At 41.4% G+C, this 144,179-nt stretch overlaps 2 protein-coding genes, 1 long non-coding RNA gene and 1 other non-coding gene across 23 annotated transcripts; 3 read left to right on the forward strand and 1 right to left on the reverse strand.

Moving 5' to 3' along the window:
* The first annotated feature begins 1,635 nt into the window (after nucleotides 1-1,635).
* Nucleotides 1,636-1,708, forward strand: TRNAM-CAU (transfer RNA methionine (anticodon CAU)). The gene has a single exon. It is a non-coding gene; the product is annotated as a tRNA-Met (tRNA).
* Nucleotides 1,709-5,354: 3,646 nt separating this feature from the next.
* Nucleotides 5,355-78,365, reverse strand: LOC105468499 (TBC1 domain family member 31). Of its 17 annotated transcripts, none has more exons than XM_011718712.3 (23): nucleotides 77,899-78,129; nucleotides 73,752-73,898; nucleotides 71,167-71,240; nucleotides 68,136-68,251; nucleotides 64,536-64,714; nucleotides 55,152-55,303; nucleotides 51,454-51,613; nucleotides 47,906-48,106; nucleotides 43,659-43,835; nucleotides 40,334-40,413; nucleotides 40,110-40,256; nucleotides 35,454-35,587; nucleotides 30,378-30,511; nucleotides 29,880-30,059; nucleotides 28,045-28,277; nucleotides 27,318-27,470; nucleotides 26,207-26,342; nucleotides 22,368-22,460; nucleotides 17,996-18,136; nucleotides 16,125-16,319; nucleotides 13,715-13,853; nucleotides 8,454-8,549; nucleotides 6,772-7,119 (listed from the first exon to the last, which is right to left on the reverse strand). In XM_011718712.3, the coding sequence occupies exons 3-23, from the start codon at nucleotides 71,226-71,228 to the stop codon at nucleotides 6,986-6,988; spliced, it is 3,042 nt and encodes a 1,013-aa protein (XP_011717014.2). In that variant the 5' UTR covers nucleotides 71,229-71,240; nucleotides 73,752-73,898; nucleotides 77,899-78,129; the 3' UTR covers nucleotides 6,772-6,985. The 17 variants fall into 17 exon arrangements, with proteins under 17 accessions (XP_070923966.1, XP_011717014.2, XP_011717009.2 ...); XM_011718707.3 differs by having other exon boundaries at nucleotides 71,167-71,317; XM_011718704.3 differs by lacking the exons at nucleotides 71,167-71,240; nucleotides 77,899-78,129 and adding an exon at nucleotides 78,154-78,362 and having other exon boundaries at nucleotides 18,029-18,136.
* A 246-nt stretch (nucleotides 78,366-78,611) lies between these two features.
* Nucleotides 78,612-86,979, forward strand: LOC105468498 (uncharacterized). 2 transcript variants are annotated; one of them, XR_011606772.1, is made up of 4 exons: nucleotides 78,612-79,012; nucleotides 79,430-79,599; nucleotides 86,013-86,125; nucleotides 86,327-86,979. It is a non-coding gene; the product is annotated as an uncharacterized lncRNA (long non-coding RNA). The 2 variants fall into 2 exon arrangements; XR_011606773.1 differs by having other exon boundaries at nucleotides 78,617-79,012; nucleotides 79,430-79,528.
* A 21,046-nt stretch (nucleotides 86,980-108,025) lies between these two features.
* Nucleotides 108,026-137,485, forward strand: LOC105468497 (derlin 1). 3 transcript variants are annotated; one of them, XM_011718702.2, is made up of 8 exons: nucleotides 108,026-108,417; nucleotides 120,151-120,262; nucleotides 125,032-125,096; nucleotides 126,344-126,370; nucleotides 128,048-128,143; nucleotides 129,325-129,377; nucleotides 131,529-131,639; nucleotides 135,242-137,485. In XM_011718702.2, the coding sequence occupies exons 1-8, from the start codon at nucleotides 108,265-108,267 to the stop codon at nucleotides 135,378-135,380; spliced, it is 756 nt and encodes a 251-aa protein (XP_011717004.1). In that variant the 5' UTR covers nucleotides 108,026-108,264; the 3' UTR covers nucleotides 135,381-137,485. The 3 variants fall into 3 exon arrangements, with proteins under 3 accessions (XP_011717004.1, XP_024644464.1, XP_024644463.1); XM_024788696.2 differs by lacking the exons at nucleotides 108,026-108,417; nucleotides 120,151-120,262 and adding an exon at nucleotides 124,241-124,414; XM_024788695.2 differs by lacking the exons at nucleotides 108,026-108,417; nucleotides 120,151-120,262 and adding an exon at nucleotides 124,451-124,653.
* Nucleotides 137,486-144,179: the final 6,694 nt, after the last annotated feature.

Raw genomic sequence — 144,179 nt, forward strand, 5'->3', positions numbered from 1 at the left:
GTCAATATGTTGGGTAGCTTGCCAGTCGTGGGACTGCTACGCCCGAAAGTGGGGCTGTTTGTAATTGTGGTAGACAGGACCATTGGGATTTAATCCGCAGGTCAATCAGCACCTCCTCGGGCCTGCAGATCTGGAAGAAGCAGCTAGATCTAGGTGACACTCCCAGTCCGCAGTCCGCAGAGGATGCCCCAGCAACCTTACCAGGGAGCAAGCCCCCTGGGTCGGATTCCCGCAGGGACGTGTGGATGCGCGCTTCCCCAAGGCTGGTAGAAGTCCTGGGCTTCCCACCATAGACCGTGGGATCCAGGAGCTTCCCGAGGACTGGGAGTCAGTCTCCGGGTCTGGGGTCCCGGCAACTTGCCCCACCTCCAACTCCTCCTTCCTCGCCCCACGGCCACCGGCCCGGCAGCTCCCAGTCCTTCTCCCACCCGGAGGTCGAGCAGGCCACACCCCCATCCACTCCGAGATTCCCCTTCCCCTACCCTCAGCAATTGTGGTCTCTGCTGTCAAGATGATATGTCCCCACCTGCTTGTACTCATACTGCCCTTTGCCCCCTTAACACCCCACCGTATCTCTCAAATTCTAGGTGATTAAAAAAATTCCTCCCCCAATATTTTCTAAGGAAAAACTTCAGACAAACGGAAAAGTTGATAGAGTTGTGCCGTGAATATCCGCACACCCACCTAGGTCCACACGAACCTCTCCCGACTCCCTGTCCTTCCGTCGGCCTGTCCATCACTTGTCCTTTCCCCGGGAGGCACCCAGACCCGCGGGCGTCCGCACACTCCCCCCAGGGGTCCCCACGCCCGGCCTTGCCCAGAGTTCTGTCTTAATTTCCTTTTTATAAGGTGAAATTTACATACAGCGAAACTTACAAATCCTCAGTGTGCTACAGTCTGGCTGATTTTACACAGTACGTGGAAGAGGCTTTTTAAAAATTATAATAGTTATGTATTCTTCTGAACATGTGTTAGGGAAAAACCCTTACCTGTTTTCCATTTTCGATAGGGGCACGAAGTTTCCTTTAGCAATAATGTAGGTAAATGAGCTTATATAAAGGGCTGGGAGGAAGGGGAGGGGAGTGAAAGGGAAAGGAGAGCGTGCTTCCCAGTTAACATATTATTAACTCCCCGTTTCCACGGTTATTCCGTGAAGTCCTGTTTGAATAGCAAAAAGAAAAAAAAGGAAGAAAAATCAGAACCAGCTCAAGTGTGCAACAGGGCACTGGCCACAGGAAGGGTATGTGTGTGTTTTCCAATCATTACGCATCTTCGCCCGACTCCTTGAGCCTGGGTTTGTTTCTGTGAAAGCAGCACCCAGCACAGGGCCGGGAACACAGTAGGTGCCTAATAAGTGTTTCATGCGTTCACGAGTGTGCAAACGGTTTGTACGCACTATACAAAAATAACAATTCACAATAGGAGGAAAAATTCCCCTTCTCCGTGTCGCCGCTACCCAGCGAGGCACTGACAAGCCAACCGCAGTGTTTGTTAATTGACAAACGGGACAGCAGCGGAACTAGAATTCCGAGTGCTCTGTACGGGATTTACAGCGGTGGTAAGAGTAAAACTGAGCATGCGCAGCACACCAGCCATATGGACTCATAATTCTCCGTCCAAAAACGCTTGCTAGGTGCCTCGTTAGCGCAGTAGGTAGCGCGTCAGTCTCATAATCTGAAGGTCGTGAGTTCGATCCTCACACGGGGCACAATACTTTTGTTTGCTGTCCTTACAGCCCCACCGAAAAGAAACGTTTTGTTTGCTGGTCAAAGTCCCGGGCTGAAAATAAGGAGGAAAGACGTATCTGCGTCGAGTATCCGGCGACCAGGTGAACCTGTTAAGAAGTTCCCCCGCCAAGACCACCCTCGCGCTGCGGCCCGAGTGCTCAGGAAAGAGCACTTGTGAGGGCCTGGAGCAGCCCCCGACTCCTCGACCTGCCCTCGCCCTTGCCCTTGCTCTTCGGTACTGGCCGTCGCCGGGGGATCGCGCACAGCTCTGAGTTAAGGCGGGAGTCCAGGTGGTCACAGTCCAGGACGGCGCTGCGAGCGCGGCGGGGTTCAAGGCCGTCTAATGGAGGTAATAGAGGAGTGACTGGGAACACTGTGTGGGGCGGCGAGGAGGCTGCGGGATGGGTAAGCCGCATTGATGAGAGGCCAGCGGTGGGCACCGAACCTATCTGGAAATGGCAGGTCATGATAGGGTCTGGGGAGAGGGGTCTCAGGGAGGTCATGCAGGCGCTGGGATATACCATATGCCGGGGAGCTGTGTCAAGACTGCATCTGAAACAGACGCTGCAACTGCGGTCCTCACCTACTACGTTCTTGCTAACCCAGCCATTCTCAAATATCCGTCTCCCTTCTGCCCAGGTCAAATAGCGAATTAAATTACAATGGAATAGCTATAACTAGCCCTTCATCTTTCAATTCTTTGCTGGTGGCATGATTCTCTTCAGGTTCCTTGGGGATTTATTTTGTTTTGTTTTGTTTTGTTTTGTTTTTTTGAGACAGGTTCTCGCTCTGTTGCCCAGGTTGGACTGCAGTGGCATGGTCTTGGCTCACTGCAACCTCTGCCTCCCGGGTTCAGTCAATTGTCCTGTCTCAACCTCCCTAGTAGATGGGACTACAGGCAGGTGCCACCACACTCGGCTAATTCTTGTAGTTTTAGTAGAGACGGAGTTTCGCCACTTTGGCCAGGCTGGTCTCGAACTCCTGACCTCAGGTGATCCGCCCACCTCGGCCTCTCAAAGTGCTGGGATTACAGGTGTGAGCCACTGCGCCCAGCCCCTGGGGATAATTGTGATAACTTTTTACTAGCCAGGTTTACTATCCTGGTAAGGAGGACATGCCAGGGGCTTTCACTTGAATCTTTCTAGGATAATAGCTCTTACTCAATGGGTCTTAGTGCCAACGGGGAGATTCTGCCATTTTTCATGTATGTTTATTTCAGTGATATATTCAGGTACTCAGAAAATAACCACAGGTTGGTTTCATGGCCCTATTCACCCTCTGTAATTCAAACTTTGCTCAAGACTCCTTTGATCAACTGACCACCGTTAGTCCTGACTTTCACTGGTAGGCCACAGTAATTAGTGTCAATTCAGAACCCATGTTCAGTAATCCCTGGGAGATATGGGTATTTTCTTTTCCCTAGTACACAACCCTTCAAGTAAATGGCAAGAGGTTTCTTTGGGAAAGGGTCAAAGAATACTCATAAGCACGTATATGTGGCACTGCTTCAGGGTCCTTCCTCAGGGAGACCTGGCCTCCCCTTCTATCAAGAGGCTTTGGATCTGGGAATCATTTTCATACTGGAAACTGGGTGACAGGTATGACGCTCCAAGGTGATGACTCGAGTCAGTTTTTTGGCTACCAGGTCTGGAGTTTTTCCTGTTACATATCTCAAGCAACATTTTAGTAGGCCACCTATCTATTTCATTCTTAGGGACAGTGTAGTCAATTATCAGTAGCCAAAAATCCTTTAATACTACTACCGCCCTGCTGCCCTTTACTGTAAATGGTTGTCTGGTAATTAAATGCTGCTACCTGGCCTCTGCTGCCTCCATTATCCCCACTGAAACCAGGGAGCACATCCATGGTGGTGGGATCTCTCGCCGTCACGTCTTGTTGCATGAGCCACCACAGAGCTTTTCAGGTTTGTAGGTGCTCCCTTGCTCAGTGCCTTCATAAAGGAAGTTACTTTTGGACCCAAAGCATGGCATTGGGAGGTGAGTGAGGAGGCCAGATGTGATCAATCCACCCCTACATTCCTACTTCCCTGAGCTTTTGGAGACCTGCATCCACATCATGCCAGGGAAATTCTGGCATCTGTCTCATTAGATAGAGGCCAACATTGAGTCCACATTCCTGTTAACCAACCAAGCAAACTGTGGAGCCACTTTCAATGGCATGAGCGTGGCAGTTATCAATCATCTCAGGTCTGCAGCGATGGGCTGGGCTCTTGAGGCATTTCTCCTTACAATGCGCATGATGCTGAGCTGTCAATAGAGGGTGCTGAGGGACACTGCAGGGGAAACAGGGCTTCTCTTCCTTGCTCCAATGTTCTGTTTGGCTTACTCTTGCTTCATGGCCCACCAGTGGTGCGTGTGCATGGGGGACATCTAGTTGTGCTCTGCCCCATGTGCCTAGTGTGCACAATTGCTTTATGACTTCACAGTCCTGGCCCAATGACCACGTCACTATAGTCTTCCCAGTCTGGACACTGGCATGTTCCAGGCCTCACGCCAGCAGTGCCACCCTGACGCACTCTGAGCACCTGCCTGCTGGCCTGTTTGCCTGTGCCTGAGGGTGATTTCTTGTGGCCCTCTGGATATGGCCAGCCCGCACACCACCCTGACAAGCGGGGTCCTTATGCCCTGCCTCCCTGTGCATTTTTACCAGCCTCGGATTGTCTGTCCCCAGGAGAGTTGTTTCCTGCTGCCTGGGGACATGGACTACCCCTGGCCTGGCTAAGTCTGAGACCCTCCCCAATATCCAGTGGTCCGCAACCACACCTTCTTTGACCAGGTCTGAACCTAAGCCTGGGGGAGGGAGGAGCCTCCCCTCCGAGTCTGTCCTTCCTTGAGTGCTCTCCTCAGTCCTACGTACCCTGTAGAGTGCTCTTTACATCTTCATAGTTGCTCCCCATCATAGTTTAATAAGTCTTTACATTAAACTTTCCTCATCCAAACAACTGTGTGGTTTGCTTCCTGACTGGACCCAGACTGACAGAATGAGTTTAAACATTAAATCCAGACTCTCGGATAAGCACACCCGTGTTAATAAATTAAGCCTCATGCAGTCCTTGTAGTCAGCTGCTATAACGCCCCACATGCAATGGCTGTGGAAAGACCTTTAGCAAATGCTGAAATCTTGCTCAACCTGGGAGAATTCATACTAGAGAAAAACTCTATGAATGTAAATAAATTCGAAAAGGCCCCTAACCAACTTAACAGCTTATTTAGCACCACTGAATTCATATTGGAAAAAAACTTTCCAAAAGTAGCCAAATGTGGAGAGGGATTTAGCTGAAGCCCAACATTTAGCCAACATTGCAGAATTCACACCAGAGAGAAACTTTATGGATGTAATAAATATGAAAAGGCCTACAGGGACCGCTCTTCTTTAACAAACTCAACGGAGTAATGGAGAGAAACTTTTTAAATGTAGCCAAGAATTTTAGCCAAGTTCAGTCCTTATTCAATTCCAGAGAATTCACATTATAAAGAAATTGAAGATTGAAGATATAATGTCAAGAAGCAGGAAGAGATAATCAGAAATGTATTTTATATATTTCATTAAATGTGATAACCTTTGCAATACCAACCAAGCACATATGACTGAGGCGCTTCAACCAAGTATCTGAAATCTGCTAAGGCAGTGATTTTATCAAGATTATCGGAGAAATGTAGGCTCAGAGAAAACTGGAAGCATGTGATAAAAACTTCATTTGGGTGAGAGCATTCATAGTGTACTTTCACTGGATGAACAGGAACTCTTTTCAAAAATTAACTACTGCAGTTCTAGATATAAAAAAGAGGGTTTTGTATGTGTATGTGGTATGTGTAGCTGCAAAACAGACCTGACTGGGTATAAATCCTAGTAAAAGAGGACCTGAAATAGAGGTAAAAAACTGCAATAGACAGCTGTTTCTGGGTGGCAGAATCACAGAATTTCAGAATTTCGATGCTTTCCGGTGAGCAAGCAATTCTAGTCTACCAAAGTTTCCATCACACTCTACGTATTCTATATCCTGGGATTCCTGTTGTCACACCAGCTTGGTCCACGCAGGCATATGTTTGCAGCCACCTAAAAATGTACAGAAAACTAGGCTGAGGAAGATACTCTTGGGAAACCAATGCTGTATGTAATGCCAGGATATCATTTTAGAACTTTGCTTATTGGGCAAAAGAGAGCACTTTGCTGAAAATATTTGATTAACCATAAGATTATGCTTTGTGGCACCAGAGAAAATAATTACTACTACATATTGTACACTTACTATGTGTCAAGCACTGGGCCAGGAACTTTTTAGGCCTGATCTCTTTTTTTTTTTTTTTTCAGATGGAGTCTCACTCTGTCGCCCAGACTGGAGTGCGGTGGCGTGATCTTGGCTCACTGCAACCTCTGCCTCCTGGGTTCAAGCGATTCTCCTGCCTCAGCCTTCCGAGTAGCTGGGATTACAGGTGTGTGCCACCACGCCCGGCTAATTTTTGTAATTTTAGTAGAGAAAGAGTTTCGCCATGTTGGCCAGGCTGGTCTCGGACTCCTGACCTCAAGTGATCCACCTGCCTCAGCCTCCCAAAGCACTGGTATTACAGTTGTGAGCCACCATGTCCGGCCTGGCTGACCTTACTTAATCCTCATATCAAGTATTTCTACCCTTCTTTCAGCGAGTAAGGTTCGGGAGGTCACAAGCAGCCCCACTGTGGAGCCAGGAAGCGGAGGGACGGAGGAAGAGCAGTCGGTGCTGCCAGAAGTAGGCAGAGGGCAGAAGGAGCTGGGCCAGAGATGAGATGTTGCGAGTCTGGTGGGGTCCCTGACAAAGATGAGGTCCCGCTGGCAGACGCAGGGGTGGGCAGGAAGGTGGTGATGGAGACCACTCCAGGCTGCTGGTGCTCTCCACCTGCTGCTGAGTTCTCTCTCAGTCCAGGCTATAGAGCTGTTGAGATCATTTCCTGTTCTTTATTTCTCCATTCATCCTTAAGATAAACCTTTATCAACTAAAGTTACTGATGTTTACGCCGGTCCCTGCAACCTGAAAGCTTAACACAGCTTTAACCGTTTCTAAAACATTTTTATTGTAAAAAGTACAATAAGCCATTTACAAGCCGAAAAGTATCAGAATTAAATAACACATAATTTTTATAGACACATTTTTCTGTACAAAGGGCTGATCTTTATAGGAATTTTAAATAAATAATCTAAAAATCAGTGTCACTGATTGCAAAATAGGTCTCTCTCTCGACTGTCTCAAGCTGAGGTGCCTTCTACGCAGCCAGAAGATGAGGGGTTTGACATCTGTGACGAGCCTGGGCAGTGAGTCTCTGACGAAGATTCCTCACTTTCTGGATAAGATTCTGTTCCGTGGTGTCCCATTCTACTGCTCTTCTATTTAAAGAAACTTGAAAATGAAATTTAAAATTTAGAAAAGCTGAGTTTTCTGATGTTAGCAATGATACAGCATTTATTTTAAAGATAAATGTGCTGTAAAAATAAATAATGAAATGCAATTCTAAAACCCAAATTTTACATATTACCTGGCCCTAGGTGGTTCCATTTACAAGCCAAATAATTATTTGTTGGACCGAATGAATGCTAACGGAGAACTTCTCTGCTTTGAAATACTTGGGATATAAACAATCTTTCTGAAAAACTGTTTTTCCTCCCAAAGAAATCCAGCTTTTATGCTTTTGTATTTTGCTGCCAAATGACCTAAGGTTACCAAATAACCATTTTAAAATTTAGAATTATCTAGTTAAAACTTTAAGTTTTGATATGTCAGAATAGAGAATAGCTGAGAATCTCTCATACTTCATCTGACTCTTGAATGATTTTTGGTTTAATTCATATTCTGGCACAGAATTTATAGATGCATGTAAAAATATGAGTTAGCAAAAATATTTTACACAATACTGGAATCTCCTGACTTGGTATGAGGTATATTTCTTATAAAGCTCTTCTTTTTGGGACATTGTATAAAAGAACTCAGAAGATCTTGTTAAATTCTGCTTCACCTATATGGCAGTTTTATTGAAAACAATTAGTTGAAAGAAAGTTGAACAGAGTGTCTTGTCTCCTCCTCCCTTTTAAGAATAAATAATACACTTTACTGGGAAGACTGTTAGCTTCTTTATGGATGGCCTAATGCTGTGACTACATTTCTGTAAGATGTTTCTACTCTGTCCCTTCTAAAAAACCCAAAACCTTCCAATGAACCACGTCCAGGGATCAAAACTCAGCATGAAGCCATTTGCCTTTGGCAGTTCTACTGCTGGTAGGGCCCAGAATTCCACTGGAGTGCCCAGCATGTTTTCAATGGTTGCTGGAGGGCACCCAGCCCAGATGAACAGAGTTAAGAAAATTCAACTATGCAATAGCTTTGAAAAACAACGCTGAGATTTTTTTCATAAGGATGTCAAATTAGTTATTAATTTCATATTATCAATCTAGTTAGAGACTTCTGTTAGAACCTCCACCTACGTTTTTGGGCAGCAGTGCTGGTGCTCAAGAAATGGAGTGGCTTTAGTGCATTCACATTTTCTTTACTTGGAATTTGGTCTGCACCCAGTTTTCCCACTGGGAAATATGAGAGAATCTTGCTGCCTCCCTTTTAGGATTTTCATTATCAGTGCCCTGGGAAAATGGCATCCACATGCTATAAACATAATTTACACCACAATTTTGCTTAAATATCGTTACATTTAAAATGGCAGAATAATTTTCTTATCAACTTACTCTGCGTTGAGGGATGCATTTCAGAAGAGTCATTTAAATGTGAGGTTCTAGGCAAACAGCTTGCGTCCTCCTGTTCGTTTTGGAACCTGGGTTCTTCTGTTATAAAAGTGAGGAGATCAAGATGATGTTTGGGAGTGAGTAGAAAGGCTTACTAATTCCAAATGGTCCCTAGTAAGTTAAAATCACCAAGGACGGCTAAAAACTCCTTTCTTTTCTATTTTAAGAAGAATGCTGTCAACATTCAAAAGGCAAGGAAGTGTCATTAGTGAGAATTAAGAGCTGAGCTGATTTCTGTAAAACATACTTCAAAAACAGTTTCAGCTAAAACACAAAGCCAACAAACTCAAACATATGGATATTAAGATAGAGATTATGAAATGTGATTAGCAAAGCTTCCCTGGAAATGATTGTGAGCTGATCACTACTGGTTTTAGCCAGGCAGGGCCTCATCAAAACATTCAGCCAATCAGAGCCAGCCACAGGCAAGTTTGACCTGAAACCTTCTTAGAGTAGCAGGCAGAGCAGTGCCCTAGCAACCGGTGGTGCCTCCCGGTACTTTTATCAACTACTCTCCTCATCTAAAAACTTACACTCACCCTCAGCCGTGGTTTTACTGTTTCCTAACTCCTACAGCAGCACATCCAGTATGACACCAAGGTGATTTTAAAAACATTTGCATCCTGACATTGCTTGTAATGGTCCCTTCCTTCTACTCCCACCACTAGCGTCTAAGCCTCCATGTGTCGAGCCCAGAATGCTGGGAGTCTCATTGAACCGGTAAGATGTCTGCCTTTTACCTCTCTAAAAAGCTTTAGATAATGGTTTTAACTCACAGTTTTAGCTCAATGAGTCATTAAGGTAATGTGACTAATCACCAAATGACTAATTTGAACTGGTGGGGGACTGGAATCTAGGAGTCATCTTCAAACCTCTGAAGGGCTGGACATGGTGGAGGTAGTAAACATAGCCTGCAATCTGCACTGTTCAGAGAACAGAGAAAAGAGAAAGCAGATTGAACTATTTTACGAAAAAATAACACTTCTTTTTTTTTTAGATGGAATCTCGCTGTCACCCCAGGCTGGAGTGCAGTGGCGTGATCTCAGCTCACTGCAACCTCCACCTGCTGGGTTCAAGCGATTCTCCTGCCTCAGTCTCCAGAGTAGCTGGGATTACAGGTGCGCGCCACCATGCCCGGCTATTTTTAGTAGAGACGAGGTTTCACCATGTTGGCCAGGTTGGTCATGTTGGCCATGTCAGCCAGGTTGAACTACTGACCTCAGGCAATCCACCCGCCTGCCTCCCAAAGTGCTGGGATTACAGGTGTGAGCCACTGCGCCTGGCCAGAAATAACTTTGAAATAAAATACTTGTAGCAAATGGACTAAGGTCATAAACTTCCCAGTCTACCAGCATTTTGGCCCAAGCAGCCTGGCCACTGCTATACCTGCTGCACAGATAAGATGGGAATCAGGTGTGGTTCCTCAGATCTTTTTAAAGTTTCTTTATTTTTCAGAGACAGAGTCTCACTATGTTGCCCAGGCTGGTCTTGAACTCCTGGGTTCAAGCCATCCTTCCGCCTCAGCCTCCCAAATTGCTAGGATTACAGGTGCCACTGTGCCCAGCCAGAGCTGAGATCTCACAGCTCCCTCTCATCTGTCCTCCAAAATTCAACCTGCCCACTCCTGTTCAGTTCATCTTCCCAAAGGGCTATGTTGTAAATATTATCTCTGTTCAAACAACTAATGATTTCCTTTTGTCTCCAGCAATGTTTCAAACACTGGCTGGGGAGATTCACCCGTGAAACTTTAAAACAAAAATCTAGCTCCCTAGTTTCTACCCTAGAGCTACCGATGGAATTATTACTATTATTAGACCTACTGAATGAAATCACTATTGGTGAGGTCTTGAACATATGTATTTTTTGAACATGTATGGGTTTTTTTTTTTTTTTTTTTTTTTTGAGACAGAGTCTCACTCTGTAGCCCAGGCTATAGTGCAGTGGCGAGATCTTGGCTCACTGCAACCTCCGCCTCCTGGGTTCAAGCAATTCTCCTGCCTCAGCCTCCTGAGTAGCTGGTATTACAGGTGTGTACCACTACTCCTGACTAATTTTTGTATTTTTAGTAGAAACAGGTTTTCACCATATTGGCCAGGCTGGTCTCAAACTCCCAACCTTGTGATCCGCCCATCTTGGCCTCCCAAAGTACTGGGATTACAGGAGTGAGCCGCCTGGCCCAAAAATGTCATTTTCTTAATGGTAGGTGATTGCCTCCTGGTTTTAGGATTAAATGAATCTGATTAAATCTATATACCCTGATTAAGAAAATGACTGACAGATCATTCAGTCATAAACTTAAGACTTTTGAAAACTGGATGTTTATTAATCAAATTCTCTCCAGTGGTGAAATTTAGCAACGTTCAAAAATATACACGGTTGACTGGTCTGACAAAAAAATTTAGCTAGCATGGAAGGAAGACATCATGGAGGCAGAGGGGCAAACGTGTAGGAAAACCACTGATGAGGAAAGGAAAGCTTTTTTTTTTTTTTTTTTTTTTTTTTTACAGTTTCTTACCTTTCTCTATTTCTACATAGATAGCGCTCTAAATATTTTCTATTTTTATTTCTAAAACAAGGGTAAGGCTGGGCATGGGGGCTCATGCCTGTAATCCCAGCACTTTGGGAGAGCCAGGCAGGAGGATCACGAGGTCAAGAGATCGAGACCATCCTGGCCAACATGGTGAAACTCTGTCTCTACCAAGAACACAAAAATTAGCCGGGTGTGGTGGTGGGCGCCTGTTATCCCAGCTACTTGGGAGGCTGAGGCAGGGGAATTGCTTGAACCTGGGAGGCGGAGGTTGCAGTGAGCTGAGATCGCGCCACTGGACTCCAGCCTGGCGACAGAGTGAGACTCCGTCTCACAAAAACAGACAAACACACACACACAAAATCAAGGGTAGGTGTGAGAGGGTGAGGGAGAAGTGACAGCTCCCATGGTTGTTATCTTTTGTAAGCCAGTTTTAAATATTTAATTTGTGCAGGGTCACATTCTACTCTTCTCCACTTCCCCGAAGTACCCTTGGTGCTATCTGGGACCACTAAATCTCAAATATGAGCGGTAATGAGGGGTTTTAAAAGCAGGCATGATTTGGCCGGGTGAGGTATAATCCCAGCACTTTGGGAGACCAAAGCAGCCAGATCACTTGAAGCCAGGAGTTCGAGACAAGCCTGGGCAACGTGACAAAACCCCATTTCTACTAAAGATTAGCTGGGCATGGTAGCATGCGCCTGTAGTCCCAGCTACTCAGGAGGCTGAGGCAGGAGAATCGCTTGAATGCAGGAGGCAGAGGTTGCAGTAAGCCAAGATTGTGCCACTGCACACCAACCTGGGCAATGGAGTTAAGTTCTGTCTTTAAAAAAAAAAAAAAAAAGTAGGCATAATTAAATGACCTAAACTATATTTTCACTCTTCAAATTTGTGAAATGGAAAAGTAATGCACACAGCATATTCATGAAGCCAAAAACTGGAAAGAATCCAAATGTCCCATCAACTGATGAATAGATTGAAAAAACATGTAATATCCACACAATGGAATATTATTCAGCAATAAAAAGGAATGAAGTGCTGATATATGCTACAACATGGTTGAATCTCAAGACATTATGCCAAGTACAAGAAACCAGACACAGAAGACCATATATTACATGCATTTGCATGAAATTTCCTGAATAGGTGAATGGACACAAGGTAGTGAGTGGTTGCCAAGGGCTTGGGGGAGTGAGTGGAAATGGGGAGTGACTGCTAACAGGTACTGGGTTTATTTTGGAGTGCTGAAAAATCCTCTAAATTTTCTTGTGGTGATGGCTGCACAACTCTGTAAGTGTATTTTTTAGTACATGATAATATAATGCCATTGAATAATACACTTTAAGTAGGTGAATTAGGCTGTGTGCGGTGCTGGGCACTCCTGTAATCCCAGCACTTTGGGAGGCTGAGGCAGGTGGATCCCTGAGGTCAAGAGTTTGAGACCAGCATGGCCAACATGGCAAAACCCCATCTCTACTAAAAATACAAAAATTAGCCAGGCATGGTGGCTTGGGACTGTAATCCCAGTTACTCTGGAGGCCGAGGCATGAGAATCACTTGAATCCGGGAGGTGGAGGTTGCAGTGAGCCGAGATCATGCCACTGCACTCACTCCAGCCTGGGACACAAGAGCGAAACTCTGTCTCAAAATAAATAAATAAATAAATAAATAAAAAGGTGAATTATAGGGCATGTGAATTATGTATCAACAAAGCTATTATTTTAAAAAGCAACCTATTCACATTATAAAAGGCAACATAGTAAAATAAAAGTGCCTTGTTAACTGTACTCTAGAATTTTATGGAAAACTTTTTTTTTTTTTTTTTTAAAGAGACAGGGTCTTGTCTGTTGCCTAGGCTAGAGTTCAGTGGCATGATAATAGCTCACTGCAGCCTCAAACTCCTGGTCTCAAAGAGATCCTCCTGCCTCAGCCTCCAGAGTATTTTAGAGTTTTAAATTATAATTTTGATTTTTCAGTTGATGCCACTATAAGCCTTGTACTGAAACCTAGTGTTGGATCAGATCCTATGAGAAGTTGCCCTGTGGTACTTGAATATACTGTTGTTCTGAGGACCAGCTTTTGGCAAAGCACATATTTCACCTTGGAACAACAGAATCAAACAGAACTCCATAGGACAGTCTGCACAAACTTTTTCCTCCATTGGGACTCTGTTTTTGTAATAGTCCCTCCTCAGCCCACCCTTTCCAACCCAAAATATAGTAACCGGTGATCACCTTTTACTTGAGCAGTAGATTGAATAGAAGTGCCAAAATACATCCCAATAATTTATTCATTGGCCAGGCACAGTGGCTCACGCCTATAATCCCAGCACTTTGGGAGGCCAAGGCGGGAGGATGGTTTAAACCCAGCAGGTTGAGACCAACTTGGGCAACATAGTGAGATCTCATCTCTACAAATAATTTAACAGATTAGCTGGGTGTGGGGATGCACGCCTGTGGTCCCAGCTACTTGGGAGGCTGAGATGGGAGAACTGCTTGAGCTCAGGAGGTTGAGGCTGCACTGAGCCATGATTGCATCACTACACTCCAGCCTGGGTGACAGAACAAGACCCTGTCTCAAAAAAAAAAAAAAAAAAAAAAAAAAAATCATAATAATAGATCCTACTAAAAGAATAAATCTGTAACATCATGGAGAGAAAGGCCTCTCAGACACTCACCTTTATGACATGGATTTTCAGCATGTTCTACAGCTGCATTTATCTCTTGCTTTAAAAACCACTTTCTAGATGCATCTGAAAGAGCAGACGCTTTCTTTGCTGATCTCAAACAGAACTCTTTTCCTTCAGCTTCCTTCCACTAAATCCAAATAAATGGAAAAAAAATTACATAAAAAGTATAGTAATACACATCTCACAGTAGAATGAGCCCCTTCTGTCTTCTCTATCCACTTTCCTTTATATTCCCATGGCAAGTAGGATCCGTTTGGTGTTATGGTAATTGGGGTGCCTGTGTTGGCCCAAGGCTATTAGGAGCCTTGAAAGCAGAGGCAGGTTTTATACAACCCACAGTACTACAGAGTGCCACAAAGCACACAACTATATCCCAATAGTTGCTGAAATAATAATGCATTTCAGTAAGTTTCAAATCTCAAATCTTACAAGACTAAGCTAGGTTTGTATTCGTGGCAATTGCATTTTATTTAATTTGAATGCTACATCTTAATAATAAAATCTACAAAATTCAGAGAATGAACTCTTTGCCCAGCTCTCATCCACATGATGACCACAGGGAAGTCAAGTGATCTCTATTCACCCCTATTTTCTTCTCCATAAAATGGGAAAATAATAATCTTAAAATTAGCTCAGAAGGTAACTAAAATATATTTAAAATCCAACTCCTAAAGTTTGCCAAAATTCTGGAAAAGCTACAGCTTTTACATGGAAACACATTATTTTTATGTTATAGAAATAATGCATTAAATAACAAAAACTTTAAAAAAAATCACAAAATAGGAGGGCAAGGAAGGATCACAGATATCCATCCCTTTCATGTTACTGATGAGGGGGCTGATTCTGAGCAGCTTCCCAAGGCCACGCAGTGGTCAAATCAGCTTTATAACACAGGACACTAGATAGACAGAAGGAAGGATTTCTGCAGAACGTGAAAGGCCCTTACAATGATTCTCAGTCAACTCTCAAAAATACCATTTTACCCAAAGTCCAGCAGCAGTGAATTTCACACAGTCTAGCCCTAGTGTCAGCAATGTTTATGTTGAGAATGTGAGTTTCCACCCCAGTTTTCCTGAGAACAGCCTCAGGGTTCTGGGTATTACTCCCACCCTCTCCAAGCCCTTCTTCCTGTCCTAGAATGAAAGGGTTGTAAGATAAGGCTCCATGCCACTGGGATGGGGTAGGAGGAAAACGAATCTGGAATAGTGACTTGAAGGAAATACACTGTAAGAAGCCAGCTTTCAGAATAGACACTGTGATACAGCAACAGAGAGAAGCAATTAAGCCAGGTATCTAGATCTTGATCTTTCCCCAGCTCCTCAGTGTCCTTACAAAAGTCTATGGTACCTGCAAAAATATCTCCAGAGCACAGATCCCAGAGTCTTTGGAAGGAGCAACCAAAAGATAGACACGTGTGACATATACTATTAATTACCTCCTCGGACTCCATTCTTTGATTCTTCTTTAGGAATAGAATCTTTTGTTTTTATTTTTAGCTATCCTATTAACTGATAGGAAAAGAATCTTAATTTTATTTGGGATGATAATGCTCCCTGTGAAGAATATTATTTTTCTCAGCATCCTTTGCTGACAAATGTGGCTCGAAATATGATGTGGGACTCCTGGAAAGAAGTTAGAAGGGAGTGTGACTCAGGTGGGAGGCAGAACATTCGCACTTGTGCTCTCCCTTCTCCCTGCTGTCTGCAGTGGGTATGTGATGGCTGGAACTCCAGGAGTCATGTTGGATGGTCAGGTAACCTTGAAAATGAAAGCCATACACTAAGAAGAAGTGCAGAAAGGCTGAAAGAGGACATTTCCCTGATAACGGTGGAGCCCCAGTACTAACCCTGGACTCCCTACCTCCAGACTATATATCTATCCTGTTCCTAGTCACTGTAGTGTGGGGTTTTGTTACTAGCAGCTACAGACCATTTCTACCTATTCAGCATCTTTTACATTGTAAGTATAAAGAATGAGCTAAATTAAAGCACTAATATTATTCAAGCAGCCAGAACAAAAATCCAGGAAGTTGAGAAATTGAAGCACACTAATGTAAATGAGAAAGACGCTTAATCATTTTTTTGTAGAATCAATATTAGATGACTTCTCTGACAAACACCTATTAAAATCAGATTATCTCTTCCAGCAAGAATGACTTGGTTTGATGCTTTTGTCATTTGACTCTGTGCTACTTCAAAATTTCAGTGCTTAGGCTGGGTAAAGGGGCTGACGTCTGTAATCCCAGCACTTTGGGAGGCTGATGCAGGGGGATCGCTTAAGGCCCGGAGTTCGAATTTTGAGGCTGTTCAACCAAGTGAGACTCTGTCTCTTTAAAAAAAAGAAAAAACAAAAAAACCCAATGCTTGATATAACAAAAAGCTGATAACACTAGTTTTACCTTCTTGGCTTCCTGCTCCACCATTGCATTTAATATCTCTATTTCTTTCCTTCTGTTTTCCCTAAGGAGTTTGGCTACTTCCTGGTAACATTTGTTTCGTTGTAGATCATCACATTTTTGTTTATGTAAAGACTGAATCTGCCAGTCAGTATTTAGGCATGCTTGTTCAGCCTTTGCCAAATTTTCTTTAATCACCTAGGAAAAAGTTATATATTTCAGAAACAAGGTCAGACTGCTAACATATAAAATGAAGGTATAACCATTCAATGTATCCACATGTCTAGGGCGGTTGTTCACAACTCTGGCTGCATATTAGCATCACCTGGGAGTGTTTAAAATAAGCTAATGTCTGGGCCTCACCACAAGCCAATTAAACCAATCACTGGACAGCTGGGTACTGGCACCTTTAAAAAACTCTTCAAGTAGAAATTAGCTGGGTGTGGTGACGGGTGCCTGTAGTCACAGCTACTAGGGAGGCTGAGGCAGGAGAACTGCTTGAACCCAGGAGGCAGAGGTTGCAGTGAGCTGAGATCATGCCACTGCACTCCAGCCTGGGTGACAGAATAGGACTCAGTCTCTACATTAAAAAAAAAAAAAAAAAAAGCTCTTCAAGTGATTCTAATTTACAGCCAAGGTTAAGAACTTATCAGCTAGGGGATGGGTGGGATTCAACAATTTCCATGTTTTCAGCACTCTGAAGAAGAGCCCATTTTAACAGACTGGACGAAAGCCTATTAAAAAAAAAAGGAATATCTTGAGGACATCACCTAAGAGACTGTTGTAGAACAGAAGGTATCTACTGTACACTATTCCTGGTTTTCGGAACAGGAGCAGACCGGTACACATACCCATTTAACATTGTGTTAAAGACGTGATAGAGAAAGCTCTTCTTTGAAAGTCTCAAGTTCTATTTCAATTCACTTAAGTCAGCATTTCTGAAAGCGTACTCCATAAGAAATTCTCTGAAATACATCTGGGAAATTTTCTTAAATATTCACAAATGTACAGTATCCTCAAATTTGGCATGAAAAATACCTCACTTTAAGACAGCATTTCCAATACTTACTTGACCATCTCCCATCTTATTGAATAATAGTTAATAGTCCACACAATACACTTGGAAGTGCTGGCTTACATACCAGGCAGGGACCTGATGCTTTGAACCTAATCAACTCAGGGACAGTTTTCAGAGGCAGAACATAGAAGGACAGTATAATTTGTTTTGTTTTGTTTTGTTTTGTTTTGTTTTTTGAGACGGAGTCTCCCTCTGTCGCCCAGGCTGGAGTGCAGTGGCCAGATCTCAGCTCACTGCAAGCTCCGCCTCCTGGGTTCACGCCTTTCTCCTGCCTCAGCCTCCCAAGTAGCTGGGACTACAGGCGCCCGCCACCTTGCCCGGCTATTTTTTTGTATTTTTTAGTAGAGACGGGGTTTCACTGTATTAGCCAGGATGGTCTCAATCTTCTGACCTCGTGATCCGCCCGTCTCGGCCTCCCAAAGTGCTGGGATTACAGGCTTGAGCCACCGCGCCTGGCCAGGACAGTATAATTTGTAAAGTCACTATTCCTTTGTATTTTCTTCTAAGTCACTACTCCTTCGTATTTTCTTGTAAGTCACTATTCCTTTGTATTTTCTTTGAGGAAATTCCTTTGTATTTCCTCAAACTGTAGGAAAAAGACATGCATATGATTGTCAGTGAAGTAAACATCCTATATATAAAAGGAAACAATGTGAGATTCTAGGAACTGTGACAACTGAAGCAAAGAAACAAACTAATTCAACTTTACAGAGTTTAATTTCGATTTTGTTCTCTTAAGAGGGTGACAGATGAAAATTTCTCTTCTGCATATACACTAAATGGATCGTATTTTTACCTTCTGAGTTTTCTGACTCTGTGTTTCACCTACTTCTATCAGCTTATGAAACATGTGTTCTTCAAGATCCACTTTTCGTCTATAGGCATCTGCATCTGCTCGCATTTCTTTTGCAACAGCTGCTTGATTTTCAGTAAGATTCTGTTAAAATCATTTGTAAAAAAAAAAAAAAAAACAAAAAAAACCACTGATTTATATAATGCTAGAATACAAAAACAACTTTTTTCAGAATAGTAATATGCACACAAATAAAAGCTGCAATCATCTAATTTTCAAAGTAAAATGCGAAGACTGGAGATATCAGCAAAAATGGCAGAGTAAGGACCCCTGGAAATCCTCTCAACCATAAAAGCATTGAGAACATGGATTAAAAAACAAGTCAAAATGAACTTTTTCAGCATTCTGGAAATTAACCAAAGGCTTGGAGCTATCTGGGGAGCATTTACTTATAAAAATGGCTGAATCTCAGTAAAAACAGCTAGCTCTCTGACATTTCATCTTGCATTTTTCCTGTTCCCACCCCACTCCCAAGCTATGCATTAGTCTTTTTTTTTGTTTTGTTTTGAGACAGAGTCTCACTCTGTTGCCCAGGCTGGAGTGTAGTGGCACGATCTCAGTTCACTGCAACCTCCCCCTCCCGGGTTTTCAAGTGATTCTCCTGCCTCAGCCTCCTGAGTAGCTGGGATTACAGGTGCCCACCACCAGGCCTGGTTAACTTTTTAAATATTTTTAGTAGAGATGGGGTTTTACCATGTTGGCCAGGCTGGTCTCGAACTCCTGACCTCAAGTGATCAGCCTGCCTTGGCCTCCCAAAATGCTGGGATTACAGGTGTAAGCCATGGTGTCCGGCCTATGCATTAGTCTTGACAACCAGCAGCCTGGAAGCCAAGCAAAATGGGGTTGGACAGAGCTCCTTCAAACCACCATTGCTGGAGAACTGTCATTGTTTGAGTTTTCTGGTGGTTCCCTGAAAGACCACTCCTAAGGCTGTGTTTTTAAAATCTCACTCAGAGCTTGCCTAGTGCAGAATAGTCTTATCCCTGGAGAAGTTGTTGAAAACAATTAGAGCAAACTGTTGAATATCTTGGCTGCTTGGGGCAGTGGATCTTGGGAGAGCAACCAATAGGCTAAGCAAAAAGCTTAACAGGAAAAACTGGAGAATCAGATGTCCACAGGAGGCTTAAAAAATCTCAGATAGATTCCTGGAAGGTCATGTGCATGTGTAAGGCTGTGCATATGCTAAGGGCTGTGTTCTCAGACCTGAGAAAGACCTAAGATCTCACACTTCTGGTTAACTCTGAGGTTTTGCATAACCAGGAAGTGGAATCTAAGAAGTAGCAACTGCCTAGCTGAGTGATAAAGGCGTGCCCTAACATGCACACAGAGCTCCTCAACAACTACTAGAAGCTTACTGGTTCAAAGAATCTATTAAAATCTCTGTCCAATCATTTGCTGACCCCCAAACTACCTGAATAGAGACATCAGTGGCTATATACGACAAAAGATACGGACTTTCAAAATTAGTTCAGAAAAGTCACTAAGCAAAGAAACAAGAAGAAACCCTGGGGAGGGGAGACAATTTTATTTCCAAAATTGCCACATTATATGCCAGACGGTCCTATAGTTGATGTAATAATTTTCTTATTTTATGATGGGTCTATCAGGGTGTTACATGAATTTTCAACTTACAATATTTCTAACTTATGATGAGCTTATTAGGACATAACCCCATCATAAGTTGGGGAGCACTGTATTCAAAATGTCTAGTTTTCAACAAACAATCACATGATTGTTTGAAAAAAAACAAGAAATATGGGACAGGCATAGTGGCTTATGCATCTAATCCCAACACTTTGGGAGGCCAAGGTGGGAGGACTGCTTGAGCCCAGCAGTTTGAAACCAGCATGGGCAACATAGCAAAACCCTGTCTCTATAAAAACTACAAAAATTAGCAGGGCGTGATGGTACGCACCTGTAGTCCCAGCTACTTGGGAGGCTGAGGCAGGAGGATTGCTGGAGCCTGGAAGGCAGAAGTTGCAGTGAGTTGAGATCATGCCACTGCACTCCAGCCTGGGCAACAGAGCAAGACTCCATCTGAAAACATAACTTCTGTTGTAAGACTGCCACAGATTAAAGTTATGCACTCCTATGGATAACTTAAATCTTCTCATGAAGAAACAACAGCCAAACGCTAATTAAGGGACATTCTACAAATTATCTGGCTTACATGTTTCAAAAAATATCAATGTCATAAAATACAAAGAGTCAGGAACTTATCTCATTTTAAAGGAGACTAAAATGATGACAACAAAACAATGGATGAGCTCTCAGATTTTCTTTTGCTCTAAAGGACATTTTGGATACAATGGATCAAATCTGAATAAGGTTTATATATCAGATCATCTTATGTTAATTTCTGATTTTGAGAACCGTACTGTGGTTATATAAGAGGACTCCTTGGTCTTAGGAAATATACACTGAAGTATTTAGGGGTAAAGGAGCATCGGGACTGTAACAGTTCAGAAAAACAAGTATATATTTGTGTGTACATATGTGTATAGGTAGAGAAAAAGAGGAAGAGAAAGCAAATTTAGTAGAATGTTAGTGTTTAAAAATCTGAGAGACAAATATCTGGAAATTCTTAGTACTTTCCTTGCAAATTCTCTGTTAGTTCTAAAATTATACCCTTCAATTGCCACTATCCTCCACCCCTAAAGAAAAGATAGTAAAAAGTAAAGTTTAGCTTAGTCCACATGAATTACATCTAATTCCAAATCATGGGAGACTCAGCCAAACTATAAATCCCTTGCTCAGTTCTAGAAGAAATTCAGTGTGGAGACTTTAAAAGTGTTATAGGTGTAAATGGATGCTATATGGTTTAAATCTCACCTAATATGGCTATCAAACATATATGTTATGTATTATGAATTCACAGTTATCGCTAATTTCAAACTAAAAGTATGACTTTTTTTTTGAGACAGGGTCTCACTCTGTCACCCAGGTTGGAGTGCACAATCTTGGCTCACTGCAGCCTCCGTCCCCCAGGCTCAAGTGATCTTCCCACCTTGGCCTCCTGAATAGCTGGCACCACAGGTGCACACCACCACATTTGGCTATTTCTTTGTATTTCTAGTAGAGATGGGGTGTTGCTGTGTTGCCCAGGCTAAAAAGTCTGACTTTTTACGTGGGCTGAAAGAAGTGAAAACGTACAGTTTCAACACTAAATGAGTAACAAAACATTTTTCCTAAATAATAAAAATTTATATTAACAAAGCTCCTTTTTTTTCCAGTGTCTTGAAAACTGAACAGTAAGTACTAAGCAGATATTTGCTGATTTAACTCCAGAAGATTCCAATGTAAAGTAATTTACAGGCCAGGCGTGGTGGCTCATGCCTGTAATCCTAGCACTTCGGGAGGCCGAGGTGTGCAGATTGCTTGAGCCCAGGAGTTTGGGACCAGCCTGGGCAACAAGGCGAAACCCTATTTCTACAAAAAACACAAAAATTAGATAGGCATGGTGGCGCATGTCTGTAGTCCCAGCTACTGGGGAGGCTGACGTGGGAGAATCACTGGAGCAGGGGAAGTGAAGGTTGTAGTGAGCTGAGATGATGCCACTGTACTGTAGCCTAGGCGACTGAGTAAGACTGTCTCAAAAATAAATAAATAAAAATACAAATAAAGAAAGAAAGTATTTTACAGCTCCTGACTGATTTACCTTTCAGGATCCTTGTGAGGTATTGAGATAATTTTGTAGTCACTATTACATAATTACAGGAAAATTTAGTAAGTTGGTAAAAAATCCTGAGGCAAAATCTGGGGCCTACATCTGGTGCTTCAGACACTAGACTAAGCTGCTAACAGAAACATGAATTAAATAATTACAACAAACTGTACATTCAGACATTTTGGCTACCTTACAATCCTGCATGGCACTATATTCTGCTTAAAAAGTGAATAAAACGAACGCTAGAAAACCATGAATAAATACAGTCTAAAATGGGTTTATGCAAACCCTGCTTTTCTTTTTCTTTCTTTCTTTTTTTTTTTTTTGAGATAGGGTATCGCTCTGTTTGCCCAGGCTGGAGTACAGTGGTGTGATTATGGTTCACTGCAGCCTCGAACTCCAGGGCTCAAGTGATCTTCCTGCCTTTGCCTCCTGAGTAGTTGGGACTACAGGTAAGCATACCCAGCTAAATTTTTTAATTTTTGGTAGAGATGGGGTCTCACTATATTGCCCATGTCTGGTCTGGAATTCCTTAGCTCAAGTGATCCTTCTCCCACCTCAGCCTCCCAAAATGCTGGTATTACAGGTTTGAGCCACTGAGCTTGGCCAAAACCTGCTTTTCTTATGTTGGAAATAACTGAATTATACCTTCTCATAAAGTCTCTTTTGCGATTCGAGTTCCAGCTGTCTCATTTCTAGGTCTCTGGCTGTGGCAGCAATTTCTCGATCTCTCATATATACCTATGGCCAAACAACAAACTGTGAATACCAAAAAGAATTTACAAAATAATTTTTAATAGATTTAGTAATCCTGTAATCTGAATGACCTACTAACAGTATTTAAGATAACAGCAATCGGGTTTTTGAAACCAGAGTAACTGACAAAGATTAATACTCACTGCAGAATCTAGGAATAATCTCTCAGTTAAAGTGAAGTTTAATTTAAGAATAAAAAGCACAATACCATATGCCCATCTACTCAGACTGGAAGAACAGATAGCAGTTCTTACAGTATTACAGTAACCAATATCATGAGTTAGAAAAACTTGAGCAATTTAAATCTGGGGTAGATAAAAATATAACGTTTATTTAATGTTCTTTTTGACTAAACTTCTCTACTTTTATAAGTTCGGCTTGACAATTACCAATTCTAGGTTTAAATTTCTTGCAGATGGTTCGACCTGTGTGTATTCTGCTCCAAGTGAATTAATTTAGAGTTCGCCTATTTCCAAAATTTGATTAGTTGGAAGTTTTTTATTCCTATATACTAGAGGGTTTGCATATGGGATATGGCACTCTCTAGAGACTCTTAGAAATGATCTTAGATATAAGGTGAAATGTTAGATATTGTCATTATGGTAAAAGACATGCTATCAAATACTTCAAATAGGAGAAACAGTAAATGAGAACATAGTTGGATGTGCAAACGTATATATCCAAAGGCTAAAAGAGAAACATGGACCAGGACCAGCTCAATTTAAAGAGGTTATTAGGAAAGGAGCTAGCTCAAAGGTGGGGGGAAGCTTGATTGTATGAAGTAAGAACAGCAATAGTGACAGGAAGTGGAGGAGAGGTGTGGCATAGCAAATCACGCTTTTTAGGAATTTCAATTACTGAGCTCTTTTGCTTATGAATTTTCAGAGATACAAACAGCTATGTACCACAGCAAAAACCGATCGGCTTTGCTTGCTGCTAACAGATGTTCACAGTCACATGTACTTGTCATTTCAGATTCAAGCAGCCTTTCCTGCTAGAGCCTGAACCACGAGACGAACTTTTGCGGTTTGGCAGGGTCAGAGCACAACATCAGAACAGGCAGCTGGGAGGACAGGAGGCTGGAAGGGTAGGCAGAGGCCAGATCATGTTGCTGAAAGGAGTTTATAGAATTCTTGGACCAAAAAGTGCCGCCTCCTGTTTCAAAGGGGTTTGGAATAAAGACATCAGAGTTCTGAGCTTACTTTGTGGGAAGAACATACACTTTTCTATAGTAATGAAATATCAATCTCATTCACTAGACGAGAAAATTAAAAGAAATCTTGGATTTTGAAAACCAATTTAAAATTAACAAGGCTTAAACAAAACAATAAGTATGATGCTATAAAGAGATAATAGATTTCTAATACCTATGAATTAAAAATACTTTGAAAGACTTAGGCCAGGCGCCTGTAATCCTAGCACTTTGGGAGGCTAAGGTGGGCAGATCACTTGAAGTCTGGAGTTCAAGATCAGCCTGACCAATATGGTGAAACCCCGTATCTACTAAAAATACAAAAATTAGCTGGGTGTTGTGGCAGGCACCTGTAATCCCATCTTCTCAGGAGGCTGAGGCACGAGAATTGCTTGAACCCGGGAGGTGGAGGTTGCAGTGAGCTGGGATTGCACCACTGTACACCAGCCCAGGTGACAGAATGAGACCCTGTCTCAAAAAAAAAAAAAAAAAAAAAAAAAGACTTAAAAAATACTTCGTATTTTATCAAAACTAGGCTTGAAACTCTAAATTAGTGCATAAATTCAGTGCAATCCTAATAAAAATTCCAATGGGATTGGGAGAGGTGAGAATTCCAAAAGTGAAACAATTCTTAAAGTCTATTTGGAATGATAAACATTGGAGAACACTGACAAAAACCCTGAAAAGGAAGACTAATGAGTGAGAATTAGGACTAGTTAGTAAAACACTTCAAAGCTACTGTCATTCAAACAGTGTGGTACTGGCTTAGGAATAGAAAAAGCAAGGAAGGAGATCAAGTATGTAACAGAATTTAATATGTAAAAACTATCAGTTGGCAAATGACTTGGCTAATAGTCAGCAAACGGTGTTGGGACAATTGACTTGCCTTTTAGAAATAAGTAAGCTAACCTGACAGAAAGTTAAGTCTAACTTCACAGAAAGATGGACAAATGATACAAATATGTAATGTGTAATTCTACAAATGGAAGATAAGTAACAGAAAAGATACTTAACCTCACTAACAATAAAAAAAGGCAAATTAAAATAGACTATTTGTCATCTATCTGCTTGGCAAATATTAAGACTGATGCAGTACAATTGACTATACTAGGGGATGGGTACTCTTACGGTCTTAAAATAGCTTAAGCCATTTCATTTTTAGAGAACAATTTGGCATAATTTAGAAGTTACTCAACAAAAGTATGTGTGCAAGTAAAAAGACTTTTATGATGTAGCATGGTTATTTGCAAAACACTGCAAATAACCTAAATGTCCAACAACAAAGCATTAAATAAACTATTCATTCAATGGAATATTATACAACCACAAAAAAGAAATAGATACACATAACATACAAAAAGATATTCAACATATGTAATTTTAAAAAGCAGGTCACAAAAACAATGTATAATGAGAATAATCCCATTTTTGTATAAATATAGGAAAGCATGACTACAATTACTCCTCTATCTATAGAACATACCTGAAAGGCTATATAATTAACCTTTTTTTTTTTTCTGAGACTGAGTCTCGCTCTGTCACTCAGGCTGGAGTGCAGTGGCGTGATCTCGGATCTCGGCTCACTGCAGCATGTGCCTCCGGGGGCAAGCAATTCTCTGTTCTCAACCTCTTGAGTAGCTGGGATTACAAGCATCTGCCACCAAGCCCAGCTAATTTTTGTATTTTTAGTAGAGATGGGATTTTACCATGTTGGCCAGGCTGGTCCCGGACTCCTGACCTCAGGTGAACTGCCCGCCTCGGCCTCCCAAAGTGCTACGATTACGGGCATGAGCCACCGTACCCGGCCAATTAACCATTTTTTAAAAGTGTTTCTCTGGGGATGATATGAGGACTGATGGAGAAAGTCCATTTTTAATTCTATATATTTTGTACTGGAAATTATTTTTATACTGGCCACAGATAATTTTTACATGAAAAAAGAATATGTCCCCTAATTAAAAATTAACTGCCAGGCGTGGTGGCTCACGCCTGTAACCCCAGCACTTTGGGAGGCCGACGTGGGCAGATCACCTGAGGTCATGAGTTCGAGATCAGCCTAGCCAAAATGGTGAAATCCCATCTCATGAAAAATACAAAAATCAGCTGGGTGTGGTGGTGTGCACCTGTAATCCCAGCTACTTGGGAGGCTGAGGCAGGAGAATCGCTTGAACCCGGGAGGTGGAGGTTGCACTGAGCTGAGATCACACCACTACACTACAGCCTGAGCAACAGAGTGAGACTCCATCTCAAAAAAAACAAAAAATTAACTTAATGGCTAACTGATACTGATATTTCTATTTTTAGAGAAACAGTCACTAAGGACACTTGACTAATTTTCCTGGCATTTCTTAAATATTTAGCCATTCATGAAATACAAAAGAGAATGAGAAAAGCCGAGGGGAAAATAAAATTAAAGGGGCTATTTAGTATTCATGGTGGACTCTTTTTTTTAGAATATTATTTAATTTGAAGGCGTTCATTACATTTAAGTGAGAGTAAATGGAGATGACGTATGAGAACTAAGGTAAGAATAATAAACCTTTCTCCCAATTTCATCATCCAGTCTTCTTAGCTCCATTTCCTGTTGATCTTGCTGAAGCTTCAGAAAACGCCTTCTTGCAGCATCTTGTAAGTGCATTTCCTTTACTTGCAGCTCTCTTTTCACAGCAGCTAGCCTTAAATACAAAATACATCAAGTGGAACAAATAAAGCAATTCCTAATATGACTTAGTTTTTTCATAACAGGTCTACCATGCCCATCATTTCAATACAATTGCTATCCTTTATCTGAAAGAATGCCAGAACTGCTCTACCGTTACCAAAGATGATGTATACTTATGCTTTGAGAATTTTAGCAGAAAGCTCACCGGCTCAGTTCAGTAATTCCTCTTAACCCGTACTCTAAATCTGTTACATAAAGTTCCGTCTAAGAATATGAATCAATAAACACAGAAGTGAGTTTCCCAACAATTGGGCTTAGTCTCAATGTTTATCCCATAACTTTACTTAATTTACACATTTTACCTTATTAACATACTTTTACGTATTTATTTTTAAGTTTTTTCTTTTTCTTTTTTAAGAGACAGGGTCTCACTACGTTGCCCAGGCTGGCCTTGACCTCCTGGGCTCAAGCGGTCCTACCTAGTAGCTGGGACTATAGGTATGTGGCACCACACCCAGCTAACACACTTTTGAATATGCATTTAATACTCATTCCCCTGTCCTCCAAAGTGTTAAATGAGTAATGACATAATCATTTTATGTTACCATTGTCAGGTCACACAGGTATGCTTAAAACACAATTAAAAAAATTATACTCCACTACAGGTGATGTACCCAGCACTCTATGACAAAGCATTTCTGCCCACTATAGAATAATGTTTCTAAATAATGTCCTTCCAGGAACATTAATCCGTGCAAATCTAGATTATATTCAGTATAGCTTTAGAATTATATTTTACTACATAGCAATTTTTTGAAAAGTGGTATATAAAGATTCTTTTTATTAACTTAATAGTTGCTTAATAGAAATGCCACAGCTGGGTAATCCTATATATAATGTTGTTCCTAAAATGAAAAAATGAAAGAGCATAAAAATTATTCAACCAATTTTTATGTCCAGATTTTTTTTTTAAAGGGATAACACATACCTCTGTCTTTGTTGTATGATTTTCTCCTCCTCTTGTAAGAGCATTTCTCTTCTTGTTTCTTCAGCTTTACGAAGCAGCTCCTGTTTCTGGTACCAAGCTTCATCTTCAACTCTTTGCTGGTCAACTTCAGCTTGCATATCTTCAACTGTCTGCCTTAAGTAGGTAATATTATTATGAAAACACAAAGAAGAAAGTTAAGTAATTTAAATCCAAGAATCATCAAAACACAAAATGTATACCGATTAATGTATAATCCATTTTATTTCCATATGTAAGAATTAACTATCTTTAATATTTCTAGCCTTCAAACCCTGATTTTACACAAATACTCATAATGTGAATGTATTTTTCTTTTTTTTATTGAGATGAAGTCTCACTCTGTTGCCCAGGCTGGAGTGCAATGGCGTGATCTCCGCTCACTGCAACCTCTTCCTCCTGGCTTCAAGCGATTCTCCTGCCTCAGCCTCCTGAGTAGCTGGGACTTCAGGTGTGCGCCACTACACCCAGCAATATTTTGTATTTTTAGTAGAGACGGGGTTTCACTATGTTGGCCAGGCTGGTCTCGAACTCCTGACCTTGTGATCCGCCTGCCTTGGCCTCCCAAAGTGCTGGGACTATAGGTGTGAGCCACCACGCCCGGCCAAATGTATTTTTTCATTAAAACTTTCTTACTATGTTTAAAACACATTTTGTGGTATCAGAAAAAGAAAAACTATTCCATAATTACCTCTCTCTTAAGTAATCCAATTCATCATTCCTTATTCTTTCTCGTTCTTGTGTCTGATAGTCCACAATAAACTTTGGATATTGATTAAATACTGGATACTGCCCTTTTGTCAGTGCAACAAAAACATTAAGCATGCTGTCTGGATGAATGTCAGTAGGCGTGGTCTCCATGAGATGATAAACTTGTCTAATCACAACATTTATATCCAGGTTATTTCGATGGTGAAAAAAAAACTGTAAGAAAACTTGGTGTTTAAATCGAGATTTACCAGACAAATCAATTATGAGGTAGGTAGAATTAAAGCAAGAATTTTTTTAAAAAGTGAATCTATATTTAAGAATATACATTTTTTTGTAAATTCATTAAAGCTTTTCTTTACTCAAGTTTTACAATGAAGACAATTTATTTAAAAAATGTAACAGAGTTTCACAATCATAAGAAATTCTGACATAAAATTAAAAAATGAAGGCTTTTAATACAGTAGAAAAAGAATGCTTCAACTATGGAACAAATTCTGCTTGGATTTTTTTTTCTTCAAAATCCAAAATAAATTATAAATTAGCCTTTGAAAATAAATTAGCTTGATTCTTTAAAAATATCTGAAATGTTTCCACATTATCTTATTTTGCTGGAAGATCCAAATTAACGTATCATGGGATCATGAAGTAAAAATAAAGTTTAATTGGACAGTAACCACTAAATAAGTAACACACACACACACAAGAACCCAACTAATTCATCTTGTCTACCAAAAGAGCATCTACTTTTTATAATGATCTTAATGCTTTCTTTCAGACACTTTCCTGCCAATTCTCAAAATTCTCATAGTTAACCTTTTGCATGTGTAATAAGCATTCAGACTAAGACCAGATAGGTCATGATAAGATTATGCACAGAATAACAACACTCTAACTGTTAAACATCCTTTATAAAAGCAAAAAGCAGCCGGGTGTGGTGGCTCACGCCTCTAATCCCAGAACTTTGGGAGGCCGAGGCGGGTGGATCACCTGAGGTCAGGAGTTCGAGACCAGCCTGGGTAACCTGGTGAAACCCCGTCTCTATCAAAAATACAAAAAACTTAGCTGGGTGTGGTGGCAGGCGCCTGTAATCCCAGCTACTCGGGAGGTTGAGGCAGGAGAATCACTTGAACCTGGGAGGCGGAGGTTGCAGTGAGCCGGGATTGCGCCATTGCATTCCAGCCTGGTCGACCTGGTAGACAGAGGGAGACTCTGTCTCAAAAAAAAAAAAAAAAAAAAAAAGCAAAAAGCAAAAACCCCAATATTACCATGATTCTTTTCTTAAGCTATGATTATAAGACTACTAGCCTACTATAATTGCCTGTTTTATTGTCTATAAACTGTACACGGGTAGGGATGTGGTCTAACTTGTTATCCTTTATATTCCTACCACCTAGCACCAGTGTCTGACACATAACAGGGACTCAACAAATAAAAGGATCTTTCAAGTGAAATAACTGATATGGCCTGGCACAGTTGCTCACGCCTGTAATCCCAGCACTTTGGGAGGCAGAGGTGGGTGGATCACAAGGTCAGGAGTTTGAGACCAGCCTGACCAACATGGTGAAACCCCATCTCTACTAAAAATACAAAAATTAGCTGGGCGTGGTGCTGCGCACCTGTAATCCCAGCTACTCGGAGGCTGAGGCAGGAGAATCGCTTGAACTCGGCAGGCAGAGGTTGCAGTGAGCTGAGATCGCACCATTGCACTCCAGCCTGGGCAACAGAGCAAGACTCTGTTCTCAAAAAAAAAAAAAAAAGAGAGAGAGAGAAATAACTGATATTTGAGAACCTTCTGTTAAGAACAAGGATCGTTACCTCAAAATCATCTTTAAGATTACAGTTGAGCAGAGGCACTCTAGAACATATGTTGTAGGCTACAACAGTCATCAGAAGGAAGGAAGGATGGTTGGAAAAGATATTATCAAACAGTTTCAGCCACTCCTCTCTCGTCAGCACTTCCGAGAACACAGTTTCAAGAAGAGGCCATGCATATAGCTAAAACAGATAAGGAAAAATTTATCATTTTTCTAGGGAAAAGTAAAAACAGAGTCATTGGTAATATTACCTTACATTCGATTTAAGCTATGAAAATCATATTAAATACATAATTATGAAAATAACTACCTTAATTTGGACCCTTCTTTACAGACTTTCAGGAAGGCAGTTTAATGAAGAAAAAGAATGGAATACTGTTAAAAACACAACATGTAGTATGCTTTTTATTATACTCCTTCAAGAAAATACTGTTTATATCAGAACCAACGTTAGCTTACAAAATAAGGCATGTTATTCTAAAAACCTTATGCTTCTTACCTGGGAAGTTATATCATGATCTATGAAGTGTTGCAGCAGTTCCTTGTCATGAAATGCCAACACATTTTCTATCATACTAAGAATATTGATAGGAGGATTAGGAAAATATTCAAACCAGTGTTGACACCAATTGACTATGAAGGAAAAAAAAGAAATGTATCTTTAAATATCTTTCTATGTTATCAAAAACCCTTGCAATTCTTAAATGTATCCAATCTTTATGTTTCCAATATGTCCATGAATAATAAAAAATATAACTCTTTATATTATATGACATCGATTTTAAAATTCTATCATGCTAACATAGTATGTTTGTGGAAATTTTGCAAATTTCCTTACAGTAGTCAATGAAAAAGTGTTAATTAAAACAAACAGACACAACTTCCCAAAATACTCCTGATGGCATTCTGGCTTCTGACTCCTGCTTTGTTCATCACCTAATTAACAAAATGATCTTTTTAAAAAGGGCCCCTATTAACCCTTCATTAAATGTAATCAACGTTAGCATGCCAAACTCCTCAAATTTACTAAAATTCATAAGTAACCAAAATTACAACCATATGTAACCAAAATTGTATATACTGTATCCCTTAATCCCTTAAACGTTATAATGACAATAAAAATGTCCTCATTTCGAGGAAAAGACTGATTGTTCTATAACCATGGTAACAAGGAATAACCAGTAAATAGTCACCAGGACTGGTTTTATATCTAATTGATCATTGACAATTTGTTTCAGTAAACTTGACTTGAAAACCAACCAATCTGGCTGGGTGCGGTGGCTCACACCTGTAATCCCAGCACTTTGGGAAGCCGAGGGAGGCGGATCACGAGGTCAGGAGATCGATACCATCCTGGCTAACACGGGGAAACCCCGTCTCCACTAAAAAGTACAAAAAATTATCCAGGCATGGTGGCTCGTGCCTGTAGTCCCAGCTACTCGGGAGACTGAGGCAGGAGAATGGCGTGAACCCGGGAGGCGGAGCTTGCAGTGAGCCGAGATCGCGCCGCTGCATTCCAGCCTGGGCAACAGTGCAAGACTCCGTCTCAAAGTCAGCTAGTCCAAAGTAGAATAAATTCAACTAACTCTAAGGCTGACATTGACTCACTTGCGCTCTGTAATCAGTAGAATGACCCACATATTGTTCTCAAAACCATATATAAGACCATCGGTTTGCTTTGTTCAGTAAGACTATGTTTAATCTCTCCTTTACTTAATTTTTAAATTTTTTTAATTTTAAATATTGAGTTGTAGATTCATCCTTTGATAATAAGATCTCCTATCCCAAAATAGCAAAAGAAGGCTTTATCAACAGAATACTAGATTACAGTGGTTTATAAGAACTTTCCAATTCTGGAGTTCCATTATTTCACTTACTATTGATCATTTAAATTTGGGTTAATAATGAAGTCATAAATAAAACCTTGCAAAGACTGAGCTTTAAAAAATATTTCAAATTCTCTGTAGCTCTCTAAATTTTTTTTTTTTTTTTTTTTTTTTGAGACGGAGTCTCACTCTGTGGCCCAGGCTGGAGTGCAGTGGTGTGATCTCGGCTCACTGCAGCCTCCAACTCCTGGGTTCAAGTGATTCTCCTGTCTCAGCCTCCCAAGTAGCTGGGATTACAGGCACCTACCACCATGCCCAGCTCATTTTTTTTTTTTGTATTTTTAGTAGAGACAGGGTTTCACTATATTGGCCAGTTTGGTCTCGAACCCCTGACCTCAGGTGATCTGCCTGCCTTGGCCTTCCCAAGTGCCCGGATTACAGGTGTGAGCCACTGCGGCCAGCCCAGCTCTTAATTTTAAGAGGAAAATATGGTTCAGCAACTGAGTACCTGTTATGTCTCAGACACTGGCAGTTCTGAGAATTTAAAACACCACACACGCACCCAAAGCCCTGATCCTTACAGTCTTCATTAAGAGAGCACTGTTTTTCATTAGCAAAAGGATATCCTACTGCATACAGTAACCATCTGCCTGCTCTTAAGTATTTTTATTCTGCTTTGATGCACCACAAATGCATGGGTAGAGGACCTAGAGAGAGAACTGACAGATAGCAAAATACAGAGAAACGATAATTGTGTGGAGATTCTTTGCTAAATCAAAAGACTTTATGTCTTGTCATAAAAGAGACTCTAGTGTCTAAAAAAGACTTTTACAAATACATTCCAAATTATACATAGATTTGACTTTTCCTTCAAAATGTCTTCTAAGTCCCAACTAGGCTAAAAACCTAAAAGCCAAAACAATGGCATATCCCAGCAGTGCTAGTATTTAGCTGAAGTTCAGTAAATTTTTTTATTTTTATTTTTTTCTTTTTGAGACAGAGTCTTGCTCTGTTGCCCAGGCTGGAGTGAAGTGGTCAGATCTCTGCTCACTGCAAGCTCCGCCCCCCTGGGTTCATGCCATTCTCCTGCCTCAGCCTCCGGAGTAGCTGAGACTACAGGTGCCCGCCACCACGCCCAGCTAATTCTTTTGTATTTTTAGTAGAGATGCGGTTTCACAGTGGCCGCCAGGATGGTCTCAATCTCCTGGCCTCGTGATCTGCCTGCCTCAGCCTCCCAAAGTGCTGGGATTACAGGTGTGAGCCACCACACCCGGTCAGTAAATTTTTTAAAATTGTGTTTAAACTTAGAAGCATTCAGGATGTCAACAAAACAGTTGCAACTTTTTTTTGTTGTTGTTGCAATTTTAGAGTGGTACTCGGTTAACAAAACATTTATTTTGTATAAGCTACATTAGAGAAAATTAAGGATGAAAAACTACTATCCCCATACAAAATAACTAATTTGTGCTGTGGATTAACAAAAACTTGCTTTTAAATTTCTATGCCAATTTATAATCCCTATAGTGTACCAAGCAAAGTTAATCTTATTGAAAATATCACCAGGACAAGGCTATCTAAAGACATTCAACAGGGTGTTAACTATATAAAAAAAGACACTGTACAGTTTAAACAAAAGTTACACAGCCTGACATTTCAATTTTTTTCTTTAAAAGAAGTGAGTGTGTACAGGAGTGTTAAATGCTTTATAGATAAGAAGAAAAACATGTGCTAGAACCAATTTATTCATCATCTTCTTCATCTTCCTCATCCTCCTTTTTCTTGCTTTTTTTAGCCTTGACGGTTCCCATTTTTGCTGCATTAGGCTTTCCTTTAGCTTGGTATGCACCAATATCCTTTTTGCATTTTTCCTTCGGCTTTGCAGCCCTCTTGTCAAAAGGCTGCTTGTCACCTGCAGTGGTGTAGCTCCACGTCTCTCCCGGTTTCTTTGCAGCATCACCAATGGATAGGCTGGATGTTCTCCTTTGATTTCAAGGCAATATTAAGAACAGAACAAGAAAAAGGCCAAAGGAGGCCTCTTGTGAGATGCATTGGGATCCTTTAACTTCTTTGTTTCCCCTTTAGGAGGGATGTAGGTTTTGATTTCTTTCATGATGAAACTTGTCTGCCTTTGGCATGTCTTCAACTTTTCCCTTCTCTTTAGCAGACATGGTCTTTCATTTTTCTGAAGCCCTTCTTAGAAAACTCTGAGGTGACTGGAGTATCTGGGTGCTTCTTGTGCTTCTCCTGGCAAATCTGCACAAAGATCGCAGGTGATGACATTCTGCCTCTCAGCTTCTTGGAATTGCCTTGCTAATGTTTTGTTCTTTTTCCTCAGTGAGGCAGAGTCACCCAGAATCCATCAGACTCACACCTGTGCCAGTGGAGAGCACAGGGCAGGTCGTACCACACTCTTTTAAACAACTGGATCTCGTGTGAACTAACTGAGCGAGAACTCGCTTACAACCAAGAGAATGGTGCTAAGCCATTTATGAATGATTCACCCTCATGATCCAATACCTAGGCCCCACCTCCAACATCAGGGATCACACTTCAAGATGACATTTGGAGAGGACACACATCCAAACCATATGACAACCCTTTTGGGGAATCAATTATTCACATTTTATGACCTGATAACACCAATTCTGGGAATCTACCCAAAGGAAACGATTATGTTTGTATGCGAAGATAGTTATAACAGTGCTACTTTTAATAGATAAAATGCCGGGTGCGGGGGGCAGCTCACGTCTGTGATCCCAGCACTTTGGGAGGCCGAGGTGGGCGGATCACTTGGGGTCAGGAGTTTGACACCAGCTTGGCCAATGTGGTGAAACTCTGTCTCTACTAAAAAAATACAAACATTAGCTGGGTGTGTGTGGCAGGTGCCTGTAATCCCAGCTACTCAGGAGGCTGAGGCAGGAGAATTACATGAACCCAGGAGGTGGAAGTTGCAGTGAGCCGAGATAGCACTACTGCACTCCAGCCTAGGTGACAGAGTGAGACTCCCGTCGCAAAAAAAAAAAGAGGTTAAAATTAGAAACAATCTAAATATCCAAGAAGATTAAACTAGTACATGCACATTATGTAATAATAGCCAATAAAACTGTTTATGAAATTTATAAAAATAAGGGAAATATATATAACATGAAGTAAAAGTAGTATAACAACAAGAAACTGCCTTAAAAGTATGGAAAAATTAGAAAAAATAAAATTCTTGCAGTTGCGGAATACATAAATGATATATCTATAAGATGAAATACTGTATTACGCAGATTATGCAGACAATAAATTATTATAATAATAATAATTATTATTATTTGAGATGGGATCTCACTCTGTCTTGCCCAGGCTGGAGTGCAGTAGAGCAATCTCAGCTCACTGCAGCCTCTGCCTCCCGGGTCCAAGTCATTCTCCTGCCTCAGCCTCCTGAGTAGCAATGCTTTACAATTACAACAGTTCTATGAAGAGTAACTGTCTTTCAGTAAGTGAAGGATCTGCTTCATTCTTACTATCTAAATCCAGTCTGTATATCTTTTAAAACTTAACTATCCAAATTTTCTTCTAAATAAAAAGGTTTACATATAAATGCTTCACTTGTCTATTTTATGTTTGATACCTTAGTGTTTCACACTTTCGTGACTTAAAAGTAGAGACATCTAGAATTGTTAAATGTTGCAAAGGTGCAAAGACATCAGGAAAATGTATAAGAATCCATTCTTGATTTCATACTTTAATAAGTATTTACTTACTTATGAGAGTAGCAATAACTTCAAAACAGATGAGTTGGTTGTTCTGGAATAATTTTACGAATGGAAATGCCAAGAGTGGAAGATACGGTGTGTCACTAAAAATGACAGACCAGTGAGCTAATGCAGATAAGGTTCTGTGAATAAAATAACTTAGTATTAAAATTTATTTGAATAAATAACATATTCACATGATAAAAATTTGACACAAAAAGTATATTTGGTGAAAATTCTTCCTTGCACCCCTATCATCTAGTTCACCTCTCCAGAAGTAATCACTGTTACAAACATAAATCCTTTCTTAAAAAACCATAAATGGTAGTATACTATAAAAATTGTTCTGTACTTTGCATTTTTCGATTAATGGTATCTTGGAAATAGTTTATATCAGTATATACAGAACTTCCTTACGACATTTTACAGATGGATACGATAGCTTTGTACCGATACATCTTCATTTCTTCTTCTTCTTTTTGTGTTCCTGACACAGGGCTTCACTCTGTCACCCAGGCTGGAATGCAGTGGCATAATCATGGCTCACTGCAGCCTTAAACTCCTAGGCCAAGTGGTCCTCCTGCCTCAGTCTCCTGAGTAAGTGGGCCTACAGGTGTATGTATGCCACTATGCCTGGCTAATCTTTTTTGTGGGTAGAGACAGCGTCTCACTATATTACCCAGGCTGGTCTCAAACTCCTGGGCTCAAGCGATCTTCCCGCCTCAGCTTCCCAAAGTGCTGGGATTAGAGGCGTGGGCCACTGTGCCCAGCCACCTTCATTTCTTTAACATGATCTCTATTGTAGGGCATTTGCTTTCAGTCTTTTATAAGCAATGCTGTGCTTAATGCCACTGTATGTACCATACAGTGTGTATCATTCTTCACATGAGAATACAGACTTGGAAATTCCTAAAGTGGAACTGCTGAGTCAAGAATACGTGCCTTTGTAATTTCGAAAGTCAGTGCCAAATCAGCCCCCACAGAAAGTGTCTACTTACATTCCTATGACTCGCCTAAAGGGATGCCTGTTTTTCATACTGTTGCCAGCATATTATCAACCATTTTTTAAAAAACCTTTAATCTAGGTGAGAAATGGTACTTCAATGTAGTTGCAATTGGCATTACTCTTTCTATGAGAAAGATTAAGCATCTTTTCATGTTTAAGAACCACTTCTAGGCTGGGCACAGTGACTCATGCACGTAATCCCAACATTTTGGGGGGTTGAGGCAAGAGGACTGCTTAAGCCTAGGAGTTTGAGACCAGCCTGGACAACAGAGCAAGACCTCATCTCTACAAAAAATTTTTAAAAATTAGCCAGGTTTAGTGGCACATGCCTACTACTCAGGAGACTGGGGCAAGAGGATTGCCTGAGTCCAGGATTTTGTGGCTGCGTGAACTATAGTCACATCACTGCACTCCAACCTGGGTGACAGAGCAAGATCCTGTCTCTAAAAGAAACACACAAAAAAAACCAAAAATAAATAAAAAGAACCATTTTACCACTGTGAACTGTACGTGAAATTGTTTATCCATTTTTTTTACTGGCTGGTCCTTTACATGTTTATTTATATAGGTGCTTTACACATTAAAGAAACCAGCCTTTCATTTGCCATGTTTTGCATATGTTTTTTTCAGTTTTACACGAGTCTTTGTTTTGGGAATTATTTTTACATGCAGAGATTTTTATTCTTATTAACCTCTTCTAGATATGTCATACTTAGAAAGGTCTTTATTACTCTGGGATTATAATTCTCTCACATGTACTTCTAATACCTTTACTGTTAATTTCCTTTTTTAAATTTTTTGTTTTGAAATCGTTTTAGATTTACAAAAAAAAACCCTGCAAAAATAGTAGAGGTCTTGTATACCTTTGACCTAAATTCCCCTAATGTTAACATCTTGCACATAGTACAATTATCAGTACTAAGAAATTAACACTGGCACGATGCTATTCACTAAATTATGGACTTTACTCAGATTTTACCATTTTTTCCACTGATACCATTTTTCTGTTATTTCTTTCATTTCACCAACCCCAGATTCAACATTACATTTTTTTTGTCTCTGTAGTTTCTTCCAATGTGAGAGTTCCTTAGTCTTTCCTTATTTTTCATGACAATGCCATTTTTGAGGAATATCAGTTATTTTCTAGATTGTTCCTCAATTTGGGTTTGTCTGATACTTATGATTAGAATGAGGTTACATATTTTTGGCAAGAATTTCACAAAAGTGATGTGCATCATACTGACGTCTTATTACCGGTAATTTTATTTATTTAATTTTTGAGACAGGTTCTCACTCTGTTGCCCAGGTTGGAGTGTAGTGGTGCTATCATGGCTCAGTGAAGCCATTGCACTTCAGCCTGGGTGACAGAGTGAGGCCCTGTCTCAAAAAACAAAAACAAAAATGAAAACAATAATTTGATTATATATGCCTAGTGGGATATAACCTAAGGACAAAAAGAACTATAAAAGATATTTTCGACTGCTTTCAATAATCATAATATTCACATTGTTATTATTTACAGTTACATAGTTTTTATTATATAGCATACATATATGAAGTTTAAAAACCATCGTGTGACTGTGTGTGTGTGCATGTGCGTTAAAGAAAATAAGGAATTATGTCAATGCTGTTAGAAATCAAGATTTTTAGCATAAGAAAAAAGATACAAATATAAAATCAAAGAAGTTATGCAAATTTGTAATCTTAAATCTGAATTGAAAATATTAGTATGAACTCCTGGTTCTATGCACTGAAAAGGCCTCTATGTTCCATCTGAGTTCATAATCAATACACTGATCATTCTGGGGAGCTCCAGGGTAATCAGTCCACTATTCTGAAAACTGTTAAAAAAAAAAAAAAAGATACCAAGCATTTAACGTGCCTTTCCTACATGGGTTGTATCTTCCAGTAACCAAATAGTTGATCCTAAGAACTTTTTCTTCGGAGAAATTTCCCAGTTTATAAAATGAGAAGTAGTAGAATTATATTATCACTGTTTAGATAATCTCTGGTGAAATAATGGATCTAGGCAATAATCATCAATGGATAAAAACATCACCAAAAGAGAGACAGCCAGATAGGAATTATAATCCGCCTAACAGAAGTACATAAAACCACCTAGGAAGTTTTCTTGCAAGCCAAAGAAACAAATACCAAAGGGGGGAAATAAAAACCTTCACTCAGATCAAGCCCTTAGCTCTAACTGTCAGTTTATAGTAAATTCAGGAGAAAGAGAAACATGTTAAACAACACCATGAAATAAAATCAGCAAAATCCAGAACATAGAGGGCCGTATGGGTTAAATGACCTAGTTTTTTCCAACAAATAAACTGTAAGGAAAAAAAGAGGCATCAGAGTCTATAGATTAATCTCAGTGGCATATCAACCAAATGTAATGTGTCCATGTTGTTTGAACCCTGATTTGAACAAGTTTACATAAGAAAATGTTTTAAGACAATCAGAGGAATGCTGATTGAATATCTGAACATAATGAAGAATTATTAATTCTTTTTTTGTGTGTGAGTATGGTAGTGTACTTATGTTAAAGAAAAAGAGTCCTTATTCTTTAGGGATACATATGTATATATTTAGCATGGGGAGTGTGTGTATGTTGGGATGTGGGGCGTAGAGTGAGTGGGAATATTCGCCCAACGTGATTGGCTATGAGTTGGCAATTGTTGAAGCTGGATGATGGGCATGGGGATATTTGTTACGTTATTTTTTATTCATGCTTGAAATTTTCATAATAAAAATTATTTTTGAAAAAAGTCTTCGACTCTGGAACCTGGGCTTAATCTTAGCTCTCTCACTGCTGTGACTTGATCATATTTCCTAGTCTCTCTATGCCTGAGTTTCTTTACCTACAAAATAAGTTAAATGTGCCTAACACATGAAAAGCATGTTAAAGGATGAGCTACTGTTATTATTAACATTTACTGGATGCTTCCTAGGAATGGACTCTAGCATATGCATTCTCAAAGAGATTCTCATCTCATTTTCCCGATAGTCTTATGATGTTGGTGTTATTACTCCCACTTTTAGATAAAAAAATTAAGGCTAAGAAGTAAAATAACACGTCCCACATCACAATAATTAAGTGGTAGAATAAGAATTCAAAACTAGGTCTTTTGCCTTCGAATTCAAAGCTCTTTCCACTATGCCTCTTTGTTCTTTTTTTTTTTTTTGAGATGGAGTCTTGCCCTGTCGCCCAGGCTAGAGTGCAATGGCGCAATCTCAGCTCAGTGCAACCTCTGCCTCCCGGGTTCGAGCGATTCCCCCTGCCTTAGCCTCCTGAGTAGCTGGGATTACAGGTGCCCGCCACCACACCCAGCTAATTTTTGTATTTTTAGTAGAGATAGTTTTCGCCATGATGGCCAGGCTGGTCTCCAACTCCTGAGCTCAGCTGATCTGCCTGCCTTGGCCTCCCAAAGTGCTGGGATGTTCTTTTAGATTAATCTGAAAGAGTCTTATTTTCTAGAACACGATGCAAACTAATATTCACATGTAATATATGTGTATGTACATTTTTAAAACTAAACCAACATATCACATAAAGATAATGAAACCGACAAAACAATATCTTATAAACAGGAGATTTTAAAACATTGCAATTATTAGTTACAGGTCTCATACACGTTGCTGCAATATACAGAACATACCTCTGTAATACTCTGAGCAGTTTCCTACTTTTGATGGGGTATTTCTTCTGAAGGTTGAGAAATGTCACATGAGTCCCCTTATCTATGAGGCTACTAAATGCAGTATGATTTTCAGGCAGTTGCAGCAGAGAACGCCAAATGAACATTCTGAAATAAAAATATATTTTAACCCCCCAAATTGTTTTTGAGTAAAATTGATGTAACATACAGAATTTAAATGGTACCTGTATTTTGTTGGATATTCACCGTAGCCTTTTAATAAGATTTGTAAACGCTTTTTGTTCAATCCATCTGGTAACTCGTTCTATAAAGAAAAAGATAGTATTAATAAATGACATGATCATTAAAACTGAAAAGGTGACAAATGGTAATCTAGTCCACAGTACTTTCCAACTTTAGAAAACAACACATAGTAAGACATATTTGTGTGTTAGAGGTCTTTTCCCCACTCCCCTCTCTCCCTCTCTTGAGCATGCATACACATAGCCAATAAAGTTCATGATATAGTACCTTCCCTAAACGAGCTCAACAAACTTTTTCTGTAAAGGGCCATGATGTGGTTTGGCTCTGTGTCCCCACCCAAATCCAAAATCTCATCTTAAATTATAATCCCCACAATCCCCACGCGTTGAAGGAGGGATCTGGAGGGAGGTGACTGGATCGTGGGGGTAGTTCCCCCATGCTGTTCTCGTGATAGTGAGTTCTCACAAGATCTGATGGTTCTGTAAGTGTTTGACAGTCCCTCCTCCACATATTCCTCTCTCTCCTCCTGCTGCCTTGTGAAGAAGGTGTCCGCTTCCCCTTCAGTTTCTGCCATGGTTGTCAGTTTCCAGAGGCCTCCACAGCCATGTGGAACTGTGAGTCAATTAATCCTCCTTTCTTTATAAACTGCCCAGTCTCAGGTAGTATTCTTTATAGCAGTGTGAAAATGGACTAATAAAGGCCAGTTAGTAAATACCTTAGGTTTTGTGGGCCAAGAAGAAAAATCAAGATCATATATTTATATATAACTACTTAAAAATGCACAAAGCATTCTTAGCTTGAATAGCTGAATTAGGCCCATGGGCTGTCATCTGCTGACCCCTGCATCAAGAGCAATCCATTCTGACAGCTCCTCCCCATCTCTCTTTCCTTAAAATTCTAAGCAATTCCTAACATTGAAGCATCAAAGAAAGGTCTGGCAGAAAAACATGCGGGAGTACATTATTTTATCCCAAAAGACATCAGCTCCTGCTGATAGTCCCTTATATCTAAGACTTTTAAGTCAATTTTTATCTTAATAAAAAATATTGTATAGAATTTAGGATTATAAAGCTGTTTTCATATATTATCTCAACTGGATCTAACAACTCTATAAAACAGATGAAATGTCTTCCTTTACTTGAGAAATGGGAACATCAGAGAAGTTTGGTAAATTGCTTATGGTCACAAATCTGCTAAATCTTGGCTCAAGACTCGAAGCCAGACTTTCTGATTGTGTTTAGTGCTCTTTTTACCACAAGAAACAGGTAGTCCAATGTAAGAGAAGGGTGAAGGGAAAACCCAAGATGATGGTGAATGAAGATACTTGAGGGCCATGTTAAAGGTATAGAAGGCAACTAGAGCAAATGAGAGCAGTATGATCCAGGAAGACTGCCTTCGTCATCAAGATACCTGCTGCCACTGAAGCCTCTTTTTAAACAAAGGAAAATGTGCCCTGGATAGTTTGGCCTCAATTTGATCTGTTCTTGACCATGAGCTGATAAAGTTCCTTCTTTCCTTTCCAGGTGCTAATGCAAAGATTAGCTGAGGACTTGCACTTCACCCCATCGAAGTGTTCTACTTTGACCTACTTCTTAGAGCTGGCAATGGTTTCCTCAGAAGCAGCTCCATTCCTCAACATATTTCTGCAGGATATCCAGATTTGATCCACACTACAATGCTGCCAGATACCCTGACATGATGAGCCTTTTAATGCCCGAAGTTACTCATGACCATTCCCACCAGTTTTCCCAGAAAAGGTCCTGCAAACTCTGAAGCCAGAATATCTCAGAGATACCATTCAGCTTATCTTTGCAATAAAGCATTCATTAAATAGGAGCAATATTGCCCAATCTTTACACAACTAGGCTAGGCTTGTGTCTGCTATTCAGTTTTTTTCTTTAAAGAAATAATCTTTTGTTTAAAGTTACATGAAGAGGTTATAAAACTATAAAGAAAATCAAGGGCATAATTAACACAAAAGCGAGGACAATGGTTATATATATGGGGTAGGGAGAAAATTGTGATGGGGGATAAGCACACAGGGGGCTCCAAAGCTACTGGTAATGCTCTATTTCTTCATGTAGAAATGGGTATATGCAGAAAAAAGTGAACACAAGCTGGTCTGAGCCTGCTACCCTTAGAAGACTTACTTGCAAGGTCGGCCTTTGGCTGGTGTCTAGAAGTTGAATTTCAGGAGAGTTCTCACTACCCCCAGAACCAATAAAGAGTGGCTCATTGTGTTTAAACTGTTTGTACAATGTGGCTTATGCTGAATGCCCGCCTTCCTTCTGGAACTCTGAAATTTGAAACCTGTTAAAACAGGGTATCTACAGAACCAGCCTCTAGTAAAAGTCCTGGGCACCAGGTCTCTAATAAATTTCCCTGGTAGACAATACTTCACACGTATTGCCACACTTCATTGATGGAGGAATCAAGGATGTCCTGTGATTTCAGTGGGAGAAGATTTCTGGAAGCTTGTGCCCGGTTTCTCCTGGACTTCACCCCATGTGTCTTTTCCCTTTGCTGATTTTGCAAAGCAAAATCACTTTCATATATTATAGCTATGAATATGACAACATGCTGAGTCCTAATAAACCACCAAACCTAAGGATGGTCTTGCAGGCACCTGACACAGGATACATACGTAATCTTTTTTTACTTTTCATTAAGCTATAATCTGTTTTAGATACTCTTCTGTGTTGCAAGTTTTACAATTAAAAAATGGTTAAAGAAAAAAGAAGTTACAGCAGTCCCTACTTATTTGAGGAGGAAATGTTCCAAGATCCCTAGTGGATGCCTGAAACCTCAGTTAAGTAGCTATTCTGGGGTGGGCGGGGGTAAGGGAGAGAGAGTGTGGAATGGAGCAAGAAGCTGATGGTAATATTCCAGTTTTTGATCTGGGTGCTGGTAACATAGTGTGTGCATTTTGTGAAAGTTCACTGAGCTGTATACTTAATGTGTACTTTGTATATGTGTGTGTATATATTTGTCATTAAAAAGTTTTAAAATCCCTTGAAAATAATGTAACATCTCTATTAATAGCTATATTTTCTTTATTTCTCAAACTAATATGGCTGGGTGTGGCAGCTCATGCCTGTAATCACAGCACTTTGAGAGGCCAAGGTGGGAGGATCACTTGAGGCCAGGATTGAGACCAGCCTGTACATAATTTCAGTTACAACTTTATTCTCTTCATTTATTCTCTTTCTTTAATTCCCAAGAGAGGGAAGAGTGGTGATGGCTTAGGAATCACAAGACTTGTCTACAGCAGAGTCATGACAAAGTTTAATTACCAAATATTCTTACCTTTTCACTTTCAAAATCACCAGTCAGGTCTTGTTTTAATATTCTAGTTTGTATTTTGCTTCCCCTGGGTTTTGCTGGCTGCTGTACTCTTCCTGATGTTACTTTCATCTTAAGATCACTGGAACTCAGTTTCTTCTTGGGCAAATCTTCAATAACTTTCACTAAAGGCAGAGGTGGCTAAATGGAAAAATAAATATATGTATTCTAGTGGATATCCTTGGAAGATAGGCCTGTTAATATATGATTTTCAAAGTTTGCTTTAATAACATGCCTTAATATGTAGAATTATTCTTCAGGCAAAAAACCTAAGTAAAATGTCTAGGAACATTTGCTTTGACTAATAAAGCAAATTTGTGCCGAATCCTTTTGAAGAACATAATAAAGATATATGATTAACAATAGCAATAAATATAATTATTCCTTGAAAGCTGGCCTTAAATCATTTGATACCAAATCATGTTTACACATACATGGTGAAGTTAGTATGGTGATTATTACCTACAGCAAAAAAAGTACAGTTAGAGGTATGGCCCTCTAGAATTCTGACAGAAATACCCTAATATTCTTTGGGGTCAAGTGAAATTTCTAAGAGGAAACTGCCAAATGATTTTCTTCTAGAAGCATGGAACCTCTGCCTCTCTATCCCTTGGTTAAATGTTTTAATCTGCTTAGCGATCACTATTAGTTCCTTATTGTATCAACAGCTTAAGCAGTTCAGACAATGTGACCTAGAACCTATACCTTCATTTTTATGGGGCCCATCAGACAGGGAAAAAAACCTGAACAACTTCAATTTACTTAAAGTAACATTACTCACTAGAACATTTTCTCCATAAATAATATTCTCTTTGAAATCAAAAGATCTTCCTTCTTCAAAGGAAGTGAGCAAATAAGGTAACTCAGGCTTTCTAAGTTCTAAATACAATTCAAATACAATGACCATTTACAGTTTATGATTCAATTCTTCAATTCATCTATGGGATGGGATTAATAGTGGTCTGACTTATGAATATTACCCATCTTTAATATCCTTAAACTGTTTTTTGACTTCAATCCATTCTTCTACATTTTTATTAAAATGTCCATTGTAATGTCACAATTTCCCCTGTTTGAGCCTTATCTTCTACCATGAAGTATAACCTCCCAAAAAGAACCTGAGATATGACCTGACTTGACCTGCCTTTGTAGTGTTAAACCTTTAACATGTAAGAATTCATTTACTCTATTACCACAATACCAGAAATTTTCCAATGACAAGAAAATAAAACTGGCAAAAATGGGACAAAGGTGAGTTATGATTTACAGAGAATATAGAGCTGAACATTAATGTAGCCTGGAACAGCCATAAAGACACTGATGGTACCGGGAATGTGTCCAAAAAATAAAAAAGATCATTCTACTTCTAAGCTCGCTTTTCTATTCATGTGATCTCAATTTGCTCAACAGACAACAAGTAGAAAGGAACTCAATGACTCACTCTTACCATAGTTTTTCTCAGATCTCTGCCTGCCTCTATTAAGAAGGTTTGGCAAGGCCGGATGCAGCGGCTCACGCCTGTAATCCCAGCACTTTGGGAGGCCAAGGTGGGTGGATCACCGAGGTTAGGAGTTCAAGACCAGTCTGGACAACATGGTGAAACCCCATCTCTACTAAAAATACAAAAATTAGCCAGGTGTGGTGGCACGTGCCTGTAATCCCAGCTACTAGGGAAGCAGAGGCAGGAGAATTGTTTGAACCTGGGAGGCGGAGGCTGTGGTGAGCCGAGATCATACCACTGCACTCCAGCCTGGGTGACAGAGTGAGACTGCATCTCAAAAAAAAAAAAAAGAAGAAGAAGGTTTAGCTAGTACTGTAAAACTGACTATTCAGAGGCTGAAAACTCTCTCAGTAAGAGCAGATATTAATACATTTAAAAAAATTTATTAATATATAGCACATATTATAATGTAAAAATATATTTATATAGTATATATAATGATATAAAGGGCAAAAGAGCAGCAGAGTATAATCCCATATGTTTAGAGACAAGTATGCATACACACACGTGCGCGCACACACACATAAGCATATACGTATAGTTAATTCTCACTATTGGCAGTGGTTCTATAAAGTCACCATGAACACTCAATTAGTGAATACTGAAATACTGCTCCTAGGGGAAACACAGAGTCAGGTTCCTGAGAGCCTCATTAATCAATCAATACATACATGTGTGTTTCTGTTTAAAGACATCTTATTTAATACATATTGCTGATTCCTTATCATTGAACTCACAGTTAATAGCACTATAACTCATTTCTGAATGAGTTTATCTAACATACGTATTTTCTCTATAAGGGAAGCCACAGCCTGTGTTTAGAAACAATAAATAGCACTTCAGCACTATGCTTGGGGACCACTTTAAACAGTAAAATCTTAACAAAAAGCTTCAAAATGCAAAAAAATAAATAAATGGTATTAAGCAGACCACAAAAAGGATACTTGTTTACACTATGAGAGCTGAAATAAGAAGACAGAGTGTTGCCTTGTTTGACTTCAGCTGGGAACAACGGTATCTGGTGACTCAAATTTTCACTGCTCTGTGCATGTCCCTGAATGACCATGAAAGCACTGCAAGTATTAATTCTGAAGTTACAAATCAATTTTAGTGAGTAGCTGAATTCTCATGTATAGAATGCACAAATAATGAGGAGTGACTGTATATCTTTACATACATAGAAAAGAAATTGGGAACGTGTAAATTAGAATCATCTGAGAATGGTGAGACTTTCAGTGATTTGTATTTGTCTATTTGCTATTCTGTATATTCTTATTTTTTTCTGCAACAAGACACTGCTTGCATAATTTTTTAAAAGATAAAGAAAACAAAAAGGAGGAGGCACAAACTTTTTCTAGAATAAAAAAAGGTGGCAAATGCTACTCCAAATGTACCCAATCTCATGTGATCTTGGAAGAATTGGAACACCCAGAACTGCTGGTTATTAGCTGCGTGATTAAGTTTGAGCATGAACTTCTTCCTGTGTAAAATGAAAAGGTTAGACCAGGTGATCATCAAAGTCTCTGTTAGAGTTACCAAGGTGCAATTCCAGACTGGAAGACACATGGACAACATGACTGATTAGCTGGGGGAATTTTAGATAACCAGAGAAGAGAAGAGAGGCGTGCATTTTAGTGAAATGGATGCTGTGGATAATAGATTCAGAAATGAGGATGGTGTCTATGGGGATAATGAGGGAAGTTGTAAGTTTGAGGAAATAAGTTAGACAGGTAGACAAGATTGGAGAGAACACTGAGAGCCTGGCAGAAGAGTCTGGACTTAATTCAACAGGTGAAGGAAGGAAGCCGCTAAAATAGCATTAGTTAAAAAATGATGATGAATTATTTTAGAAGGTGGTAGGATGGGCAGGGCAGGCACTGAGGGCTCTGAGTTTAAGATATTTCTTTAAATTACCGTTAGTCTAGAGTAGTTAATGAAGACCAATACGAGGATAGCAATTACAGAGGTGGAGAACAGGCAACACATTTATAGATATTTCAAATTTAAGAAGTTGGGCCGGGTGCGGAGGCTCACGCCTGTAATTCCAGTACTTTGGGAGGCCAACGTGGGCAGATCATGAGGTCAGGAGTTCGAGATCAGCCTGACCAACATGGTGAAACCCCATACGTACTAAAAATACAAAAATTAGCTGGGCATGGTGGCGCACGCCTGTAATTCCAGCTACATAGGAGGCTGAGGCAGGAGAATCGCTTGAACCCGGGAGGCAGAGGTTGCAGTGAGCCGAGATCGCACCATTGCACTCCAGCCTGGGCAACAAGAGCAAAACTCCATCTCAAAAAAAAAAAAAAAAAAAAAACAAGTTATATGACTTAGTATTGACTGGATTTAGAAAATAAAGGCACAGGAAGTCATAGAGCCTCGAGGTTTCTAGCTTATGAGATGGGAAGAAAACATGAGACAGAAGTGAAGAAACTAGGATTGAAGAGCTCTTTTGGGAAGGAAATAATGAGTAACACCCAAATGAGAGACATCAAACGGAGATGTCCCTCAGGAAGGCAACAATTTAAGAATAGAGCATATGTGAGAAATCAAGGTCAGAGATGTGGCTTTGGGAGTAAGAGCAACAACATATATCCAGAAAAATGGATAAGTTCCAGGTGAGTGAGAAACAGTAGCATAAAGATTTTACTCTTGATGATATAATAGGTAAGTGGTTATAAAAAGCTGTTGATTACTTGATCATACATACCTTATTTATTTCTTGTGTTAAAGCCTGAACTGAATATACGTTTAGACTTCCATTTTCCATAATAGATGCAATGTACCGTCCATGTGGGCTAATTACTGATGAGCTAATTCCTTGATCAAGGCTCCCAATCTCAAAGAGAAGTTTACAAGTCTGTATATTTATAAATCTCATAATACCATCTTGACTTAGTACTCCAAGAACCTAAGAGTAGAGAGAAAAAATATAAACTCCTAAAAACATGTGACAGTGAATGTCTGAAAGTCATACTATATCCATGTCTTTACATGTATGCAATGTTTGTGTATGTACGTGTGTGTGTATATATATGTGTGTGTGTATATAAATACATATATTTTGAGGGGGACACCTAGAGGAAATTCTATTCTCAGTGAGATATTATGTTTTATTTTATTATTATTATTGTTTTGAGACAGAGTTTCACTCTTGTTGCTCAGGCTGGAGTGCAGTGGCACGATCTCCACTCACTGCAACCTCCAACCTCTGGGTTCGAGCAATTCTCCAGCCTCAGCCTCCCGAGTACCTGGGATTACAGGCATGCACCACCATGCCTGGCTGATTTTTGTATTTTTAGTAGGGATGGGGTTTCACCATGTTGGCCAGGCTGCTCTCAAACTCCTGATGTCAGGTGATCTGCCTGCCTTGGCCTCCCAAAGTGCTGGGATTACAGGCATGAGCCACTGCGCCTGGTCTGATATTATACATTTTAAAATCACAACTTATGGCTCTTGTTGATTATGCCCTGGATCTAATCAGAATCAGCAAGGAACCTATCATGGTGGACTATGGAAAGGTGCCCTAAGAATCTTCCCTTCCCACAGGCAGATCATGCAGGGGACAGAGAGGATTGATTAGACAATGATATAATTTGAATGTGTCTCTCCAACAGCAAGTATTGGAAACTTGCTCAATGCAACAGTGTTGGCAGATAGGGCCTAATGAGAGGTGACTAGGGCATGAGGGCTCTGCTCTCATGAAAAGATTAATGCTGTTATTATGGGAGTGGGTTTGGTATAAAAGGATGAGTTCGCCTCCCTCTTGTCCCCTCCCATTCCTCCCTCCCTTTCTCACCCATATGAGGCCTTCTACTATATTATGACAGAGAACAAAGGCCTTCAAAAGATGCCAACCTCTAGATCTTGAACTTCCCAGCCTCCAGAACTGTGAGAAATAAACTTATGTTGTTTATAAATTACCCAGTCTGTGGTATTCCAATACAGCAGCACAAAACAGACTAAGACAGACAGTTCCTAACTTTTGCCTCCACACTGGCTATCAGGAACAAGGAGGGTGGAGGGTTTGCCTTCCTGTACCCTTTCCATAGCTAATCGAAGTGAACACCAGCCCTGCTGCCCCCACACAAACCTGTCACTGCCACTGAGGCTCCCCAGTGTCTACCTGTTTTCAGCAAATATTTTAAGTAACATCTGGAGAATGGAGAGTTTGTGAGTTGCAAGGGTAGTGGAGGGAAGCTAATCTTTTAAGGGGGGAGAAAAGTTTAAATTTTAACTCATAATTTCAAAAATTAAAAACATATAATAAAGGCCGGGTGCGGTGGCTCACGCCCGTAATCCCAGCACTTTGGGAGGCTGAGGAGGGAGGATCACGAGGTCAGGAGATGGGACCATCCTGGCTAACATGGTGAAACCCCATCTAAACTAAAAAATACAAAAACTTAGCCAGGCATGGTGGCGGGCGCCTGTAGTCGCAGCTACTCAGGAGGTTGAGGCAGGAGAATGGCATGAACCCAGGAGGCGGAGCTTGCAGTGAGCTGAGATTGCGCCCCTGCACTCCAGCCTGAGCAACAGAGTGAGACTCCATCTCAAAAAAACAAAAAACAAAAAACAAAACAAAATAAAAAAAAAATGTAATAAAAAAGTTGAAGCAAATAAACCCCCATGCTGCCCTGTCTAAGCACAGGTTCTCTTCCCAGTGGCAGTGGCTGGTAAGTGATGCCACCATGTGATTGCTTGAAACGCTGATGTCATTAATCATACAAAAGACTGTAAAAGGCAGTTTGGAGGTGATAGTCTATAAAGCCCTCCTGTTGGCTGGCTTGCAGGAAACAAAGCCCCTCATCTGCAGTTGATGCAACTCCTCTGGAAGTTGATTGGGCAAGATCTACCCAAATGACAGATGCACATAACCTTTATGCCACTATTTCAACTCTGGGATTTTATCCTACAAAGAGGATGTGTGAAATGACACTTGTAAAAAGTTATTCAGTGAGCATGATTTGTAACAGAAAATGACTAAAAATAGGTTAAGTGCCAATAGAAGACTGGTTTAAAAAATAAACTGCATAGTGTTGCAGTTGTAAAAAAGAAAGAAGTTCTGCACTGATATAGAACAATTTCCAACTTAAGAATAAAAGGTAGACTGGACGCAGTGGCTCACGCCTATAATCCCAGCACTTTGGGAGGCTGAGGCAGGTGGATCACTTGAGGTCAGGAGTTTGAGACCAGACTGGCCAATATGGGAAACCCCATCTCTACTAAACATACAAAAATTAGCTGGGCATAGTGGTTCATGCCTGTAGTCCCAGCTTCTTGGGAGGCTGAGGCAGGAGAACCACTTGAGCCTGGGAGGCGGAGGTTGCAGTGAGCCGAGATTGCACCACTGCACTCCAGCCTGGGAGACAGAGCTAGATTCCATCTCAAAACAATAACAAAAAAACCCAAAGAATAAAAGGTGCAAGGCTGTATAAAATAATGGGAAAAACGTAACACTATACGTAACAACAGTGGATATGGGGGGAGGTGAACAACTAGACAAACGGTAGAAAGGCATGACAGACTTCCTACTGTGTGCTGTTTTATGTCTTCAACCATATGAATATATTACCTAATCAAAAACGTAAGTAAAATGGACATGATATACACATACATGCATATGTATACATATATATGGAAAACATATATCTAATCTGTTAAAATACAAGATCCATGACAGTCTATTTGAAATAAGAAAGTTAAGGTTTAACAGAACTCAACTCTTAAAAAGGAATAAGTGAAGGGGGATGGGGGAAGAAGCACTTTGTAAACTAAAGAAAGATACCAATAAAAAACGTGTTTCACAGGAGTGAGCAACCAGTTAGGGTAAATAAAATAACAACACAACGAAAAAATTTTAGTTCTAGTCCAATCTTTAATCCTTACAATTAACAGGAATGTTGACAAGTCAATGTTTCTAGTTGTTAGTGTTAGAATCTGTAAAATGGGGAGAATATCTTTCCTGCCTATGCCAAATAATTAAGGATCAAATGAAAACTAGCATGCTAAAGCACACTGCAAACCATAGAGTACAATATAAATTTTCAGTCTGCTGATTTTATAAGAAGAGCAAATTGTCAATAGTATAAAGAATACAAGATTTTGAAATTTTTTTCAATTCTAGACTCTTCACAAAAGTCACATATTTGTAATTTCAAATTCTTGTAACAAGGTGTAAGTTAAATAAGAGCTAAGATAGTTCAGAGATGGATGCGTTCTTTCGCAAAAAGTACAGTGCCCTACATTTATGTTACTAACCTGATTAGAACCAGCATCAAAACTATCAGGAAGAAATTCTAGATGACGAATGGCTCGAACTTTAGTGGGCATCTGGATAATTCTAAAGAGCTGCCTAGCTTCCAAGCACCACAAATGAAGATGATTTGACTTGCCTCCAGCAGCCAGGATTCGGCCATCTCTATATAACAAAAAAGCGAGAAAGTAAGGCAGGTTCAATTGTTTATAGCAGTGCTGTCTAACAGAACTTTCTGTGATGACAGAAAGGTGCTGTACCTACGCTGTCTGATATGGTCACACTAGTCACATGTGATTCCCGAGCACTTGAAATGTGGCCAATGTTAATGAAGACCTTATTTTTAAATTGCATTTAATTTGTATTCATTTAAATACTTGTATGGACAGCTCAGGTTTATAGTATATATATTTTTACCTACTGTGCTAAGGCACCAGTTTACCAAACATTTAATGACCTGATTGTGGGTTTTTTACATAACACTTATATTTTATAGCATAATCTCAAGGTCACTTATCACTATCCAACTTTCTGTGTTTCACATACAGCTATACAGAATTGGTGGTACTGGCTATATGAAAAAATGTAACAGCCCAAACTTTTTTCCTGCTCAAAGAAAGCTACCTTAATAAGGTACAAAAAGAGTAAGTTGTTTTGACTTGCAAGGCCGTTGCTCATTCATTCAACAAGAACTTGTAAAGGACTTACTAATTTGTAAAAAGTGTGATAATACTATGGTTATGTTTCAAGTGTCTGCTATAAGCCAGGTATGGTCCCAGAAGCCAGGAACACAGTCAGTTAAGGCTGCACAGTCAAGTAATCCTGCTCTTACAGGATTTTCGGTCTAGAGGAAGGCAAACAAACAAAAAAAATGAACTTGTTCTCAGCGGGTAATAAGTTCTATACAGAATTACAAAATAAGGTAATGAAAGCTGGGAAAGGAGGAAGATCTGCTACCTGAATGACACAAATAGGCCAGTCATGGGATGATCTGGAGGAAGAATTCTATCCTGATCAGTATTCCAGACTGGCTGGTACAAAAGTGCTGAAAAAGCAGTAAAGTTAGTATATAAGGAAAAGTAAGTAAGAGGTCATACTCAAGTGCATTGCCATATGAAAGTACACTGCTATACTCGGGTGTGGCTAGAGGAGACTAAGGAAGGAAATGAGACGAAGCGAGGGAGGCCTAGGCCAGATGACAGAAGGCCTCGGGGGAAATGAGGGGTGGGGGGTTGGATTTTACTCTAAATGATGAAGGAGGTTAAATAGGAAAGTGACATGATCTGACTTACTGATTTATAAAAACCACTTTATCCGCTGTGCAGAGAATGACTATAGGAAATGAGATTGAAAACAGGGAGAACAAATAAGAAGGCTATTATAGTCGTCTAAAAGAGGCCAGGGTAGCTTGGATTAGGGTACCACCTACAGCAATGAATAAAAACAAATTGACCAATTTGAGATATAGTTTGGTTGAATTGATGGGATTTACTGATGACTTAGAAGAACAAGGTGAGAAAAGAGAGGAATTAACATATATTTTGTAACTCTTTCCCCTGACTAGAAACAAGGATCGGCCTAGTCAAAATAGAACCCCTAGCATCCAGATTAGGGTCTTGAAATACCACTTCCCAAAAAAGAACCCAGACTCTTTAGAGAAAAGGCTAATTCCAGGGTTCGGGCAGGAATTGTACCAGATAAGCTTGGAACATCTTGTCACATCAGAAAGCATGAAAGCTATCATAGGCAACTGGAGTTGTAGTAAAAGGATGCCAAAGCCAGCGAAAAGAGGTTCCTATTAGTCAAAGATGAGAGAACTAGAACATCTAAGAATGACAGCTGCAATGTATTAAAACATGCTAACTACTCTAAGCCTATGAATTTACAAAGATTAAAGACATAAAACTTCATTAGCTACTTTTGAAAGATGCCAATAAACCAGTTCATTAGTTTTAAAACTAGTTTAAGAAAAAAGAGGAGAACATTAAGCATTCATCCTGCCTTTCCAACTGTACGTCAAAATAACCAAAGGGTAGATGAGAAGACGTTTCTTTCTATAGAAGGTTATTAACTAATAAGTGAAGAAGAAATGAGAGAATTAGAACAGCAGCATTTTGCTAACTTCTAAGGCCGTACTGGATCTAGGGAATGATCACCGATGGCTACTGACATCACAAAAGAAAACTGTTCTATGTTGTTACTGATGAAAGTACACAAACCACCTTCTTGTGTAATGTCTTCTTGTGCTTAAATCAGATCAAGCCTCCAGTTTTTAGAAAATACAGGTATAACCAGTATACAGGAAAAATACAGATAACAGAGGATCGTATTAAACAATGCCACATGAAGACAAAGAGCAAAATCCAGAATATAGAAAACGCAAGAGGAGAAATAACCAGCTATTTAATGAATAAACTATAAGGGAAAAAGAAAAGATGAATACATCAACAAAATACAATGTGTGAACCTTGTTTTGCTTCTTATTCAAAGAAATCAATCATAAAAACCAATTATTAGACAAATCAAGGACATTTGAATATGACTAGATATATGACAATATTAAGATATTCTTATTCATTTTTAAAAAGTGTGATAATAGGCCGGGCGCAGTGGCTCACGCCTGTAATCCCAGCACTTTGGGAGCCAAGGCAGGTGGATCACCTGAGGTCAGAAGTTCGAGACCAGCCTGGCCAACATGGTGAAATCCCGTCTCTACTAAAAATGTAAAAATTAACCGGGCGTGGTGGCAGGCACCTGTGATTCCAGCTACTTGGGAGGCTGAGGCAGGAGAATTGCTTGAAGCTGGGAGGTGGAGGCTGCAGTAAGCTGAGATTGTGCCATTGCACTCCAGCCTGGGGGACAAGAATGAGACTTCGTCTCAAAAAATAAATAAATAAATAAAGTGTGATAATACTATGGTTATATTTCCAAAAGGGCCCTTATCTTTCAGAGATAAACTGAAATATTCATGGATAAAATGATATACTTAGGTTTTACTTCAAACAATGCATTGGGGAAGTAGGTGAAATGACTGATAAAAATAGAAATGGCCGGGTGCGAAATGGCTGGGTGTGGTGGCTCATGCCTGTAATCCCAGCACTTTGGGAGGCCAAGGTGGGCGGATCACGAGGTCAGGAGTTCAAGACCAGCCTGACCAACAAGGCAAAACCCCGTTTCTACTAAAACCACAAAAATTAGCCAGTGTGGTGGCACATGCCTATAATCCCAGCTACTCAGGAGGCTGAGGCAGGAGAATCACTTGAACTCGGGAGGCGGAGGTTGCAGTGAGCTGAGATTGCACCACTACACTCCAGCCTAGGCGACAGAGCGAGACTCCACTTCAAAAAAAAAAAGAAATGGCCATTCATTGATGATTATTGTAGCTTATGGAAATATTTAGTGGTTCTGATGGAGGAAATGCTGGTATAAATAAAACAACACACACACATACACACACACACACACACAACAAAAAAAACAAAAAAAAAAAGAAGAAATTCTTACGGGTTCATGTATTTTTCTATTTTTGTGTATATTTGATATTTCGCAAAATAAAAAAAAGTCAGCAGATCATATCTAAATTGGAAGGTAACTTTTTCTAATATGACAAAAAGATACTGAATAAAAACTAAACGAAAATTTGTAATTTTTTACCAGAAATTAAATTTCTTAAATATTCCTAGTGTCTTAAAATGCACATTACCTGGTCACAGCAAACACTTTGTATAATATACTAGAACTTTCAGGTGGAGCTGGCAATTGATATTTGCAAAAAAGTGTGTCACATTCCCAGGCAAAAATGGAATTATCTTTAAAACAGCTGAGGATGGTGTTACTTAACGGTAGAAAGAAAACCTAAGGAGGAATAGAGAAAGTTAGTTTTCACACAAGGTTCACATAGTACTCTTTAAATTTAAAATTATAAAGAGCCTATTTTTCTTTATTCAAATATTCTTTTCTTAAGTTGGAGAAAACTACATTTCTAATATATGACAAGGAGTAATACTGATTATTTCATAAATTATTATTAACCAAAAAAAAAAAAAAAACCCTTCAAACGAAAACTAGGTATACTATAATGACTAGACAAGTCACAAAATTCTAAATGGCAGTTTAAAAAATTTCACCTAATATTATTAAAGAGTTAAATGAAAACAAGATATAATTTTGAGTATCAATTTTACTTCAAAAATAAAGCACATTGGTCAGGTGTGGTGGCTCACACCTGTAATCCCAGCACTTTGGGAGGCCAAAGCAGGTGGATCACTTGAGGACATGAGTTTGAGACCAGCCTGGCCAACATGGTGAAACCCTATTTCTACCAAAAAAATACAAAAATTAGGTCGGGCGTGGTGACTCACACCTGTAATCCCAGCACTTTGGGAGGCGAGGCGGGGGATCACCTGAAGTCAGGAGTTCGAGACTAGCCTGACCAACAAGGGCTCTACTAAAAATACAAAAACTACTCAGGCATGGTGGCAGGCATCTGTAGTCCCCACTACTTGGGAGGCTGAGACAGAATTGTTTGAACCCGGAAGGTGGAGGTTACAGTGAGTCAAGAACCTGCCACTGCACTTTAGCCTGGGCGAGGGAGTGAGCCTCCGTCTCAAACAAACAAACAAACAAACAAACAAAAAAAACAATTAGCCGGGCACGTGCCTGTAGTCCCAGCTACTCAGGAGGCTGAGGCAAAAGAATCCCTTGAACCCGGGAGGCAGAGGTTGCAAATAAGTCAAGATTGCACACTGCATTCCAGCCTGGATGACAGAGCAAGACTCTGTCTTCAAAAGAAGGCACATATATGCATACACAAAATGTGATGTGTTTATATATACATATTACTCCCACAAAATGGGGTGTATGTATATATTATTCCAATGGCAGTGTATGACAGTGCCTTTTCCCTATACTGCCACCAACATTTGATATTTTTTAAACATCTATCAGTAGTTAATATTTAATATAGTGTTTATATTAGTATATAGCTCTATATATACTATATATATACACACACATATATAGTAAAAAAAAAGCCACTGTCATACACTGCCACTGGGAGTAAAAATTAGTTAAATATACTATACTATATGTGTCAACAGCCTTAAAATATGTATCTTCCCAAATTAGTCAGTTTGCTTTTAAAAGTTAGTCCTGGCTGGGCACTGTGGCTCACACCTGTAATCCCAGCACTTTGGGAGGCTGAGGTGGATGGATCACCTGAGGTCAAGAGTTTGAGACCAGCCTGGCCAACATGGTGAAACCCCATCTCTACTAAAAATACAAAAATTAGCCGGGTGTGGTGACAGGTGCCTGTAATCCCAGCTACTCGAGAGGCTGAGGCATGAGAATCACTTGAACCGGAGGGTGGAGGTAGCAATGAGCTGAGATTGCGCCACTGCACTCCAGCCTGGGTGACAAGAGTGAAACTCCATCTCAAGAAAAAAAGTCACTCCTTTGGGAATATTAGGCAAAGTGTTTCAAGATAAGTAAGTGTTAAGCATTTTTTTTATAAGAGTAAAAAGGTGCAAATGCATATATAATCCTATCTTATTACAGATTCAGTTTATTTAATGGACAACTGAGAGTGAAACTGATAGCAAAGTTGAAAATGCCATCACTTTATTCTCCTAATTTCCATTTTTCTATCACAAGCATAAACAATGCTTCCTTTTGTTAATACAAAATTATTAACGGAAATTAACCAATATTTTCTCATAAAAGTTTCAGTGGCCTCGAATATGATTTTGTGTGTCATCGATACAACACACACACACATATAATGCACTAGAGAACATACTGGTTAGCAAAAATAATCTACTTAGGATTAATGCCAATAAGACAATAAAAAATACTAACTCAACTACATCAGATACTGATAGATCAGGCAAGGGCCTGATCAAGCTCCTCACTTCATCCTTGGCTCACTTTGCTAAAGACAACCTGTGGTAGATCTTTCGCTATCAGATTCACTGTTAGAAAGATTTATAATATGAAGGCCTTACAGATTTCTATGATCTACAATGAATGCATTAAAACACTCTTTCAAAACTGATGTCAAAAAGTGACTTAAGAAAATTCTTATTATAATTAGCAGTCACTTTTCTGGAAAAGTAATAAAGTTTATTCCTACTGGGAAAAGCAGAAGCTTAAAAGTTAATGAGCATCAACTGCTATTTTAGCGGAATAACTGTGATAGATTATTGCCTACATGATTATTCATTACTAGATTTGTGATTTTAATTGCCATATTTTAATGATTATAAAATTGTTTCTAATGAAGCATGTCATTATTATTTAGATAGTGTCATCTCTTGAGAAACATAAAAACCTTAGGAAAGACTTCAAAACATTAACAAAGTATACTTTTTGGGAGGTTAGGTTCAAGGATGGAGCTGCAGTTTTTCCTTGTAGAACACAAAATTCCTAAGCTTTCCAATTCAGTTTGAGGAGGTAGATGAACTCTTTTCAAGGTTTATTTTATCTATCTATCTATCTATCTATCTATCTATCTATCTATCTATCTATCTAGAGACAGAGTCTTCCCTCTGTCACCAGGCTGGAGAGCAGTGGCGCGATCTTGGCTCACTGCAACCTCCAATTCTTATGCCTCAGTCTCCCAAGCAGCTGGGACTAGGGCCGTGCCAACACAACCGGCTAATTTTTTGTATATTTTAGTAGAGACGGGGTTTCACTATGTTGGCCAGGCTGGTCTAGAACTCCTGGCCTCAAGTGATCTGCCTGCCTTGGCCTCCCAAAGTGCTGGGATTACGGATGTGAGCCACTGTGTCCGGCCCTTTTTCAAGGTTTAAAGAGTTTAGGATACTAATATTAGCAAGTTAAGGTCAAATGTATTATTTGGCAGTAATTTATTGAGTGTCCTGGGTACACAGGCTGAATTAAGTTCAGCAAAACACTCTTTATTGGATGTTTTCTGATATCCATCACAAAGCCTTTCTGATACCACAGTAATCACAAATCCCGGGGATTCCAAAATCTCTAACTAATGAGCCGAATATCTTACCTCCAAGCATCAACAAAAGAATAAAAATGTGCTAATCTGAAAAGGTATAACTGGTTTACCTGAGAAGCAGTAAGGCTTTAGATAAAGACAGGTTTGAATTCAAACTGCAACTCTCTTCTAAACTATGTGATACTGAACAGATTACTTAATCTTTCTGGACAAAGTACTTAATATTTCTGAACTTCGGTTTCCCTTCTTGCAAAATGGGGATAATGGTATCTACCCTTCCAGATTAAAGCTTGAAAATAACTATTTAAAATGTAGGTTCATGGAACATACTGAACAACGGGTATCTATTACTATTACCAATAATGACTACTAGTACTGCTTACAAAAATCAGCGGAAAGAGGTTACAGTGGTAGGTTCTTTACAAACACTCTGAAATCAAAGTTCCATAGTTCCTTTTCTGAAACCCTTGGGGCTTCAGAATGCAGATTTCCAATTTTAGATAGGTAGTGTGATGTATATTCTATAACATTATGTAGAACTTTAGGCGACCTGGGGCAATGCCCCATACTCAAATATATTAATATTTCAGCCTCATGTCAATTCAGTTCAGATTTTGCTGCCAAATGAATTGAGGTCAGATCGCATTTTGCTGCTGAGTTATTTAAATACTTTTGGGTTTCTGAATTGTTAATATAATGTAGCTAAAAAATAAATAAATAACAGTTACCCCCCAGTTTTGTTTTTTTGAGACAGGAGCTCGCTCTGTCGCCTAGGCTGCAGCCCAGTGGTGTGATCTTGGCTCACTGCAACCTCTGCCTCCTGGATTCAAGCCATTCTTGTGCCTCAGCCTCTTGAGTAACTGGGACTACAGGCACACACCAGCACACCAGCTAGTTTTTGTCTTTTTTGTAGAGACAAGGTTTCGCCATGTTGCCCAGGCTGCTCTCAAACTCCTGGGCTCAAGCAATCAGCCTGCTTCTTAAAGTGTTGGGATTACAGGCATGAGCCCATGTGCCTGGCACCCTACAGCTTAGGCAAATTATCTAATTGCACTGAGATAATCCTATCATAGGCTTGATGGTTACAACAGCAACAGATGCAATTTTACTAAGCACTTACTATACAACCAGCACTGTCCTAACTTTGCGTAGATTATCACACTCAGTGCTGAAACCAACCCTGAGGGAGGGACTACGGCTGAGTATTCCTTATGCAAAATGCTTGGAACCAGAAATGTTTTGGATTTTTTTGGACTTTGGAATATTTGCATTATACTTACCAATTGAGTATCCCTACTCCAAAAATCTGAAATCTTAAATGCTCCAATGAACATTTCCTTTGAGCCTGATATTTGAGTAACATGTTGGCACTCAAAAAGTTTCAAATTTTGGAGCATTTGGGATTTCAGATTTTTGAATTGGGAATCCTCAACCTGTATTGTTTACTATTTTTTCCTACATATAAGGTAAATAGCTTGTCAAAAATGTTTAACATGAATCTACTCAAACCTTTAGACTTAATATCTAGTTTATAGAAAATGCAGGCGAAAGACATATGAGTTAAACAATAATGATGAAACAGAAAAAACAACTCCAGAATGTGGGGTATTTTCTAAGATAACTGGTCTGATCTCTCCAGAAAATTAATGTCATGAGAAAAAAAGTGGAAGACTAGGTTAGATTAAAAGAGCCATCGAAATTGAAATCCATAACAGAAGACCCAAAGCAAGTTACTGAAGGGTCGCATGTGTCATCAAAACAAATAAATAAATAAAAGTTCCATTTAAAATATAGAATCCGAATCTGTAATAAAAATAGGAGTTTAGTAAGAATTTGATAAGATTAATGTTTTTAGGGGCACATGTTCTCAGGCTCTCCTGAGGGCTGTGTCACGGGAAAAAAAACTTTAAAAAACGAACATTTTACTTTAGTATTCAGGTTACAGTTATTTCCTGTTTTCAACAGAAGTGGTCACCACCTGGCCCATCTCTAGTCTTTGTACAGCCCAGGAGCTAAGAATGGTCACTTTTTTTTTGAGATGGGTCTCACTGTGTCACTGTGTTGCCCAGCTAGGTCTTGAATTCCTGGGCTCAGGGGATTCTCCCACCTTAGCTGGGTACCTGGCTTTAAATGGTTACATTCTGAAAGGTCATATAATTTTGCTCTTGAACTGCAAAGTCAAAAATATTTACTGGCCCTTTAAGAAAAATTCGCTGATAACTTGGACTATGGTGTTATTTTATTTTATTTTATTGAGACAGAGTCTCACTATTGCCCAGGCTGGAGTGCAATGGTGTAATCTCGGCTCACTGCAACCTCTGTTTCCCAGGTTCAAGTGATTCTCCTGCCTCAGCCTCCCCAGTAGCTGGGATTACAGGCATGTGCCACCACGCCCAGCTAATTTTTGTATTTTTAGTAGAGATGAGGTTTCACCATGTTGGCCAGGCTGTTCTCGAACTCCTGACCTCAGGCGATCCACCCGCCTCGGACTCCCAAAGTGCTGGGATTACAGGCGTAAGCCACCGTACCCGGTCCTGTTTTATTATTTTAGAGCAATTTACTGTATGCACACATCACACAATACATACATTTTCACATTTAATTTTATTCTTATAGCACTAACATTAATATACTTAGGCACACATGACAGTATACATACATTTTCCACAGTCCTAATTTTTAAACTAAAATATCTAAATGTCCAAGCAAGGTTTGCATTGGCAACTATTCAGCGTATACTCATTTTAATTTCATAGTAAAAAGAACAGATGGTTTCTGTGTCATGTGTCATTGTTTCATAACTCTGTTTCCACGTGGCTTCAACTCCCAATGTTCTCGTCTTTGGAACTTAAAATTCAAAATGTAAGCACTAAAGCAATTAAAGAAGAAAAGACCTACTAAGACATTTGGCCTAAATCCCTAATGAATAAGTTGGAACAACTTTTATCTCTTTTTAATTATTAAAAGCACATTAAAGGACTCTGGGATTTCCATGGAGACTACAAAGTAAATTTTTGGTTGACATGCACTGCTAGCTGTTCACGTTAATAACCTAGAAATTAAAAGCAGTACTGCATGTATAATATAACCTGAAGCAAAATAATTAATCACACAAGAGACTCAGATACTCCTGAAAATAATATTTAGCTAATGAAATAGAAAGAAAAAAACCTGAAAAGCAAAAGATGGTGGGCATTAAGGAGACAGGGCCTTCCAACCTAGCAATGCCACATTTGAAGTGGGTTTGAGGAATAGGGCCTGCGTGCTCATTTGAATAAAATCAGCCAAACAGAAAGTTTTGAAGAGGAAAGACCTATAATTCCATCTTCCTCTGACTTCTCCACTTCTAACATTTTGAACACCAAAGCCTGGCATAGAACAGGTGCCCAGGCTGGGCGTGGTGGCTCACACCTGTAATCCCAGCACTTTGGGAGACCAGGTGAGTGGATCACTTGAGGCCAGGAGTTTGAGACCAGCCTGGCCAACATGGCAAAACTCCATCTCTACTAAGAATACAAAAATTAGCTGGCTGCCATGGCGCACGACTGTAATCCCGGGTACTCAGGAGGCTGAGGCACAAGAATCGCTTGAATCTGGGAGGCAGAGGCTGTAGTGAGCTGAGATTGTGCCACTGCATTCCAGCCTGGGTGCCAGAGCCAGACTCCGTCTCAAAGAAAAAAAAAAAGAACAGGGAGGAAGAAGGAAGGGGAGAGAGGGAGGGAGAATTGGTGATGTGGACAATGTAGTGTGACACAAAGTGCCAGCTCCCTTAGGGTGGAAGTCACAGACAGACCCCTAGAGCTGAAGAGGTATGACAGGCTTGGATATGGGGGCCTGGAGGAGGAAGAGTCACCGGGGCACTGCAAAAGGGTGGGACAGCCAAAGGCTCCTTGACTCCATCCCAGGATTTGGGAGGCCTGACTCTGCAGAAAGGCTCCAATCTGGCTTCACACCCTGCCGGCTCTGGCACTTGCAGCTGCCAGTGCTTCCAGTCTCCAGATCCCAGTGTCTTTGTGTTTGGGGAACAATAAACATTGCCTACTTCATTGAGGCAGTGTCAGGACCAAGTTGAGATAAGGTATGGAAAGTTCTTAATACAATGCCTGAAAATAGATTCAGTAGCTATTATCACAATTGAAGAAAGGGTGAGATCTGACTAGGTGGAGAGAATGGGAAGGTTACTGGGTGTGGTAAGGAGGGAGGAGGGAGCAGCAGCATGGAAACCCTATGAAAGAGACCAGTTTGGATGTCATATAGGAAATCACAGGAGATGACAGCCAGGGGACATAAAGGACAAAATAACAATAGGAGCTGCTATATAAGGGCCTGGCACTCTGCCAAGCCCTTGACATGAATTATTTATTTTATCTCATTTTCTCACTAGCCCTGGTAAGGTGGTTACCACAGACCCATTTTCCTGCTCAGGAAACGGAAGCCCAGAGAGGTTGGTTATGTGGCTTGTCTGTAAAAAGAAAAGATAGAACCAAACTGGGGCACTTGTGGGGCTCAGAACAAGAGTACATCTGGAGGCCCATATACCATATGTTTCTACATAGGTAGAAAAAAACAAAAGAAATGGATTTTTAAAAGGTGGTATATTTATACAATGGAATTCTAAACAGCAATAAGAAAGAACAAATTATTAATAATATGGATGGATCTCAAAAACATTATGCTGAGCGAAAAAAGCCTTACATAAACTATTCTTGTATAGTTCTGTTTATACAAAATTTTAGAATAGGCAACACTAATCCATGGTAGGAAAAAGAAGAGTGGTGGTCACTCAGGGAGGGAGACGGTGGAATTTTCTGGGATAATGGTAATGCTACATCTACACAGGTTACACAGGTGTGTGTATTCGTGAAATTTAACAAATGAATACTTAAGACTTACATATTTCATTATATATAAATTTTACATCAACAAATATTGACCCCTAGTCAATTAAGTAAAGGCTTAAGTATTTACAGGGAAGTACGCTGATGTCTGAAGTTTACTTTAAAACACACACACAGCTGGGCACGGTGGCTCATGCCTGTAATCCCAGCACTTTGGGAGGCCGAGGCAAGAGGACTGCTTGAGCCCAGGAGTTTGAGACCAGCCTGGACAACATAGAAAGACCTTGTCTCTATACAAAATTTAAAAATTAGCTGGGCATGGTGGCACGCGCCTGTGGTCCCAGCTACACGGGAGGCTGAGGCAGGAGGATCGCTTGAACCCAAGCTGCAGTGAGTTATCATTACACCACTACACTGCAGCCTGGGTGACAGAAAGACCCGTCTCAGAACAAAACACACACACACACACACACACACACACACACACACACACACACATTATTAGGAGAATTAATGAACAGAGGGACAGAAAGATGGACAGAGTGGCTGGGTGTGCGGTGGCTCACACCTGTAATCCCAGCACTTTTGGAGGCTGAGGTGGGCGGATCACTTGAGGTCAGGAGTTTGAGACCAGCCTGGCCAACATGGTGAAACCCAGTCTCTACTAAAAATACAAAAATTAGCTGGGCATGGTGGTGTGTCCCTGTAGTCTCAGCTACTTGGGAGGCTGAGGCAGGAGAATCACTTGAACCTGGGAGGCAGAGGTTACAGTAAGCTGAGATCATGTCACTGCACTCCAGCCTGGGGGACAGAGCAAGACTCTGTCTCAAAACAAAGAAAAAGAAAGAAGGATGGATAGACCCATAAGAGAGTATAGTACCATGTAAAGTATAGTAGAGGATAGTACAGTAACGTGTTAACGGTAGAATCTAGATGCTGAATGTACATGTGTTTAAAAATTCTCACAAATCTACTGCGTGTTTCAAATTTTTCATAATAAAATGTCAGAGGGTTAAAAATGAAAACAAAACCAATCAACTAAGTGACTTTCGCCTTAGGAGAGTTGAAGTTACACAGCTATAATTTTAGAAAAGAGCTCACTAAGTCATCAATTGTAGCTATAGGCAACATCTTTGTGTTGGCCACTTTGCTTTGCTTGTTGCTGAGTTACAGAGCTACAAGGAGAAAGTAAATCATTACTCATATACATTTATATACCCTGTTGACCAAGAAATTAGCCCGAGAAGCACAACAGGCCAAGATGTCCCCTGTCACTGACCTTCTGTATACCCACAGATTGGCGAATATTCAGCTTTCTTTTTCTTTGAAAGGTATCCAAGTCCCATAATTGTGCTGTATCAGAAGAAGTGGTAATGGCGTATTTCCCTGATGCATGCACAGAGATTGAAAATACTGATGACTCATGTCCTCTCATCCAGCTAACTAGCTCCTTGGTGACTGTGGTAAAAAGTAAAATTGTTACCCAGGTAAAACATTGTACGTCTAGAAATAACACTACATATAAACACCATAGATGAACTGATCCAATAGGTGGTTAGGTATTACATGAGGCACCTCCATTAATATCCACAAAAATGGAAGCCTGTGGCTAGTTGATAAAGTATGACGGGACATGTTAGCAACACCTCATTCATGTAGGAGACAAGGCTGACAAAGGCTTTGATGCAGAATAACTTCAGAATTTATGCTAGTGAGTTTGGGCTTTCTCTTGCAGGTAATTTTATGTAAAAGAGTACCACATTTAGTCTGTGTTTTAGAAAGAGCACTTTGAGGGTATCTGGTGGAGGGGAAGAGATTGAACAAGAAAGACTAATTTATATGTTGCTGTAATAATCCAGGCAGGAGATAGGGAGGGCCTCAACTAAGAAAGTGGCAATGGAGAAAAGAACAAATCCAAGAGCTAGTAAGGAGAAAAACAAAAAAATATTAGTGATCAAGTTGATGTCCTGAGATATAAGAGAAGTGAAGGCTCCAGTGGTTCCCGCTTAGTTATTTAAGCAGATGGTGATATTGTTAGTGGATGTAAGAAATACATGAGGAGGGGCCAGGCGGTGGCTCACGCCTGTAATCCCAGCACTTTGGGAGGCTGAGGCAGGTGAATCACTTCAGCCTAGGAGTTTGAGACCAGCCTGGGCAACATGACAAAACCCTATCTCTAAAAAAATAAAAAAAATAAAAAAAAAAATAAATACATGAGGAAGAACAGGTTTATCAGTGTGAGATAATGATAATACATTTGGTTTTTAAGCTTGAGTCTGAGGTACTTGTGTGTATTTGTGTAAGCAGAGCAAACAGTTTGGTAGGTAAAGTACCAAAAACTATTCATGATCATTATCACTGGCTAGTAAAAGCGTAGGTGATTTTTCTTTTCCTTTACACTTTTTTGTATGTTTGCAAGTTTTCTACAGTAGGCATGTTTTACTTTTATGATCAGAATTTTCCCCCCAGAAAGATGGAACTTGAGAATAGTCAGAAAGCAAGATATAAATCTGGGAAACGTTATGATAAAAAGTAGGTCAAAACTGAAGACAGAGAAACAGACAAATCCCTTAGGGAAACAGCAGTGGTTTCCAAACACCATTTGGAGGTCTGGCGTTAGTTAATGATAAATTTTCCACTGGTCTTCAGGGAAAGAGAAAAATACAGATAATGCAGTGAGTTTTTCATAAAGTCAAATTTAAAGTACTACTCTTTCATTTGTATTATGTCACTCCCTGTTTATGTAGAAAGAAAATCCCTTGTTTTATGAAATTGTATTTTTTTCCAATGTCAATTAGCAATATTAAAAGTTGACAAGCTATGTGAGTTCTTCCACTTTTTTAATTGGGTCAAAAATCCAAAGTCTAGGAACCACTGAAAGAATTCAGGAGACATGATTGAGAAGCAGTTAGAAAGACAGGAGGAGAACCAAGGTAATAGAATGAAAACTAAAACAAAACAAAACAAAAAACTTTCAAAGTAATCCCAATTGTTAAATGCTATAGAGAAGTAGGATGAAAACTGTAAAGATGACTTAAACGATCAGGGGTTAGGGTTACTAAGGACCTTGGAGACAGAAGTCTCAGTAGCATGGGGTAGGGGAAACAAGGGTCAGAATTCATCAATGGATACTGCAAAGAAGCAGAATTTGGCAGAGAGGGGAAAGAAAGAAGGAAGGAGACAGTGTCTAAGGAAGGGGCTTCATGGTGGGGGTTCAGTGAAGTAGAAGCAACTATAAGAACACGGAACAAGGAAGAAAAAGAGGAGAAGAGTGGAATCTAAGGAAAGGTGAGTTATAAAGACTTCATTTTTCTGATATTTTGTCACAGCAATGTTTGTAATGCCAAAAATTGAAAACAGTTTGAAAGTCCAGCAATAGGTAATAGGTTAAAAAATTATGGTAAACATCTATACAGTAGAATGTTAGGTATTGATTTTAGATATGCGATATGAATTTTAATGAGGTAAAATTATCCCATGAAACAATATAGACAGGATAATTATGCATTTGTTAGGAGATAAAAAAAGTACATACATAGAAAACAGACTGGAAAGAGAGAGCCCCATTATGAAAACACTGCGTCTCTAGGCCGTACTGCAGAATCACTGTGTTTTTTCTTCTTTGTATGTAGGATGAGAGTGTACTACAGTGATTAAGAGCAGTGACTCCGCAGCCAGACCACTTAGGCTGGAATTCTGGCTCCACTGCTTATAAACTGAGGGACTCTGATTAAGTTACCCATGTGCCTCAGTTTCCTCATCTGCAAAATGGGGATAACAAAAAGAGTATTCATCTCTGTGGGTTATGATGATGATTAAAATTAATTAATGTGTATAAAGCCACAGAAAGTCCCTGGCAGGGAGTAAACACTATGTGTTAGCTATCACTATCTTTAATATTATTATTTATACATCTGCTGAACATTATAACACATTGATTATTTTAATAAGAAGAAAAAAACAGTTGAAATATCTCTTTTTTAAGAGTAATAGGTTTAGCCTACAGAACTCTATGTTCTCAACTTAAAAACATAATGTGGTATAAAACACACAGGCTATATTAAAAAAAGATATTGTACCTGTGTAGTAAGGAATTTGACCTTTACAGAGCAGTCTGGCTTCTGTTTAGGCTCCTGGGAGGTAACCTCTAAACCCGCGACTTAGGGGTGTCTTTGTTATTCCTGGCGGGCCCCTCACACTATACCAGATAGTTTATGCTAAGAAGACTCAGAGTGGGAGATGGCCACACAAGAAAGGTCAACCACGTGATTAGAAGTTTAGGGCTTTTGGGGCGAGTGACATCAGACTAACTTCTTAGGAGGAGAGGAGGGCTGGAAATGGAGTCCAGCCACGTGGGGAATGATCCAATCAGTCATGCCTATGTCATGGCGCCTCAGTAAAAACTCTCGACACCAAAGCTTGGGTTGACTCCCTATGTCAACAGTGCTTGGCACAGATGGCCAGCCACACACCAATGCTGGGAGGGTTGTCTGGGACGGCAGTGCATCCCTGAGGACAATGGAGACTTTCCTTTTGGAAGCCTCCCAGATTCCACTCCATGCTTCTCTTCCTTTGGCTAGTTATACTTTGTATCTATCCTTTTGCTATATTAAAACTATCATCATTAAGTGTAGGCTTTCCTGAGTCCTGTGAGTTGTTCTAGTGAATTATGAAACCTGACAGCAGTCAGGAAACCCTGACTTTGTAGTCAACCGATCTAAAGTGAGGCTGTTCCTAGGACCCCCAGCTTGCACCTAGTGTCTGAAGCGAGGGCAGTCATGGGGACAGCTGCGCCCTCAAGCTGTACAGAGTGACAAACTTCTTGCAGTTCTTCACTCTATATTTCACTCTGCTTCAAAAGAAAAACAGAAGTTCTTACCTGTATCAAAACATTTAATAGAATAATCAGCTAATGCCACAAGGAATTCAGATTTCCTACGAAGATTAAAGGCCAGAGCTGTGCAAGCTTGTGCTGTTCGCTGAACAAGATTGAACCTATTAAGAAATCATTGCATTAGTATCACAAATTCTTCCCACAATTATAAATTCCACGTGGAAGGAGTCCGTAGAGACGAAGAAAATGAAACCCAGAAAAATGAGCTACCATTTTAGGCCAAAAATAGATTATGAAGGGTGCTATGTGCCATATTAAGGAGTTCGGATGTTATTAGAATAGGAAACCACTGTAAGTGTTTAGCACAACAGAATCACAACCAGGTATGTGTTTTAGGAAGATGATCCTGGCAGCAATGGCAAATGGGAAGAGGGACAAGGAATAAACGAGATCACTAAGAAAGTTACTACAGAAAATCTCAGCCAGAGATATGGGAGCATAAATAGGAGAGGTTTCAGAAGCCAAGCAGAGGCTCGGTATGGATTAAACATGGAGTGAAGAAGGGGGAATCAGGACTTGCTCTTGTGTAGAATGAAGATAAGACTAGATACAAGGCTGTTGTGATGACTAAATGAAATAATACATGTTGAGTGCTCAGTAGAGTACTGGGCACCTAGCTAGAGTTTAATTTACAGAAAATTAAGCTTTTGAACTTAGGCAAAAGAGGAATAAGTTTGGGGGTAGGAAATGATAAATCTGCTTTTAAACATGTGGTTTAAGGCCCTGTGAAACTGATTTAGAGCCATGCTGTCTGAAAGAAATACAACGTGGGCTACATATGTAATTTAAATTTTTCTAGGAGCCATATTAGAAAAGTAAGAAGAAATAGGTTAAATTAATCTTAATAATATATGATATGCTTTGGCTCTGTCCTCACTCAAATCTCATCTTGAATTGTGGCTCCCATAATTCCCACATGTTGTGGGAGGGACCCAGTGGGAGATAATTGAATCATGGGGGCAGTTTCCCTAACACTATTCTCATGGTAGTGAATAAGTCTCACGAGATCAGATGGTTTTATACGGGGAAACCCCTTTCCCTTGGTCTTCATTTCTCTCTTGCCACCACTACGTAAGAAGTGTCTTTGCCTTCTGCCATGAATGTGAGGCCTCCTCAGCTACATGGAACTGTGAGGCCATTAAACCTCCTTTTCTTTATAAATTACCCAGTCTCAGGTATATCTTTATTAGCATGAGAACAGACTAATATACTTTATGAACTCAATATGTATCTAAAACATTAGTATTTCAATATTTAATCAATTCAAAATTATTGAGATATTTTACACTTTTTATCATATTAAGTCATCAAAATCCAGTGTGTATTTTAATTTTACACATGCTTCATATCTCAATTTGGACCAATCACTTTTCAAGGGCTCAAGAGTTACTTGCAAGTTAGTGGCCCCTGGAGAGCCCAATCTAGAAGAGTTCTAGTAGGTAGTAGTAGCAGAAGTAGGTCTAAGTCAACAGTGTTTACATGGCAGATGAAGCCTGAGGCTTGGTGGTGATGTGATTATTGAAAAGAGTGCCTGAAATATGGAAGGAAGCAAGCCAAAGACAGATGTCTGGGGAGCACAACATGAAAGGGGCAGGCCCTGGAAGAAGAGTCAGTAAAACAAGGGGGAAAAATGATCAGAGAGGTAGAAAATTCAGCAACTGCTGTACCCCATGAAGCCAAAGAAAAGAATCTCAGGCAGCATGGGAAGACAAGAGTGTTTAGTGTTTTAGTAAAATGAGAACTGAAAAGTGACCAATGGATTGAACAATTAGGAAGATTTTGAGGGAGCCCAGTATACTGGGCTTTATGATCAAGCCTGATTTTAAGTCTGAGCTCAAGTCTGATTTTAAGTCCGAGCTCTGCCGCTAACTGCTCAGCTCGGCCACAGATGTTTTTAGTGAAGGGTGGCAGAATATGCCATATCAGAACATGCCACTTTGGCATGAGCATTACTTTGAGCTGAAGGTAACTGAGAAAAAGCAGATATAAGAAAAGCTCTCAGCCAGGCGCGGTGGCTCATGCCTGTAATCCCAACACTTTGGGAGGCCAAGGCAGGTGGATCATGAGGTCAGGAGATTAAGACCATCCAGGCCAACGTGGTGAAACTCTGTCTCTACTAAAATACAAAAAATTAGCCTGGCGTGGTGGTGCACACCTGTCATCCCAGCTACCTGGGAGGCTGAGGCAGGAGATTTGCTTAAACCCAGGAGGCGGAGGCTGCAGTGCCCTTGATTGCGCCACTGCACCCTGGCCTGGGTGACAGAGCGAGCCTCCACCTCAAAAAAAAAAAAAAAAAGAAAAGCTCTCTGCCCTTGTCTAAAAGTTTACATGAATTTGCATACATTTACAAAGGTGTCCCTCTTCCCTTCTCTACCAGGAAGGATAACAGTTGATCACAGGAGTTGACTTTAGATCTTCATCATCCTGGAAATAGCACCAGAGAAATATATATGGCTACCATTAGTTTCCCATATATTTGCCTTCCCACAATTTGCTGCCCTGAGAGACTCAAGGTCCTCTTCTTTTGTCTTGTCACTTCTCTAAAAATGTACTGTTCTTTGACAGAGATGCTATATAAGCCAGAGTATAAGCCACTTTTTGAGTTAGTAATACCTGGACAGTCACGTGTTACATGCACGATACAAGTTGATAGTGTCTCACACTAATACCCGGATACTCTGGGTATTCTCATGTGTTACATGCATGATACAAATTAATAACTTGTTCAATCTGCTCTTGTTAATCTATCTTTTGTTACAAGGGGCCCAGTTGAGAATTTAGAAGGGTAGAGGAAAAATAATTTTTTCTCCCCAACAACCAATAGTGAAAAGGGGACAATGGACAAAATAGTAACACTCATGGTGCAATGTCTCAGGGGAGGCTATAGAAGATAGGGATTAGCACTAGAAGAAATTAAGATCACCTGTTTTTATGAATAAGGTAATGAAGGCTGAACTTTATGAATAAGGTAATGAGAGCTGAACTTTACAGATAAGGTAATGGGGGCTGAACTTACAATATACTTGAGGCTGCAATGCGGAAGGAGAAAGGAAAGCTTGAAGGTGTCTGTTTTCCCATGAATCAGGAGGCCTGGCAGTCAGAATAAGAGTGGAGTCCAACGAAAGGAGGCAAGGAAATTGGTAAAGGTTTGCGACACTTGGTGGAGACTAGGCAAAGTAAGTAACGGTAGATAAGCAAATGAAGTGCAAAGAATCCTCAATATTGAAGTTCATTATTCTGTCATGAAATCAATCAACAATTACTTTTATTTTTTTCAGTAGTATTAGCAAATAGACAGTGGTACTGATTTCAGATTGGGAATTGGTGAGGTAAGTTAAACAAGAATAAAGGGTAGAAAAGTTGGGCCCATTACTTTTTTGGTAAAGGGCAGAAACAATGATTTATAGATTTTTTACCTAATGAATCACAGATAAGTAAATTATATGTCACGTCTTTTCTTGAACTATTTGAGAACAAGTTACCATGATCAAGTTTCCTATAAATAAGAAAACTCTCCTACATAATCACAATATAACCATCAGCACCAAGAAATTACATTTATACATTACCACCATCTAATCCTAGAACTCCAATCAAATTTTGCCAATTTTCCTAATAATGTTCTTTATAGCAAAAGGATCAGCCCAGATTCATGCCTTTGTCATGTCCCTTTCATCTCCCTCAGATTAGGAGTTCTGTAGTCTTTACCCAACTTGCATGATCTTGACCCCTGTGAAGATTACAGGACAGTTTTTTTATTAGATGTCCTTAATTTAGCTTTGTGTGATGATCTCACTGATTAGATTCAGGTTATATATCTCGGCAGGAATATCACAGAAATGATGCTGTGTTCTTCTCACTGCATCCTATCAGGTGGCACACAAATTTTGATTCATTCCACTACTGGTTGTATTAACTTTAGTCATTTGATTAAGGCAGCGTTTGCTAGGCTTCTTCATTATATAATTACTCTTTTTTTCCTCTATAATTAATAAGTATTTTGTGGGGAGGTACTTTGTGACTATTCAATATCCATTCCTTATTAAACTGTTTGTTGATTTCAACATGAACTCATAGATTTCAATTTTATTCAATGGACGACCCATCTCCAACATGACCAGAGGGAGCTCCTTCAAGCTGGCAACTGTGTCTTTTTGACACATCCCGAACATTCTTTGAACAATTCCTTCTTTCTGGCTACAAAATGTTACAGGCTCTTCCTGTACTTTCCCTGTCCACATTCTGAAATTGGCCATTTCGGCAAATATCCTTGATTCCTTTTAGTAGAACGTGGTACTTTGAAAATAAGAACTCATCACGGGGTATATTCATTGCTACCGGCATGCTGTTGCTCCCAGGCCCTCTGAGTGTACAAAGCTAAGGAATAAGTGTACATATAGTTGTACATACCTCTATTTAGTTCTATATCTATCTCTATATATTCAAAACCAGGGGTTCAAACTGATATGTCTAATTCCAATACAATGCCAAGGGGTTTATTCTAGTTTTCTGCCTTCCATAATTTTTAAGTCTCTTTTCTAAGAGTGAGAAACCTGGCCCTCATTATCCCTAATATATTTATTTGATAAAAGCCCTCTGTATTAAACTAGCTTCCCATCACTGCCCCATTCACCATGCAGACACCCTCTGTCTCTCTTTCTGGGCTGCTGCAGCTCTCCTTCCCACCTAGCCCCACTGCATGAATATCTACCTCCATCAATCCCACCTCATTGCTTTCAGACTAAATTGTTTCACAAGGGAAGAGAAGAGGAAGAAGAGTGAAAATCAACTCCTTTTTTTTTTTTTGAGACAGAGTCTCGCTCTGTCGCCCAGGCTGAAGTGCAGTGGCAGTGGCGCGATCTCGGCTGACTGCAACCTCCACCTCCAGGGTTCAAGTGATTCTCCTGTCTCAGCCTCCCGAGTAGCTGGGAAAACAGGCACACACCACCATGCCCAGCTAATTTTTGTATTTTAGTAGAGACAGGGTTTCACCAAGTTGGCCAAGCTGGTCTCGAACTCCTGACCTCAAGTGATCTGCCCGCCTCAGCCTCCCAAAGTGCTGGGATTACAGGCCTGAGCCACCACACCCAGCTGAAAATCAATTCTTTAAAATTCTTAGATATGGCATGCCATAACAACAATGTGCAAGGAAAATTGCGCTCTTTCTACATTGCCTGATGATGTACCAGAAATTGATAAATCAGCAATAATGGGCTGGGCACAGTAGCTGGAACTCGGGAGGTGGAGTTTGCAGTGAGCCAAGATTGTCCCACTGCATTCCAGTCTGGGCGGCAGAACAAGGTTCCATCTGAAGAAAAAAAAAAAAATAGCAATAATAAATTTTTAAATTTAAGGAAAAAAAAAAAAACCACTAGAGATGCTATTAAAACCAGCAGTTTAATTCTCTAAAATGTGAACCGTATTATCATTCTGTCCTTTCCCACTTTCTTCCTTCAGCACCTATGACAGTGTTTTGCAAGGTACCTGAAATATAATAGAACTTAATAAATCTTTCTGAATGAATAATGAATAGCAGGTATGAAAACACTCAGTGAATTAATAACTTGTTAAATAACGTAGATATCAACAGTATCTGCTTACCTGTTTCCATATAAGTCAAAAACATAAATATTTCCTTGGTGGTCCCCAGCAATTAAGCAGTCGCCTGTGCCATCAAAAGCCACATTCAAAAATCGCAAAACTTTTGGATGGTAATCGGAAGTGTTGTGAATGATGTTCACTATAATTCTGTCAAAGAAAAAAACCCAAACATTGAAATTCTATATCACGTATTACTTGATATTATGAAAAATATGGCAAGTAAAGCATTTTGTCTGTTCATTCTTCCCTCTCCTACTGCTACCGCTATACTGCCTCTCCTCTAGAATCAATCTTACCAGGATTTCAGAAAAACAGTTCAGAAGCTACTCATTGTCAAAGCAGCTACTGTTCATTTATTCATCAATTACTTGAAAACTCATTGTGTCAGATGCAGAACAAGGCAGGTGCTAAGAATACTTGATATGCTCCCTGCTTCCATGGCACTTACAGTTTAGTAGTAAGGACAGACATTAAAAAAATAAACACACATATAAACAGATTTATAAACGGTGATTAAGTGATACACAACAACAGGGTATGAGATTTTGTTTTTGTGTATGGAATGTTTCAGTGAATTCAGTGCGCATGAGTTTACTTTCATTTCTAATGTATCTACCATGAATACCCTGGCAGGCGAGTTCTGTAAGGACAGGACCACTGCTTGCTCATTACTGTACCCCAGCACCTGGCCTACAATACACAAAAGACACTCAAAATACACCTGCTGAATGAACAAATGCTTTAAGAAATCATTCTTTAAAACCCATATTAATCATACTTCTATATAAAAAAGTAAGGGAGTTTCTATTCTAGAGACACATATGGAATGATTAAACTGTTAAATGAAAATGAAAATATTCTAACCTGAAGTTTCAAACACTGACACACACACACACACACACACACACACACACAATTAGAAGAAAAAATAAATGAGAAAAATCAAAACCAAACACGTCTCTAGAAAAATCATAAAAAATTAGCCAGGCATGGTGCATGTGCCTGTGATCCCAGCTATTCAAGAGGCTGAGGTGGCATTATCACCAGAGCCTGGGGAGGTCAAGGCTGCAGTGAGCCATGATCATGCCACTGCACTCCCACCTGGGTGACATGTAAGACCGTGTCTCCAAAGGAAAAGAAAAATCTACATATAGGGAAAAAAAGATGAACACAGTCAAATATTAACAGCAGCTGTCTGCAGGTAATAGCGATATGGTTAATTTTTTTCCCCTTTCTACTTTTCTATATTTTAGACATGTTCTTTAATGATTACATACTATTTTCATAACAGGAAAGACAAGAATACACAGCTATATTTGTTTAAATTTACCCTTTTTTGAGAGAAGGATCATATACCCTGTTGTTGAAAGAAAACTTCATAAAATTAACTTACAGCACAAAATAACTCCTTAAAATAATATGTGTGTATATTCTGGTCACAAAGGCCAGAATAATCCCATTCTTTATTGCAACAATAGTTTTTAATCATGAAAATTTTATCTTAATTGATTTTTCATAAATTTCTGGATTTTGTTTTTGTTTTTTTTTTTTTGAGACGGAGTCTCACTCTGTCATAGAGGCTGGAGTACAGTGGTGCAATCTCAGCTCACTGCAACCTCCACCTCCTGGGTTCAAGTGATTCTCCTGCCTCAGCCTCCTGAGTAGCTGGGATTACAGGTGCCTGCTACCATGCCCAGCTAATTTTTTGTATTTTTAGTAGACACAGGGTTTCACCATGTTGGCCAGGCTGGTCTCGAACTCCTGACTTTGTGATCTGCCCACTTTGGCCTCCCAAAGTGCCGGAATAACAGGCATAAGCCACCGCACCTTGCCTAGTTTTTGGATTTTATATTAGAAACATTTATCTTCATTAAAACTTGATTAAAGCATGCTATATTGAATTAAGTGGATTAAACATTTTCTTCATGTTTATGTAAACATAAGGCTTTTTAGATTCGTTAAAGGAAACAGTAAAATTCTTAACAATGCTTATTTGTATCTAGTCCCCAAGGAATTAAAAACACAACAATAAATGTACAGAAATGACAAACAATATCAAAATGTTTCATGGCAACTAAACTCAGAGCAAACAACTTTTTCCTCCAGTCTTATTTTCTATAACACTTATTACATGTTCTGGCTACAAAATTACATAATCATTGTTCAAAATATGAAAAATACAGAAATACACTAAGAAACAAATACTCAATTATAATCCTACCTTGTAAATGTAATCATAATAGTGACATTCAGCCCCTCCGATTTTTCATATAAATCCCACATAAAATATTTATTTTAGAGCAACTTACTTTCAGATTCCCACAGATTGCCTGACAGAGTTCCTCAGTTCTCAAACATAAGAAGAATATCAAATATTTACTAAGCACCAAATGTGTAAGACAACCTGTCTGCTAAATCCGATTATCCCCACTGACAGCCTTAGCGATTAACTTGCCCAAGGTCACAGAGTTGGTAAACGGACATTTACTTCAACGAAATACATCTGACTCCAAGTCAGTGCTTTCTGCCTGTCTAAACGGCATGAACAATGGGTTTTAACGAACACAAAAATAAGCTATGTTTTAGTGGAAAAAGCAAACAAGACATTTGGATAATCAACTCATTTCTTTCACTTTTTGAATCTTGCACATATATCTAGATATTCTGTACCAGCAAGAAAGAGAAAGGTGAGTTGGCTATAACTTTTAGAATGTTTAGAGAATACCAGAGGTGGGAGTGGTATTTACACAAACTCAAAATTTGAAAATGAAAAACCTAAGGAATCCCCACTTTAGACAAAATTTTTTATTCAATGTAGTTGAGACAGCGGCATTGATAAAGAGGCCTGACAGTAACCAGGAACCAAACAAGCTGCTGGTAAAACGTTGCACTTTGGATATACATAGCAGGCACTTAAAACTGATTTGTCCGCCGGGCGCCGTGGTTCACGCCTGTAATCTCAGCACTTCGGGAGGCCGAGGTGGGTGGATCACGACGTCAGGAGATCGAGACCATCCTGGCTAACACGTCTCTACTACAAATACAAAAAATTAGCGGGAGCGGTGCGCCTGTAATCCCAGCTACTCGGGAGGCTGAGGCAGGAGAATCGCTTGAACCCGGGAGGCGGAGGTTGCAGTGAGCGGAGATCGCGCCACTGCACCCGAGCCTGGGCGACAGGGCAAGACTCTGTCTCAAGGAAAAAAAAAAAAAAGGTCTGACTTGTCAAGAAGCAACCAAAGGATCAACAGAAAAATCACTAGAGGCCAGGCGCGGTTGCTAATGACTGTAATCCCTACACTTCGGGAGACTGAGATAGGCGGACCACCTGAGGCCAGGAGTTGGAGACCAGCCTGGCTAACATGGTGAAATCCCGTCTCTACTGAAAATACAAAAATTAGCCGGATGTAGTGGCGCGCGCCGGTAATCCCCGCTACTTGGGAGGCTGAGGCAAGAGAATCGCTTTAACTCGGGAGGTGGAGGTTGCAGTGAGCCCGGATCGCGCCACTGCACTCCAGCCTGGGCGACAGAGCAAGGCTCCATCTCAGAGAAAAGAAAAATCACTACTAGAACAAGAAACACACTGAAACAGGAACTCCAGCGATTTCCGTGAAATCCTAGGGAATTAGAAGCAATAAGACCACTCTGCGTGCAGAAATCGAAATCCAAATGGCACCACTTTGTAGCAAAGGCTTCCACGGAAATCACACAAGACAGGCTGAGCCTCAAACAGGACAGGTAATTGGGAACAGAATGAAAAGTAGCGCTGGCCGTACTAGAAGCCCCCCAGCAATGCATAACGAACGCCCCTGCCCCTACATACACGCCAATATGTAAACTCTAGAGAACTCCAGAGAACCGGAAGTGTGTTTTGTTCCTTCGCCCTCCCCAGCACTTAGAGGCGTGCTTGGCACACAGTAGGCGCTCAACAAATTGATGAATGCTTGTGCGTCTAAACACATCCAAGGATTTAAGGATGGATAAACTGCAGCCTTTGGAAGAGGCAGAATTGTCCTGCTCTTCCAGCCTGCATCTCCCCCAGGAGTTCTGTTCCAGCTGCAACTGTTAAATACTCACTGAACACCTACTACGTGCCAGGGGCACTAGCGGGATACCGTGATCATTAAAGCAGCAAAGTCCCAGCACACACCAAAAGCCGCAAGTTCCCACGTCTGAGAACCACCTGCCTCCTCCTGTCCCGGACCAGACCCCTGCTCTCAGAACTCAGAAGGGGGTCTCTGCGGATCCTGGCGTCCGGAGCCACCTGTTCCACCGCAGGTCATCCAATCCAAGGATGTGGGGCAAGGTCAGAGCCAGAACTCGGACCGCTACCTGACGCCCGGCGTACCCTCCTCGCCGGTCTCCGTCCCCTCCACAGCCCGCGCCCTCCCGCCACGGCCTTTACCCGTCCCGCGTGGCCGGGGACGGCTTGCGGTGCCATATCTTGCCGCTCTCCTTGTTGCCTAGGTCAGTGCTCTGCATGGCGAAGGTCGCCCACGACCGCCGGCGGCCCGCTGGGTAACCGTCCCAGTACCTTCCCGGCAGGCCCAGCGCTCCCGGCCCGGGAAATTTGAGCGCCGGCCACGGCGGCCTGGATACTGCACCCGCCGGCCGTACCAACCCCCTTTCTAATAACAACCAATCGGAAGGCGGATCCCTCCCACCAACCTCCGCCAAAGCGGCCACTCCCTCTCTGGACAATGGAATCGACCAAAGACCTTCTCTTAGACTCCGCCTCTTTCTGAGCTCAGTCTCCCCGCCCCCGGACCTAAAGCCTTCTGGGAATCGCAGTTTTCTGCAGGTGGATCATAGACGCGAGGAATTGGCTTGGGAATTCTGCCTTTTGGGACCCTCGTGGGGTTTTAGGCTCCCATCAGAGGCAATAAAAGTGATTTTCTCCTGTGGCCTCTGCATTCCATTCTAAATTGCTTTTAGGGATTAAGGAATTGTATAGAAATAACTAAGAGAAGCAGGGAGACAAATGCAGAGAAGGAGACAAATACATTGAGAACTGATGGGTTCCTTTCATAGAACGTTCGGGCTCAAAAGAAACTTACAGATGAAATAGTCCATTCTTCTTGACCTTTTCACCATGCTCAGGGTTTTGTTTTGTTTCTTCAGTTCCGTAATCTGACAGGACCTTCCGGCATTGTGATGTCCAGTCCACCAATCACGGTCCGGGAAAGCAATAATAACAACTGGCTGCCTTGACTTTAGTGTTCCTTTGATAAAAATTCACCTAGTGCCTCCGGAGTGTTTACTAGGTATGGGGCACTTTTCTACTTGCTTTCCGAATATATCAACTCAATTAATCCTTGTAGCAAATGTACAAGTTAGGTAGTACTAATTATCTTCATTTTTAGTGCTCTGTGAGGTTGTGCATTAATTTCCTGAGGCTGCCCTCACAAATTACCACAAACTTGGTGATATAAAAAACAGAAATGTATTCTTCGGAAGTTCTTGAGGCCATACATCGGAAATCAAAGTGTCTGCAGCCTCCTTTCAGGCTCTAAGCAAGATTCCCTGGCTTGTCTATTCCAGTTTCTGGGGGTTGCTGGCTTTCTTGACTTGTGATCGCATGGCTCCATTCTCTGCTTCCATCTTCACACATCTTTCTCTTCCAGGATGTATCTTTTTCTCTTCTGTCTGTTTAGAATCTCCCTCTGTTTTTCTCTTATAAGGAAACTTGCCATTGGGTCCATGTGAATAATACAAGATGATCTCTTCATCTCAAAATCCTTACCTTGATTACATCTGCAAAGACCCTTTTTCCAAATAAGGTAACAGTCACAGATTTTGGGATTAGTATGTGGACATATATTTTGGGGGACCACCAATCCACCTATTACAGGTAAGTACTAATATTATCCACTTTTGCAGACAAGGAAACCTTAAGTCTTTCCATTCCTAGTCTCTGTGTTATTCCACAACAGAAAAATGACGTTAAAAAAAATTGTATGCTCATGATATTGGAAAAGTTCAAACTCTTGATCAGAAAAGCAAATTCTCAAAAAAAATACTAATGCAGATGTTTAAGCTTTATATTGTTATCAACGGGTATATATGGATATATACACACACACGTATACATTTACAACACTAATTGGTAGTTTCTTATATTCTAGTTCCTTTCTGAATCATTAGTCCCTCAGTAACAGGCACATACTGTTTATATGTATATATACACACACATATGTATATATGTTATATAATACATATATAAAGGTATATATATGTATAAAGATATATAGTATAAGTATACCTATATACCTATAATATATATAAGGTATACTATATACCTATTATATATGTAAGGTATACTATATACCTATTTACATATAAATATACCTTTAGTATACAGTATACTTTTGTATAGTATAAAGGTGTACTATTTATATGGACTTTTATATGTATTTACAAAGGTACATAGTTTGGACCTTTATATGTTCTCTTTCTTTCTTTTTTTTTTGAGGTGGAGTCTTGCTCTGTTGCCCAGGGTGGAGTGCAATGGCGCAATCTCAGCTCACTGTAACCTCCACCTCCTGGGTTCAAGCGATTCTCCTGCTTCAGTCTCCCAAGTAGCGGGGATTACAGGCTTGTGCCACCATGCCTAGCTAATCTTTGTATTTTTTTTTCCTTAATAGAGATGGGGAAGACCAGCCTCACCATGTTGGCCAGGCTGGTCTTGAAATCCTGACCTCAAGTGATCCACCCACCTCAGCCTCCCAAAGTGCTGGGATTACAAGTGTGAGCCACTACACCTAGCCTATATGTATTTATGTGTGTGTGTGTATATATGCCTGACGCCCGGCGTCCCCTCCTCGCTGGTCTCCATCCCCTCCACAGCCTGCGCCCTCCCGCCACGGCCTCTACCTGTCCCACGTGGCTGGGGACAGCTTGCGGTGCCATATCTTGCCGCTCTCCTTGTTGCCTAGGTCAGTGCTCTGCATGGCGAAGCTCGCCCATGACCGCCACGACTTTATATATATATATACACACACACACACACACAAATATGTACCTTTATATGTATTTACGTACATATAAATAGTATGTACTATATAAATAGTATATACATATATAAACAGAATGTACATATATACATATATGTATATATATTACATAGACACATATGTACCTGTTATTGAGTAACTAACAATTCAGAAAGGAACTAGAGCAGAAGGGACTACCAATTAGTGTTCCAAGTGTACATATAAACAGTTTTACTGAGAAATAATTGACATTCAATAAACTTTACATATTTAAAGTGTACAGTTTTATAAGTTTTTAGATAGCTAACCCCCCCCATGAAACCATCACCATAATCAAGATAATGAAAACATCCATCATCCCTAAAAGTTTCCTCATTTCTCTTTGTAATCTTTGTACTCCCACCCCACTGTGCCTGTAAGCAACCACTGATCTGTTTTCCTTTCTTTAGTTAACATTTTCTAGAAATTTATATAAATGGATTCATAGACTATGTGTATGTATTGTACTTTGGTGTCTTTCCTTTTTTTGTTGGTCTGGGTTCTTTCATTCATCATAAATGTGGGATTTTGATATTCAATTGTGTTTTTGTATGTACAGTAGTTCATTCTTTTTTATGGCATCAATTGATATGGTTTGGGTTTTTGTCCCCACCCAAATCTCATCATGAATTGTAATCCCCACATGTCAAGGGTGGGACCAGGCGGGAGGTGATTGGATGGATCAGAGGGGCAGTTTCCCCCATGCTATTCTCATGATAGTGAGTGAGTTCTCATAAGATCTGATGGTTTTACAAGGGGCTCTATCCCCTTTACTTGACACTCTCTCACCTGTTGCCATGTAAGATGTGCCTCTTTCCCTTCTGCCATGATTATAAGTTTCCTGAGGCCTCTCCAGCCCTGTGGAACTGTAAGCCAAATAAACCTCTTTTCTTCATAAATCACCAACTCTCGGGTATGTCTTTAAAGCAGTGTGAAAATGGACTAATACATCAATATACCACAATTTTTTTTTGAGACAGGATCTCATTCTGTTGCTCAGACACGAGTGCAGTGGCATGACCATGACTCACTGCAGCCTTGACCTTCCAGGCTCAAGGGATCCTCCCACCTTAGCGTCCTGAGTAGCTGGGACTACAAGTGTCATGCCTGGCTAATCTTTTGTATTTTTTGTAGAGACAGGGCCTCACTGTGTTGCCCAGGCTGGTCTTAAACTCTCAAGCTCAAGCGATCCATGAACCTCAGCCTCCCAAAGTGCTGGGATTACAGGTGTGTGCTACCATACCTGGCCCAATATACAACAATTTGTTTATCCATCCACCTGATCTATCTGGTGATGAACACTGGAGTTGTTTCCAGTTTTTGGCTATTCCGAATAACAGTGCTGTGAACGTTCTTATACTAGTCTTAGTATGAGCATGTGCTTTCATTTGTCTTGGGTAAACCCTAGAAGTGGAATAGTTGGGTCATATAGTAGGAGTAGGTTTAACTTTTAAGAAACTGTCAAGCATTTACACAGTAGTTATGCCATTTTACATTCCCACTAAAGTATGAGAGAGTTCCAGATGTCCACCAATAGTATGAGAGAGTTCCAGGTGCTCCACATCTATGATGAATCTGTAATTTTAGCCATTCCATATCATAGTGGTATCTCATGATTTCCATTTCTGAAATGACAAATGACGTTCGACATCTTTTCACCGGATTATCTGCCTTCTGCATACGTCCTTGGTGAAGTATTTGTTCATATCTTTTGCCTTGTTTTTAATTGTTTTGTTTTTATTAAACTTATTAAAGAAAACTTATTATTCAATTTTCTTTTTTTTTTTTTTTTTTTTTTTTGAGACGGAGTCTCGCTCTGTCGCCCAGCCCAGGCTGGAGTGCAGTGGCGCGATCTCGGCTCACTGCAAGCTCCGCCTCCCGGGTTCACGCCATTCTCCTGCCTCAGCCTCCCGAGTAGCTGGGACTACAGGCGCCCACAACCGCGCCCGGCTAATTTTTTGTATTTTTAGTAGAGACGGGGTTTCACCGTGGTCTTGATCTCCTGACCTTGTGATCCGCCCGCCTCGGCCTCCCAAAGTGCTGGGATTACAGGCGTGAGCCACCGCGCCCGGCCCTTTTTTTTTTTTTCTTTTTGAGACAGAGTCTCGCTTGTCGCCCAGGCTGGAGTGCAGTGACCGGATCTCAGCTCACTGCAAGCTCCGCCTCCCGGGTTCACGCCATTCTCCTGCCTCAGCCTCCTGAGTAGCTGGGACTACAGGCACCCGCCACCTCGCCCGGCTAATTTTTTGTATTTTTTTAGTAGAGACGGGGTTTCACCGGGTTAGCCAGGATGGTCTCGATCTCCTGACCGCGTGATCCGCCCGTCTTGGCCTCCCAAAGTGCTGGGATTACAGGCTTGAGCCACCATGCCCGGCCTCAATTTTCATAATTCTTTATATATTTTTGGATACAAACTTTTTGTTCTGTATATGTTTCACAAATATTTTCTCTCAGACTATGGCCTTTTTTCCCATTCTCTTAACAGTATCTGTCAAAAAGCAGAAGTTATTAATGTCTGTGAAGATCCATCCATCTTTTATTTTATAGATTGTACTTTTGGTGTCATATCTAAGAAATATTTTCCCAAACAAAGGTCATAAAGATTTCTTCCTTTGTTTTTTTCTTTGTATTTCAAATATATTCTTAAAAGAATGGAAAGTCGTGTGTGTCTAAGGGTATTTTAGATTTTGCTTTGCAAAGCCCTTTCTCCTTGTGCTCTCACACATTACGCTTTCACAGTTGAAGGATGTCTTTCTTTTTGGGATGATAATATATAATTTGGACAGAAAAAGAGTACTTCTAATTTCTTTGCTAGAGGGAGCTTGGTGGACATATAGATTGCCCAACATCTGAATACCCTTTTGGTTTGAGAAAAGTGTCAAGATATTTGGAAGTAAAGAAGTGAAACTATTCTCTTTCTCAGCTCTTTGGTAACTGTATTGATAACTCTCAAAAAACCTAGGCCAGTCAACAGGTTAGCAAGCAAATTAAAGTAGTACAGTAACAAAAATAATTATCCCAACACTTTGTGAGGTCAAGGCAGGCAGATCACTTGAGTCAGGAGTTCGAGACCAGCCTGGTCAACATGGTGAAACCCCGTCTCTACTAAAAATACAAAATTTAGCCAGGTGTGGTGGCGGGCACCTGTAGTCCCAGCTACTTGGGAGGCTGAGGCAGGAGATTCACTTGAACCTGGCAGGTGGAGGTTGCAGTGAGCCGAGATTGCACCACTGCACTCCAGCCTGGGTGACACAGTGAGACTCCATCTCAGAAAAAAAAGCTAACAAAAATAATTGAAAATACAATTAAAATATTGTCTATAAGAATATAATACAATTCAAATAAATACAGTTTTATTCACATAAATACAATTCAAATAATCTCTCTAAGAGCATCAGAGAGAAAGTAGTTAATAACCTTTAGCAAACTTCTTAAAATATCCCCTTCCCACCTTATTCAGTGAGGCTAGACTAAGTTATGCCACAGTAATGAACAATTTCAAAATCTTCGTTAGATTAATCGCTTAAAACAGCTTTTTTTTTTTTTGGCTGGGTTTTCAGCTTATCTCATTCTCTCAGGGATCCAGACAGAGGGAGCAGCTAGTATTTCAAAAGTTTGTGGTTGATGTATTAGTAGGAAAAGAGTTCTAGAGGTTCTCACACTAGCAATTAAATGTTCCAGCCCAGAAACATCATTATTGCTTTTGCTCCCAACTCATGACCAGAACTGATATAGGAGTTAAGAATAAATTATTTAGGCAGATAATGAGGGTAGGGAAGTTCTTGGTAAGGTTTTCCTTTTAATAAAAAGCAGCCCCCAAATCATTTTATTTTCTAACAAGGAGCAGCCTGTAAAATTGAGCTGCAGACATAGACAAGCAAGCTAGAAGCTTGTATGGGTAAATGCCAGCAGTTGTGCCAATAGGAAAAGGCTACCTGGGACTAAGCATGTTCAAAATGGCGTCTCCATCCTCCCTTCCCTTTGCCAAACCACGTGTATAGCAAGGAGCAGACAACATGGTGCTGGCCAAGTAGAAAGCTCATTTGCATAATAAGATTAGGGTGGTGTGGCCAGCATTCCCCAGGCATTACCTAAACGTCACACCTGGTCCAACCAATCTGTGGGCCCTATGTAAATCAGACACCACCTCCTCAAGCCTTTCTATAAAATCTGGAGCATTCTGCCACAGGCTGGACGTCCCATTCGGCCTCCCCACTCTATTGCAAGAGAGAGAGCTGTTCCCTTTCTCTTTCTTGTGCCTAGTAAACCTCTGCTCCTAATACCCACTTCTTGTGTCTGCGTACTTGATTTTCTTCGCGTAAGACGATGAACTTACTGTGGCATAACTTAGTCTAGCCTCAGTGAATAAGGTGGGAAGGGGATATTTTAAGAAGTTTGCTAAAGGTTATTAACTGTTTTCTCTTTGATGCTCTTAGAAAGATTATTTGAATTGTATTTATGTGAATAAAAAATACCTCAGAACTATGGCTATACCCTTAACACAGAGCTAGGAAGTGCAATACTGCTAAATCAGTTATATATAGTTTCAATAAAGCTGTGAAAAAAACAACCACCAAACCTCTTTAGCATTTAGCCATAAGCATTTATTGCTCATGCATCTGGAGTCAGCAGGTGGCTCCACTGATCTGGGCTGGGCTCACACACATATCTAGGGCCCAGCTGGTTTTCAGCTTTGTAGGCTGACCTCATCTGGGGCAACCGCAGTAACTCTGTTCCAAGTGTCTCTCATCCTCCCACAAGCTAACCAAGCATGCTCTCAAGGCAGTGGCAGTGGTGCAGGTGAGCAAGCAGACATGCAATTCTTCTAGTCCTGGAGCTGGCACACCATCACTTTCACCTCTTCCTAATGGCCAAAGCCAGTATGTGGCTGAGCCCAAGGGCTGAGTATTATATTGCATTCATGGCAGGAGAGCACTGAAAAGTTTCATGGACCCAGGGAGGAGTGCAGAATGGGGACCAGTAATGCAATCTACAACACCTACTGTGTGTTTGGAACGGGGCAGAACCTAAAATATTTGGTGAAAAGCATTAAAAACTCCCACACCATCCCTGTTTCTCCGTATCTAAAATCTCCACAACCCTCAGGGCTTCCTTCTTTTCTCTTCTAAAACTTTCCTCAGAGCCCATAAACACTAGGGTTTCTAACTCTAAACTCTTTGTTAGAAGCTCAGCTTTATCTTTCTGCTTATTTAGCTCTTTTTCTCATTAACAGGAGTCAAAAAGAGCCTAGAAGCTGACCCAGAAACTAGAATCCTGCCTTGTGAGAATGTTGAGGGCCAGGCACGGTGGCTCAAGCCTGTAATCCAAGCACTTTTGGAAGCCAAGGTGGGCAGATCACTTGAGCCCAGGGGTTCGAGACCAGCCTGGGCAGCAAAGACCCTGTCTCTATTTAAAAGAAAAAAAGAAAAAATTTTAAAAAGAAAAGGAAAAATATTGGGAAGATTATACACTTATGGAACTCTCTTCCCTCCATGTAAGATACTCATTAATTGTGTGATTCTTTGATTAATGTTGCCTGCCCCACAGGACTGTTAACTTCACGAAGACAGAGCTCCCCAGAGCCTGGCAGAGTGTGGCATGGAAAAAGTTGACAAAAGACCAGTGCTGGCCAGGCGCAGTGGCTCAAGCCTGTAATCCCAGCACTTTGGGAGGCCGAGACGGGCGGATCACGAGGTCAGGAGATCGAGACCATCCTGGCGAACACGGTGAAACCCCGTCTCTACTAAAAAGTACAAAAAAACTAGCCGGGCGAGGTGGCGGGCGCCTGTAGTCCCAGCTCCTCGGGAGGCTGAGGCAGGAGAATGGCGTGAACCCGGGAGACGGGGCTTGCAGTGAGCCGAGATCTGGTCACTGCACTCCAGCCTGGGTGACAGAGCGAGACTCCGTCTCAAAAAAAAAAAAAAAAAAAAAAACCAGTGCTGTGGCTCATGCCTGTAATCCCAGTACTCTGGGAGACAGAAGTGGGAAAATCCTTTGGGGCAGGATTTCAAAACTAACTGGTCAACATAGCAAGACCCCATCTCTACAAGATAAAAAGAAAAAGAAAAGTGGACAAAATATATGTGTTGAGTGGGGGACTTGACTTGTTTTGTGCTTCCTAGCATCTGGCATAGTGTTAGGCACACAGTAAGCCCTTAAGACATGTTTGTTGAACAATTGAGCTATTATTTAAACCTAAACTACTTCAGGCTATATATATATATATAAAATTTATCAAACTATAGTGGGAAAGAAGAAAAAAAAAAAAAAAACAAGGCTAAGTTTCTAATCCAGCTCAGTCACTACATTGTCGCATGATCTTGGGTAAGTCACAACTTCTCTGAGTCTCACCTTCCTCACCTGCAAATGGCAGGAATGGAAAAATGCTTCCTTAACACCCTTGCATTTCCCATATCCCATGCTGCTAAATAGACAACATGGAAGCTCATTTATGCATCCCTTGACATTTTTCTTCTGCGTAATTGCAAAGAAAATGTTATTTCATATTTTTAGGTATGCATTCAGAAGGCCACAAGCAGACACGATTCATGTTTACACACAAGTTTTCTTCCTGACACACACAAAAACATGGCTGCATTTTATGAAAATACCCCTTGAAGTTATCAATGTCAAGCCTGGACCTTCCAAAAGAGGTTTCTTTTTTGTGGGAAATAGGATTCCCTCCTCACTTATTTCCCTATTTCTTCTGGGATTTCTCATGACACACACGTGATACGTCACTTCATTTTGACTTCTGTCACAAAGAAACCCTGGCACCTATTTTCCACACCTCTATTCTTTTTTGTTACCCAAGTAGAGTCAACTTTTGATGCCCCAAATTGGAGACAGCAGCTCAACCCAATGATTCTCAAAAAAACTGGCTTAGTAACTCCTCTTGAAAAACTTAAGGCTTATAAATGACATATTCAATGTGTCTGCAAAATCCTTTCTATCAAAACTGGAAAAGGGCCTGGATTAGCTCTTCTCCTCTCTATAGGTAGGCCATATCTTGCTCTTGTCACTCATTGATTTAATCATCAGTGGATCATTCACTCAGTATTTTGAATGCCAACTAGGCATCAGGCCCTGCACAAGTATCTGGAGTTGCAGAGGCAAAATAAGATGAGTTTCATGTTCTTGGAAAGCTCACAGCTAAGGGTGGAATGGGAAGTTCTAGGGAGAAATACATGTGTGACTGTAATACCATGTGATCAGCGTTATACTGCCTCAACTTAAGATTAAGTTGTGTCCTGGTAAGTTCAATGTAGTTTAAAAATACCATAAGTTGGCCAGGCATGGTGGCTCATGCCTGTAATCCTAGCACTTTAGGAGGCAGAGGTGAGTGGATCATTTGAAGTCGGGAGTTCAACCAGCCTGGCCAACATGGTGAAACCTCACCTCTACTAAAAATGCAAAAATTAGCCGGCGTGGTGGTGAGTGCCTGTAATCCCAGCTACTTGGGAGGCTGAGGCAGGAGGATCGCTTGAACCTGGGAGGTGGAGGCTGCAGTGAGAAGAGGTCACGCCACTGCACTCTGGCCTGGGGGATGGAGTGAGACTCTGTCTCAAAAAGGAAAAAAAAAAAATAATAAGTGAACGCTTTTTTTTTTTTTTTTTTGAGATGGGGTCTTGCTCTGTTACCCAGGCCAGAGTGCAGTGGCACAATCATGGCTCACTGCAGCCTCAATTACCTGGGCTCAAGCAATTCTCCCACCTCAGCCTCCCAAGTAGTTGGGACCACAGGTATATGCCACCATGCCTGGCTAATGTTTTTATTATTTGTATAGAGGAGGTCTCACTATATTGCTCAGGCTGGTCTTGAACCCCTGTGCTCAAGTGATTCTCCTGCTTTGGCCACCCAAAGTGCTAGGATTATAGGTGTGAGCCATAGCACCCCGCCAAAAAATGAATTTAATACCTCTGACCTACTGAATGTCAATCATAACTTAGCCTAGCCTACCTTAAACATGCTCAGAATACTTACATTAGCCTATACTTGAGCTAAATCATCCAATACAACGCCTATTTTATAACAAATAATATTTATAATAAATTTATAATATTCCATGAATAGCTCATGAAATTTATTGAGTAATGTACTGAAAGTGAAAAACAGAATGCTTATATGGGTTGAAGTATGGTTCCTACTGAATGCCTATTGTTTTTGAATATTCATAAAGTCAAAAAAGCATAAATTGACCTGTCATAAGTTGGGACCGTCTCTAACTGAGGTATTGGTAAATTTCAGAGAAGGGAGTGATTAATTATCTGGGAAAGAGAGAGAGATTTTAAAAGAAGAGTGACAGGCCAGGCGCAGAGGCTCACACCTGTAGTCCCAGCACTTTGGGAGGCTGAGACGGGTGGATCATGAGGTCAGGAGTTCAAAACCGGCTTGTCCAGCATGGTGAAACCCTGTCTCTACCAAAAACTACAAAAATTAGCCAGGCGCATTGGCAGGTGCCTGTCATCCCAGCTATTTGGGAGGCTGAGGCCGGATAATCATTTGAACCCGGGTGGCAGAGGTTGCAGTGAGTCGAGATCATGCCACTGTACTCCAGCCTGGGCGACACAGGCAGATTCCATCTCAAAAAAAAAAAAAAAAAAAAGAGTGACACTTGAGCTAGGCCTGGAAGGATGAGGTGGAAAAGGCTTTCTACACAGAAGGAAGAGTTTTGGTGGTTTCTTGTTATTGCCTGTATTAGTCAGGGTTCTCTACAGGGACAGAACTAATAGGATAGATGTATATATAAAGAGGAGTTTATTGGCTGGGCGCGGTGGCTCACACCTGTAATCCCAGCACTTTGGGAGGCCAAGGCGGGCGGATCACGAGGTCACGAGGTCAGGAGATCGAGACCATCCTGGCTAACACGGTGACACACCGTCTCTACTAAAAATGCAAAATATTAGCCAGGCGTGGTGGCAGGCGCCTATAGTCCCAGCTACTCGGGAGGCTGAGGCAGGAGAATGGCGTGAAGCCGGGAGGCGGAGCTTGCAGTGAGCTGAGATTGCACCGCTGCACTCTAGCCTGGGCGACTGAGCGAGACTCTGTCTCAAAAAAAAAAAAAAAAAAAAAAAAAGAGGAGTTTATTAAGGAGTATTAACTCACATGATCACAAGGTCCCACAATAGGCCATCTGCAAGCTGAAGAACTTGGAGTCCAGCGTTCGAGGGTAGGAAGCGTCCAGCAAGGGAGAAAGATGTAGGCTGGGAGGCTCAGCCAGTCTTGTCTTTTCACATTCTTCTGCCTGCTTTTTATTCTGGCCTTGCCGGCAGCTGAATAGATTGTGCCCACTCAGATTAAGGGTAAGTCTGCCTTTCCCAGCCCACTGACTCAAATGTTAATCTCCTTTGGCAAGTCCCTCACAGACACCCCCAGAATCAATACTTTGCATCCTTCAATCCAATCAAGTTGACACTCAGTATTAACCATCACACTGCCCATCCCACCTAATGCAGTAATTTTGTCCCCATTTGACTAATGAGGAAACTGAGGCTTGAAGTGGTTATGTAACTTGCCCATGGTCATACAGTCATTAAGCCAAGGTTGAAATGTAGACCTAGCTGGCTCCATTGTCTCACTCTGCATTTCCTATGCTTCTCTGCCTTTGTAGATGGGTCTGCTGGTCTGCTAGACTGATGTAGTTCTGTAATTCTTCCAAAAGACCCATTGCTTAGACCACAAAAGAATTTATTGCTAACCTGGGTTAAAAATCTCTGGGAACCTTTATAACAAAATTCTGTTCTAATCTACTAAATGTCAATCATAGCTTAGTCTAGCCTACCTTGTTTAAAAAAATAAAAAAGGAAAAGGAAAGAAAGAAGATAAAGTTTCAACCAAGCAAGGATTAAATTTTAAAAAAAAATTTTTTTTAAAGAAAAGAAAGGAAAGGCAAAAGAGTTCCTTTGCGTATGAAAGGAAGTGTTGGTACATAAAGAGGCTGTCAATGCTGAGAGCATTTTTAAAACATAATAAAGCACAGAGGAAGTGGGGCTGGGGAAGGATTGTAAACATGGATAGTTCTGCCTGCCCAGCACTCTTACTTCCACCCGCAAACCTACTGCCCTCTGCCAAATCCTTCCTGGACCGGCTCCTTAGCCCACCCTCATTGGTCGTATAATTGGCATGGGGCTGGGGCCTGACTCAACTGAGCCAATCAGAACCCAGTGCTGGGATTTTTTTTTTCTTTTTTTTTTTTGAGTGTGAGAACTCCCTGGTAGCAAAGATAGGGAGTAGCCATAAGCAATAGCTTTGTGGTGATGACTCTGAGAGGGGATAGCTAAAGCTCAAGACAAAGCTGGAAAAAGCGGTGGGAAGAGAGCATCGTGGAAGCATTTATGTCCCTTGTTTTTTTATTTTATTTATTTATTTTTTTGAGACACAATCTTGCTCTGTCGTCACTTAGGCTGGAGTGCAGTGGCATAGTCTCAGCACACTGCAACCTCCACCTCCCGGGTTCAAGCGATTCTTCTGCCTCAGCCTCCTGAGTAGCTGGGATTACAGGCATGTGGCACCCCACCCGGCTAATTTTTGTATTTTTAGCAGAGACGGAGTTGTGCCATGTTGGCCAGCCTGGTCTCGAACTCCTGACCTCAGGTGATCCACCCGCCTTGGCCTCCCAAAGTGCTGGGATTATAGGCATGAGCCACTGCCCCCGGCCACATCCCTTGTTCTAATTGCCCCAGAAGTTAATCTGGCCTCCTGACTTTCCTGTACTAGAGCTAAAACATTGCCTCCTCTTATTTGGAGAGTAGATGGAATTGGAAGAAAAAAAGGGTGAGGGAAGGCTTCAGCAGGCGATGATGCAAGAGCTCAGTCGGGAAGGATGGGTGGAGCTTACCAAGGCAGAGGAGACATTAGGGGAGGAAATAGCATCCATAAAAATCCAGGAGGTTGTGAAGCGACAGGATACCTTCCAGAAACTAAAAGAGTTCTGTTCAATTAAAGGGCAGATGCACAAGGAGTCATTGGGCATATACAATGCTTAGCACTTTGAAAGCCCTCAATAATAATAATAACAGTTACTGTTATTTCTATATGGAGAATGGCAGAGGAATGAGAGTTATGCTGAAGTTAGAATATAAAAGACCCAGCCAAGCACAGTGGCTGATGCCTGTAATCCCAGCACTTTGGGAGACCGAGATGGGCAGATCACTTGAGGCCAAGAGTTCAAGACCAGCCTGGCCAACATGATGAAACCCTGTCTCTACTGAAAGTACAAAAATCAGTCGGGCATGGTGACACACACCTGTAGTCCCAGATCCTCAGGAGGCTGAGGCAGGTGAAACGCTTGAACCCTGGTGGTGGAGGTTGCAGTGAGCCAAGATCGTGCCACTGCACGATAATCTGGGCAACAGAACGAGACCCTGTCTTTAAAAAAAAAAGAAAAAGAAAAAGAAAAAAAATCACTAGAACAAGAAACACACTGAAACAATGTGTTTAAAAAATATATATATGTGTGTGTATATATATATATATATTTTTTTTTTTTTTTAGGGGCCAGGCGCAGTGGCTCACACCTGTAATCCCAGCACTTTGCGAGGCCAAGATGGGCAGATCACTTGAGGCCAGGAGTTCAAGACCAACCTAGCCGGCTGGGCGCAGTGGCTCACACCTGTAATCCCAGCACTTTGGGACGCCCAAGCAGGTGGTTCACCTGAGGTCAGAAGTTCAAGACCAGTCTAGTCAACATAGTGAAACCCCATCTCTACTAAATATACAAAAATTAGCCCAGCATGGTGGCGGGCGCCTGTAATCCCAGCTACTCGGGAGGCTGAGGCAGGAGAATCACTTGAACCCGGGGGGCAGAGGTTGCAGTGAGCCGAGATCGTGGCATTGCGCTCCAGCCTGGGTAATAAGAGCGAAACTTCCTCTCATATATACACATACATACATACATACATATATACATATACCGAATCTGCCATTCTAAGGAGGTTGGATCTTATCCTGAAAGGTTCTAGGGAAACTGCTTTTTTCTAAATGCATCCCTTTGACTGCAGTGGGAAGATCACTCAGAGGAGTTTGAGGCTTCAGGCAAAAGTTGAATATTTATTTAAGTAGCTTAGAACACATCTCTTTGATTTTTTCTGTTGTGACTCATTAAAACTGGGAGAGGGAAGGTACACTGTGTCATAGTTCACAGTAGCTTTTTTTTTTTTTTGCTTTTTTTGCTTCACAAAAAGTGAAGAAGCGTTGACCAAATCAGGCAACAGTTAGGTGACAAATTTATGGACCTATTGTGTAGGAAAGCTGGCATTGCAAAAGAAACAGTTCTGTTTCATCAGTAAAACAAAAATATGTGTCATGCTGCTAACTGATGCAAACCTAGGCAATGCTTTCCATTGCCTAAATGGCTCAACTATTTGGCCTTGTGAGGGGGAGGAAGAAGGCAGAAACCATTGCAGGTGAGCTATGACATAGCATACCTCCCTCTCTCCCCACTTTAATATGAGTCAGAACAGAAAAAAATCAAAGAGATGTGTTCCAAGCTGCTTTAATAAATATTCATGCTGAGGTGTTCTCATAAAACATACATGAAAGCAACCAAGGGCAGTGTTTCATGTATAATCAAAAGGATTTGGCACCTACCGCTGAAGTAGTACAATATCAGAGGAGAGGAGGAAATGTGATGTTGATGTTGACAGACAGCAAGACCATCCCCACATACAATGAGAAAACTGCTGATATAGATTAGGTTTCTAAAAGGCTTTCTCCACTCTAAAGGGAGGAGGAGCCCAAAGGGTGAAACTCCCAGTCCCAGGACAGAATGGGCCCTGCTTGCAAGTTTCCCATCCTTAGAGCCCTTCCACGTGGCCAGGAAAGGAGGCAGGGGTGGAATTATTAGCCTTTATGACATCTAAAGCTGTCCTAAGAAGTAAAGACAGTTTAGAGCCACTTGGGCCATAGCCAGAACTACATAATATTTCATCACATAGGATGTGGCATAATTTTATAATCTCCCAGTTGTTGGCAGTTGGGTTTAAAAAAATATTTGCAGGCTGGGCAGTGGTTCACACCTGTAATCCCAGCACTTTGGGAGGCCGAGGCAGGCAGATCACCTGAGGTCAGGAGTTTGGGATCAGCCTGGCCAACACGGTGAAACCCTGTCTCCATTAAAAATACAAAACTTAGCTGAGTGTGGTGGCAAGCACCTGTAATCACAGCTACTCCGGAGGCTGAAGCAGGAGAATCACAAGCTCACTGTGGAGGCTTCAGTGAACTGAGATTGTGCCACTGCACTCCAACCTATGAGACAGAGTGAGACTCCCCCTCAAAAAAAAAAAAAAAAAAAAAAAAATTTGCAATGTGTGTGCCAGAAAAATTAATGTCTAATTGTGCTATTGCAGGAACTAGTATAAACCAGCTTGGGAAGATTCTATCAGTTAGGCTGTAAAATTATAATCTGCAGGTAGTGACCTATTCCAAAGATCTCCCTGGGCAGAAGGCCGTGGGCGTCAAAAGATGTTGGGACAATTTTCCACAGGACTGAATAATTAGCCTTGATTTGTAGGCGCCTGATAACATTTGTGAGCTCAGAGGACAGGCTCTCAATCAAGCATGAGAAAATGCCAGTAAACTATGAGCAAAATGCCTCTAATTGCTGCAAGGATGGAAGACAAAGTGATTGAACTAAGCATTTATTGTCCAGTAAAGTATTCTAGGGCAGTGCAGCATCCCTCCTCAGGCATACTCCCTGAGGCATAAGGATGACCAGCAAGAAATCAGCATCTAACAGACCCCTCCTCAGCCAAACATCACATCAACTGGCTCTTCGGTTTGTTTCCTTCTCTATGTGGCCTTAGTAGTAAAAACCATTTTTTCCCAAGTGTTTTTGTTTTTATTATATTGATGGGTTTGAGAAATACGGCAAGCAACTTTCCATGTGAGGAAAGAAAAAGATAAGAGGATAAGCATAATGGATCATTGATTTACTCTGTAGACTTTGGAAGAGTACTGTCTGTTAGTGACATCAAGCCCTAGATGTTGGGCCCAGCTACTTAACCCTGCAGAGAATTTCTTTGTAAGGAAGTAGTTGTGAACATCTAGGGCATGGAGAGGGTAATGGAAGCAACATTGACTAGACATCTGTGCCAGGTATGTGTTAGCTGCTTTTCACTTTATTCTAGTTTGTTCTTTGGTCTTGCTTCCTATTTATTTATTTATTTATTTATTTATTTATTTTTGACAGAGTCTCACTCTGTCGCCTAGGCTGGAGTGCAGTGGCACAATCTCGGCTCACTGCAACCTCTGCCTCCTGGATTCAAGCAATTCTCCTGACTCAGCCTCCTGAGTAGCTGGGATTACGGGCGCCCGCCACCGCACCCGGCTAATTTTTGTATTTTTAGTAGAGGCGGGGTTTCACCATGTTGGCCAGGCTGGTTTCAAACTCATGATCTCAGGTGACTGACCCGCCTTGGTCCTCCAAAGTGCTGGGATTACAGGCCTGAGCGACTGCACCTGGCTTCCGTTTTGTTTTTAAATCCCATAGGACGTCCTATTTGAATTTTGCATTATATTAAAACCTCTAACTCACTGGTAATGTAAACCTAGAGCTCCAATTTCACGTTTTCTAGTCTGTTCTCTCCACTAAATACATTTGCATTCATTAGATCTTGTACCCTGAGTAATGGTTGGGAAAATATGCATAATATACTTAAAGGCATGAAACCCAGACGCCTGAGTTCCACTCCATTGCTTACTCTAATAGTACTATAACCTTGGACAAAGTATTTAACTTCTCTGTTCCTTGATTTCTTCATCTGTAAGATCAGTATCATAATAGGACTGACCTCATAGAACTGGGAAAAGTTTAGAACAGCATCAGGCTGTTCTCAACAGGTGCTAGCTATTATTAAAGCCCTGCCAGGCGGGTACCAGTGATGTGCTGTAAATGTTTAGTGACTGCCTCTCTGGACAAAAAGAGTTCTGGTGTGTAACATTTGGCAATTTCTGTGGTGGAAATGCTCCTGTGATGGCCAATTTCAGGCTATCAGTATAATATCACTGAATGCAGAGTTGGACAAAGGTGAGTAACAGTACACTACTATATAGTATGTTCACTGTACAGACACAGTAGACATGAATAACTTCAAGAGCATAGATAACAGTAAATGCATTATTATAATTAGAAAGGCTGGGTGTGGTGGCTTATGCCTGTAATCCCAGTACTTTGGAAGGCCGAGGCAGGTGGATCACCTGAGGTCATGAGTTTGAGACCAGCCTGGCCAACATGGTGAAACCCCATCTCTACTAAAAATACAAAATTAGCCGGGCATGCTGGCACATGCCTGTAATCTCAGCTACTTGGGAGGCTGAGGCAGGAGAATTGCTTGAACTGGGAGGCCGAGGTTGCAGTGAGCTGATATCGCACCACTGCACTCCAGCCTGGGCAACAAGAGTGATACTCCATCTGAAAAATAAATAAATAAATAGAAAGTTGGTACTTATTATCTTTTGAAATATAATGAGTTTTAATGTAAGTTTATATAATTTAATTTAATTTTGTTTTTACAGGCAGGGTCTACCTTCGTTGTCCAGGCTGGAGAGCAGCAGTGCAATCATAGCTCACTGCAGCCTCAAACTCTTAGCTCAAGTGTTTCTCCTGCCTCAGCCTCCCAAAATGCTGGAATTACAGGCATGAGCCATTGCACCCAGCCTGATTTAATTAGAAAAATATATTTTTAAATTTTTTGTTTCCATAGGTTTTTGGGGCACAGGTGATATTGCTTATGAGTAAGTTCTTTATCGGTGATTTGTGAGATTTTGGTGCACCCATCACCCGAGCAGTGAAAACTGCACCCAATTTGTAGTCTTTTATCCCTCACCCGCTTCCCACCCTTTCCCCCTGAGTCCCCAAAGTCCTTTGTATCCTTCTTATGCCTTTGCATCCTCATAGTTTAGCTCCTGCTTATGAGTGAGAACATACGATGTTTGGTTTTCCATTCCTGAGTTACTTCACTTAGAATAATGGTCTCCAACTCCATCCAGGTTGTTGTGAATGCCATTAATTAATTCCTTTTCTATGGCTGAGTCATATTCCATCATATATATATATGCCACAGTTTCTTTATCTACCTATTGATTGATGGACATTTAGGCTAGTTCTACATTTTTGCAATTGTGAATTGTGCTCTAATTTAATTTTTAATAACAGCTGTGTTTAATAATGGACCCAGAAAATTCAGCATTTGGCTCCTGTAGCTGGTGTGAGCTGGCTGCAACAGTGCATTCACCTTTACCAACTTAGACATTTGATAATACTTTAGTTGTTTATTGCCATGCGACAAACCAGCTCAAAACTTACTGGCTTAAAACAACTGTGATTTCCATTTTTTTTCCCCCCACAATTCTATGAGTTGACTGGGCTCAGCTGAACAGTTCTGCCCTGCATGGTACAGCCAAGGCCTCACGGTTGCATTCAGCTGAAGCTCAGCTGGGGTAGAACATCCAAGATGGCTTCTCATCCATCAGGGCCTCTCTCCACACGGCTTCTTATCATTCAGTAGTCTAGCTTGAGCTTCTTCACATGATGCTGGCATCTAAGAAAGAAATGTTCCACTGGGTGTGGTGGCTCACACCTGTAATCCCAGCACTTTGGGAGGCCAAGGTGAGCTGATCACTTGAGGTCGGGAGTTCGAGACCAGCCTGGCTAACATGATGAAACCAGACTCTACTAAAAATACAAAAACTTGGCCTGGCATGGTGGCACGTGCCTGTAGTCCCAGCTACTTGGGAGGCTGAGGCAGGAGAATCGCTTGAATCTGGGAGGCGGAGGTTGCAGTGAGCTGAAATTGTTCCACTGCACTCCAGCTTGAGTGACAGAGGGAGACTCCATTTCAAAAAAAAAAAAAACCCAAACAAACTCAGTGGTTGTCAAACGGGGTGATTTTGCCATCTCCCCCACACCCACCACAGAGGATATCTGGCAATGTCTGCATACATTTTTGGTTGTCATAACTGGGGAAAAGTTTCTGTCTTGGGGTGGCCATGGATGCCTATAATGCACAGGCAGCCCCTCACAAGCAAAGAACTATCAACCCAAAATGTCAACAGTGCCCAGGATGAGAAACCCTGCACGTAACTTGCCACATGCACCATTTTGGCTATTTAGTATGTACACTTTCTCTTTTCAACACATTTTCCCCTGCTGCTTTTGACAGCAAGTACAAGGTATAAAATTCTCTTAGCGCTTTCTAAATGTGTGTTCAGCCTATTTGGCTTGGCTTCAAACAAACATGACAGATGTAGCATTTTTGGCTCAAATGCCTTGCCAATCAAGCATATGCATGTTTGCACATCACGTCTGCAGTGACAGCAATAATATTCTGTGACTAAAAGAGTTTGCACATTCAACTTTCACTAAAACATCTCAAATTATTTTATTTTTCCTCTGAGTCTTTTGGCTTTCAGGTGTTCTTGGTGCCTCTCTGTGCTCTCTTCTTTGGGTAAATGGTTTTCTCCTGTTCCTCATGATACCAAGGTTACATTTGCTCTTTATTTTTTTTTTGAGACGGAGTGTCGCCCTGTCACCCAGGCTGGAGTGCAGCGGTGCGATCTCGGCTCACTGCAACCTCCGCTTCCCAGGTTCATGTGATTCTCCTGCCTCAGCCTCCAGAGTAGCTAGGACTAGAGTGCGTGCCATCACTCCTGGCTAATTTTTGTATTTTTAGTAGAGACAGGGTTTCACCATATTGGCCAGGCTGGTGTCAAACTCCTGACCTCGTGATCCGCCTGCCTCAGCCTCCCAATGTACTAGGATTACAAACATGAGCCACTACACGCAGCCACATTTGTGCTCTTTTCATAAAGGGATGCCCATTTATTAGCTCAATTTTTTCTTTTTTCTTTTCTTTTCTTTTTTTTTTTTTTTTTGAGACAGAGTTTCACTCTTGTCGTCCAGGCTGGAGTGCAATGGCGCAATCTCCCCTCACTGCAACCTCTGCCTCCCGGGTTCAAGCAATTCTCCTGCCTCAGCTTCCCAAGTAGCTGGGATTACAGGCATGCGCCACCGTGCCTGGCTAATTTTTTGTATTTAGTAGAGAAGGGGTTTTACCATGTTAGTCAGGCTGGTCTCAAACTCATGACCTCAGGTGCTCCACCCACCTTGGCCTCCCAACGTGCTGAGATTATAAACATAAGCCACCATGCCTGGCCAATAACTGTTAATTGAGTTCCTACTGTGTGCAAGAGCTGCTCTGGGTCAGCGGGGGCTACAGCAGTGAACAAAACCAAGTTGTGCTTGCATTCTAGCTGGGGAGACAGACAATGAACAAATAAGAAAATAAATAAATGATATGTTGGGTAATGAAAAGTAAGGAAACATTTAAGCAGAATAAAAGGATGAGACTGATGGTGTGGGATGGTATTTTGGTTAAAGTGTTCAGGGAAGGTACCACTGAAGGGTGTTGTCTAAGCTATACAGAAGGAAGACCTAAAAACTCCTCTCCTCTCCCCTCCCCTCCCCCGCCTTTCTCTTCTGTTTTAGAGACACAGTCTCATCTCACCATGTTGCCCAAGCTGATCTCAAACTCCTAGCCTCGAGCAGTCCTCCTGCCTCAGCCTCCCAAAATGCTGGGATTGCAGGTGTGAGCCACCATGCCTGGCCCAAGATAGGTTTTCAGTAGTGCACTATACTGTGTGGAGGTTTGGTTTAAAAGAACAGAAATTTATTCTTTCACATACCTGGAGGCCAGAAGTCCTAAGTCAAGACCGGGTGTGATAGCTGGGATCACACCTGTAGTCCCAGCACTTTGGGAGGTCAAGTCAGGCGGATTACTTGAGGTCAGGAGTTCAAGACCAACTTGGTCAACATGGCAAAACTTTGTCTCTACTAAAAAATTACAAAACTTAGACAGGCATGGCGAGGTTCACCTGTAATCCCAGCTACTCAGGAGGCTGAGGCAGGAGAATCGCTTAAACCCAGGAGGCAGAGGTTGCAGTGAGCAGAGATCATGCCACTGCACTCCAGCCTGGGCAACAGAGCGAGATTCTGTCACACACACACACACACAAAATCCTAAGTCAAAGTATTGGCAGGGCTGGTTCCTATTGTAGGCACTGAAGGGGAGTCTGTTCCACACCCTCCTCCTAGTTTCTAGAGGTCGCTGGCGATCTTGGCATTCCTTGGTTTGTAGATGTGTTACTCTAATTTCTGCCTCTGTCTCCACATGGCGCTCTCTCTCTTTCTCTCTCTCTCTCTCTCTCTCTCTCTCTCTCTCTCTCTGTATGTGTGTGTGTGTCCACATTTTTTCTTTTTTATTAAGACACCAGTCGGGTGTCTTATTTTATTTTATTTTATTTTATTTTATTTTATTTTATTAAGACACCAGTCGGGTGTCTTATTTTATTTTATTTTATTTTATTTTATTTTATTTTATTAAGACACCAGTCGGGTGCAGTGGCTCGCGCCTGTAATCCCAGCACTTTGGGAGGCCAAGGCGGGCAGATCACCCAAGGTTAGGAATTCGAGACCAGCCTGGTCAACATGGTGAAATCCTGTCTCTACTAAAAATACAAAAAAAAAAAAAAAAAAAAAATTAGCTAGGTGTGGTAGCGGGCACCTGTAATCCCAGCTACTCGGGAGGCTGAGGCAGGAGAATTGCTTGAACCCGGGAGGCGGAGGTTGCAGTGAGCCAAGATTGTGCCATTGCACTCCAGCCTCGGCAACAAGAGTGCGACTCCACCTTAAAAAAAAAAAAAAAGACACCAGTCGGTCGGGTGTGGTGGCTCACACCTGCAATCCTAGCACTTTGGGAGGCCGAGGCAGATGGATTGCCTGAGCTCAGGAGTTCTAGACCAGCCTGGCCAATATGGTGAAACCTCATCTCTACTAAAATATAAAAAATGAGCTGGCCACGGTGGTGGCTACTCAGGAGGCTGAGGCAGGAGAATCGCTTGAACGTGGGAGGCGGAGGTTGTAGTGAGCCAAGATCATGCCACTGAACTCCAGCCTGGACTCTGTCTCAAAAAAGACACCAGTCATTGGATTTGGCCTCACCCTGATTCAGTAAGATTCAGCTTAACCTGATTACATCTGCGAAGACTCTATTTCCAAATATGACATTCACAGGTACTGGGCGCTAGGACTTCCACATATCTTTTGGAGGAACACAATCCAACCTGCAACAGTGTTGTTTTGAGTTATCACAATAACTAGGGGGACATGCTGCCACATAGGGCAGGGGCCAGGGGTGCTAGGAAGACATTTCACAATTTGTCAGTTCCTCAGATACTGCTGTGAGTGAAAACCCTGTTTGTAATATCTGAACCTAGAACTAACTCTGTTTTACATATAACATAAAGAATATTTATAGGGATTCAGTATACACTAACTTTTCCTGAAATGCAACCACTCTTCTACTGTTTTCTTTCTTTCTTTGTTTTTAATTGTTCTGCTGTTTTCATTGTGAAAGATTGTACTATTTTTCCCTTTCACTTTTTTCCTTTTAGAGATGGGGACTTACTCTGTTGACCATGCTAGAGTGCAGTGGTACAATAACAGCTCACTGCAGCCTCCACTTCATGGCTCAAGTGATCCTCCCACTTCAGCCTCCTGAGTAGCTGGGACTAGAGGTGGGTGCCGCCAAACCTGGCTAATTTTTTAATTTTTATGTTTGTGGAGATGGGGTCTTGCTATGTTACCCAGGCTGGTCCCAAACTTCTGGCCTCAAGTTATGCCTCTGCCTTGGCCTCCCAAAGTGCTAGGATTAAAGGCATGAGCCACCACACCCAGCTTTTTAATTCTTTTTCACTTGTGTGTGTATTCTTCTTTCCTCTTCTTTCTTACATGAAAAGTAACACATTATATACTATTTTACACTTTGCTTTTTTCACTTATTAGGGTATCTGACATTTTTTGTACAATATTTTATACTGTTACAAGTTTATCTTCAAGGTAAACTACTAAAATTGACATTGTCGAGTTAAAGTGTAAATGTATGTATTGTTTCTATGGTTATACATTTCCTATTGTACTCTTTTTTTGCCAATCTGATACGTGAGAAATGGTATCTCAGTATGATTTTAATTTGCATTTCTCATATTACGAGAAAAGTTGAGCATCTTTTAATGTTTTAAGTAATTTAATTTTTTTTGTGAATTATCTGTTCGTGTGTTTTATCTGTTTTTCTATCAGGTTTTTAGTCTTTCTCCCCCTCATTTTTTACAAGTTCTTATATACTTGGTTATTTTAGCCTTTTATCTATGATATATCTTGGAAATATTTTCTCCCACTTTGTCATGTACCTCTACGTGATTTTTTGTCATGCAAACACATTTTATTTTTACATCATTGAATCTGTCTTCTATTTTATCACATTTGAATTTTTATGCACTCTATTATATTCAGAATTTTTCCAAGGGCTGTCCACCATTGTGGACACTCATGTAACCAATGCCATTTGATTCAGCTGGTGGTGTTTGAGCCACAAATACAACACATGGATATCTGTCTGCATTTATAGCTGTCAACTCACCATAACTCTATAACTGCAAGCGCCAGACTTTTTCATGACATTTGCTAATATAGTTGTGCCTGAGCATTAACATTAAAATCTATGTTATAGTAGAAGTTGGTTTCCTTTCTTTCTCATTTTATCACAATTAGGGCATTATATTTATCTTATTGCAGTTGTAATTTATAACCTATGGTTTTCATTATGGGATTGGGATAGCAAATATCTTAAAAGAGAGCATTTGGTCTGATAGGGTTGAGCACCACTCCTCTGGGGGAAGTGTGTTTCAGGCTAAAGATGTAGCAATCACATGAATTGCCTTGGCCTGTCCAATTCAGGGAAGGTATTGAGGCTGGAGCAGAGTGACAAGGGAAAAGTGAGAGGTCACAGAAATTGCCAGGGTTCACATCATATAGGGCCTAGAAGGTCATGGTAAGGACCTCCCATCATGCTTTCCACTCTAGCTAGAATAAAATGCAATGTGGCTTTGAGCAAGCGAGTGACAGGGTCTCATTTAGGCTCCTGTGGGATTGCAGACTGCAGTGGGGTGCAATGGAAGCAGGGAGACCAATTGGAAGTCCACTGCAGAAGTCCAGGCATGGAGGCCAGGTCCGGTGGCTCACTCCTGTAATCCCAGGACTTTGGGAGGCCGAGGCAGGTGGATCACCTGAGGTTGGGAGTTCGAGACCAGCCTGACCTATAAGGTGAAACCCCGTCTCTACTAAAAATGCAAAAATTAGTTGGGCTGTGGTGGTGTGCACCTGTAATCCCAGCTACTCAGGAGGCTGAGGCAGGAGGATCGCTTGAACCCGGGAGGCAGAGGTTGCAGTGAGCCAAAATCGCACCACCGGACTCCAGCCTGGGTGACAGATGGAGATCTCAAAAAAAAAAAAAAAAAAAAAAAAAAAGTCCAGGCATAGCTCAGTGGAAAAGTTGGGAAGTGGTTTGATTTGGGATATATTTTGAAGGTGGAGAGGTCAGGATTTGCTCATGCAATTTATTTAGTCTTGTGTGAGGAGCCATAAAATCCAGGTTCTACCTGTGTGGAACTTATACTCTAGAGGAGGAGACAGCTGCCACACATACAGTTATCAAACCATGTTCTAGGTGCAATGATGGTGATTTGTGCAGGGTATTCTAGGAGTACAGAGGAAGTTGGTGGTGGGTATTTAACCTAGCCTGGATAGTGGTGATTGGGATAAGGGTAGGGAAAAGTTCTAGGATTAATCACAATTCATTGCAGCCAACAAGCCTTTATTAAGCACCTGCTCTGTACCAGGCACAGTTCTAGGCACTGGGGACGCAAAAGTGATCAAAATAAAGTCCCTGTCCTCATGGAGCTCACATTCTAGAGGGCACGATCTGAGACCCTCTTCCTGTTTTATTTGGTTTTTCTCTAGAGACAGAGTCTTGCTCTGTTGCTGAGACTGGAGTGCAGTGTTGTGATCATGGCTCACTGCAGCCTTGACCTCCTGGGTTCAGGTGATCCTCCCACTTCAGCCTCCCAAGTAGCTGGGACTATAGGCACATACCATAATGCTTGGTTAATTAAAAAAAAATTTTTTTTTTGTAGAGATGGGGTCTTGCTATATTGCCAAGGTTGGCTCTTCCTGTTTTTGGTGAAAGCAATTAATACTTGTTAGTATATATGTAACATAACTCATTGGTGTGGTAAAGCTATAGTCGTAGGATTCTGGAATGCCATTCTCTTGGGGCATCTGACTGTTTTCAGAGAGAAAGAAAGAGGAAGGGGAGGGAAGGGCTTTGACTTGAGTGGGAGGAAGGGCAGGTAGGACTGGAATGAGATTTTTATTTTTATTTTTATTTGTTTATTTATTTTGAGATGGAGTCTTGCTCTGTCACCCAGACTGGAGTGCAGTGGCATGATCTCAGCTCACTGTAACCTCTGCCTCCCAGGTTCAAGCACTTATCCTGCCTCAGCCTCCGAGTAGCTGGGATTACAGGTGTGCACCACCATGCCCAGCTAATTTTTGTTTTTAGTTGAGATGGGGTTTCACCATGTTGGCCAAGCTGGTCTCGAACTTCTGACCTCAGGTGATCCACCCACCTTGGCCTCCCAAAGTACTGGGATTACAGGTGCGAGCCACTGCACCTGGCCCAGAGTCACCTTTCTAAGGCAAAAAGCAAAATGGCAATATGAAGTATGTGGGCAGATCTGGATTTTTTTGGACCTAGAATTTATACAGTTTGGAGGACCTACTTCAAGAAACATCATATAAAATTGTGAATACGGGGCTGGGCACGGTGGCTCATGTCTGTAACCCCAGCATTTTGGAAGGCCGAGGTGGGGAGGTCACTTGAGGCCAGGAGTTCAAGACCAGCCTGGTCAACATGGTGAAACCCATCTCTACTGAAAATATAAAAATTAGCTGGGCATGGTGGCAGGTGCCTGTAATTCCAGCTTCTCGGGATACTGAAGCGCGAGCATCGCTTGAACCCAGAAGGAAGAAGTTGCAGTGAGCCGAGATCGCACCACTGCACGCCAGCCTGGGCAACCTGGGCAACAGAGTGAAAACTCTGCCTCAAAAAAAAAAAAAAAAACAAAAAAAACCCCACAAAGTTTTGCACAGAGCCTTGGAAAGGCCTGTGCAAGTGAGGGGCCCTGTAGCCTAAGTTTGATTAGGTTCACAATCACACCATCTCTAGGAGGAAGAGTCATTGAGCTGTTAATATCTTTTTATTTTAAATCCCACTCCTGGAAATCAGTTCAACAAAATGATCGAGAGGTAGTGTGGTCTGGTGGGTAAGAACGGCAAAATACAAAGTCCTTTCAATAACCTACAGCGTCCTCCATGGTTCCAGTGACTCTCTCCTTCCTTTGTCTCTTGACCCTCTGTCCCCACTCTCACTCCACTCAGTCACATGGGTCTTCGTGATTAAGGTCTCCATGCCAGCCACGTTCCCACCTCAAGGTCTTTGCCATTCCCCCTGTCTGAACTGCTCTTCCCCCGGATCTCCACACTGCTTGCTCTTTCACCACCCTGAGGTGTATACTCAATATCTTCTGAGTTTGCAGCGAGGCCTTCCCTCACCAGCCCAAATCTCCTTTTCTTCTTTTTTCTTTTCCTATTCCTATTGCCAGTTTACCTACTGTACATATTACTTTTTTTTTGAGAGGAGTTTTGCTCTTGTTGCCCAGGCTGGAGTGTGATGGTGCGATCTCAGCTCGCTGCAGTCTTCGCCTCCTGAGTTCAAGTGATTCTCCTGCCTCAGCCTCCTGAGTAGCTAGGATTACAGGGGCCTGCCACCATGCCCGGCTAATTTTTGTATTTACAGTAGAGACGGGGTTTCCCCATGTTGGCCAGGCTGGTCTCGAACTCCTGACCTCAAGTGATCCACCCGCCTCAGCCTCCCAAAGTGCTGAGATTACAGGTGTAAGCCATGATGCCCGGCCACCATAGCATCTTCATCTACTAGGTGGAACTAACAAATTTGCCTACTAGTCAACATCAAGATTAATTACATACTTGCATTGTGCTTTGAACTTATGGAAGACAGATGCCACTGACTTGGCAGGCATCCCACAAGGATGGTACTCCTGTGGCTGTGGGGACAGAGTGGTATTTGAGTCCCTAGCCCTCTGTCAGTAGCGTTCAGCAGCACAGGGCCAAGCTCCAGTGCTAGGCAATACTGGGCATTGAAATGTTGGTTTCCCTCCAATTTTTTAAGGTTCTGTTTTTTATATAAACAGTAGGAAATATATTTCAATTATAGCAGGAAAGGCATGGCTAAGGCCATCTTTATTACCTCGATCTTTCTGAAGTTTCTGACATTAAACACATTCCTTTCTGAACAAATCTCCCTATATCTGTAAAATTAGCTTTTAAATACATAGCACATATACATGGAACAAATTTAAAAGGTAGAAAAGGATATGCAATAAAATATTATCTTCCCATCCCTGTCTCCCTGCTTCCAAGCTCCTCTTCCCAGAGGTAACTGCTATTTTAAGCAAACACTGTATGTATATCTGGGTGTGTGCTTTCTGTACAATGCAATGGTAGAGTGGCTATTACACTGTGTTATACTACAATATTATGCACATTGTACTCTTTCTTTCCCTTTCTCCTCCCTCCCTCCCTCCTTTCCTTTCCTTCCTTTCCTTCCTTTCCTTCCTTTCCTTCCTTTCTTCCTTTCTTCCTTTCTTCCTTTCTTCCTTTCTTTCTTTCTTTCTTTCTTTCTTTCTTTCTTTCTTTCTTTCTTTCTTTCTTTCTTTCTTTCTTCTTTTCTTTCTTTCTCTTTCGACGGAATCTTGCTCTGTTGCTCAGGCTGGAGTGCAGTGGCAAGATCTCGGCTCACTGCAGTTTCTGCCTGCCAGGTTCCAGTGATTCTCCTGCTTCAGCCTCCTGGGTAGCTGGGATTACAGGTGCACGCCACCATGCCTGGCTAAGTCCTTCCTTCTTTCCTTCCTTCCTCCCTCCCTCCCTCCCTCCCTCCCTCCCTCCCTCCCTCCCTCCCTCCCTCCCTCCTTCCCTCCTTCCCTCCTTCCCTCCTTCCCTCCTTCCCTCCTTCCCTCCTTCCTTCCTTCCTTCCTTCCTTCCTTCCTTCCTTCCTTCCTTCCGACGGAATCTTGCTCTGTTGCTCAGGCTGGAGTGCAGTGGCAAGATCTCGGCTCACTGCAGTTTCTGCCTGCCAGGTTCCAGCAATTCTCCTGCTTCAGCCTCCTGGGTAGCTGGGATTACAGGTGCACGCCACCATGCCTGGCTAAGTTTTGTATTTTTAGTAGAGACGAGGTTTTTACCACATTGGCCAGTCTGGTCTCGAACTCCCGATCTCAGGTGATCCGCCAGCCTCAGCCTCCCAAAGTGCTGGGATTACAGGCGTGAGCCGCCACACTCGGCCTTTTTTTTTTTTTTGGAGACGGAGTCTCGCACTGTCTCCTGGGTTGAAGTGCAATGGCACGATCTTGGTTCACTGCAACCTCTGCCTCCTGGGTTCACAGGATTCTCCTGCCTCAGCCTCCTGAGTAGCTGGGATTACAGGCGCACACCACCACGCCCGGCTCATTTTTGTATTTTTAGTAGAGACGGGGTTTCATCATGTTGGCCAGGCTGGTCTCAACCTCCTGACCTCGTGATCCGCCAGCCTCGGCCTCCCTTAGTGCTGGGATTACAAGCCTGAGCCACTGCGCCCGGCCAGTATCTTTTCTTAAAGATTCCTTTTTATACAAGATGAATTAGACAAGATGGATCATTTTGGCTTTTAGTTTTTCCAACGTTCCAACCTAGTTAGAGCGGCTGTTTTCTGTGCATGGAAAATTCTTTCCCCAGATCTTTGCCTGGCCCTGGCCCAGTTCACACCTAAAGTAGCCATCTGTCCTCACACTGCCGCACCCCGACCCCGTCACTCTACCTCATTTCATTTTCCTATTTTTCCAATCACTCTCTGAGATTATCTTACTTCATTATCTATTTGTTTATAAATTATCCCAATGAAGATGCAGGATCAGGAGAGAGGATACGATGACAGCGCGGACAGCCGCAGCTGCCCGGTGTCTAGAACTGTGCCCGACGAACACTTGTGGAATGAGTGAGTAGACGAGGAACTAGACACTTCGTTTGCCTTCGTCCCCTTTAAATACCCTCCAAGTGGATCCAGCCGTATTAAAACTCTGAGAAATAGGTGAATGGCATTTGGCCTCGCCACTGGCTGGAACTTTTGCCGTTGCTCCTGGCAACCACTGTTTTCCCACCAGTCGTGTCGTCGCCCTACCTGGCTCCGCCCCTCAGGGCGCCGAGCCTCGACCGGGCGGTAAAAATCGGCCCTTGCCCTTTAAGCGGCGGGACTTCTGGTCACGTCGTCCGCGGCCGCCGGAAGGGGAAGTTTCGCCTAAGAAGGCTGTCTCGCTGGTCCGAATTCGGTGGCGCCACGTCCTCCCGTCTCCGCCTTCTGCATCGCGGCTTCGGCGGCTTCCACCTCGATACCTAACAGTCGCGGAGCCGGCCGCGTCGTGAGGGGGTCGGCACGGGGAGTCGGGCGGTCGTGTGCATCTTGGCTACCTGTGGGTCGAAGATGTCGGACATCGGAGACTGGTTCAGGAGCATCCCGGCGATCACGCGCTATTGGTTCGCCGCCACCGTCGCGGTGCCCTTGGTCGGCAAACTCGGCCTCATCAGCCCGGCATACCTCTTCCTCTGGCCGGAAGCTTTCCTTTATCGGTTTCAGGTACTTACCAGAGACGGGGGGGCGTGGAGACTACAGGCCCCAGGAGGCTCCGCGGCGGCGGAGCGTAGGCCGGCATGTTGCGGACGCGCGGTGCCTGCTGGGATTTGTAGTGCGTCCGGAGCCGGCGGTTTAGGGCGGGGTCCTTTGGGCCGGGGGAGGCTGTGGGAGCCGGGTCCTGGATAGCTGGAGTTGTGGGCTTGGCCTGGTGGGGAGGGGTTGACTTAACTAGTTTAGTGAGATTGTGCTTCCCGCTCTTCGCACTCATGAAGGAAGCAGTGAGATTAGTCGGCGGTAGTTGTCAATCTGTTGGACGCTGGCAATTAGGTCCGCCTGGAGCATTGCCCTCTGACCTCCCTCTGGTCACCCACGTGGGTGGCCTGTAGGTGTCAACTTCACCTTCTAGCTGAGTTCCTTTCACGTTAATGGAGTTTTTTTGTTTTGTTTTGTTTTTCCTATAGGAATGATGTAAAGTCAGAGATACAAAGAACGAGTGTATTTTTCTGCATTTCCCTCTAGCCCTAATTTAGTATCCCCCACGTAGTAATAGAATGTACGAAGGAATGGGCAAAGAGTAAATTTGTCCAGAAATGGAAGGCCTTGTTATTTTCTTAAGCATGAAGGAAACGGTCCAGAGTAACATTTGTGTCAAGAGAGTGCTAGTTTTCAGAAGGTTATTTGTATTCACCAATTTCTGATTTAAAACTTTAATCAGCGGCAGGTCAGATAGCAAGATCTGGCATTAATTTCAGCCCTTTGCTTGGCCTGTGGATGACGTTTTCTTGTCTTTCTCTCTCTTCACTGGGTATTATTTCTTGGTTTCCTTTGCCGGTTCCTTATCCTCCTGACTTTTAAATGTTAGGATGTTCCTTAGGAAACAGTTATAGGACTTTCTCTATAGACTCTCCCTAGCTTTAGATGGTCTCATGCATTCAGCCTCAGGGCTTTATGTTCTTTCTGTAAACTGGAGATTCTGAAATGTCAATATAAATATCTTCAGTCCAGATCTGTCTCCCGATTTCCAGATTTGTACATCCAACAGTTACTTGAAATCACGACTTGGATGACTAAGAGTCATCTTCATCTTAACGTGTCCAAAACTGAATCCCCTTTCCCCCTTTGCCTTAGAAGTGAATAGCAACTCCATTATTAGAGGAGCTGAAGTTAATTGTCAGAGTCATCTTTTATTTTTCTTGTTTTTCTCACACCCCGCAATCTGTCAGTAAATCCTGTTGACTCTATTTGAGACATATATCCAGAATACAATCCCTTGTCATTCTCCATTGCAAACCATTATCACTGCAATCTGGTTCCTTTCCGTCTTTTCTCTAGACAGCTAGAGTGATCCTTTTAAAACCTAAATCAAGTGCTGTCATTCCTCTGTCCAGAATCCTACCATGTCTTCTTATTGAGTAAAATCCAAGTTCTTTCAGTGGCCTGCAAGGCCCCTGCTGCCTCTCTGACCTCATCTCCTACTGCTCTCCAAAGTCTACCTTAGGCTCCACACTGAGATCCTTGCTGTTGCTTCAGTGCTTATCTGGATCTCTCCTTAGGGCCTTTGCACGTGTTGTTTCTCTGCCTGAGGAAGATAACTGTGGCTCACTTGTTTACCTTCTATCATTCTTCAGGTCTCTGCCCAAATGCCCTCTTATTGACAAGGCCTTCTCTGGTGGCCCTATATAAAATAGCCCCTCCTTCACTCCACTCCCTTATTCTTCATTTTTCTTTTCTTTCTTTTTCTTTCTTTTTTTTTTTTTTGGAGACGGAGTCTCGCTCTGTTGCCCAGGCTGGAGTGTATATGGTGCAATCTTGGTTCACTGCAACCTCTGCCTCCTGGGTTCAAGCGGTTCTCCTGTCTCAGCCTCCCAAGTAGCTGGAATTACAGGCGCACACCACCATGCCCAGCGTATTTTTGTATTTTAGTAGAGACAGGGTTTCGCCATGTTGGCCAGGCTGGTCTTGAACTCCTGACCTCAGGTGATGCACCCGCCTCAGCCTCCCAAAGTGCTGGGATTAGAGGTGTGCGCCACCGTGCCCGGCCTTATCCTTCATTTTTCTTGCTGCATATTACCCTTTGGTATTTGTCTGCTTCCCCTCAGAGAATAAGGCTCCAAGAGAGCCAGATCTTTGCCTTGTTCACCACTGTCCTTGTTACCTAGAATAGTGCCTGGCACATAGTAGGTGCTTGTATATTAACTGAGTTGTTGGAAGTAATTGTTCACTTGCTGTGTGTGGGCACTGGGGTGCAATAGTAAATAGGACTGAAAAGGTTTCAGATCCTGTGAAGACATAGAGGCACGTGATTTAAGGGGTGTAATATTTGATAGGGTGTTCCACCCCGAAAGGCCTCAGAGAAGACATTTGAAGAAATTGGAATACTGAGGAACCAGCCAGCTTTGAGTGGATCTGGCTCTGGAGACAACCAACCAATTCTGTGACTCAGCCTGGTGCTTATATTTGCCAAGCTTTTGCTTACATAACACATTTAACCTGATGACAGCAACCTTAGGAGACTGACTTAAGAGTGTATTGGGGAAGAGAGACATTTCAACATAGCAGGGAGGAGAATGAACTTGGACTATAGGCTGAGCGTAGAAGTTCTATATCCATCACTAGTAATTCTAGATCCTTTCACTAGTAAGTGAAAGACTCAGAGGTAGGAGCTGGGAACAGGAAGAAGACTGGGTTGCCAGCTGGCACAGGGTCAGCTGTAGGATGAGGATTGGTAGATGAAGGCAGGGAGATAGCCAGAGCTGGGTGCAGTAAAGCTAAGATGGAAAGGTGGGTGAAAGCTAGATCGTAGTTGAGCCTTGTATGTCATGTTAAGAGGTTTGAACTTTATTTTGAGGGCACTACGAAGTCTTTGGAGCCTTGTGAACAAAGGACTGACAGATTGCCCCGACTACTCTGTGGAGTGGACTTTGTGTGTGTATGGAGGGGGTTGAAGGAGGAAGGGCTAGGTGATGAGATCAGAGAGGTGAATCCAGTTAGGAGGCCAGAGAGATGGTGGTTTGAAACTGTGGCTGTGAAGATAGAGAAAAGGGCATAGACTTGGCAGAGGGGACAAGATTACAGCTGAACGGATATGAAGAGTGAATGGCTGAAGCAAACAGGACTGAAAGATACTACTGTTTTCACAGGAGCAGCTGAGTGGATGGCAGAGCCCTTGACTGAAATGGGGAATGGTCAGGGATGCCTAGGTTGGGAGTGGGGGCTGGTATGGATGAAGAGTTGGGTTTTGGCCATGCTAAGTCTTGAGATGCTTTTTAGGCATCCATGTGGAGAGTCCCAGGGAGCAGTTGGAAATAAAAATATGATTCTGGAGTGCAGCCGGAATTGCATACTGTTCTGGGTTTATTACTTTAGTAAATATTTGTTGGCTGAGTTAATGTTGTGCACTTTGTTCCTTATGGCTTGTTGGGTAATATGTGGTCATGGGGAGCAGTGGTGGCATATTAATGTGTGAGAAGGACCTGGTCAAAACCGGCTCGTCCCTGTTTGCAAAATCCTCACTTGTGTGGTGATACTAGTGACTACATGACGTAAATAAGCACGTTGTAAAGAAGTAATGTAAATAAGCCTCTCTAACAGGCTGCGAGTGTATAATGTTAAAAGTGGTGAACTGATTAGAAAAAGTCATTGTTCTTGTCACATCTTCCACGATTTTATCATCTTCCCTGTATTATTTCTTCTCAGCTTGTTATCCCCAGGCTGGGAGAAGCTACCAGCAGGAGGCAGGACAGTGGGCTGCCCAGGTGTGGAAAGACCAACAGCTATACCTTGTCTTTTCTTCCTGTTACTCTGATTCTTGCCTGTTTTGGACACATGTAACTTTCAGACCCACCTGGAGGAACTCATTTGCAAATGAAGCAGTCAAGGAAAAACTGCATTTGAGAGGCTGCTGTGCACGGACAGTGTGAGGTGTGTTTTAGCAGAATTCTGCTAGAAAGCTCCTCTTTTCCTTAGAAGCTGAATCTTTCACAGCTTGCAAAAATAGGGGAGTGATTGATTTAGAATTGTGTGCTCATGTTGGAAGTGACAAGTTATTTTTCCTCCTAAGCTATCGATTCCTGTGTGTAGCTTGTTGGTTTGAAACTCTGAGGTTTATAACGTTATTTCTTCAGGTTGGATAGGTTGAAACAGGTGTGTGTCAAGACTCATTATACTGTTGTCTACAATTTCTCCCTCTTCTGAGTCCCTCAGATTTACGTTCATCAGTCAAATAGTTCACAATAATGAAATGTCTTCATATTAATCCTTGATTAACTACACAAGAGGTGGCAATTCCTGCTGCCTTTGTGTTTTCTAAGGTTATGTCTCCCAGGGCTGCCTGAATGGCGATATTTCTTCATTTCTTTGGCCAAAATAACATCACCCTGTTACAACTTCCCTGAGGTTATGTCATTGAACTCCGACAATCATCCTGAGATAAGTGTTACCCCCATTTTGTAGACAGCTTCAGTTTCAGTTTCTGTTTCGTTGAGTCAGAGATAGTTCTAAGCTGTCTTGTTTAACTCCTTTGCATAATATCTATGAAAAAAATAAGTATGTAGCAAAACATTTTTGAAGGTGATTTCTTCCAAATCAATCATAGCAAATTATTTTTCCTTTTCTTTTTTTTTTTTTTTTTTTTGAAACAGAGTCTCGCTCTGTCGCCCAGGCTGGAGGGCAGTGGCCGGATCTCAGCTCACTGAAAGCTCCGCCTCCCGGGTTCTCGCCATTCTCCTGCCTCAGTCTCCCGAGTAGCTGGGACTACAGGCGCCCGCCACCTCGCCCGGCTAGTTTTTTTTTGTATTTTTTAGTAGAGACGGGGTTTCACCATGTTAGCCAGGATGGTCTCGATCTCCTGACCTCGTGATCCGCCCGTCTCGGCCTCCCAAAGTGCTGGGATTACAGGCTTGAGCCACCGCGCCCGGCCTATTTTTCCTTTTCTATTAGAGTAGAAAGACTGTTAGATTTTAAGTAGTTGAATCATGGTCTCAAGGCCTGGCTCAGCCCCCTGCTAGTTGTGTATCCTTAGGCAAGTTATTTATCCTGTCTGAGCCTCAATTTCTTTAGGATCTGAGGATAATATAATAGCATATTAACTTTGTTCTAAGACTCCATTGATTATACAATGCACCATCAATTTAATGCAACTTTTTTGGGGGACAGGGGAGTAGAAATTACATTAAACCAGTGTTTTGATTGTAAGACACTCTAATTTCAGAAACACAAGAACGAGTACCTTCAAACTGAGGAAGTATGTTATCTGCTTCTTGCCTATAGTATGTAGAACACATCGAAAAGTGTTTGTAATACCCAGTAAATAGCCTGATAAATAGGCTATTCAAAAATAGTTGCCTCCTTTGTAGTTAATATGGGAAAAAAAAAGTTGCCAATTTTTATTTATCAGCCTGGACAGTAAGATTCTAATTTTAATTAGTAATTGAAATGTAACTGCTGGATGATTATTCTGCTTTGTCTCCTTAAAAGCATCCTGACTTGAAATGGGAAGATGTGAACTCTTGATTTCTCTAATTTGTTTCCAGGGATAAGAAATGGTACCAACCAATTCTGTGACTCAGCCTAGTGCTTATATTTGCCAAGCTTTTGCTTACATATCACATTTAACCTGATGACAGCAACCTTATGAGACTGATTTAAGAGTGGATTGGGGAAGAGAGACATTTCAACTTAGCAGGGAGGAGAATGAACTTGGGCTATAGGCTGAGCATAGAAGTTCTATATCCATCAAGGTTTGGCTATAGAACTCTAGTGGCAAGTGTTTTGGTATGTTGAAAATCTAAGTTGAAAATCTTTCCTTAGTAGTCCTGTCCACATTGAACAGTTCAGCTGTGGTCTGTAATAACGTTGCCCATTGGATTGTGGCTTTTTAAAAAACTTTTTATTGAGTTATAATATATAAGCAGGAGAGTGTATGTATAATAAGTTTATAGCTTGAGTTTTTAAAAATTCAAAACATGTGCATAGCCAGCATTCAGATCAAGAAACAGAATCCCTAAAACCTTCCTCCTGCTTCCTTCTGGTCACTGTCCTCTCTAAGGGTGACTGTGCTCTGGATTTTTAATACCATGTATTGTTTTTGCCAGTCTTTATGCTTTCTATAGATGGCATTATGAAGTATGTTCTCTTTTGTGTCTAGCTGCTTTTATCAACATTATGTTTGAGAGTCACCCATGTTGTTGCATGTGGTTATAGATTGCTCATTGTGGGACCATACCACAATCTATTTACTCATTCAGCTATTAATGGACCTTTAGGGCAGTTTCCAGTTTGGCTGTTATGAATGGTGCTGCTATGAACATTCTAGTACATGTCTTGGTGAACATATGTATTTCTGGGTGAGCATGAATAGTCATTTCTGTTGCTTATATATCTAGGAGTAGATTTGATGGCTTCTAATTGCTCTTTTTAAAGATTAAGTGCGTTTCATTTGTTTAAATGAGTGGAAGGGGCCTTTTCTTGCCTACTCGTCGTGTCCCCCCCACCCAGCAAAAAAGGCTACCGTTTGCTAAACCAGCATTTTGTCACACAGGTGCTCATCATCTTTCTTGCTTGGTGGCTGATACATACTTAAGTTCAAATCAAGTGATCCTTCTTATTTCAGACAAATCTTCACTTTTCATACTTAAAAAAAAAAAAACAACAACGAAACACTCTAGACTCTGGATGGCAAATTATTTCAGTAGCAGATTGTTTAGAAGATTTTAGTTAAAGGATGGCTGCAACCTACACTCTCAAGTTGTTGGACTAATAACTGAGGAACAATGTCTTACATCTTCTTGAAGAGTGTATATAGCAGTGAGCACATGGGCTACATGTCCTTGTTAAGTGAGGAAGTCTGGGTGGATTACCGGAACTCTAATTAGGGCCCAGCTTTCCTCCTGAAAAAAACTGGGATCATTATGGGCCTAGCCTTGGGGTTGCTGTGGACTTAAAATGAGATACTCCCCAGTGAGTGCTCTCAGTAAGTGTGAGGCAGGCAGTCCTCTGTCTGCAAGTTTTGGCTCTTTGTGCTGCAACTGGCTGCCTCTTAGGCTCTCCAGGGTTGAAAATGGGCCTCTTTACTCCTGGCGCTGAACATAAAGCCAATTCCTTCTCCTTACTGTTTACATATCTGGTAGAGGAAAAAATGGGATTTAGTTGGATACTTACAACGGGGATTTCCGAAATATGTTACACTGTATCCTTCTAAAGAGATAAGCTGTCTTCTGGTGTTTTTAGATTATAATTTTAAAGTAAAACAAAAATAATATTAAGTCTTTTAGATCAATGAAAGCAAGTATAACTCAAGGGTAGGCTTAATGAACAGGGAAAAGAAGTGAGATATTTTGACAGACACTGATTTCCAAAGAACAGGTGCGCACAGTGACTAAAAATAGTCTTGTGTCATCAGCATTAGAGAAAATGTAGTCAGACAAAAACGAGGTTTCTTTTCCACACCAGGCCTTGAGTAACTTATAGGAATATGGGGGTAGTTGAAATATGAATTTATAAAAACCGGTTAGCAGGTGTTTCTGAAAAGATTGTGATAATACAATTAATACACCCACACATATTAATTCTTTTTACAAAGCATCTTTTTAATTCACTGTCTTAATTCCAACCTTTTACAAACCCTGTAAGATAAGGAAGGCAGAAGTCATAGGATAATGTCATTGGGTAGATGATGAAGCCAATTTGACGTCCATACGTTTCTAAGGTTCCAGGGCTACTTAGGAGGTTTTGCTTCTGGTCTTTACTCCCAGTGCTTTTCTTAAGCACAGAGAATGAATTAGTAGGTTTATTCTGAGTCCATTTCAGGATTATACAAGTGTCTTAGTAGTGAACACTTACACTAATTATAATTGTACCTCATAATACTGATGCCATTTGTGAGAGGGATTGTAAAAATAGGGGCTTAATATCACAAACTCTGGAGTCAGACTGTCTGGGATAAAATTCTAGCTTCACCACTTACTGGCTGATGCTTAACCTTTTCTTACCCTGTTTCCTCATCTATGAAATCCATCTCCTGAATCAGTGCATGTAAATAAGCAGAGTAGCACACTAATTTAATGATTTATTTTAAAAAACCCATTAACTATGGAAATTGAGGCTCAGAAGTGGTGACTTATAAGCAAAAACTGAAACCCAGGCCTTCTCAAATCATCTCCAGTTTCTTTCCAACAAACTATCCTGTTTCTGTGATAAAGTTGTGAATAAATCAAAACAAATGTTAACCTATTTTATTTTTCTGGTTTAATACAAGTTTCTTGGAAAGTCACTTTTTCGGTATGCACATCGTGCTTCCCTCTGCAAGGTATTAAGCTCTGAGGGTTACATTCCCATACTTGGAGAGTGGAACTGGCCAGTCTGTATGTGGCCAGTCCCCGTGACTGATGTCCTCCATTCCAGCCACACTCGAATTGTTAGCAGTACCCATTCAGTTATTGTGCTCTTGCAATTCTTGGGGCCTTTGTAACAAGTCCACATGTCCCCTCCCTTCTGCCAACTCTTTCTTCTTTTGACAGCCTTCCCCACTACTCTGAGGAATTCAGGGGGCATGTCTTTTGTGCTTGGTATATGCTAGTGTGCAATGAGATAGACATATAGCTCTCATACCAAAAGCCAGCATTTCGCTGCCATTTTCAAAAGTTTAGGAAGGCCGTCTACTTCAATCACTATTTAACATTGTTCTGGTGGGGGTGCCAGCCAGTGAATTAAACAAGAATGAAATAAGATACAAAAGTTGATTTACAGCTAGGGTTGTATGCTTAGAAAGCCCAAGAAGCTCAATTTTCTTTTTTGTTGAGACAGAGTTTCACTCTTGTTGCCCAGGCTGGAGTGCAATGGCGTGATCTCGGCTCACTGCAACCTCTGCCTCCTGGGTTCAAGCGATTCTTCTGCCTCAGCCTCCGGAGTAGCTGGGATTACAGGCATGCGCCACCACGCCCGGCTAATTTTGTATTTTTAGGAGAGACGAGGTTTCTCCATGTTGGTCAGGCTGGTCTTGAACTCCCAACCTCAGGTGATCTGCCCGCCTTGGCCTCCCAAAGTGCTGGGATTACAGGCATGAGCCACTGCACCCGGCCGAAGCTCAATTTTCAATATTGTAGGCAGTAAGATACTCAACTTTTGTGGTTAGATATAAAAAGATAGAAAGAGAGCTCTATAGACAACTCTAAAAGCTATGAAAAACTTTTTGGCTGCGAATTATATCAATATCACATGGATATAATGAAATAATGGTTCTAATTCATTTAGAAAAATAAAATATTGAGACTAACCAAGAAAATTGTGACAATTGTCGAAGAAAAAACAGGCAGGGGGATATCATTTAGCTATTTAACTTTACCAGGTATTAAAATATATTATAAAAGTAATAGAAATTAGGCTAGGCTCATGCCTATAATCCCGGCACTTTGGGAGGCTGAGGTGGGAGGATCATTTGAGGCTGGCAGTTTGAGACCAGCCTGGACAACGTAGGGAGAGTCTGTCTCCAAAAAAAAAAAAAAAAAAATTAAACAGGTACGATGGTACATGCCTGTAGTCCTAGCCACTTGGGAGGCTGAGTGGAGAATTGCTTGAACCCAGAAATTTGAGGTTACAGTGAGCTGTGGTCATGACACTGCACTCCAACCTGAGCAACAGACTGAGACCTTGTCTCAAAAAAAAAAAAAAAAAAAAAAAAAGAAATTAAAATAACTTGATATTGGCATAGGAATCAATTCCAAACATAATGGTGTTAAAATAGACCTTAATATAAAAGAGGCTAGAGTGTAAATGTTCAATGAAAGTAGTTTTACAAATAATTGGAAAAAATGAGGGTTACTCTGTAAATGGCATTGGGAAAACAGGGCAACCATTTAGAAAAACAGTTGGATCTCTTCCTCATTCCTTGGATGCACCTTGAAAGTGCTAAAATAAAACCGTAAACACTTACATTCTTGGAGCAAAAAGACTTTCTAAACATGACACATCATGGACACATTTGCTTACATTTAATTAAACCTTTGTATGCCAAAATATGGCAAAAATACCATGAAAGTCAAATGACTGATCAGAAAATGCTTGCAATGATGAGAAAGAGAAATTTCATAATGTCTGAAGAAATACAGCCAGGTGCGATGGCTCATGCCCGTAATCCCAGCACTTTGGGAGGCCAGGGCAGGTGGATCGCTTGAGCTCAGGAGTTTGAGACGAGCCTGGGCGACATCATGAGACCCTGTATCTACAAAAAATACAAAAATTAGCCAGGTGTGGTGGTGCGTGCTAGTAGTCCCAGCTACTCGGGAGGCTGAGGTGGGAGAATCACCTGAGTCTGGGAGGTGGAGGTTGTGGTGAGCTAAGATCATGCCATTGCACGCCAGCCTGGGCATCAGAGCAAGATCCTATCTCAGGGGAAAAAAAAAAAAAGAAATGTATATCCAGAAGAACAGATGAATAAAGGAAATGCTCAGGTTTTTAAAACGTGAGAAGGTGCTTGACTTCTCATAATGCAAATAAAAATTAGTTTTCAGATTGGTGAATATATAATACATGAAATGGTGAGAGTATGGAGAGAAGACAGGCAGTCATCTACTTTTTAGGAGGAAGTATAAATCGAGCAGACATTTTTGTAGGCATTTGGCAGTATCTACCAAAATAAATGCTTATGTCTGTTGCTCTAGCAGATTTATTGACAGGAACTTATTCTGTATATGCACATATAAAGAGGATTTACAGGAATATTCATTGTGGCATTGTAACAGTTTAAACAAAAGTTTAGACATTCACATACAAGGAATACTGTGAAACCAATTAAAATATTTTGTCGGGAATGAACCAAGGTATAAAACAGTGCCATATAGAGTAGAATAAAGAAGAATGAGTAATAGTAACATGTGTTTCTTAGAGGAAATACAGGACACTGATCAGCTGTTGTTGGAACTGGGAGACTGGAAGTTGGGAATGAGGCTTACTTGTTACTTTATTATTTAATTTAATTTAATTTAATTTTTTTGAGATGGAGCGATTCTCCTGCCTCAGCCTCCCAAGTAACTGAGATTACAGGCGCCTGCCACCACACCTGGCTAATTTTTATATTTTTAGTAGAGACGTAGTTTCACCGTTGGCCAGGCTGGTCTTGAACTTTTGATCTCAGGTGATCTGCCTGCCTCGTCTTTCTAAAGTGCTGGGATTACAGGGCATGAGCCACTGAACCTGGCCTACTTATTACTTTAGACCCTTCTTATGTTTTGTTTTTTCAGGGAAATGTTTTTAAAGAAAAAGTGCCCCTATTGCCTATTTAGTGCATTGGTTTGAATAAAAAATTGTTGTTTTACTTCTGCCTTTGTGGCATTTTTGGACAAGGTTTGTCATTCTAGAATATTCTTTCCCTAAATAGAGGCATTACTGTACTGTTGGAAATTAAGCCTTTGTAATTCATTTTTTGATGTAGGCTTACTTGTATGCCTGATCTTAGTAAAGACTGATCATGTACTCATATAGTATTGATTTTGTTTCAACTTGTTTAGAAATATTTGTTGCTTATTTTATGATGTCGTTTTATTCCATTGATTTGCAAATTGATGTGATCGTAACTGGTGTGAACACTTTTCTTCAGCTGTTTTCTTGAATTGTGTTGGTAGTATCACTTTCATACCTCTCATTGAGGAGGATGCTTTGCAGGGTTTATTTTGTTTAGTTAAAAGGGAAAAAAATAAGCAGGCTTACAGAAACTAACAGCTGTGTTTATTTTGATCTGGACAGATTTGGAGGCCAATCACTGCCACCTTTTATTTCCCTGTGGGTCCAGGAACTGGATTTCTTTATTTGGTCAATTTGTATTTCTTATATCAGTATTCTACACGACTTGAAACAGGTATGTTACCCATAGTTGTTTTAAGTATTGTTTCTTTCTCATTTACTAATCTATGTGTTTTCTTTGGAGGAATTTGGAGGGCAGTTAGCATTACAAAAAGAAACTGGGTATGGATAGTAAATGCTCAGTGACTGTGCTGGGACTGCACCAGGCACTTAGCTTATTCAATTTTTAATCCTCACAACATCCTGAGGTATAAGTAGCAGTGTTACCATTTTATAGATGCAAAAAGTAGCAGATCAGAGGTTGACATGTCTTGTCCATCTCCTTAGTGGCTAAGCTGTATACCTCTCATTTATTTTGACAGTCTCACTCATTTCTTTTGCAGCAGTCCTTGTCCTTCAGTGCAGAATTGGGCTGGAGTATATATGTCTCCTAGATTGGGGTTGAAAAACACTAATTTATGTAATTAAAAGCCTAGATTTGTTCTCCAATTGAAAAACTCAACTCTAAAGTACAGTATATAACCAAGATTTAATGATATATAATAGTTTATCAGGTATGAATACCAATGTAATATTTTATTTATTTATTTATTTTTTGAGGCAGTCTTGCTCTGTTGCCTAGGCTGGAGGGCAGTGGTGCCATCTCAGTTCACTGCAGCCTCTGCCTCTTGGGATCACGCAATTCTCGTGCCTCAGCCTCCTGAGTGGCTGAGATTATAGGCACCTGCCACCATACCTGGCTAATTTTTGTATTTTTAGTAGAGACGGGGTTTCACCCTGTTGGCCAGGCTGATCTCAAACTCCTGACCTCAAGTGATCTGCCTGCCTCGGCCTCCCAAAGTGCTGGGATTACAGGTGTGAGCCAACGCGCCCAGCCAACCTACGTAATATTATGGATAAATTCGAAAAATCTTACTGAATTGTCATTTATTTCCTACGATACCTTATATGCTTTTCTGAGTCGCTTACACTAAAGAAACAATGCATCAGTACGCTGTGTTACAGTATGGATATAATTTTGTTAAATTTAAATGATTTTGAAAAGGCTGACTGACTTCAGAGACTTTATAAACTTGCTGGCTGTTACCTCAGGGTAGAGAACTCTGAACCACCCTTAAATGTAAGTCAGTGTTCATGTGGTTGAGAATTGTGAATCAGCCTCATCACTGCAGGGAAATAGTAGGATGGGTATTTGATGTCAAGTAACATTTTTCCTTAAATTGGCATTTGCTACTAGGTTCTTTTTCAAAATAAAGAAATTGTATTAATACAAAGTATAAGGTCATAGACTATTATATTACTATTGGGAGAAACCTAGTTTATTTCCTGAGTTTTACCAAAAGATGAATAGGAGATTCAAGGAAGTGAAGTAACTTGGCAGAAGTGAAACTGACGACCAGTCCTCTCACCACCATATCAGGGGTTTGATCTTTAAATCTACCAGAATATGTGATTTTTATTCTCCTTTGTTCCAGTTGGACCCATTGTGATACTGAGTGCTTAGCAGTCTACCTTTCTGGTATAACTTAATTGAGGATTAATTTGTTAGAGTAATTTTTTTTGTTTGTTTTGAGACAGGGTCTTATTCTGTCACCCAGGCTGGAGTATAGTGGCACGGTCGTGGCTCCCTGCAGCCTTGACTGCCTGGGTTCAAGTGATCCTCCCACCTTAGCCTCCCTAGTAGCTACAAGTATGGGTGTTAAACTGCCACACCTGGCTGACTTTTGTATTTTTGTAGAGATGGGGTTTCACTATGTTACCCAGCCTGGTCTTGAACTCCTGGGCTTGAGAGATCTGCCCACCTTGGCCTCCCAAAGTGCTGGGATTACAGGTGTGAGCCACTGTGTCCAGCTGGAGTAATTTTTTTATATTGATAGTAAATGTTATCTCAGTAGTAAAATAGATTAAGTGTGGATGATCTATGATCAGTTATTTAAAATTTTATTCTGGAAAATTTTCAAACATATGAAAAAGTGGAGGGAAAAGTCAATGAACCTTTTTTCTTTTTGTTGAGACCAAATTCGCATAACATAAAATTCATCATTTTAACCATTTTAAGGTGTACAATTCAGTGATCTTTAGTATATTCACAATGTTATGCAGCTGTCACCATAATCTAATTCTAGAACATTTTCATTACTTCCTAAAAAAGCCAAAGCAGTCACAGTTTACCCTCCTCTTCCCCTCCTCCCAGCCTCTGGCAACCACTAAACTACTTTCTGTGTCTATGGATTCACCTATTCAGGACATTTCATATGTCCTCTGGTGACTGACTTCTTTCACTTATCACAATGTTTTTAAGGTTCATCCCTGTCGTAGTGTATGTCAGTACGAACCCTGCTTAACCATCTAATGGTTATCACCTCTAATAGTTACCTCATAGCCAATCTTGTTTTATTTATATCTATGACTGTCCTCCACCCCTGATTTTTTGAAGCAAAATGCCAGACATTTCATTGGTAAATATTTCAGAATTTAACTCTGAACTATAAGGACTTGAAAAATAATTCTAATGCTCTTTTTAAACCTAAATTGCAATAATTCCATGGCCACTCTTTTTTTTGTTTGTTTGTTTGTTTTTTTTTTGAGATACAGTTTTACTCTGTCACCCAGGTTGGAGTGCAGTGGCATGATCTCAGCTGACTGCAACCTCTGCCTCCTGGGTTCAAGCGATTCTCGTGCCTCAGGCTCCTGAGTAGCTGGGACTCCAGGTACGTGCCACCACGCCCAGCTAATTTTTGTATTTTTAGTAGACAGGGTTTCACCATGTTGGCCAGGCTGGTCTCAAACTCCTGACCTCAAGTGATTCGCCCACCTCAGCCTCCCAAAGTGCTGGGATTATAGGTGTGAGCCACTGTACCCGACCAAAACCACTGATCTTATTGACTCTTTAGATTTGCCTGTTCTGGGCATTTCTTAAAATCATTTTGTTGCCTTTTGTGACTTATGTCTTTTACATAGCATAATGTTTTCAAGATTCTTCCATATAGCATGTGTCAGTACTTCATTCCATTATATCGCCAATTAAGATTCCATCGTATGGACATACCTCATTTTGTTTATTCAGGCGTCAGTTGATAGACATTTGACTTGGTTTCATTTTTTGGCCATTATGAATAATAGCTGCTATGAACTTATAGAGGGGAGCTTTTGAGATCATTCTACTTAATGCTTTTATTTCATAGATAAGAAAACAGTGATCTGGAGTGGTGGTGACATGTCCCAAAAGTCGCAAAGCTCTTTGAGTTAATGCAGTTAGGACTGGAACCCAGGTTCACTGATCCCCAGTTTTCTCTCAGCCACATAGCTTTAAGTTAACATCTTGACAAAATGTTTGCCACCTGCATATTTTCCCTCCTGGCTAAATTGTTAGGTATATAGCAGAGTTGACTTATTTATGAGGTTTCTGATTTGAACTGGAAGACTGTAATTTGAAACCAGTTAATTTGTAAATTCTGAGTTGCAAGCATGTCAGATAATATAGTACTGTAATTTATATGATTACAATATTTTAAGTACTCAGTCTAAAGACTCCTTAGGAATCAGACAGCCAAAGCCACATCAAAAGAAGCACAGCTATTATTAAAATTCAGAAATTGTGTTAGAATTTCAGCTCTGATTCATCATTGTGATCCTCTAGCATTAGGCCTGCTTAACACTGTGGCTGAAGTGTGCTTTGAGGTATCAAGGGAGAAATAAAGGAGAGTAGAAGACACTTTTGCTGGAAACCTATTTTGTTTTAGATATATCTTTCTGCCTTGCTGACACTTGTTGGGTTTCTTTTTTTAAATTGACTAGCTATATCATGTAACTGTGAGGGGGTGTGGAGTGGGGAGGGAAAGTAACTTTCAAGCTAGAGTGATCTTACAGTCATTTCTGTTTTTTTTTTTTTTTTGCTTCTCTTAAAGTCTTCTAACCGAAGGCATTAGGAATCATGCTTATAAGAGAGCTCGTTGTTGATTATTCTGCCCAGTAAGGCATATGGCGCAGTGACAACAGCACTGTGCTAGTAATTTGATGTCACTCTGCTTCTAACAAGCTCTGTGACTTTGGTCATGTGACTTTAACTCCGCATCTGTAAGAAGCAGGTCATAGGTCTTTCCGTTCTCCCTTCCAGATGCAGTGTGAGGACTGAGTCAGAGGCTATGGAAAGGTTTTGGGACGCTTTATTCCCTCCTTCCCCCACATGGTTTTCCCGCGGTAGAATGTAAGTCTCTGGAAGACAGAGACTTTCTTTTTCAGTATCTAAGGCCAGTGTGGTACAGGGGGTTATGTGTGTGTGTTTGTGTTTCTAATAATAATGGTAAGTACCTCCCAGCATAGCCATGCTGGAGGAGACACAACAGGAGACCAAACAGCCATGGTTCCTCCTCTGACAGAGCTTACAGTCTAGTGGAGGAGGACAGGGATCAAGCATGTCATCCTGAATGCGGCCTTCAGGTCACGGTGAGAGCCAAGAAGGAAAGGCTGACAGGCTGGGAAGGAGCTTGGGGGGCCTCACTGGTCTTTGGGATGCAGGGCTCAGTAGCTGTGGAATTGACTGTACTTTCTCTGCGTCTATTTTAGCCTGTGGTAGTCAGAGCATGTCACTTATTGGAATTCAGTTAGGAGAGCATAGATTAACCTTATTCAGGTAACTTTGATTCAGGGCTTTATTGGGGACATTGTTTAGATATTTTAAAAAATTCACTTTTCTAGAGACGAGTGGTTTTTAAAATGTTCTCATTTTGGCTTTTTCTATAACTTTTTGAAGTGTTTCTCTATGTAGATGTTACTTTGTTCTGAAATTCTGAACCATGACATTTGGCTTGTTTTTGTTTCCAGGAGCTTTTGATGGGAGGCCAGCAGACTATTTATTCATGCTCCTCTTTAACTGGATCTGCATCGTGGTATCCTTCAGTCTGTGATTTTGGGCCAGAAATAAAACCAGTTTTTTCCAGGTTTGGGGAAATAGACCATATTATGTAAACATTTCAAATTACAATATTTGCATCTTGGTTGACTGCAGTTAATAGGAATAATTAAAGTTTTTTTGAAAAAAAGCTGTACTAAATCATATAGCCCTTGAGTTATGCATTGTCTTACCATTTGTGGGATTTTTTTCCCACCTTTGGTTGAGTAGTTTTATGACTGTTCCCTCTTCTTGTTCCCAGTTCTTTGTGTTCTCATGTGTGACAGCTTGTTGACTGAGGCACAAAGAGAGTCCGTGCCATGAAACAGCTTTTGAAATCTGTGGTCCTTATCAGAAAATTAATTTATAACCAGCATCCTTTTCTGACTTCATTTTTGTCCTTCTCTGGGGTCCTACATAGTAATTCAGTCCCTCTATAAAGTACCCAGCTCTGGGAAGGGACACAGTACGTTTCTCTGCTTTGTATCAATAGCAGTTGTCAGCCGCCCTCCAACTGCAGGCCTCTTACAGATGGTGAGAGCACAGCAGCTCTTGATGTCTCAGGTCCTGTGCAAAATTGGTGAGCTCAAAATTGCCTTTGGGCTCAGCTTCCATTTAAACTTGGCCAAGGGCCAGAAAATGTGGTACTGTGGATGCCCTTTGCCCTCCTTTAAGGGAAGGAAAAAAATGTTTTGGACTTTAACCATGCTATAGAGCCCTGAGAATGTAAGTAGAATGATTATTTCCTTCAAAGGCTACAGACATCTTTATCCTTTATTTGAAGGAGAGACGTTAAAATGTAATAGCAGAGGAAAAGAATGCCGGGTGACCAGACTAAGTCATAGGCTGAAACTGTTGATTTCTACTGTGTTCTTGTCATGGTATCGTCGAATGAAATATGCATAATGAAGATTAGATACCTTTGTGTTGTGGACCGTTTTAAGCAGTCTGAACTATAGAAAAGTATTTTCCTTCAGAACACTGGAATTAACTTAAAAATTTTTTTAATTAAAAAAATATGTGTATAAATTAGAGATGGGGTCTTGCTGTGTTGCCCAGGCTGGTTTGGAACTCCTGGCCTCAAGCAATCCTCCCATCTTGGCCTTCCAAAGTACAGAGATTACAGGCATAAGCCAAATTACACCTGGCCAAGTGAACTTTTAAGTGGGGGGAAAATAAACACATCAGTCTTGACTAGGTACAGAATGCTTCTTTTATGTCTGATCTTTAACTTTACAAACCAAGATTACTGGCTTGACAATGGATATGCAGGTAAGTGTCCCTGTAAACTATCTATTTGCCCTTTTATATGTTTCAAATCATCAGTCGCCATCAGAGAAATGCAAATCAAAACCACAATGAGATACCATCTCACACCAGTTAGAATGGCAATCATTAAAAAAATCAGGAAACAACAGGTGCTGGAGAGGATGTGGAGAAATAGGAACACTTTTACACTGTTGGTGGGACTGTAAACTAGTTCAACCATTGTGGAAAACAGTGTGGCGATTGCTTAAGGATCTAGAACTAGAAATACCATATGACCCAGCTACCCCACTACTGGGGATATACCCAAAGGATTATAAGTCATGCTGCTATAAAGACACATGCACACGTATGTTTATTGCAGCACTATTCACAATAGCAAAGACTTGGAATCAACCCAGTTGTCCATCAGTGACAGACTGGATTAAGAAAATGTGGCACATATACAGCATGGAATACTATGCAGCCATAAAAATGGATGAGTTCGTGTCCTTTGTAGGGACATGGATGCAGCTGGAAACCATTCTCAGCAAACTATCGCAAGAACAGAAAACCAAATTCCGCATGTTCTCACTCATAGGTGGGAATTGAACAATGAGATCACTTGGACACAGGAAGGGGATCATCACATACCAGGTCCTATTGTGGGGAGGGACCGGGGAGGGAGAACATTAGGAGATATACCTAATGTAAATGACGAGTTAATGGGTACAGCACACCAACATGGCACATGTATACATATGTAACAAACCTGCATGTTGTGCACATGTACCCTAGAACTTCAAGTATAATAAAATATATATATACTGTTAGTGGCCTTTGTCAGAAGTTGAAATTGCATTAACTATGGGGTTAATTACGTGGTATTTTGAAATTATAGAATTACAACTGTTTTATTTATTTGTTTATTTTTGAGACAGAGTCTTGCTCTGTTGCCCAGGCTGGAGTGCAGTGGCTCGATCTCGGCTCACTGCAGCCTCCGCCTCCCGGATTCAAGCGATTCTCCTGCCTCAGCTTCCCAAGTAGCTGGGATTACAGATGCGTGACACCACGCCCGGCTAATTTTTGTATTTTTAGTAGAGATGGGATTTCACCATGTTGGTCAGGCTGGTCTTGAACTCCTGACCTCATGATCTGCCTGCCTTGGCCTCCCAAAGTGCTAGGATTACAGGCGTGAGCCACTGTGCCTGGCCTACAGCTGTTTTATTTTGAAGATCTTAAGTCAGCTAAATCTTTGAAGCTCTTACATGAGTTATCTAAATCATTGCTTTCCTTGCTCATTTCTGGCCTCTTTTTGGTATTTGAACATTGACAATAATGGTTGTCTGGTATTTTCTAGGCATGTGACGGTAATGGTTGTCTAGTATTTCTAGGCATGTATATGGATGTTTTTTAAAAATTGAGATTATATGGTAATGCTTTGTTGCTTTTTGTAAATAACAGAGCTTGACTCTTACATTTCTGAATCCATCTAAAATGATGTAGTTTTGTTGTATTTTATTATAGGCTTTTGTAGTATTTGTTGTATGATAAATAATAGGATCAATTTATAGTTCTGATCGGTTGAGTTTCCCTTTACCCAGGTGAGGATTGTTGTGAAGAGGAGGGGTAAAAAGCATAGTAGATGTACACGGTTTTACGTGACTCTGGAGCTTGGTTTTTACATGTCGACTTCTTTTGCAGTTGCTGATGATTCCTCTGATCATGTCGGTACTTTATGTCTGGGCCCAGCTGAACAGAGACATGATTGTATCATTTTGGTTTGGAACACGATTTAAGGTACTTTACCTTGATTGGAAGTGTCCTTTTCATTTGTCTTTGCAGAAATCCCTCTTCAGTCCAGAGATGTACTTTCTGACTCACCCAGAAGAGGTCACTGCAGAGCAGTGTACCATAGGCAAGCCCCTTTCTGCCCTCCTCAATCCCAGCTCTATTTAATTAGCCAACCTGGAGTCTGTTGCTGGCCTTTGTTTCTTCACTCCCTCTCTACCTCAGGCCCCTCAGGGATATGTCCCTGAGTGATCTTATGTGTCTGTGTTAGAGAGAAGGAGAGAGAACTCATGTGAAACCCTGCCTTTACAAATCAGTTCTTATCACTCCCTCATTCCCTGTTATTTGCTTTATACTGTAGCTGAAACAGACTGTTTTTGCCCCCAAACACTTCTCTTTGTACATTCTTTCACAGTTTTCCACCTGTAACATCTTGATTCTCTTTTTCGTATAAATCCTACCCATTCTTAATTTGAATTGGAACTGAACATATTTCCTGAGTCTCCTGCCTATAATTCATCTTACCTTTGGGCTTTTTCAATACTTTGTGTTTCTCTTTAGTACTTACCACATGTAGCTGTAAAGTTATTTAAGTATAACCCTCTCTTTCCTAGTTTGTGAAGTTTCTTGCAACTCCTTTAGCTCTTGATATGATGGCTTGGATTTGGTAAGGGGCTCAAATGTTCATCTGGAGAGCTTTCTTATTTGGGACAGTATTAGTTTAAGATATCAATATGTGATGAGATAAAAATTCAGAGTAATTTTGCAAGATATATAAAAGAAGAACTTGAAAAGATGGGGTATATTTATTTTATTTGTAACAATTTGTTGGCTGGAATCTTAGTGTGATTCTCTCATGGGCCTTGCTTTTAGTAGCATCTGTGGGACACTCATCTGCTTTTTGAAGCTGTTTGTTAATAGCAATTCAGCAGGGCCTGTATTGCAGCGGACCTGTGGGCAAAGTACTGTGTCCTTCCAGTTACAAATACACAAGTAAGTCTAGTTTTAGATAGGAAGGTTTAAGTATAGTGGGAATAATGCTAGATTGATGTGAGAAATTTTGCAGTGACCTTCCAGAGGATTTATATAAAGCCCCTTGTCAGTGTATCCTTACCCATTTTAGTCCCAGTAGTAGCTGTGTCCTCGTCAGGTGTGGCTACTCACATTTGCATATATTTATTCCATCCTAGGCCTGCTATTTACCCTGGGTTATCCTTGGATTCAACTATATCATCGGAGGCTCGTAAGTGATATTAGATTTATTTAATTGGAAACTAATCCTTGGGAAATTTCCATTAGTTTTTATCTTTCTCTGACCTTTATACAACTTTAAAGAATCCCAACATTGATGCATTAGAACCTTGTACTTATGGGATAATTTTACTTCGATGGAATTGATTAGATTGCGGGGCTTTAAGCACATTTAACATTGAATGGTTGCGATTTTGTTAACTTATTGTTACACACAGTGTGTTCCTATGTGTGTATAGGAATAAATATGTATTTCTGGATTCATTATTCAGATTGACAGAGACCTAATTTTTGTCTGAGTTGACTCCTCTAAGAGCTATGTATAAAATTACTATGTCTTATATTCTTAAGGCATTTCCAGAATGCCTTGGAGACTGCTGATCAGTCATAGAAATCCAGATTCTTAGATAGGATATAATTTTGCAAGTGGTTTCATAATATAGAACTTTTTTTTTTTTTTTTTTTTTTTTTTTTGAGATGCAGTTTCACTTTTGTCGCCCAGGCTGGAGTGCAATGGTGCGATCTTGGCTCATTGTAACCTTTGCCTCATGGTTCAAGCGATTCTCCTGCCTCAGCCTCCTGAGTGGCTGGGATTACAGGCACCCGCTTCCACGCCCGGCTATTTTTTTTTTATTTTTATTTTTTATATTTTTAGTAGAGACGGGCTTTCACTGTGTTTGCCAGGCTGTTCTCAAACTCCTAACCTCAAATGATCTGCCTGCCTTGGCTTCCCAAAGTGCTGGAATTACAGGCGTGAGCCACCGTGCCTAGCTGATAATACAGAGCTTTTGGCCAGCCAGGGTCAAATATCTAGTCTATTGGTCAGGAATTAGAACTAGACATAGGAATACCTTTAATTCATCCAGTCAGAATTTTAAAGGGAGGATACTAAGATGGAGCTTCTCTAAGAACTCCCATTTCTTCATATTTTCTGTTTATTTATTTACTTATTATTATTTTTTTTTTGAGATGGGGTCTCGCTCTGTCACCGAGGTTGAAGTTCAGTGGCACGATCTTGGCTCACTGCAACCTCTGCTTCCCAGGTTCAAGCAATTCTCATGCCTCAGCCTCCCGAGTAGCTGGGATTACAGGCGTGCACCACCACACCCAGCTAATTTTTGTATTTTTTGTAGAGATGAGGTTTCACCATATTGCCCAGGCTGGTCTCAAATTCCTGACCTCAAATGATCCTCCCGCCTTGGCCTCCCAAAGTGCTGGGATTGCAGGCTTGAGCCACTGCACCCCACCAGAACTCCCATTTCTTATACTACAAACTACTTTTTAATATTTCAGTCGATTTTTATAGTGCTGGTTCTTCATGTATCTGACATACTTGCTCTGTGTGATCCTGACTTCTTCTGCATATTGTTGGGGAGAAGAGAATGAATGGAGCGGACTGTTCAGAAAAGCATGTTCTGAACTTGGTAAAGCTGCTCTTCCAGCCAGGAAGGCGAAGTCTAAAGTAGTTGCAGGTGTTGATTTGTCCCTGACAGGAATCATGTTGCAGGTGAAGACAAACAGGATATGTAATAGTAACAGTAGATCTATACACTCTTGAGGTGACCTGTGTGTAAGCCATGGGAAAACTGAAGAAGGTCAGCGTTGATTTCAGGGTGCAAGTCAGCTTTCCTAAGTGATCTCTGTGGTGTCTTACACTCAAGGGTACAAGAGGCAAGAGAGAAGTGCTTAATAGTTCCAGGAAATGGGGAACAGGCATTTATTGTTCCTCTTTTCCTTACTCCCACGCTTCTCTCTTGGTAGCCTTCATGTTTGCCCACATTTTATCAATACAGTATTCATGACTGAAAGCATTCAGAAGCATGCTTTACAACTTCCCCAACTCTTGAGGCAGGAAGTAGCAAAAACAATATTTTGAGGATGGGCTGGTGCTTGAAAGAGATGTCGGAGGGGCTGCTGGCCTTGAAGAGTGGCGGGCCTCATTGGTTCAGCAGGACTGATTTCCCGTCTCCCTCAGAATGCATTTGCCACTCGGACTACAAAAGGGCTCATTGTCAGCTCTCACAGACTCCCAGGGACTAAATGGTCTGCCTTGAAGGCTCTCTTCTTTATGATATTAGTTAAAACTTGGTTCGTTTCACTATATTGCTTGAATGTCTTTAAACTCATTTGGCTCTCTTTGCAGGGTAATCAATGAGCTTATTGGAAATCTGGTTGGACATCTTTATTTTTTCCTAATGTTCAGATACCCAATGGACTTGGGAGGAAGAAATTTTCTATCCACACCTCAGTTTTTGTAAGTGTTTTTGTCCTGTCTCATCTAACATTTTAGTGCCTGTGTTCTTAATGCATCCTAATAAGAGCTCCATGAGGAGTATGATTTAGCCCCATGTCCCATCTGATGGAGTAACCTAAGGCAACAAATGACTTATCCTCGTCACATAGTCACCGGAAGTCAGGCATTAAAGCCTTGGCTCCATTGCCTTCTTGTTACTCTTTTAGCCAGGGACCACTGACAGCTAGGTTCCAGCATTACAGGAGGCTTCTCAGCCCACCGAGCCTGCCGAGGGACCCGATGCAGCTCCAGAGTACGAAGCAGTGGGCTGGGGAATGGGCAGTCACAGGATAGTGGGGTGTCTTTTCTTGGCCCATCAGTTTTTTACCCATGATTTTGCCCAAGGAAGGGTAAGTTAGCTTGTTAGTCAGCAATTTTAAGCATTTTTATATTAAATACTATGGATTAGCCATTTTACAGGACTGTTGAGTTAAAATGAGAGCCTTGAGGTTTGTATGGTCCCAACCCCCTGGGAGTTTGTGCTCTTTGTCTGCTTTTAGGGTTTACTGAAGTAGGATGCTAAGGGCAACAGCTTTGATTTTTGAGACAAACTTGGGTTTGAATCTCAGTCCCCTCAGATAGCAGTTTTTATACTGGGAAAGTCACTTAAGCCTCCAGGTTTCAGTCTGCAAGTCTGTAAGTTGTGGGGGAAACCACTGTCTCACAAGACTGCATGAGGTAAGATACCCCGTTGGGAAGCACATAGTGGGTTCTCCATAAGTAAAGCTAGCTGCCATATCCCTGAAGGTGGGGGTAGGAGAGCAGGATTTTGATGAGCTGAGAGGAGATGCGCACACACATAGAAGCATGTAATAGTCGTGTGACCATTCTGTCAGTGAGGCAAAAAGGCTGTCGAAGAAGGGACCAGTTAAATCACCATCTGGGTGTCACAGCCTGCCTGACAATCACGCCTAATCTCATATCAGGGATATGCAGTAATAGCTTGCATTTAAAAGCTTTAAAAAAACAAACAAACCAAACCCTTTCACATCTTGCTAATTTTAATGTTTTGCAGTTCTGTCATTCTTCTAAGGGATCAATGAGGGCAGTAAAACTTGAGCAGGCCTCCTCTTTCTCCCCCTCCTTTTATAGGGTAGGGGTGTGTTTTTCAAAGACTTTTCAAATTGTGAACTGTAATTTACAGAGATATACCATATTGGTGGTTGTGGTGTGTGTGTTTTTCTTTAAGAGAATAAAAGGAAACTTGTTTCTCTTCTGAGCCTTGAATTGCCTTCAGGCTAAAAAAACAAATGACCAATCTGGTTTCTAATTATCAAAGGACATAATAACAGCAGGTTTGGCTTTCTGATCTAGGTTTATCAAGTAGGATGGCAGATGCATCAATTAAAAAAAGCTTGGTGCTTTTGGGGGGCAGCCAACAGTTACTTTACTTTAAATGGCCATATTCTAACTTAACGGCTTGTAGCTACTTCTCAGTTGTGGGCAACACAGGATACAAGATTCTAGTGGCAAAATCAGCAGAGCCCTGGAGCCTGCCTTCCACTTGAACTTTCTCTGTTGGTGGAAGTCCTTCTGCTAAATTTTGCATAAAGATCAGATGACAAAACATAGCTCCTTGCAAAAGCAATAACTGCTTTGAAATTACCATAAATTTTTGTTGATTATGTATAATTGGGTATCTTTTTATACTAATTATTTGCATTTAATTTCACTATCTACTTAATCAGTGGAGATGGCTTCCATATTGTCTTAGAGTGAGTAGCAAAGCAAGACAGCCCTAGCATTGCCTTCTGTAAGTGTTCTATTTTATCATGTACTTTGGAGGAATATTATTGTACCAGAAGGCATGGATGTTGAGAAACCAGCACTTGGAAAATACATTTTGATTTAATGGTAAAGCTGTATTTGTTTAAAATGGAGGAGGTGAGTATAAGAAGGTATAACTACCTTTCTAAATGGAATGCTGATACATTTGTATCACCATTTTCCATTCCATTTAGAGTACTTATATCTTCCCTGTACACATTAAATTTTGTGTTTAAAAGGGGTTGTTGGCCGGGCGTGGTTGCTCACGCCGGTAATCCCAGCATTTTGGGAGGCCAACAGGGGTGGATCACGAGGTCAGGAGATCGAGACCATCCTGGCCAACATGGTGAAACGCTGGCTCTACTAAAAATACAAAAATTAGCTGGGCATGGTGGTGGGCGCCCGTAATCCTAGCTACTCGGGAGGCTGAGGCAGGAGAATCGCTTGAACCCAGGACGGGGAGGTTGCAGTGAGCTGAGATGGTGCTACTGACTCCAGCCTGGTGACAGAGTGAGACTCCGTCTCAAAATAAATAAATAAAAAAGCGGTTTGTTTTCTGTTTTGGGAAGAGGCATGAAGGTATTGAGTATGATGTAAACAGACTCCAGTCACTGACTGCTGTCCCTTCCCAGGCAGGAGGCATGTAGTATAACAAGTAGTGCAGGGTGCAGGCTCTGGAGCCAGGCTCACTGGGTTGGAATCCTGTCACTTTTGAAGCGCTTCACTCAGTGTTGGCTCAATTTTCTTGTTTATAAAACAGGAGTAATAGTAATGCCTACCTCATGGGGTTGTTGTGAAGATCAAATGAATTGATAAGCAGGCAGCACCTGGTGTAAGGTAATGCTCGCTGAGTAAGTTCACAGAGTAGCTGCTCTTGTATGAGGTCAAGTATAAAGCCTGTCCTCTTCAGGGTTTCTGCTGTGGACAAGTCACTTGTCATGACTTACTCTTGCTGCCAGGAAGGGTTTAAGCAGAGGTATCAGATCATCCTCTCTGCCTTCAAGCAAAATTTTAAACATTAGGATCTGCTAAGTGGAATAGGTTTAAACACATTCTCAGTTCAGTAATAAAAGAGTCAAGGATGGGAAATAGTTGGAAAATACTACTGAGAGTGTAGGCTTGAGTTTAAATTCTCTTAGCTGTTCTGTGAACTCTTAGTTTATTAATTTTAAGGTGGGAAATCATGTAACCTTCTGGGGCCCCAGCTCTCCCACCATCCGTGAGAAGGGAAGAATGTACCTGGAAGGCAGATTCTGAATACATTTTAAAACATACCCATACTTCCAACATAGAAAGCCTTCTTCCCCCGTCTCCTTTGATGGGCTCAGCTGAGAGCCTTTTAGAAATGCTGTGCAAGGCTCAAACACGCAGGCTGTGGATTTGGCCTTTGAAAGTGAATGTATTTTGTATCCTTTGATCCAGTTTGAGCCGTATTTAGATATACCAAGATGCTATCAGTCATTCTTTGGTTGCTGGGCTTGTGGGTGTAATATTTTTGTTTCCATACTGTTCTGCATGGATTACTTTTATAAGCGGAGAAAAAAACGTTCAGAGTGTGAATTTAGCTGAAATCTGAATACATTTAAGAAACATGAAAAACGAATGCCTTCTGTGGTCAGGTCATGGAGCTGAGTACTGAAAACACAAAGTTAAATAAGACATTGTCCCTCATTGCCTTCAACATGACAAGTGCCATGGGAACAGCAGGAGAGGGAGGTGTTCTCGGAGGTCAGATAACTATGTGGAAGTGACTTTGTTCTCTTCTCTCCCTTTGTGTCCCCGTCTTTCTGCACCAGGTACCGCTGGCTGCCCAGTAGGAGAGGAGGAGTATCAGGATTTGGTGTGCCCCCTGCTAGCATGAGGCGAGCTGCTGATCAGAATGGCGGAGGCGGGAGACACAACTGGGGCCAGGGCTTTCGACTTGGAGACCAGTGAAGGGGCGGCCTCAGGCAGCCGCTCCTCTCAAGCCACATTTTCTCCCAGTGCTGGGTGCGCTTAACAACTGCGTTCTAGCTAACACTGTTGGACCTGACCCACACTGAATGTAGTCTTTCAGTACGAGACAAAGTTTTATAAATCCTGAAGACAAATACAAGTGTTCCACAAGTTTCCTGATTCTCATTCAAGTCCTTACTGCTGTGAAGAACAAATACCAACTGTGCAAATTGCAAAACTGACTACATTTTTTGGTGTCTTCTCTTCTCCCCTTTCCGTCTGAATAATGGGTTTTAGCGGGTCCTGGTCTGCTGGCATTGAGCTGGGGAGCTGGGGCTGGGTCACCAAACGCTTCTCAAAAGGACCCTTATCTCTTTCTTGCACACATGCCTCCCTCCCACTTTTCCCAGCCCCCACATGTGCAACTAGAAGAGGTTGCCCATAAAATTGTTCTGCCCTTGACAGGCTCTCTTATTTATTGACTTTTGCCAAGGCTTGATCACAACAATCATATTCACGCAATCTTCCCCTTTTGGTGGCAGAACTGTAGCAATAGGGGGAGAAGACTGAAGCAGCGGATGAAGCGCTTTCTCAGCTTTTGGAATTGCTTCGACCTGACATCCGTTATAACCATTTGCCACGTCTTCAGATGTTTTTATGAAAAAGTACCACTGAGTCAGTGAGGGCCACAGATGATATTAATGAGATATGAGGGTTGTTGCTGGGTGTTTTTTTCCTGAGTTAAGTGATCAAGACTAGTGGAGTTGTGTCTAACGCAGGGGTTAGGTTTCAACCATGGGGGATGCAACCCCTTTGCGTTTCATATGTAAGGCATTCTGGCTTTGTGTACCCAGAGTAGTTGGGTTGCTTTGTGTTAGGAGGATCCAGGTCATGTCGGCTACAGGGAGATGCTCTCTTTGAGAGGCTCCTGGGCATTGATTCCATTTCATTCTCATTCTGGATATGTGTTCGTTGAGTAAAGGAGGAGAGACCCTCATACGCTATTTAAATGTCATTTTTTTGCCTATCCCCCATTTTTTGGTCATGTTTCAGTTAATTGTGAGGAAGGTGCAGCTCCTCTCTGCACGGAGATCATTTTTTAAAGTTAATATAAGCACAGCTAAGGGAATAACATGATTTAAGGTTGAAATGGCTTTAGAATCATTTGGGTTTGAGGGTCTGTTATTTTGAGTCATGAATGTACAAGCTCTGTGAATCAACCAGCTTAAATACCCACAACTTTTTTTTCGTAGGTGGGCTTTTCCTATCAGAGCTTGGCTCATAACCAAATAAAGTTTTTTGAAGGCCGTGGCTTTTCACACAGTTATTTTATTTTTTGACGTTATCTGAAAGCAGACTGTTAGGAGCAGTATTGAGTGGCCGTCATACTTTGAGGCAACTAAAAAGGCTTCAAACGTTTTGATCAGTTTCTTTTCAGGAAACATTGTGCTCTAACAGTATGCCTATTCTTTCCCCTGCTCTTAAACAGTGTGATGTGTGTTATCCTAGGAAATGAGAGTTGGCAAACAGCTTCTCATTTTGAATAGAGTTTGTGTGTACCTCTCCATATTTAATTTATATGATAAAATAGGTGGGGAGAGTTTGACCCTGAACTGTCATATGTTTTGTTGTTGATCTGTGGCCACAATAAAGTTTACTTGTAAAATTTTAGAGGCCATTATTCCAATTATGTTGCATGTACACTCATTGTACAGGCGTGCAGACTCACTGTATGTATAAGAATATTCTGACGGTGGGTGACCCGGAGTCTCCGGTGTACCATCTTACCAGTCAGCTGCCTGCGAGCAGTCAGTTTTTTCCTAAAGGTTTACAAGTATTTAGAACTCTTCAGTTCAGGGCAAAATGTTCATGAAGTTATTCCTCTTAAACATGGTCAGGAAGCTGATGACATTATTGATTTTGTCTGGATTATCTTTCTGGAATAATAACAAGCTATTTGAGTTTTGACTTGGCAAGGCAAAACATGACAGTGGATTCTCTTTACAAATGGAAAAAAAAATCCTTATTTTGTATAAAGGACTTCCCTTTTTGTAAACTAATTCTTTTTATTGGTAAAAATTGTAAATTAAAATGTGCAACTTGAAGGTTGTCTGTGTTAAGTTTCCATGTCCGTGCTCTGCTGTCTGTTAGATATCACATAATTTGTGTAACCAGTCATCTCTTGAAGAGCATTTAGGAAGTACCCAATATTTTTTGCTGGATTAATTTCTGGATGCAGAATTCCTGGGTTTTCATTTTAATGAAGGAGGATGCTTCCTAACTTTGAGTGAGGAGTCATACCTGCTTGTAGCATGCTTTATGGCATTTTTATAGCTTCTACTTATGAACCTGAGCCCTGGAACTTTATAAAATTAGATTAATCCCATTTCCTCATGAGGCACACACAGACTAGACAGCAAGTGCCATGACATTCCTGACCCCCCCCTCTTTTTTTTTCTCGAAGGTGAACTCCCAGTCTGTATCTTGGGCCTTCGGCAGGCCAACTTCACTCATCACAAGGTGAGGTGACAGGAATCAGGCTGTATGTATGTCCCTTTTCTATTACTGGGCAAATACTGAAGCAATAGAAAAAGATCCTGCTTATCTAGAAGGACACGTTGCCAGTATCACTGTGTTCTAAGCTACCTTTTGAATGACACTGATCTAATAATAGGCAATGTTGCAGTTGCCAACATCTTCGTTTATTGCCAACTCTGTTTCTGAGGTCCCTGCCCCTCTTACACTTTCAGCAGTAACTTAACACTCTGAATAACTAACCTTTGGAAGAAGTTACTCCTTTCTGGACTTTATACTGTTTGTATCTTAGAAGGCTGGGCTGAGCAAATGGGTTTATTGGCAGTTCACTTGTTCGCCTTCCAGAGTGACTGGTGATCAAAATTGGCCAGAAATACCATGTCCCGTGTTTACTTCTTTCTTCAGTCTTTCATACCCTTCCCTCCCTCCATACTTTCCCTCCCTGTCCCTCCCTCCCCCTCCCTCCCTGCCTCTCTCCCTCCCTCTCTCTCTCTCTCCTTTTTTTTTTGAGATGGGATCTCACTCTGTCACCCAGCTTGGAGTCCAGTGGCATGATCTCAGCTCGCTGCAACCTCTGCCTCCCAGGTTCAAATGATCCTCCCACCTCAGCCTGCTGAGTAGCTGGGACCACAGCTGTGTGCCACCACACTCGGCTAATTTTTTGTATGTTTGGTTGATACGGAGTTTCACCATGTTGCTCAGGCTGGTCTCAAACTCCTGAGCTCAGGCAAGCCACCTGCCTCGGCCTCCCAAAGTGCTGGGATTATAGGCCTGAGCCATGGTGCCCAGCCTTTCCCATGATTTATATGTGTGGTTTAAGCCTAGGCTCCTTCCTATATGGTCCCCTTATCTCACATCAGCTCTGCTTGTTCCAGTAGGAACCCCATGTTCAGGGGCACACCTGGGCACTGAGCAGTAATGTGCCAGGTACTTTGTGAAAAAGCCTCCAGCTTACGGTTTTTAAAATCTGGCTATACACAAGCATTAAACTTGAGATTTTTTAAAAAATGCAGTTATCTTGGCTCATTCCCATTCTACGTATTTTTGAGGTTCCTAGTGATTCTGATGTTCACTTGGATTTGGGAACTTGTGTTTAAACAAACTTGTGAAATAGTATTATCCCCGTTTTCCAGATAAGGAAATGTAAGCTTCAAATCTCTTGATTAAAATCAGGCAGCAACCAGGTGTGGTGGCTCACGTCTGTAATCCCAGCTGTTTGGGAGGCCGAGGTGGGTGGACCTCCTGAGGTTGGGAGTTTGAGACCAGCCTGACCAACATGGAGAAACCCCGTATCTACTAAAAATACAAAAATTAGCTGTGCGTGGTGGCGTTTACCTGTAATCCCAGCTACTCGGGAGGCTGAGGCAGGGGAATGACTTGAACCCGAGAGGTGGAGGTTGCGGTGAGCTGAGATTGTGCCATTGCACTCCAGTCTGGGCAACAAGAGCAAAACTCCGTATCAAAACAAAAACAAAAACAAAAAACAACAACAAAACAAATAAGCTAGAAGGTGCCAGAGACAGGATATGAACCCAACTCTGAGTAGAGACCTCTGTTGCGGCTTTTCAGTGAAGGAAGCCAAAGCAGATGCAAATAGACAACGTTTCTGTCTTCACGACGTGTCCTTTCTACTGAGGCAGTCAGCTGGGCCCATTGTAGGGACTCATATTTGTTGAATAAGCAAACAAGTCATTATAATACAATTTCACCAAACTACCAGAATAAAAGGAAGTAAATTTCTTGGATGAGAGGCTAGGTCTTGAAAGATTGATGGAGAGTTCTGGTCAAGATGGGGGAAGTCACTCATTCTAGCTGGATTTAGAAACAGCAGCAGCAAGAGCAGGAACTTTGGGGAAGACAGAACTGTGTGCCTGGACCTGTAGAATACAGGCAGGGAGTGGCAGGGAAAGGGGCTAGAAAGATAGATAGGGGCTTGTATCAGGAAAACTTGTGTGTGATTGCTTGGACTTCAATCTGTGGGCAGTGGGGAACGTTGAAAAGCCTTCATGTTTGGTCTTTAAAAAGTAGCTGGCAGGCCAGGTGCGGTGGCTCATGCCTGTAATCCCAGCACTTTGGGAGGCCGAGGCGGGCAGATCACAAGGTCAGGCGATCGAGACCAACCTGGCTAACACAGTGAAACTCCATCTCTACTAAAAATACAAAAAAAAAAAAAAATTAGCTGGGCGTGGTGGCGGGCACCTGTAGTCCCAGCTACTTGGGAGGCTGAGGCAGGAGGATGGCGTGAACCCAGGAGGTGGAGCTTGCAGTGAGCCGAGATAGCGCCACTGCACTCCAGCCTGGGCGACAGAGTGAAACACTGTCTCCAAAAAAAAAAGTAGCTGGCAGCCAGGTGTGGTGGCTCACACCTGTAATTCTAGCACTTTGGAGGCCGAGGCGGGTGAATCACCTGAGGTCAGGAGTTCGAGACCAGCCTGGCCAACATGGCGAAACCCTGTCTCTACTAAAAACACAAAAATTTAGCTGGGCCTGATGGCAGATGCCTGCAATCCCAGCTACTCGGGAGGCTGAGGCAGGAAAATTGCTTGAACCTAGAAGACGGAGGTTGCAGTGAGCCGAGGTCGCACCATTGCACTCCAGCCTGGGTGATAAGAGTGAAACTTCCTCTCAAAACAAAAAACAAAAAAAGTAGCTGGCTGCCTCTGGGGAGTAGAGGGAGAAGGCTGGGAAGAGGAGAAACGAGGTAAGACGACCACGTTTTGTACTGGTTGCTGTGATGCAGGTTTAAGGGAATAGTTGGTTTAAACCAAGGCAGTGGGATTGGGGACTGGATCGGAGGGACCTCCCTGACAGAGAATTACTGGCACTCAGTGAGGAAGAGGAGGGTTTTCTTGAAGGGGTTCCCATTGGCGACCAGGGCTTGGATCTGTGTTTCACACACAAGCTGGGTAAAATGCTATTTCTGGCTGTTGGTGCCGCAGCCATTGTAGATAATTAGGTGCTGGCATCCTAACCTGGAAACCTAGCCACTATTCGCAAGTATATTTCTGTGGAAAAAAACATTATGAGCTCCAAATCCATCAACTTGAATGAAAATGAACTTTTAAAATATGATGTCTTCCTGAAATGGGAACAGCTTTGCAGAAGGCCCCAGTGAGGAAGAAGCAATTCTCTTGATTGTATCACCAGCCTTTAGGGCCCAGTTTAAATGTCATTTCATCAAGGAGAGGGCTATTAGACCTGCAGGCAAGGTGAAATGTCTCCTCACATAGCCCCCGGCACCCTGATCTCTGCCTTTGACACTTGTCCCACCTGTGATCATTCGCTTAATATCCCTCCCATGGTTTGTAACCATCCTCAGGACAGGGACTGCAGCTTATTTACAGCTATTTCCCAGTGCATAGCACAGGCCTGCCACATACAGGTGCTTAAGTGTTTCTTGCACTGAACTGAAATTTGGCCTGTGTAGGAATTTGTCCTGCTTAGGGAGAGAGCTAATAATGGCCAAGTCTCCCAGGATCATTGAATGATTTTTTTGTTGTTCATCTAAGGGAATCATAATCCCCTGAAACAGGATATTAGAACAGGTTAGAGACAATGGAAAGAACGGACTCAAAATTAAAATACTTAAAAAAAATGAGCAGCAAAGCAGCTTCTATCTGCAGTGTGTAATCTGCTAATGGGTATGAGTACTGGGGTGATTTGGGCAAAAGGAGACTTGGTACAGAGTGAAGGCAGGCAAGAACACTTGGGAAGATTAATTGAAGATGTAAATTTAGCTTTCTCTCCCCCGAGGAATTCCCCAGTGGCTTGTACAAATTCACATGTATTTGGAGAGAAGGAGAAACCCCTGCCATGTCATCACGGCCAGAGAGACCCACAGGGAGTGCAGAATTAAATCTAGGTGCTAGGCGTAAGGATTGCTTAGGAAATGAGCTCAGTGTGTCATTTGAAGCCTTAACCTGACCCAGATGACTCTGATCTCTCTTTTCTCTCTGTCAGTGTGTTGGCCTTTTCCTGAGGGCTGGCACTCATCTTCTAAGTGTCCTTGTTGGTTAAGGGCAGTCACTGTTAGCTTAAGGGAGCCTTTGGATTTTGATCATTCCTGTCTTAATGTCGAAGTAGGCTCTAAGGATGTAATAAGATGCCTCTGTATCTACAGCCAGGCCCTTGTCTGCTCTAAGCCAGTTTTCTCTTGGAGGTGCCCAGACCCCTTACTGGGGAGGAGGGATTGGAACTTTTCATGATCACAGGCATCAGGTAGGGTTTTCTGACGGCAGGTACCCAAAAAGGACCCTCGCTAAGTTAAGCCAAAGATGAGTTATTGGAAGGATATAAAATAGCGCACAGATTCTAAGGGCCTGCTGAGAACCCTCACATGGATGGGGGACCAGGGAGCCAGGCAGTAGGCATTGATCTCATCACATCTCTTGCTGGGCTAAACCAGCTTCATCTTTGATTCTATTCTTGTATCTCTCCCTTTTAGGATTTGACTCCCAAGACTCACTGCCCCAGCTTGGACCTGGTGCCTCTCCTGTGGCTAGGAATTCAGGGAAAAACATTTGACTGACAGTCCCATTATGGCTACCCTCAACAGGAGAGAGGAAATTTTCCAAAAGCGAATCAAAGTTCTCTTGCCATAAGAAGGAGGACATGGATGCTGGCTGCCTAAGGAGCCCTACCTGGCCCACTAGAGCATGCAAGCCCCATGTTGGGCCTCCTGTGAGGAGCCTCTGGCTTTGTTTCCTTCCAACCCAGGACAAGACAGCATTTCCTTATGTCTCCTCACTCTAGCTCGTCTACCGAGCATTTGCGAGCAATGTGTGCTTTGCTGAAGATTTTGGGGGAGAGGGTGGAGAGCGTTGACATTGGACATCACAGGGAAAGGGACTTCCCACGCTTGAGGGCAGGTGCTGTGTCTGTCCCATTCATCATCACATCCTCAACACCTAGCAGAAAGTTTGGCATGAGAGAGCTTTTTGAGATAAATATTTGTTGAAGAAATGAATACATTTTACAACCTAAATTCCTTTTAGCTATCAACTGGCTCCCTCCCTTTCTTCTCCAAATCCTTCTCTTATGTGGCCTCGCCATCTAATGTCTTGGTCAGTTTAACTCTCTGGCCCCAAACCTCTATACTCAGTGAAACAAAAGCCTTGCAGTGAGTCGGAACTACCCACCATAGAAAGGCTCATCAGAGTTCTTCACCAGATACAAAGCAAGACTCTAGGTCAGGGAAGCAGGTGGATTTTGTTTTAAAAAAATTAAGGGCCGGGAGCGGTGGCTCACGCCTGTAATCTCAGCACTTTGGGAAGCCAAGGCGGGAGGACCATGGAGTCAGGAGTTTGAGACAAGCCTGGCCAACATAGTGAAACACCGTCTCTACTAAAAATACAAATATTAGCTGGGCATGGTGGCAGGTGCCTATAATCCTAGCTACTTGGGAGGCTGAGGCAGGAGAATTGTTTGAATCTGGGAGGCAGAGGGTGGTGAGCTGAGATCCTGTCACTGCACACCAGCCTGGGTGACCCGCGAGACTCCATCTCAAAAAAAAAAAAAAAAGACTATTTCCTATGTACCTACTACTCAGATTCTGATAAACCCTCTCTAGTGTGTTGAATGGAGGACCAAAATGATATACAGGCTGGGCACAGTGGCTCATGCCTGTAATCCCATCACTTTAAAGAAGAGGGCAGATCACTTGAGCTCAGGAGTTCAAGAGCAGCCTGGGCAACATGGAGAAACCTCAGCTCTACAAAAAATACAAAAAATTAGCCAGGCTTGGTGGTGCACACCTGTGGTCCCAGCTACTCAGGAGGCTGAGGTGGGATATTGCTTCATTCCAGGAGGTCAAGACTGCAGTGAGCTGTGATCGTGCCACTGCTCTCCAGTCTGGGTGAAAGAGTGAGGTTCTGTCCAAAAAAAAAGAAAAAAAAAGACATATACATGTCCTAATTCCCAGAACCTATGAATGTGACCTTATTTGGAAAACAAAAGGTCTTTGCAGATGTCATTCAGGTAAGGATTTTGAGATGAATAGGTCATCCTGGATTATCCGGGAGGGCCCCGAGTCCAATGACAAGTTTCCTACAAGAGATTTGACAGAAGAGGAGAAAACACAGGCGCATAGAGAGGAGAAGGTGATGTGGCCAAGGAGGCAGAGATTGGAGTGACGTGACCACAAGCCAAGCAAGCCAAACAACACCCGGGGCCACTAGAAGTTGGAAGAGGCAAGGCACAGACTCTTCCCTCGAGCCTTTGGAGGACGTGTGGTCTTGCTGACACCTTGAGCTCAGACTTCTGGCC

The sequence above is a fragment of the Macaca nemestrina genome, chromosome 8 (assembly GCF_043159975.1).
Source record: "Macaca nemestrina isolate mMacNem1 chromosome 8, mMacNem.hap1, whole genome shotgun sequence".
Classification (NCBI taxonomy): Eukaryota; Metazoa; Chordata; class Mammalia; order Primates; family Cercopithecidae; genus Macaca; species Macaca nemestrina.

What these genes read in the sequence shown, in the direction of transcription:
- LOC105468499 (XM_011718703.3), bottom strand. Translation starts at nt 78,230, where the DNA reads ATGCAGAGCACTGACCTAGGCAACAAGGAGAGCGGCAAGATATGGCAC. An exon ending in TTTGACTTATATGGAAACAG is followed by an intron (nt 68,252 to 73,751) that starts GTAAGCAGATAC and finishes ATTTCTTAATAG; the next exon opens with GTTCAATCTTGTTCAGCGAA. An exon ending in TTGATGCTGGTTCTAATCAG is followed by an intron (nt 48,107 to 51,453) that starts GTTAGTAACATA and finishes CTCTACTCTTAG; the next exon opens with GTTCTTGGAGTACTAAGTCA.
- LOC105468497 (XM_011718702.2), top strand. Translation starts at nt 108,265, where the DNA reads ATGTCGGACATCGGAGACTGGTTCAGGAGCATCCCGGCGATCACGCGC. An exon ending in TTAACTGGATCTGCATCGTG is followed by an intron (nt 125,097 to 126,343) that starts GTATCCTTCAGT and finishes TTACAAACCAAG; the next exon opens with ATTACTGGCTTGACAATGGA. An exon ending in GGTTTGGAACACGATTTAAG is followed by an intron (nt 128,144 to 129,324) that starts GTACTTTACCTT and finishes ATTCCATCCTAG; the next exon opens with GCCTGCTATTTACCCTGGGT.